Here is a 144,179-nt window from a genome sequence, read left to right as displayed (position 1 = left end):
CTGTTGTTTGAATCTGAACAAGTAGTACTTTACGTATGAGGTCACAAACTACAAATGATTGATCTCATTTAGCTTTAAAGAGGTGAAGACTGGCTGAGAGCTGTGGCTGATGTCTTGTTCTGGAACTATTCTAACCAAGGCTTCCATTGTGTCAGCCTTATTATTTCATATGAAGAAACTACTTCCTCAGACAGATTATTTCTCCCAGGTAGAAAGCTTCCAGAAAATTCTTTTGCTCTCCATCTATATATTCTTGGTCAAGGATCTCCAAATTGATGGTACACTATTTTCTGTAAAATAATTTTGATCATGAAATCCTATTAAGTCAATTATATATAAATATACATATATTATATACAGACACACACACGTTACTGTGTAAATAGATGATATTTAAAGTAAAACATAAACAAGACATTGAGATTTTAAAGGATAGATTAAAAATATAAACAGTAATTCTGAATTATTTTTCCAAACCTCAATAAATTATCTTGAGTTCCTTCTCAGGGAACATATACCTCTGGTGTACATTAGACTAGAAAGAAAAGCATCTCTCAATCTGTGATCCAAAGACCACTCATACCAGAATCACCTGAGATACCTGTTAAAATAGTTTTGTGCCCTTCAAATACTGACTTAGAAACTTTAAGGGTGGTACCCTGAAATATTTATTTTAACCAAATGCAGAGGCCCAGGGGATTTTTAGGAGCACTGAAGGCTTAAAACCATTGGCTTAGAGCAATATTCTCAAAATTGCTCTATCATAGCAAGCATCAGTGTGCTTGAAATACAGATTCTCATTTGCTACCATGATATATACCAAATCTGAAATATAGCTAGGGGCACTGAAATCTTAATATTGAAAAGTGATCTCAGGTGATGTTTTAAATAAGACATTGTATTACTTTGCTAGGGCTACCATAACATAATACCATAGACGGGTGGCTTAAACAACAGAAATGTATTTTCTCACAGTTCTGGAGGCTAGATGTCTAAGGTCAAGACGTAGGCAGGTTTGGTTCCCCCTGAGGCCTCTTTTGGCGTACAGATGGCCACCTTCATGCTGTGTCCTCACGTGGTCTTTGTGTGTGTGCACATGTCTGGTGTCTATGTGTCTAAATTTCCCCTTCTTATAAGGACACCAGTCAGATTGGACCAGGGTCCACCCTAAAGGCTTCATTTTACCTAAATCATCCCTTTAAAGGTCCTACCTCCAAATATAGTCAAATTCAGAAGAACTGGGGGTTTCCACATACAAATGTTGGGGGAACACAATTCAGCCCAAAACAGATACAATGCCTAAATGTAATGTGATATTATAAATGGGATCCTGTAACAGAAAAATGATGTTAGGTTAAAACTAAGGAAATCTGAATACAGTATGGACTTTAATTAACAATGGTGTGTCAGTATTGATTCATCAATCGTAATGAATGTACCATATTGACTTTAAATGTCAATAATACAGGAAATTGGGTGAGAATTTGAGAAATTCTGATAGACAAGAGTCTTTACTCTGAATTTACTAGCTTTGATATCAGGCAGGTCCTTTAATTTCTCTAATCTTCAGTTTCCACATTTGTAAAATGAGAAAACTAACAGACTCATATATCATATAAGTTTAAAATGGATCATATGGGTTTAGATACTTTGTAACTTGTACATTGCAATACACATAGGTGTATTTTTAAAATAAACTTTTAATTTCACAACAGTTTTAAATATACATAGAATTTGCAAATATGGTTCTGGGTTCCAATATACCTATATCCAGTTTCCTTTATTATTAGCATCTCACATCAGTATGATACATTTGTTATAATTAATGAACCAATATTTGATATATTATTATTAAAGTCCCTACTTTATTCAAATTTCCTTAGTTTTTATCTAATGTTCTTTTTCTGTTCCAGGATCCCACATTACATTTTGTCATCATATCTCCTTAAACTCCTCTCGACTGACAACTTAGATGCAGTTGTAAGAAATTTTCAGTATGTGTGTGAATTTACCTTTCTTTTGACACTGGTAATGTCTTGGAACTAAATGAGCACATTCTAAGTACCTTCATAGACTGTGTGAGATACTCTAGAACATTATTTCTCAAGTTTGGCTGATTAGCAGAAACAAGAGGAGAGTTTTTTGAAACAAAAATCCCAGGGTCCTGCATAGCCTTAAAATATGACTATCTCCTGGACTGGGTGATTTGGTGGTGGGGATGGGGGAGTCCAAAAATCAAGATGTATGTATGTATGTATTTATTTATTTGCTTGCTTGTTTGAACAAATTCCCCTGGTGGTTATGAGACCACTGATCCAGCACAGTTTTGTAGACAAGCATTTGAGATTCACTGCTCTGGAGCATTTCCATTGTTCCTCTCATTGTGGATACCTAAATGGCCAGGTGAAGACTGCTGAAGCATACAGTTTGCTTATATTGACATTAGATTCTTGTTGGATAAAAGGTGAAAATAGGTAGTTCTTTCCACATCTATGAACTGAATCCCCATCAATGTTTACAGAATAAGGTGTCTGTCCACATACCAAAGAAATAGCTCAGTATTCCAAGTAACCTCAGAAAGACACATGAAATTTAAATCCTAAATTGTTGACAGTGTTATTAGACAGAAAAGCTTTTCTTGTCATTCAACAATAGTATGAAATGGTAGTTAAGGCTATGGGAAAAAATTGTCTTAGGTGGTGAGCAAGATGTTGTAACCCAGGGCCAAGAAAATGAAATACTGTTCAGGCAAGTTCCTAATCAACTTAATGCCAGACAATAAACACTGATGAGTTCTCTATACAAACCATTCTCCAGACAAAATATGTGTCAAACAGCTTTGGCAAGTACAAACACGTAAGAGAAGCCCATCCAAACCAAAGACCTCCGGGAACATCATTTCAAGTCAGTCACAAGCATTCCTTTTTGGAAGGTGGTGTGAATTTATACTTGGGAATATAAGCAAATATTTTTTGGGAATAAGTATATTTGGGAATTTGAGCACCATAGTAATTCCCCAAAGTTTCTAGCCAAGAAAATAAATTCTTCTCTGACACATTATGTTGTACCATTTCTCTTCTATTCTTTCTTTTCCTCCCTCTTCTAATCTCAGTTACTGTGTTCATATTAAACATTGCAATGACCACTTGTTAATGCACAATTATTAGGAAAACTTGGCAATACTGGAATATCCATGATTGTTCTACCTTTCTGACATCAAGAATCTCAGAAATAAAATCAATAAGTACACTATTGATCTCTAAACATGAGCCGAGAACTAATCAAGTTATGGAAAAGTTTGATGACTTCTCTATCCCCATATTTGGGTAAAACTACCCATTAATTGCAGTATTTGCCTTGGTCTGTGTGCTGATCAATTACTTTTTTGCTCTAAAATCCATTCCCTTGGATTCTAAATCAAAACAAACTGTATTTTGTAGGTATGTTCGCCCATTTCTCCCTGAACAGATTTGGCAAATATGAGGCACTGGAATGTTGGAGGGCATGAGGAGGCAAGAAGACATACTCCACTCTCTCTCTCTCTGCTTCCTATAGTCCTTAACAGTGGCTGCTTCCCCTGCCTGGCTTTGCTTCCTGCTGCATTGTCTCCTTCTGTATGGTTCCAGCTCCAGCCTCAGTTTTAGGTCCTACAGTATGATCCTGGGTTCTAGGCTTGGTAATAACTCCCTTTCATTTGTGAGCATGGCTTCCTATCATTTCTAACCTCTTAGTCGCCTTGCCTTCTTCTATTTGGTTTCTCAGCATGTCCATCTTCTAACTAACAAATACTTGTATTAAATCCACTCTGAAACATTCAGAGTGGTTCCTTTTTCTTGGTCTATTGTAACTGGTAGAGTTAGATATCCTGTCCTTTTGATGAATCTAGAAAAACTCTGAAATATTATTTCTTTCAAAATAATTTTTAATGATAATGAAAATCCTGAATCAATGGTTATAGAAGTCATACGAAAATACCAAGTTATGAGGATAAATGTAGAAGTATGTACATTGAAGAATAATTTTATTTTAATTTTTTAAAATTAATTTTTATTGAAGTATAGTTGATTTACAATGTTGTGTTAGTTTTAGGTGTACAGTAAAGTAATTCAGTTATATATATATATATTCTTGTTCAGATTTTTTTCCATTATAGGTTATTATAAGATATTGAGCATAGTTCCCTGTGCTGTACAGTAGGTCCTTATTGGTTACTATTTTACATATAGTAGTATGTATATGTTAATCTCAGACCCCTAATTTATCCCTCTTCTCCTTTCTCCTTTGGTATAGATAAATTTGTTTTCTATGTCTGTGAGTCTCTTTCTGTTTGGTAAATAAGTTCATTTTTATCATTTTTAAAGATTCCACATACAAGTGATATCATATGATATTTGTTTTTCTCTGTCTGACTTACTTTCACTTAGTATAACAATCTCTAGGTCCATCTATGTTGCTGCAAGTAGAATTATTTAATTTTTTATGGCTCTCTCTCTCTATATATATATATGTATGTATACATACCACATCATCTTTACCTATTCATCTGCCAGTGGACATTTAGGTTGCTCCCACATCTTGGTTTTTGTAAATAGTGCTGCTGTGAACATTAGATGCATGTATCTTTTTTAATTGGAGCATTCTCTGGATATATGCCAAGAGTGGGATTGCTGGATCATATGATAACTCTATTTTTAGTTTTTCAAGGAACCTCCATAGTGTTCTCCATAGTGGTTGCACCAATTTACATTCCTACCAACAGTGTAGGAAGTTCCTTTTTCTCCACACCCTCTCCAGCATTTGTTATTTGTAGACTTTTTGATGATGGGCATTCTGATTGGAGTGAGGTGATACCTCATTGTAGTTTTGATTTGCATTTCTCTAATAATTAGTGATGTTAAGCATCTTTTCTTGTACCTATTGGCCATTTGTATGTCTTCTTTGGAGAAATGTCTATTTAGATCTGCCCATTCTTTGATTGGGTTGTTTATTTCTTTTGATGTTGTGAGCTGTGTGAGCTGCTTGTACATTTTGGAAATTAATCCCTTGTCAACTGCATCATTTGCAAATATTTTCTCCCATTCAGTAGGTTGTCTTTTCATTTTGTTGATGGTTTCCTTTGCTGTGCAAAAGCTTTTAAGTTTATTTAGGTCCAATTTGTTTATTTTTGTTTTTATGTTTGTATTTATTACTTTAGGAGACAGATCCAAAAAAATATTGCTGCAATTCATGTCAAAGACTGTTCTGCCTATGTTTTTCTCTAGGGATTTTGTAACATCCAGTCTTACATTTAGGTCTTTAATCCATTTTGAGTTTATTTTTGTATATAGTGTTACAGAATGTTCTAATTTTATCCCTTTACATGTAGTTGTCCTGTTTTCCCAGTACCATTTATTGAAGAGACTGTCTTTTCTCCATTGTATATTCTTGCCTCCTTTAGAAGAATAATTTTTAAAAATGGGAACAGCCTAAATACTTATCAATTGAGAAATGCTTAAACGAATTATGGCTTATTCATACTATGGGATATCATGAGGATTAAAAAGACTGGGATGTATTTATATGTACTGATGTGAAAAGCTTTCTAAAATTTTGTGAAGAACAAAAAACTATTATCAGAAATCTAGCTATTTTAAAAAAAATCTACACAAGTGTGTGTGTGTGTGTCTGTGTGTGTCTGTGTGTGTAAATATATGTATTTGTCAGGAAGAAATAGAAAATATGAACAGACCAATTATCAGTACTGAAATAGAGTCAGTAACTTAAAAACTCCCCAAAAACAGAAGTCCAGGACCAGATGACTTCACAGGTGAATTCTACCAAACATTTAGAGAAGAGTTAACACATATACTTCTGAAACTATTCCAAAAAATTGCAGAGGAAGGAACACTTCCCAACTCATTCTATGAGGCCACCACCACTCTGATACCAAAACTATCCAAAGATATAACAAAAAAAAAAAAAAAAAAAGAGAGAGAGAGAGAGAGAAACTTACAGACCAATAGCACTGATGAACATAGATGTAAAAATTCTCAACAAAGTACTGGCAAACTGACTCCAACAATACATTAAAAGGGTCATATACCATGATCAAGTGGGATTTATTGCAGGGATGCAAGGATATTTTGATATCTGCAAATCAATCAATGTGATACACCACATTAATAAACTGAAGAATAAAAACCATATGATCATCTCAGTAGATCCAGAAAAAGCTTTTGATGAAATTCAACATTCATTTATGATAAAAAAAAAAAAAACTCTCCAGAGAGTGGGCATAGAGGGGACATACCTCAACATAATAAAGGCCATATATGACAAACCCACAGCTAATATCATACTCAATGGTGAAAAACTGAAAGCATTCTCTCTAAGATCAGGAACAAGACAAGGATACCCACTCTTGCCACTTTTATTCAACATAGTTTTGGAAGACCTAGCCACAACAATCAGAGAGGAAAAAGAAATAAAAGGAATCAAAATTGGAAAAGAAATAAAACTGTCACTGTTTGCTGATGACATGATACTATACATAGAAAATCCAAAAGACGCTACCAGAAAACTACTAGAGCTCATCAATGAATTTGGTGAAGTTACAGGACACAAAATTAATATACATAAATCTGTTGCATTTCTATACACTAACAATGAAATTTCAGAAAGAGAAATTAAGGAAGCAATCCCATTTACCATTGTATCAAAAAGAGTAAGATACCTAGGAATAAACCAACCTAAGGAGACAAAAGACTTGTACTCAAAAAACTATAAAACTATATTCAATTTCAATAAGAAATTGAAGCTGATATAAACAGATGGAAAAATAAACTATGTTCTTGGATTGGGAGAAACAATATTGTTAAAATGGCCATACTACCTAAAACAATCTACAGATTCAGTGCAATTCCTATCAAACTACCAATGGCATTTTTCACAGGACTAGAACAAAAAATTCTTAAATTTGTATGGAAACACAAAAGACCCCAAATAGTCGAAACAATCTTGAGAAAGAACAGAGCTGGAGGAGTCACACTTCCTGACTTCAGACTATACTACAAAGTTAGAGTAATCAAAAAAGTATCGTACTGGCACAAAAACAGACATATAGGTCTGTAGAACAGGATAGAAATTCCAGAAATAAACCCACGAGCTTATGGTCAATTAATCTATGACAAAGGAAGCAAGAATATACTGTGGAGAAAAGACAATCTCTTCAATAAATGGTGCTGACAAAATTGGACAGCTACAGGTAAAAGAATAAAATTAGAATATTCCCTAACATATACAAAAATAAACTCAAAATGGATTAAAGACCTAAATATAAGACTGAATGTTATAAAACTCCTTAAGGAAAACATAGGCAGAACAGCCTTTGACATAAATTGCAGGAATATTTTTTTGGATCTGTCTCCTAGCATAATAAATACAAACATAAAAACAAAAATAAACAAATGAGACCTAATTAAACTTAAAAGCCTTTGCACAGTAGTACCTTGTAATGAAAAAGAATATATAGATATGTATATGTATAGCTGAATCACTATGCTGTACACCAGAAACTAATACAACATTGTAAATCAACTGTATTTCAATTAAAAATGTTTTAAAAAATGGGTTTGTATGTATGAGTATGTGTGTATTTCGTTGTGAGCCTATGTTTATAAAAAATGTTGAAATCATGTGCTTGATAACCTCACTTCCAACCTGCTTCCCCTTAGTCTTCATCTCAGTAAAATGCACCACTCTTCACTCAGCTAATCAAACTTGGACTTATCTTCAACTGTTCTGTCTCTCAGACCTGTTATCCTATCTGTCAACAAATGCTATTAGATTTGCCTTTCAAAATGTACTCTGGATCCAACCTCTTCTCACCACTCTTGGACTCTTACATAACCCCTAACTGGTATCCCTGCTTATACCTTTTGCCCCCATACATTCTATTCAACACAGATATCAGAATATATTTTAAAAACAAACAGTTCTTGTCATTCCTATCTTTAAAACCTTCAAATTCAAGTCCCTACATGATCTTGCCAGTGGCTACTTCTCCAACTTTTTCTCCTAAAATCCCCCCTTATTCACTCTTGCCTAAGTACACTGGCCTCTTTGCAGTTACCCAAATAAACCAAGTATGCTCCTGCCTTAGGGTTTTAGTTCTGTTGTTTCCTTAGGCATCCCCAAATGCTATCCCCAAATATTCATATGGCTCATTCCCTCAGTTTGTTTAGATTTCTGCTAAAACATTACCTGTCCTGATAACTCTACCTGAAATCTAAAATGCATAGCAGGACAGTCAATTGTTTTGTTCTTCCATCTTCTCCATGTAATTCAAATTGCTACATGAACAAGTTTGAGACCCTTTTCATATTGTTAAGTGCCATTTGCATTTCTTTTTCTGTGAATTTTCTCTTCATATATTCTTTGCCCATTTTTCTCTAGAATTTCAGTTTTCTCTTCTATTTTTAGAAGCTCTTTATATATGAGATGTTAATCTTTCTCGGTGATATACATTGAAAATATTTTTTCCAGTTTCACATTAGTCTTTTTATTTTGCTTATGGTGCTTCTTTCATGTAAAATTAAATTAAAACTTTTAATCAAAATTATTTATTGTTTATCTTATTGCTTGGATTATGAGTCATAATATGAAAATTTACCCCAATTCCAGATGATAATAAAATACTCTCATGTTTTCTTTTAGTATTTTCCTGTATGCGGTGGGGAATGGAAACAATTTTGTTTTCTTTATAGAAATTGAAGGTTATCCTAATAACCACTTATTATGAAACATATAATATTAAAAATCAACTATACTTCAATTAATGAAAAAAAAGAAATCCATCTTTCCTCACTGATTTGAATGCCACCTTTGTCATCTACTGAATTTCAGTGTATAGATGAATCTCTTTCTCGATTTTCTGTTAAATGCCACTGTTAGGTTTTTTGTTGTTTTTGTTGGTTGGTTTTTTTTTTTTTTCCTAAGTCAATTTGACACTTTTAATTATAAAGACTAGAAAATTTTTAGTATTTGGTAAGACAACATCCTCATAATGCTCCTTTTTTAAAGTGAGTTTCTGAATAATTCTCTACATTTACTCTTCCAAATATAATTTATAATCAACTTACCTACCTTAAAAAAAGGATTGCCTTTTTGCTGGGATTACATTACATTTATAGATTAAATTAAGATGACATTTTATGATGTTGAGTACTCTTATGCGAGAGCAAGTTACATAATTTTATCTGTTTAATTCTTTTAATCTTTCACAAATATGTTGTACTTCTCTTCATGTAGATTTTGGGAATTTCTTGTTAATTTTATGGGTGAGTACTTTTGGCTACTGTAAGTAGAGTCTTCTATTATATCTTTAACTGGCCCATATTTATATATTGCTTAAGGCTTTTGATAACTGTACTTCAATTTTATAAACTACTATTGTAGTTTCCTTTTTGAACTTCAAATCTGTTTTGTGTGTTATTAATATAGTGACACAAGCTTTCTTTTGCTTAACTTCTTTTGAAGTTATGGTCTTAAGTCTGAAATCTATGAGATAGGCTGGCAGGCTGGAAACTCAGGCAAGATTTCTGCAATACGGTCTTGAAGCAGCATTTCTTCTTCCCCAGAAAACCTCAATGTTTGCTCTTTAGGTATTCAACTGATTGAATGAGGCCCATACCGCATTACCAAAGTTAATCTTAGTCAACTGATTATAGATGTTAATCACGTCTACAAAATACATCTAGATTAGTATTTAGATAAAAAACTGGGCACTGTAGCCTGAACAAATGGATATGTAAAGTTATCCATCACAACCCATTAAAGGACATTGGAGCTGTTCCATGTTTTCGGCTATGATGATTAATGTTACTATGAACAATCATATACAGATTTTTGTGTGAACAAAAGCAATTGCTGAGTCATATGGTTAATGTTCACTTTTTTGACCTATTGATGTATGATTGCTCCAGCACCATTTGTTGAAAAATTATCCTTCCTCCATTGAATTGCTTTTGCTCTTTGTAAAAAATTAATTCAGCACATTCATGTGAGTCTATTTCTGGTTTCTCTATTCTATTCCATTGATCAATGTTTCTCCCTCTGGAGATATTGTACTTTGTTTCCACCAGCTTTATTGAAGTATAGTTCACAAACAAAATTGTGTATATTTAAATGATAGCATACTTTCTTTATGGTTATAGCTATATTGTAGGCCTTATTATTGGGTTGAGTGATTCTTCCCACTAAATTCTTCCTTGTCAACATGGTTTTAGCTATTCTAGGGCCTGTTTATGCCTTTCTATATAAATTTGAGAATAAACATGTTTACAAAAATTCTTGCTGGGATTTTGATAGAAATTTCATTAAATCTGTATATCAACTTGGGGAGAATTAACAACTTTACTGTGTTGAATCTTTCAATTCATGAACAAGGCATGTCTCTTCATATTTATTTTATGTTGTCTTTAATTTCTTTTATCTTATAACATCAGCATACAGATCCTGCCCACATTTTGATAAGTTTATACCTAAGTATTTCATGTTCTTTGTGGTGATTTTATTTTTTGTGTATATTTAATTTTGGTTTCTATATGTTTAGTATTAATATTATAGAAATATGGTTTTTGTGTGTGTGTGTTCATCTTGTATCCTACGACCTTGCTAGGAATTTTTTTCTTTGGTAGATTTCTTGAGACTTTCTATGTAGTCATGTCATCTGCAAATAGGTACAGTTCTATTTCTTTCTTTCCTTTGTATATGCCCTTTCTTTCTTTTTTATCACCTTAATAAAGTGAATATAACTTAAAGTACAATGTTGAATAAGAGTAGTTAAAGTGGACATGCTTGCTTTGTTCCCAATCTTAGAGGTGTATTGGCTATAGGTTTTTTTGGTATATGTTCTTTATTAACTTGAGGTAATTTTTTTTTTATCATGAATGGGTGTTAGATTTTGCCAAATGCTTTTATGCATAAATGACATAATACTGCCTAATATTCCAAGAATACTATTGCCCACAAAAATGTTTCTGTTGCCTAAGGTATGCTCACCTGTCATCATAAAAAGAAGTTGTAGAGCTAGCAGCTGATTTGCAGTATGAACGTGTTTTATGACATCTGACAATGTAGCCATTTGGGTGCCATAGAGAAACTGTTTGAAATGTATGGTACCAGAATCTTGTCTGTGGAATATGGTTCTACTTTTAGATGTATGCAATTGTAAGTAGAGACGTTTAGTTGTTATCAGTACCTCATTGATTCAACATTTTCTCCTGTCAGGAACCTACCGGATAATACAGTGTATAAAATTATAAATGTACCATATATTTGATTTTTTTTATTGGAATCAACCAAATATACTTATCGGAATTCCTGTACTTATTGGACACAATCATGTAACAGTAATTTAAAAATTTGTGTGAAGTTGCATATTTTATTCATCTTAACATATTGTGTCATCTTAAATCTGATACATCTTGTCCTGATGAAGCCTGTCAGTTATAGATGACATAAAACACAAATTACTAGTAAGCCAGCAGAATGAAATGCTCCATTGGTAAATTCTTACTCCTTTTATCAATTATCAATGTGTATAGTATAAAAATAATTTGACTATACATTTATGTAGCTCAATACAACACAGCAACTATTTAAAAATGCTTTTGAATTGTTCTGGTAATTACTGCTGTCAATTCAAGTATTATTAAGTTTAATCACTATACAAGAAAACTTGAAATGACCTGGAATATCACAGTTCATATATAAAAGAGACTTTATAGAGGTTTCCCAAATTTGAAAATGGTGAAACTTACATTACTAAATATGTTATGAAAATGAAAAGAAACTTTTCTAGACTGTCAATGATACAAAAATTTTCATTAGTCATACTAAATGAAGAGTGAAATATCTTTCTGTTCTCACCATAGAAAATAATATTACAAAATTATTGTTATAAAAAGGGTTTATTAAAGAGTATTCAGCCACACAAAGTAGGAAAAAGTATTATAGAGTTATGTCAGGCAATTATTGTTAAAACATTATATTATTGTTAGGAGTTTTGTAATGTTTGTGGTATGTATCAGCTTTTTTAAGTTTTGTAATTTTTTGTGTTTCTTTTTCATTTTACATAAATACCTGTTTTCATTTCTAATTTTGAATTTTTAATAATGTATTCTTATTTTAAAGTCCCCCAGCTCACATACAAATTTTATAAGCACCAGTATCTGTCTTAATTACTATAGCTTTATAATAGAACTTAATATTGTAGGGGAGGAAAAGTAATTTCCCCTCTACCCTTCTGACCTTTAGGAAGAAACCTCTGTAGTAAAAGACAGATTAACAAGGGAAAAACCAACAGAAATTTGTTAACACATATACCTCATGCATATATTGGAAATACCCAGAGAAGAATCAGTAACTTCCAAAGGTGGCTTAGAATTCAGTCTTAAATACTAACTTAATAGGGAAAGGGTAAGGGATAGGTCTCTTAGGGAAGAGTAAATAATTCTTAGAAAAGATGAAAGGGTGCTTAGAATAGATGGGAGGTATGATAGTTTGTGACAAAGTTTGTCTGTGTGTGGTGTCAACTTCTAGTCTCCTGCGATAAGTCAGTCTTCCCTGAAACTCCCAGGAGGGGGATCTATGACAATTGAGTTCCTTTTGGCGGAGCTATCTTTAGGCAGAGATGAGTACAGAGAAAATCTCTCCCTGCATTTGTTGTTTTATAAGTGCCTACAGTTCAAAATTATCAACTTGCCAAAGTCGTGTATTTTAGGATGGTATGTTCTACTATCTTTCAGTATCTTGTAGGACTAATTCTCAAAGCTGCTTCTCAAGGTGTGTCATGTTTTCTATCTTTTGCTGTTCAATATTAATTTTAGAATAATCTTGTCATGTTACATGAAAAACATAATTTGAAGTTTAATCAATACTGCATGTCTCTATAGACCAATTTGTGCAGAACAGACCTCTTTATGTTTTTTATCACTTCATTTATTTGTGTTTTATAGTTCTCAATGAAATTTTATAGTTTTCTCCATACCAGATTTGTACATCTTTTGTTAGATTTATTAATAGATACTTTGCATATTTGACATAATATGATCGCTAATGTTAGAGCAGACAGGTAGCTAGATATGAGTAGAGAAAGTGGGACATGGGCAAATGGCAGAAAACCATACATCTTGTAAACAATGGGGGTCCTGGGACAGACCAAGAAAAACAGGATCCTCTGGACTAATAACGAATCATACCTTTTGGGTTGATAAGTGTCCTGGAGGCAAAAGGGTGGGACAGGACAGGAATCCTCACCATCCAAATGTAACCTTTCGATCATTAGGACCTCCATCCGAATGTAACCTTTTACTTATGGTACCCCCTGTCCAAATGTAACCTTTTGTTCATTATAACCTCATCCAACTTCCCAGTCAAGACTAAATAAGGATGAAAAATCCCTGAGAAGGTGTAGCTGGGATGAAGATCAGGAAAGATGACCCCAAACCCCTCCCCACCAATGAATATTCTGCCCATTCATTTTTACACCCGTATAAAGAGTTTGCCAAGGAAACTCCAGGCAGCTGCTCACCTGGGTCTTCCCGCTCTTTCCTTGAGAGCGTACTACCCTATCCCTTAATAAATCCTTGCTTTGCTTTCTTCATCTCTGCATCTTGTCTCTGAATTCTTTCTGCAACAAGACAAGAACCTCTCTCAACCCCTAACACTAATGGCATCTTTTAAAATAATTAAATTTACTAAATATTTATTTTGATGGAAATAAATGAAATGGGTTTTGGTTTGTTCACCTACCCACCTTGCTAAATCTTCTTATTTATAAAAATAATTACCTGTAACTTGTTTTGTGTTTTTAATATAGAAATCATATTATTTCAAATAATAATCTTATTTACTGATTTCAAATTTTATAGTGATAATTATTTTTGTCATATTATGCTGGATAGGACCTCCTGATTTATATTAAATTGAAATAATAATCATAGGCATTCTTGCCATTTTTCTGATTTTAAGGGAATGGTTTTTATGTTATACTCTTATGAATGACGTTTTCTGTGTATTTTTGGTAGATAATGTTTTATCAGGGTAAGAAAGTGTCCTTCTATTCATAATTTGCTGCAGGTTGTATTTTACCAAATATTTTTTTCTATTTATTGAGCTAATCATATTTTTTTTCTCCTTTGATCTGTTAGTGTAGTGGATTATATTTATAGGTTAAATGATATTAAACCAACCTTACTTTTCTGAAATAAAACAGCTTGGTCATGAAATATTAAACTGCTAGATTAATTTCATTAATGTTTTGGTTGGGGATTTTTTCATATGTATTCATGAATGTGAATGGCCTATAATTTTCTTTTCTTCTTTCTTTGTCTGACTTTGGTGTCAGATTTATATTGGGCATATCAAGTGAGTGGGAGAGTATTCTCTTTTTTATTCTCAAAGAGAGTTTGTATAAGATTGTGAGGGGAACAGAATATGTGACCCCAAAATATGGCACTTTGCCATGTAGCTTATTTTGAGCTGAAGACAATCAAGACCCAGCAGACTCAGGAAAAGCTTTTACCTCTCCCTTAACTGTCTAAAAAAATTTAGATAGGGAGCCAGGGTCAGAAAAAAAAACTATTACCAGAGTTAAACTTTTTTATCTGAAAGATCTATCTGTATGTCAGGACAAATATCTAATTACCAAACATCTGCTTTTCTTGTTGTCCTGTGAATTATCCTCTGCCTTTGAAGCCCCAGGCCCCTGTCACATTCTTTGGCTCAGAACAGCATGTAAATCTCAATTGCCTGACCTGCCCTTGGGTCTTAGATCTTTGGGACTCCCATACATACCAAGTTAAATTTGTTTTTCTCCTGTTATCTGTCTTATGTCAATTTAGTTATTTGATCAAAGTACATAGAAGTAAAGAACAGGATGTTTTCTTGGTCCTACAATTTTATAAGTTATTCCTTGAATATTTGATAGAATTCACCCATGCTTTTTGTTACTTCCTCTTTATAAAAATATTTAACACTTATTCAGTTTCTCTGGTAGTTATATGGATATCCAAGCCTGTTAATTTTTCACATGAAAATTTGTATAATTTATTTTTAAAATAATTTCTCTTTGTATATTTTCAATGTATTAGTATTATTTTTTTTCACTTCTGAATATATAGTAATGCCACCGTTTTAACTTCCAGTACTATTGACTTGTGTCTTCTCTCACTATTTCTGTTAGTCTGATCAAAATATGTTCACCCTTATTAATCTTCAAGGATCTGATCTTTGGCTTTGGTAATCCTCTTTACTGTATCTTTGGTTTTCTGTTTCATTGAATACTGCTCTTGATTTTATAATTACCTTTCATCAACTTTATTTAGTTTTGTTAATTTTCCTTTTATTGCCTTTTAAGTTACAAACTTAACTCATTGATTTTCCTCCATTTTTTTTTTTTATTATTATAAGCTCTTATGGTTATATTTCCTTCTAATTACAACTCTTAATGTATCATTTGCTTCAATGATTGACATGTAGTATCTGTTTCCAAGATTATATTCTGTTTCAAACCACCAGAATAGTTTTTCTTTGATACATTTAGAAGTGTTTTTAATTTCCAAATATATTAGGATTTAAATTTATCTTTTTGTTGTTTTCTTTTTTCAAAAAATTGCATATGATTAGAAAGCATTTTTGTATGACACTAATTACTTTAAAGTTTGTTTATACTTTTTTATGGCTTAGCATATGATCAATTTTGTAAATATCCTTTGTGTGCTTGAGAAAAAGTTATATTCCCTAGTTGTTGAGTGCTGAGTTTGTAGGGAAAGAAAAAGTTTTCCCTCTACTCTCTTAGGTTCTCTGGCTGGATCTGCAAAATAAACTGACAACAGATTAAGAGAAGAAAAGGCATGTAAATGTATTAATTTTAAATTTTATGTGCAGAGTGGCATCACAGAAGGAAGTGAATACCCAAAGGAACAGTGAGATTTGAGAGTTTATAGGGGAAAGAAGGGGAGGAGAGGCCACTTATGGGATAGCAAATGAATTTTAGGAAAGATAAATTAGCTCCTAGGAGAATAGATGGGAAATATGATAGCTCGTGACAATGTTTGTTCCAGTATGGTACTAAATTCTCCTCTCCTGTCCTGTAATAAGAGTCAGTCTTCCTTGGTCAATTAACCTCTCAGGGAGAAGATTTATGACAATTGATTCTGTTTTCTTAAGGAGGATCTGTTTTTAAGCAGAGGAAAAGAATTCAGAGAAAGCCTCTTCTTGCATTTGTTGACTCTCAAATATCTTCAGCTCAAAATAATCCTTATTTAAGAGTGGCATATTTTGGGGTGGCATATTTCGATCTCCTACAAGTTCTCCATATGACAACTGAGTCAAGATTGTTAATCATGTTGTTCAAATCTACTCTATTCTTACTAAATGTTTTTCTCCTTGACTAATCAGCAGTTTAGAAAATCATTTTGAAGTCTCCCACCAAGAGTGTAAATTTATTAATTTTTTTCCATAGTTCTGTCAATTTTGCTTTTATTTTGAGTCAACTTTTGCTTCATACTACTTAGTATCCTTATATTTTCTGAGTCAGCTAAACATTTTATCATTATGTGGTAGCCTTTTATATCTCTTATAATGCCTTATATCTTTAGGTATACTTTGGCAGATACTAACATAACTACCCATGGTGGATTTGGGTGTATGTGCAGACAAAAATTCTGTCCTTGATCAAACTCTACTTAGGGTCCCCAGAACTTTTTCCCAACTAGGCCTTGACTTTTGGGCTTCTGTACTCCTCTCTACATTGTACAATTTTAGAAAGAATCCTACTAAATCTATTTAGCTAGAATCCCCTATATTCCATATCTGATCCTTGATAATCTATTGGGTTCCTCATCCTCTGCTATACCCTGGCCTGTCTTCAATAAGAATCCTGTTAGGTTGGCTTAGCCAGAATCCTCCCTTACCTTTGATGTTTCTTCTTAGTAGTTTTCTATTCATTGACCCCCACCCTGCTCCTTGGCTTTAAATTCTCACTTGTCCATACTGGTTCAGAGTGGACCTCAATTTCTCTCCTCTACTACAAGACCCGTTGCACTTCTAATACCTATCACACTAGTCCTGCATTAAATAAAAATTTGCCATCTTTAAATAAATGTCATTGAATACTTTTTAACAGTATGTGTGTGTGTCTATCTGTCTGTCTGTCTGTGTGTTTTGGTTAGTAAATGTTTGGTGAATCTTTTTATTTTTACTTTCAGTCTTTTCTTGTCTCCCTAACTTGTGTTGGACAAAGGCACCATCTCCTATCCCTTAAGTGGTTGGCCATTAACATGCAGGTCTCATCATTACAGTAATGGGAGACTGCTCCCAGAGCAACCATAGGTTCCACTGTAACTTAACATTCTGGTTTCCAGGTCCTTTGTTTTTTTTGCTCTTAGGGATGTCCCACCTTTTGTTTTGAGTACTATTATGAATTTGAAATAGCTGTTTTTAACCAAGATACCATGTTTAACATCATGTGGTGAGTTTTTAAAAAAATACTGAAATACTGATGAACTGCCTCCATTACAATAATTAAATCAAAATCTCTGGAGCTGAAATCCTGGAATTAGTATTTTTTAAAACTCCCCAGGTGGTTGTAATGGCAGTTAGATTTGAGAACTGCATATTTTAAAAATGCTCATTATCTTTAATCCAAGATGCTTATATTTTGCATATTGGTGGTTTTTTAAAAAAATTGCTGTGTCATTTTATCAGAAATATTAGTTAAATCTAAGTTTTATGTTTGAAAAACACTAACCTTAAAATTTGAATAGGAATTCTGGGCAATGTATATATTCAAGTAATTTTAGAGAGTAGATAGCTTTTGTTGAAACACTGAAATCTCAAAATCTATCAAGTAATGAAAAACTATCTTTGATCATGTTGGAGAGGAAAAAATTTTCCTCTATCCTCCTAATTTCTTCTGGCTAGTCTAAGAATTAAATTGACATGAGACAGATTAACAGGAGAGAAATGAGTTTAATTTCATATGCACAGGAGGATCGTGAAAATGATGCTCAGAGGATGACCAAAAGCAGGCGGCTTTTATATCTTTTTACATAAAGAATGTTAAGTTTGTGAGAATTAGACAGGGCAAAGAAGATTAGGTTTTCATGCTCAGTTAGTAAGGAATTTAAGCAAGGTTTGGGTTTGGGGTAGTAAATTAGTGAAGAAGCAACAAGGGTTGTTTATACAGGCTTCTCAGCCCTGACTCCCTATCTCTAGTGATAAGGGTGTCTCCTGTTAGCTTCCTGGTGCAGGGAGGGTACTCGTCACAGATGGGAGATTTATTTCCTGCTTTCAGGGAGACAAAGGAGGGTCAAAGTGTCCTTTTGCACTGGCTGCTTTTCAAGTAACTTTAATTCAAAATAATCAATATGCCATTAAGGCATATTTGGGGGCAGACAGTCCTGGGCCCCAACAATCAGAAAAGTTAAAAATTTCTGTGGATTAAAAATTTCATAAACAAATTACAATTTCAATGTAAAATTGAGAAAAATATTTGGATCACATATAATAGAAGTGGCATAACTTGCATACAAATAATTAGAGACAAATATCTTGATACAAAAAATGAAATGTTCAAAGTGACAAAAAAAAAGACAACCACAGAAAGAGAAACAAGAAAAAAGATTGTATGGCGATTAAACAACATGCTATTAAAAAACCAATGAGTCAATATGAAATCAAAGAGGAAATTAAAAAATACCTTGAGACAAATGATAATGAAAACACAACCACACAAAATCTACGGGAGGCAACAAAAGCAGTCCCAAGAGGGAAGTTCATAGTGACATAGGCTTTCCTCAAGAAACAAGAACAATCTCAAATAAACAACCTAACCTACCACCTAAAAGAATTAGGAAAAGAAAAACAAAAGAAACCTAAAGTCAGCAGAAGGAAAGAAATAATAAAGATCAGGGAGAAAATAAATAAAATAAACATTTAAAAAATAGAAAAAAAATCAATCAAACCAAGAGCTGGTTTTTGGCAAGAGTAAACAAAATTGAGAAACCTTTGGCTAGACTTAACAAGAAGAAAAGTGAGGGGACCCAAATAAACAAAATAAGAAATGACAAAGGAGAAATTACAACCAACATACAGAAATACAAAAAAAACTGATACAGGAAAAGTGAATGTGGGGCCAGAGGACGGCTGTTTCCCAGGACTTGGTTGAGCCCCTGGAATGTGCCTTGCCAAGTGTAGGTCATTGGCTTTGTGCAGGAAAGAATTCAAGAGTGAGACACGGTTAAATAAAGAGATTTATTTAGAGAGATACGTACTACATAGAGTGTAGGCTGTTTCAGAAGGCAAGAGAAAGGCCCCGAGGTGCAGGGGTTGGGTGCTCAGGTTAAAGTAAAAATAGATACACACTCCATAGACAGATTGCGGGCTATCTCTGAAGACAAGCAAGGGAGCAAGAAGGCCACAAGGTGTGGTGTTGCCAGTTTTTATGGGCTCTGTAGCTTCACATGCCAACAAATGGGAGAACCATTCCACCTCCCCTGGGGAAGGGGCTTGGATTCCCAGGAATTGGGCCATGGCCCACTCTTTGACCTTTTATGGTCAGCCTCAAAGCTGTCATAACACCTGTGGGAGTGTCATTTACCATGTTAATATATTACCACAAGCATATGAAGCTCAAGGTCTACTGGGAGTTGAATCTTCCACCATTTTGGTGTTAATTGCTGTGTTCCTTGAATGGCTGCGCCCTGCCCCCTTCCTTCCTGTCTCAAAACCATAAGAGAATACTATGAACAATCATATGCCAACAAATTGGACAACCTAGAAGAAGTAAGCAAGTTTCTAGAAACATGCAGCCCACCAAAACTGAATCAAGAAGAAATAGATCAGTTGAATAGACCAATCACTGTAAGTGAAATAGAGTCAGTAATAAAAAAAACTCCTTGCAAACAAAAGCCCAGGACCAGAAAATTTCACTGGGGAATTCTACCAAATATATAAAGAAGAACTCATACCAATCCTTCTCAAACTCTTCCAAAAGACTAAAGAGAAGAGAATACTCCCAAACTCATTCTATGAAGCTAACGTCATCCTGATACCAAAACCAGACAAAGACACTACCAAAAAATTACAGGCCAATATCTTTGATGATGAATATTGATGCAAAAATTCTCAAAAAAATATTAGCAAACCAAATCCAACAGCACATAAAAAAGATAAGCTACAATCAAGTTGGATTCATCCCAGGGTCACAAGATTGGTTCAACATATGCAAATCAATCAATGTGATACACCACATCAACAAAAGAAAGGACAAAAACCACATGATCAATAGATGCAGAAAAACCGTTTGATAGAACTCAACATCCATTCGGATAAAAACTCTTACCAAAGTGGGTATAGAGGGAACATATCTCAACATAATAAAAGCTATCTATGACAAACCTACAGCCAGCATAGTACTCAAAGGTGAGAAACTTAAAAGCTTCCCACTAAAATCTGGGACAAGACAAGGATACTTATTCTCAAATGTAGGTTGGACCCCTTTTAGAAGGCCGCCACTGGGGGCAAAGAGATCTGCAGAGATTTTGCCATTCATGTGAGTCTAGGATGGCAAAACTGGAAATTTGAAAGGCCTCTCCAAAACATTGTTATTTCCTGCTCAAGACATTTAACAAATTGTGAAATTGAAAATTTCTGGAGAGCAGAACTGAATCTCTAACAATCTTTCAGGCCAAGGAGACTAAGCTCTACCAAGGTTTCAGATGAAGACAATGGAGGGACATGCCATAGGATCACGGATGTTGTAGAGGTAAAGAGCCTTATAAAAATTTAAATCCAGCAAAAATCAGCTCAACCCTTGATTAGATTGTCATGATCACTCCCTCCTCTCACATCATATCCTATTAGCTTAATAGACGAAAGGTAAGCCACCTGTGGTAGAAGATAGCATCATTTAGAGTTTCTATGGTTCTTTAATTCATAATGTTGGATAAACAATAAAAATTATGAGACATATAATGAGGCAAGATGATGTGACAGATTGTCAAGAGAAAAAAAAAGATATAAAGCACCTTCACAGGTGATCAAGATTTTGAAGTTAGTAGAAAATACATTAAAATAACTATGACTAGAATTTTTAACTTAATAGAGAAAATGAACAAATAAATAACTGGATTATTTCATCTTAGAATTGGAATCTATAAAAAATAATTAAATGGGAATTCTGGAACTGACACGTGCAATATCTGAAATTAATAACTCGATAGATGAGTTTAACAACATGTTATACATCAATTGCAGAAATAGTTAAATAGGTGCTAAGTTAATAGAAAATATATAAGCTGAAGTTAAGAGAGAAAAATAAAATGGACTAGAAATGGGTGACAGTTTAAGAGACATGTAAAACATTTTCAAAAGGTTGAACATGTAGGTAGTTAGGGTCCCAGGATTAGAGAAGGGAGATAAGGCAGAAGCACTATTCAAAGAGAACAGAAGTGATGTTTGAAAAAATGAAAGATATCAACCCATCTATTCAAGAAGCGGAGTGAACAAGCAAAACATATACAAAAGAAAACCACAGTTAGACACATTATAAACTCCTGAAAATCAAAGATAAATAAAACCTGAGAATTTTTATCACAAGCAATTCTGAACTAAAGCAATTGTTAAAGGGAATATTTCAAACAGAAGGAAAATGAACCCTGATGGAAACAGAAATCATAGAGTAACTGAACAACAAAATTCAGAATTTGACATAACTGATTACAAATATTTGTTTTCTATTGCTGCTATAACAAACTATCACAAACTTAGTGACTTAAAACAAGACAAATGTATTTTATAATTCTGGAAGTTAGAAATCATAAATCAGTCTCATTGGGCTAAAGTTAAGGTTTCAGCAGGGCTGGTTCCTTCTGGAAGCTTTGAGGAGAGTGTATTAATCTGGGTTGTCCAGAGAAACGGAACCAATAGGAGATTATCTATCTATCTATCTATTGAGAGAAGATTTGTTATAAGGAATTTGGTCATGTGAGATTATGAAGTCTGAAAAGTCCCAAGATGTGTAGTTGGCAAGCTGGAGACCCAGGAGAGCTGATGTGCATTTCCAGTCTGAGTCTAAAGGCCTGAAAACCAGGAAGCATTATTCGTAAGAGTATAACATCAGAACCATTCCCTTTAAAGTCAGGTAAATGGTCAGGATGCCTATTATTACTATTTCTATTTAATATACACCAGGAGGACCTATCCAGCATAGTATGACCAAAATTATTATGACTATCAAATTTGAAATAAATAAGATTATTTGAAATAATATAGTTTCTACATTGAAAACCCAAAACAAGTTACAGGTAACTATTTTTGGAAATAAGAGAATTTAGCAAGGTGAGTAGGTTGAATAAACCAAAATCAGAGGTTGGTTCATGAGGCTTAAGGAAAGACACCGTCTCCATAACATAAAGGTGCAAGGTGAAGCAGCAAGTGCTGATGTAGAAGCTGCAGCCAGTTGTCCAGAAGGACTAAGACAATTAATGAAGGTGGCTGCACTAAACAAGAGATTTTTGATGTAGATGAAACAGCCTCCTTTTGGAAGAAAATGCCATCTAGGACTCTGATAGCTCAAGAGAATTCAACACCTGGCTTCAAAACTTCAAAGGACAGGCTGACTCTCTTGTTAGGGGCTATTGTAGCTGGTGACTTTAAGTTGAAGCCAATGCTCATTTATCATTCTGAAAATCCTAGGGCCCTTAAGAATTATGCTAAACATACTCTGCCTGTGCTGTATAAATGGAACAAAACCTGGATGACAACACAACTGTTTACAACATGGTTCACTGAATATTTTAAGACCACTGTTGAGACCTACTACTCAGAAAGAAAAGATTCCTTTCAAAATATTCCTTCTCATTGACAGTGTACCTGGTCACCCAAGAGCTCTGAGGAAGACATACAATGATATTCATATTGTTTTCATGCCTGGTAACACAACATTCATTCTGCAGCCCATGGATAAGAAGTCATTTCAACCATCAAGTCTTCTGTTTTAGGAAATACATTTTGTAGAGCTATAGCTACCATAGTGATTCCTCTGATGAATCTGGGCAAAGTCAACTGAAAACCTTCTGAAAAGCATTCATCATTCTAGATGCTGTTAAAAACAGTCATGATTCATGGGAAGAGGTCAAAATATCAATGTAAACAGGAGTTTGGAAGAAATTGATTCCAGCCTTCATGGATGATGTTGAGACATTTAAGGCTTGAGTGGAGGAAGTCACTGCAGATGTGATGGAAATAGCAAGCAAATTAGAATTAGAAGTGGAACTGGAAGATGTGACTGAGTTGCTGCAATCTCATGGTAAAAGTTTAATGGATGAGAATTTACTTCTTATGGATGAAAAAAGAAAGTGGTTTCTTGAGATGGACTCTACTCCTGATGAAGATTCTGTGAAGATTGTTGAAATGACAACAAAAGATTTAGAATAGTCCATCAACTCAGTTGATAAAGCTAGAGGCAGGGCTTGAGTTGACTCCAATTTTAAAAGAAGCTCCTCTGTGGGTAAAATGCTATCAGACAGCATTGCATGCTACAGAAAAAAATTGTTTATGAAAGGAAGAGTCCGTCAATGCAACAAACTTCATTCTTGTCTTATTTTAAGAAATTGCCACAGCCTTTCCAAACTTCAGTGACCACCACCCTGATCAGTCAGCAGCCATCAACACTGAGGCAAGACCCTCCACCAGAAAAAAGATTGTGACTCACTGAAGCCTCAGTTGATGATTAGCATTTTTTAGCAATAAATTATTTTTTAAATTAAGGTATATACTTTTTTTAGACACAATGCAGCTGTACACTTAATAGACTAAAGTATAGTGTAAACATAACTTTCACATGTACTTACTTTATTATGATATTTGCTTTATTACTGTGATCTGGAACCAACAGCATCTCAGAGATATGCCTGTAGTACATTTATGCATATTTTGAATTCTTAGAAATCATAACAGAAGAATAATTTTATGGAGGAGCAGGCAACTTTCCAGAGAAGATTTCTTTATTAACACAAATGTAATATGTCAAAGTGATATATTTTGGGGTACCAAATCCTGAACTCCATCAACTTTTTCACTGTGTATTTTTGGCTGCATATATTTCATAACCTCTTCATATGTCAATAGTTTAATAGGATTTTGCTATAGAATCTTTTGGATGATAAGCTAGTCTGCTTCTATTATGATTGATGAAAAAGTTACATTCCCATGACTTCTTTATTTTATAACTTTCACACTATCTGTTTTGCTATGCCCAAAACACATCAGACCCCTTCCTATTTTAGGACCCTTGCTTTTGTTCTTTCTTCTGCTTTATAATGCTCTTCCCCAGGGTATCCTCAGGGATCACTCCATCATCTCCATCAGGTCTTTGCTCAAATATTACTTTTTCAGTGAGGCCTTCACTGACCTTATAGCTTAACCCCATTTAAAATTGCACCCCTTTGCCATAACCCTCTATATTCCTCTTTATTTTTTCTTCATAGTGCTCACACTTTACATCATATAACATACTTATAACTTAGCTAAATATATGTCTCCCCTGAATAGAATTTAAGCTGTATGAGTACAGAGATTTTTTTTTTTTGGCCTGTTTTGTTCACACTTCATCCCCAGTACCTAAAGAAATGCCTGGCAAATAGTAGTTGTTCAGCAAATATTAGTTGAATAAAATAATAAATGAATGAATGACTAGTGAGTGAAGGACAAATGTGAAGTTTTTTTTAAGCTGATTGCATTCAGATGTGTCCTGAAAAGTGGAAAATAACCACTTTCCCTCAAGTACCAGAAGTTCATAGAGGAAACTGATGGACAGAGAAAGCGAGGTGGTAGGGCAGCTCACACCTGAAGCACTTGGGCTCCTCAGCGGCGGGTCTGTCCGTCTCAGCGGAACCGCGAGTCCTCAGGCCAGCTGTGCCAAAAACACTGTTTAAATGCAGTCTTACTGTTGTGTATGAAGTCAGGTAACTTATGTAAACTCTGTCGAGTATGAAGTTGTGTTACTTCATAAAACACAAAACTGCAATGTTTGTGAGAACTTAATTGTTAACATACAAATCCCACACACTGTTTCAGGCCCATTACAAGGTGGATTTGATTATATAAAAAAAGGGCTTATAATATTAAATTTGAATTATTCCTTGTTACTTCCAGTTTTTCCTATGGTCTCATATGGAAGATGCTGGAACAATTACACAGTCTGTTGTAAACAACTCTTATTTACCAGGGAAAGCCTTAAACTCGTTTGAAGATAATTCAGACAAACTCTTCCAATACCCTTAGTTCAGTTAATAAAGGGAATAGCAAACATGTTGTTAATCATGTTAAATATATTTTAATAATACTATTTTGAACTGGCAACTTTGCCAGTTCAAGAGGTTGATAAAAATTTATGACTGCTATTTTAAAAAATTATTTGTGTTCAAAATTTATGACTGTGCAGTCCTGCGCTTATCTCCTTTGTTTATTTCATTTTTCCAGCAGTACTCAAAGTGGGTTGTGTTTATTGTGTTTATGTAAAGAGACATCAATATATTTCCCATAACTGCTCTCATTTTATTTATAATAATACAAAATATGATAAAATATATAATGTTTTTCCCCCAATGGTATTAAAACTTGACTGGCATGAATATATTTGTGATATAATTCATTTGCAAACTGTGCTATTTAATAACTTATAATTTTAATCATTTCAACTTCTGTAGCTTATTTCTAATAGACTATTTGTACAGTTTTAATAAAAACTACCTTGGACTTCTTGTTCAGAATTGCAATTATATCCCACATCTTTAACACTCCTTCTTTCCCAGTTTTTGTTAAGGTAATTCAAGGAATACAATAATTTAAGTAAACTCTGGATCAGTGCTAGAAGTAGGGAAGTTGCCAGCAACTAGAGCAACTAGCTCAAATTTCTAAAGGATATATAAAAGATGCGACCAAAATATAGGGATTTTGCCATTACTTTGATATCCAAAGTATGCAAAGAAAAAAATCTCCAAAGGAGGTAATTCCAGGGCTAAGAAAAGAACTATACGAGCTAACTGGTTGGGGAGGGTAGATAGCAAACCTGCCAGCATCAGCGTCACAAGGAATTGACCACATTCTTTAAGACTTAACCTTTCAGAAGACAGTCTTGCTTGCAGTCTAAGGGGTTTTAAGAAGTTGGTCATGTAAGTCATTCCTCCTAGAAAGAAATGAGACTGACGCTCTGTCACTAGTGTTCCTAGAGCATAATACTAGACGTCTCTGTCCATTCAATCCCAAGAGATGATTCATACAGGTTGTAAACAAGGGCAGGAAATGGACACATATATTTATCTACAAAATTCTTACATATTTCATTTTTCGGAAAGTGTATATACATACAGCTGTTAAATGTTTCTATTATAGAGTAGGAGAAAGAAATCTGTCTTTCAGTGCCTTGAATGGAGATGAAATGTAAAATGTAAAGCTTGAATTTCATTATTGTTAATTAATATTACTCAGGAAAGGTTATAAAAGTTGAGATCCAGACACTTTTCCCCTTCTAAGCAGTTACCAGTATATGACTATGAAGATTGACTTTGGGCTTGGCTTTCTCTTTCTCCATTTCTTCAATTTGGAACAGATAAAAAATTACTATGACTCTCTGAAGAAAAGAAAGAAAGAAAAAAGGAAAAAAAGAAAGGAAGGAAGGAAGGAAGAAACCTCACTAACAGCTAAAAAGCACTGAAAGTAATATCTGACCATTAATATTATGTTAGGTAAAAAAATAAAGGTGATATATAAAAATACTGATACTTCTCTGTTTCTTGCTGTTTTGAGATTTTTATCTCATTCATTTTATAAATAGTCAATGAATTAGATGGAGGGAAACACAGAGAAAGAGGCACTACAGATTTTGACAAGACACTAAACTACAGGAATGCATAATAACTAAAGCAGGATCCTTAATTACAGTGGGTTCCTAAATGAGACCCAGCATGACAGTTAAATAGGAAGTGTAGTGCTATGGTCATCATATATGGCTGGGCAGATTTCGTGAGGTGCTATACACTTACACTGCCACAGTCATGCAACTCCTTGGCTTTGGCTGATGTCCCAAGTAATTTAGGGCTCTCCCAGCTAATCCAGTCAAATTAAATTACAGAATCTTTATTTTGTTATAATATGTTATATGCATTCTAGAAAAATAAATCTCACATACTACACAATATTTCACTAAAAATAACAAGACTTATTGGAAAATAAGTTTGAAGTGGCTGCTTTGAAACATATGCAACTTTGTAACTAGTGCACTAACAAAACCAGTAACAATTGTAACCAAAATAGCGGTCCAGTTAAAGTGTTCAGGAGGATATTTCATCCATAAAATGAAAACAATTTGAGATCAGAAATATTAATATTCAGATTAAAAAAATTAAAATATGTACTCAGTTAATAAAATATTGGGTATCTTAGAACATGAAATCAGTAAATCAAAGTCCAGTTTAAGAAATTATGCTAGCATTTAGAAAAAAGGGGTGTATAAGTGAATATCATAAATAGAAGAATGAGACATGAAAAAATGATACAAAATATCTAACGTGTATATCATAGGATCCATAAAACATAAAGCATAAACAGAGTACATGGCTCAGAAGGAACAATAAGAAATAATAGAAAAAATTTTCCTATAGCTATAGAAAGAGTTTGCAAACTGGAAAAGCCTATGAAATACCAGACGAAATTAATGAAAAGAGATCTGCATGTATATACAGTATCGAATTTTAAGAATGAAGTGAAATTCTATAAACATTAAGAAAATAACATTTCAGGAAATTTGGGTAGCAGATATGTGGCTTTGAGGGGAGAATATTTTTACCCAAGAATTCTATGACCAACTAAGCTATCATTTTTTTGCAAGTGTAACAAAGAGATATTCTCAGATTTACAAAAACTCAGAAAGTATACTGATAACTACTCTTCCTGGAAAAATATTGTATAAAAAATTTTTGAAAATTGAAAATGGAAATTAATCAAGAACTTAAGAAATAGGGACAAGCTATTAGAGCAATGGCACTGATCACTGAAACCAGTAAGCTTTGAAATTAATGGATAGTATATAAAGGTTATGAAATTGATTTTAAAAACTCTTCAACATAGAATCTAAATAATGTACAAAATAAATCAATAATGTGAATATCAAGTCTCTAAGATTGTTAACAAAAGCTAGGCAGAAGGAAAATATAAATGAAGACCTAAAAATATAGCCCATATCTCATGTTACATGTGGGAAGGGAATAAATATTTTTATATTTGTGTTGGTTGGTAGGGAAATCTAAATTCAAAATGTTTTTTATAAAATTAAAATAACTACTAGGACGTTAAATCAATTCATGTAAATACTGGAAAAGAGCTGGTGAAATGTAGTCAATATAACAAAGAAATATAATTTGTCAAATATGGAAGTAGCAAGTTGCCTAAAATGATAAAAAAGTTACTTAGAAAATAAAAACAAAACAAAAACAAATTTTTAAAAAAGGGGAGGATGGGGGTATAGCTCAGTGGTAGAATATGTACTTGGTGTGCAGAAGGACCTAGGTTCAATCCTCAGTGCCTCTGTTAGGGGAAAAAAATTTAAAAAAAGAAAGAAAGAAAGAAAATTACTTAAAAAGCATAAATATACTTAATTAGAGCTAAGAATAGGGACACAATCACTGATAAAAATGAAAAGTAAGATGAAATTAATTATTTGAAATCAAAATTGCTTGGAGAAGAGATAGAGAATAAGAAGAGATAAATCAGTATGGAAGAAATTGAGAAAGTTGTCAATGAGATTTTCCTTTAACTCCAAAGAAAATCCCTAGGGCAAGGTTTTGTAGCACCAGGGCCCAGGGTTCATAGGCGGAGTCTTCCTGAGGTTCAAGGAAAGCTCAAACTTTGTTATTCAGATTCAAACTATCTTAGAGATACGGTTCAGGAAAAAGACTTCCAAACTCATTTTATGAAATACTGTTAATCAACATTGAAAAGGTTGATAAAAATGTAAAAAGCTAACTATATCATTTCTTTGTCTCTGACCCCTCTGACGTGGCTAAATCACCCACTTTAATAGTCTCACGACAACACATACGCACACGCACACACACACTATATACATGTATATATGTATATGTATGCATGTATATGTTATATAAATATATATATAAACAGCTCTGTTGAATTTTCATTATATACCCTAAAATTCATCATTCACCTGTTTTAAGTGTGCAATTTAATTTTAGGATGTTTCATTTGCCCCAGTAAGATCTCCCCTACCTATTTATAGTTAGTCCACATTCCCACCCTCAGCCCCAGACAAACGCTAATATACTTTCTATGGATTTGCCAATTCTAGACATTTCATATAAACATAATCACATTTATGAAATGTGTAAAGTGAAAATATTGACTTCTTCCATTCCACATAATGTTTTCAAGGTTCATTCATTTGTGGTATCTATAAGTACTTCATTTTTTTAATTGCCAAATCATATTCTATTTTATGAATCTACCACAATTTCTGTATTCATCAGTTGATGGACATCTGGTTTGTTTCTACTTTTTGGTTATTATGAATAATGTTGCTATGTACAAGTTTTTGTGTAGATGCATGTTTTCAATTCTCTTGAGTATATACCTATGGATAGAATTGTTGGATCATATGGTAACTCCATATTTAATCTTTTGAGGACCTGTCAAACTGCCCTTGGCAAAGTTTCATTTCAATTATTGCACTTTTTACAACTATTGAATTTCTATTTTGTTCTTGTTTATAATTTCTATCTCTTTATTGATATTCTCTCTTTAGTAAGATATTGTTGCCATACTTTCTTTAATTCTTACACATAGTTTAATAGCAGCTTTGAAGTCTGTCTCTGCTGAGTTTAACACCTGGACCCCATCAGAATCAAATCCTATAGCCTGCCTATTTTTCCTGAAGATAGGTCATACTGTTTTGTTCCTTTGCGTGTCTAACTTTTTTTACTGGAAAGCTGAATATTTTAGATCATACGTGGTAGCAAGTCTGAATTATGATTACCCACTAGGGCTTTTTTTTTTTTTTTTTTTTTTTGTCTTTGTTTCTTTCTTAATGGCTTGTTGAAACTAGTTCTGCAAAATCTATTTCCCCCACAGTGTGCGGACCTCTGATGATACAACTTTATTTTTTCTCCTTGTCTTTATTTTTAAGTCTGGCTTCTTAGAAGTAACCCTAAGGTTAACACTGCTTAATGTTCTGCTAGGGATTTGTCATAATTGGTCCTTAAGTCCCATTAGACAGTAAAACTTCCATCCTTTGCAGACAGATCTGTGTGTGGCTTGGGGAAGCTTTTCAGTTCTGTCCCATCTTGAGTCAGAGACCAGTAGCACTCAAATGCCTGCTGTCTTCCCTCCTGCGTGGGTATGGCCTAGCTCATGCACACAGCCTCTGGACCTCCAGCAATGAGTATAATGTTAACAAGGCCCTTTTTGGTTGTCTCTTTTTCTGATTCTGTCTGTTAAACTTCCCTCTGGTTTTGTTGCTACTAGATTCTTTTTTTGCTACTAGTTTCATTGAGCTATCAGCCTTCTCTGGACTGCTGATCACAAACAAAGGAAAGACTTATGTGTAAACCCAGTGACTTGAACTAGTAAGTAATAAGTAATATGCTATTTTCTATTCCTCTTCACTCACTTACGGGAAAATAGTATTTATTTGTGGGGCAGAAGATCTGTTAATTGAATTGTAACAAAGAAATGAGCCAAGATCTTCCAAAATTGAACCCAGAGGTGTTTTCTATAACAGAATGAAGGACCCAGTATTTTTCCCTTAAGGCAATATCTCTTTAGAACAGCTTCTGGCCTATGGTACCATTTTTGGAAGACCAGGAGGAGGGATCGAGAAGGTACATAGATTAATGTGTGTGCTCCTCAGCTATTTTTAGTAGAGGTACTTTCAAGGCCCTTGGCTCCCACTCTACTTGTTACAGATGGTATATCCTGAGGTGCCACTTCTGAATTAGGGCACCAGGACCAGGCAGCATCTGGGTGGTTTAGATTATTCCAAAACTCCAGTAGGCTAGAGCACAGCAATGGTAGTGTAAAAAAGTCACAGTGTTCTGGAGAAAATGTTTCAGTTTTAGAACATTTCTGTCATTCTATCATCCCCCAACTTCCCTCCTGCCTGTTTGCAGTAAATCTCTATTCCTACGATCAGTCCCAGACATGTAGATCATACCTCAATAAAACTGTGTGAAAAATGATCCCCCCAAAATCATATCATGTATGGCTTCTTGCAATGTTAATTGTATTATTTTGTTAAAAAATAAAATATTTATAAAACTGCAAAATCATGATACAGATACAAAAGAGGAGAGGAGTGATTATTAGAGGAAAAGTGCTTCATGGTGAGGTCCTGAGACACTTGAAACTGGTTTACTGAGAACCCACACCCTTGACACTTAAAGACTGGCAAAACTCTCCTTAAAACCATACAGTGAAGATGTTCAATTATATTTGCACCTGGGAGCAGCTTTCACGTAAGTTATTGCCAGTTGTGTTAACAAGTACCCTAGTATGTTTTGGAATTGAGTGTCTCCCCTGCTTTTTTTTCCTTTGAGCCTTTGTGTTGACTGCCTCTGTTAGCTTCTTGTACACAGAACGAATACTCCAGCTGGAAGGAGTTAAGCTTGGTTTTTGCATGAAAAAACATATAAGTGATTTCTGAATTAAACATTTAAATAAGGTTTTAGCCTTTTAGCTTAGTAAAATTAAACTAATTGCTATGACCTGAATGTTTGTGTCCCCCACCCCAAATTCATACATTCAAATTCTTTTTTTTTTTTTTTTTAACATTATTCATACATTCAAATTCTAATGTTTAATGTGACATATTAGGATGTGGGCCTTTGGAAAATGCTTAGGCCTGAGGGTGGAGCCCTCATGAATGGGGTTAATGGCCTTATATAAGAAGCTCCAGGAAGTTCCCTTGCCCCTTCTACCATGTGACGATATGGCAGGACATAGGCAGTCTGCAACCCAGGAGAGAGCCTTCACCAGAATGTAGCCATGTTCTTGGACTTCCCAGTCTGTGATCTTGGACTTCCCACTGTCCAGAACTGTGAGAAATACACTTCTGTTGTTTATAAGCCATGCAGTGTGTGGTATTTTGTTATAGCTGCCTGAATGGGCCAAGACATTAATCTTAGGGAAAATCCCCCGTTGAAACATTAGTTGTATTTTCTTTGATGTTAGAGTATCATCGGCAGCATGGTCTTCATCATCACCATTTTATTGTGCTTCAAGCACCCCTTTCATCTTCAGCATAAACAAATCCCTTCTGAAAGGGAGGATTTGTCACTATGAATCTCATGTTAGTTGCCGTTTGTTCAATCCTTGTCCCTCTTTCCAACCTATTCAGGGAAAGGCTCTCTCATAATAAGGATTCACAGTGGCCTATACGTGACCATCCTTATTAATTTTAGTGGCACGAGTGAATAAATTTTAAAAAGGCTGTTCCTTTCTTCCACTTATCCACCTCTTTACCCCATTTTGAAGTGGTAATACTTGGAAATACGCACTCTGATATGGGTTATGCTTTCTGCCCTGGGGAAGCCAGTTTGCCTATGGGACACTAAGGAGTCATATGGTATATTGGGAACAGCATGGGCTTAGAGACCAGATAGTTCCACCTCTGACCTTTCAGCTGTGTGATTTAGGTGAAGACCCTTTACCTCTCTGACCTCAGTTTCTGCAATAGCAAAGTGGAGATTTTTAAATGTACCAACCACCTATCTACACAAAACAAAGCATGTTTGTATTTGGCACACCATCAGTGCTCAATAAATGATAATTATAATAAAATTAATAATATCAAGATAGTGTGTGGAGAGTAGGCCAGTTGAAGCTGCTTTGGGTGTAAGATTTTAAGACAGAGAGGTAAACAAGAATCAAGCATAAATTTTCTCCTGTGTCTTCCGGTCCAGCTCATCAGGGTCTTAACAGAAAGAGAATTATTCAGAATAAAATAGAAATAATTAGTGCTAGAGCTTGAGCTTAAATGTAAGGTTAGAAGTAAGTTTAGAGTTAGCCCTAAGGGAGGGTTAAAAACAGGGGAAGCTTTGGAGTTAATGATGAGGGTGAGGTTAGCAGTTTGAGTAAGGTTAGAGTTTGCAGAAAGGCAGGATCATGGTTAGAGGTAATTTAGAAATAAGAGTTAGGGTTGGAATTAATCATAAAGTTGAGGGCAGGAAAGGATTACATACAGAGATAGTTTAAAGGATAAAGTTAAGAATAATGTTATAGATAAGACATGAGGATATGGATAGAGTTAAGATTAAATAGAAAGTCAAAGGTAGGTTTAGCTTTAGTGGAAGAAATAAGTTCACAAAATTCCCTTCCTTCTGCTACATGGAAGCACGGGTAGAGATGGAGCCTCTATCACCAATTTTTCCTAAAGTAACTGAGAAGAGGTTTCCTGGCAACCCACATCAGACATGGAGTGTGAGCACAAAATGTACATTTGTGTTGTTAAGCCTTTGAGACTTTAGGCTTGGTTTTTACTGCAGAATAGCCTGGACTATCCAGATGGATTCAGAAATCTAAGAATCTTAGTAAGCTGTTGAGAACACCCTTAATAACAAGAGAAACCACATATAAAAACATATTTCCTTTCACCTCAATTTGCCTTAATTTTGGCCTAAGTGATGCCAGCCAGGTTCTTTCATGTTGTTTATATAGGTGCTGAGCTAGGTGGTGAATCTTTTCTAGCCAATAAATACACCATCTGTTATAGATGCTATGCTGCCCCGACAAGACCCCACCTTCAGGGCTGAAGGGTTTATTCCCCAGGTGATGGGAGATTGTGGACTTGACAGCTTTCAGCTATAAGCTCTCTTTGCGAGTTGCCTCTGTTGAAGTGAATGATATGGCACATGGTCATACATCTCTCCTGGGGACAGTGGAGGTATAGAGGAGTGGCCCTGTTCCTCCAACTTGGGACAAAATCTGAAGGGGTATCTTAGATTCAAAGCTTTCCAGGGGAGTCAGCTAAGTGTGATCTAACACCTCTTAGTTGTCTGTGCCCTGGTGTTGTCGTCTTTGAGGACATGCAGAATGAGTCAGGAAGGGTGATACTTTCTGGTTGCATGTGTATTTATGAACTTATTTTACAGAATTCAATTTAATTTTTAAAGAAAATGAGGTGAAGTGGTATCTCTTCCCCTCCAAAGGTGCAGGGGGAATGAGTTCTATTGTAACTACATCACAGCCCAACCTTTCCCTCTGCCCAGTCGTCCTTTCTTCCCTTTCCCTGTGCAGATGGATCCTAAGATCACTTCCTAATAGATATCCTATGCACTTATTTCCACCTCAGAATTTAGATCCTAGGGGACCCATCCTATCTCTTAGAGCTAATTATGTTTATAAGTGTGCTACAGGTCACATAATATTTGAGAAGCACTCTGATGTCACCTACTCCTGTTGGCATTGCCTATAAAAAATACCTCTTTCTAATATAGTCAGCTCCTTGGGTGATATGTTAACATACCTCTAGGAAGACTATACAAGGAGAAATAGGGCCTCAACCATGGAGATTGCATTGGCTTAAGTGGGAGCTAAGGAACCATTTAGAAACTGTGTTTCTGCATTAAGCAGACACTTACTGCTGCTTGATGGCAAGAAGCATCTTTATCTCTTCAGACCACGAAGACCTTCCAGTGCTGTGGTATGGGAGCACTCCAGTCTTCCTCTGCCCACCTTCCTTTGCACTGTAGTAACAAGTCCAGTTCTGTGCCATCAGAAACTTCAACTTCTCTCCGTTGCCTTCTTGTTGGGGAAGAGTAGCCCCTAGTGTCAGTGGTACAAGATATTTCTGGCCACTGGCAGCAGTGACCCTGCTGTTTCAGTGGCAGTTCAACCTTTATCCCTTGACCCGCTCCTAGGAATCAACCTAGTCATACTTGCAAAGGAATGAGGCTTTCCTGCTTTTGTCTCAGGGAACCGAACTCTTGCCAGTAGGCTCACCCAGCATCAGGAAGGGATATATGTCGAAAGAAAAGGCCAATGTTCTTTGGCTCCAGGTGAGGAGGAACAGAGAGGCATAGTATGGTGATCCTGACGATTGTACAGGTATCTAAAGCCATTTGGGATGGAGGTAAGTTAAGGTGTAAAGTCACACTGTATGACTGAAGAGTGGGGAGTTGTAAGACCCATTTTGGCAACAGGAACAGCTAATACAGTGCCCAGAAATACTGAGGCTCGATACATATCTGTTGAAAGTAGAGTGGCCACTAACAACTGGGGATAAAGCTATCAACAGGATTAACACGGTCCTCCCTGTTCTTGGCTTGCTTCGAGTCTGGTGGGAATAAGATAGCAATGATAGCTATAGGAAGGGGAGCGCCTGGGCCACCCCAGGCCCCTGCTCAGGCTAAGGAAGGTAGGATAATTTGAGACTGCAGTTATTCTGCTCATGAGGAATCGGTGATGTTGCTGTTAATGTTACTTTTGTTGTTTACACCTCTTTTAAAATGTTTTTTTATTCTAATTTTTTTTTAGTGGGGGAGAGGTAATTAGGTTTACTTATTTATCTATTTTTAGAGGCAGTACTGGGGATTGAGCCTAGGACCTTGTGTATGCTAAGCATGTGCTCTGTCAGTTGAGCTATACCCTCCCCCCTACACCTCTTGTCTTTCCTCTGGTGTCATAGTCTTTGAGTACATGCAGAATTAATCAGAAGAGTGATACATTTACGGTTGTGTCTGTGAATTTATTTTACGGGTTCCAATTTAGTTCTATAAGAAAATTAACGGAAGTGATATATTTTCCTCTCAAAAAAAATGTCAGGGGAAAAAAAGACACGTGACATATTAGGCAACATTTAATAAATTTAATAAATTAATAGGAAGTATCACAAAAATCTGGAATGGATAACATACAGGAACCGGGAATAAGACAACACTTTGCAACCGCTCACAAAAGTACCACTTGATGAAGGAAGATTTACAGGAAATAATATAAGGCAGTCTGTTGCACGTGTCTTAAACAGATATACATATATAATAGTACATCAAAATGATTTATTTGACAATAAATTCACCACGTTTACACTTGTCACATGGACTTTAAAACATTTATAAAAGTTTGTAGATTTAACATTGAACTGTAAGATTGATATCCAAATGAGATACTTGTTTCATACCAAACTGCACAGAACTTACGAATAGCACACAATTTGAGGAAAATTACTGTGTTGGGTACTATTAAGTACTACTACTGATGACATAAGAATTATTAACAAATGTGCTATAAGCTATTATCATTCAACTTATTGCTAGTGCTTTTGAAAATCTGTGGTTTATATTTTATTTCTTTGTAAAACATGTGCTATGAGCTTGCCCTGATACTTCAGAAAAGAAATCAGATGTTTCCAGTTTTCTCTAATACTCACAATTCTTCAGATCTGAATGCATGGTCTTTTTAAAGACTGCTGAAGGATTTCAGTCCTTCTTAGATCACCTACTCTGCCTTACATTAATACAAATCGATGGATTTATGCAACATACATGGCATACATGCAGGATGCCATCTGTATGCGCAGAAGGCATGCTCAGTGCATGCTGTGTTTCTTCAGACATTTTCATTTCGCTAAGAATTAGATCATTTCATTCAATTTCATATAATTGTTTTAACATGCAGTTCATCTGAGCTAATAGGCAGGTAGACTTTACTTTCATGTTATATTTGGGCATGCTCAAGCAATTGACTGGCATTTGGCAGTGTTGCAAATCACGTAGGGACTGTATGAGTTTCCTCAAATACAGCAGCTCTCCCACTGCCTTTGTGGCAGACTGTTGGATTTATCTATGCTGTGTGTTGAGGACACACACCAGGGGTTTTTAGAAATTCAGATTCTGCCTCCACCAATTTCAAGATACTGAGAGGCACACTCTAAGATGCGTAAGTAACTGTCAGGTGTAAGGAACAGCATTATGCATTCTTCGGAAATTGATTCACAGTTGTGTGAAATGGACACACATGGAAATACAATTACTGGGAACACGTGTATACTCTGCACACAGCATAGACTTAATGGTCTGACTTTAGCAATGTTTGAAAACCTTTCACGGTTAACAAACTAGTAAAATGGTACTGAATTCTTAGAGAGCAGCAGGCCTACGAATGAAACGATGGCCAACACTTATTACACAACACTATATTTTAACAAAGATTGAAACTTCTGGTACATAATTGCAGTACAGTAAAGAGCTTGCCACTTTCACAAATTAGCCGCAGCCTTTCCCTGCACTAGAGAGTTTGGAAGGATCTGAAAATGAGATAAATTTTCTTTAAAATCCAAATGGAAACTCTGTATTTCTGTTTTTCCCAGAGTTCAGTAAAAGCTTCTTTTTAATTACCTTTTTTTTTTTTTCACATTCTAAGGGCCCAGTTCTGTAGTCCTTAATCAAGTAAAACTTTCAAAGTTTTGATCATCTATACTTCCAACACAAGTTTTACTCAAAAATGGACTGCTAAATTAGGTCCTATAGATAGAGGTACCATAATTAAGAAAATAATTTCATAAGGCTCACATGCTAATTTCACTTTGTGTGTAGCACACGAATTTCCAGGATTCTGAGATCAAAACCCAATTGATGTTGACTCCTGGATTGGGAAATAACTCTGGGATCTCGTTTCCCAGGTGAATCATGGAATTAGGTATTTACTAAGGACCAGAATGAAAACACTAATTCCAGTTAGCTTGTCATTATAATCAGAATTTGAATATTGTTCTTAAGAAGTGAAAAGGTATTATTGGTGTATATATCTCGTATCAGCCTTCCACTTCTGTAGTCCTGGTTAACTAGCTGCTATGTTAGAATACCACTATGTTTGGGGACAGACATTGCAGTAAAATATCACCACAACATTGTGACAATGTCAAAATTTCCCCTACATGTGACAACAAGGCTAAGTTCCGCCTTTAACTCACTAATAGGTGTGATAGAGTATCAGCAGGCAGAACCTATCTTACTGTATTTATGTGTGTAGATGAGCAGAGCAAGATTTTAAAGTGCATATTTACTGTTAACCTGGAAAAAAGATTTCACCGAATTTGTTCAATTTTGGTGTGGTTGAAATATAACCACTGTCACGTGCATCATTCTGGTCTCCTGCAAATGCCTCCTGAGATGAACATCAACATTTCCTTATGCATAAAAGAAAAAGAGAGAGAGAGAATGAGAAAGAAAGAGAGGGAGGGAAGGTGGGAGGAAGGAAGGAAGGGGAAAAAAATCAACATTTTTGCATCAAACAATCAAAATAAGTTATTCTCAATCTCTTATAAACAGTAAATATAGAACTCTAAATCTCACCATTGTAAGCATGATTGTAAAGTACAGGATTGCAAAGCTATATATAAAAACACTTTTTTCACACTGCAATATTTACATTAGTTATGACCGACAGAAGAATTATAGAGCAATTTCCTACATTGGTAGCTTCGCTGTAGGAAAAGACTGTGCTGCTCTTTCTTACACACTACTAATCCTTTCACTGACCACATTGGAGGGATTAACTGGGAGCTCCAAATTCTCAACTTGCATCTCTATACCGGGCTCTTTGTCATCAGCTTTCTTAATCACCGGTTCATTGGTGTGCCGGTAAATGTTAACGTTAAGCTCCCTCCCAGACAAAGCAGTGGCAGCAACTCTCGGGATCTGTCTGACCGGAGGCTTTTTTTCTGCCTTATAATTGCAGCGCAAATAGTTGGAGAAAGCCCTTCGGTAAACTTTGTTGAAAAGAGTGTACACCAGAGGATTAATTCCTGAACAAACATAGCCAATCCAAACAAACACATTCAGAAGCTTTTCCATGAGCTTTTGATTACAAGCCTTCTCACAAAGAACCGACAGAATATTAGTAATAAAGAACGGGCACCACATGATCAGAAACACAAAGAAAACGATGCCAAGGACTTTCGAGGCTTTCCGTTCGTTGTTGATAGCCTGCATGGTGCCCCTAGGCCGTCTCTCTTTCTTCTTTCTTCGGCGTGGGTTCAAATCCTGATTAGGGTTTGCAGAGTTCTCCTCGTCTGCGGCATTCCTCTTGCAGCACTTCAGGAAATCCAGGCTTATTCCCGGCGGTTCCTCGGTGTGGCCGTGCAGTAGCATCAGAGCTTGTCGGCGAAGGACGTGGATCGTCAGACAGTACGTAATCACCATGATCGTCAGCGGTATGAAGAAAGCTACGAAGGACCCGATAAGAACGAAATTTGGGTCATTCAGCACGCAGGTGGTGTTGTTGACGAACACCTTGTCCTCATCTCTCAGTCCAATCACTGGGATAGGAACTGACACACCTACAAAAAAGAAGTTAGGACGTGGTTACAGCATATTGAAAAGTTGGACAGATTTGTGCAATGACGTACATTCTGTTGCATTTCACGGAAGAAAACTTAGATCTGATGTTTGTTGAAAGCTATTCACAGCATAAATTGACAATTACATGAAAAGTGTAGCAGTACGATATCAGAAAATGATAGCTTTTTTTCAAGTTAGGAATGCCTTCTCTCCAAACTTCTGTAGAAGTATGGAATTATCATTATTGAGATAAGCAATTGCAGATATGGTTGTTCATAAGAGTGATTTGTGTCTTTTCTATTTTATTTCCAATTCTAGAACTGTCCTGGCTCATAGAAGGCACTCAATAAATATTTGTTGAATAAATGAATAAATTTACATCTGTACTCAATGACATCAATAAATCCATTGTTCATTTTTAGCATCTTCCAAATGCAATAAAAATGATATATCATCTAAAAGAGTAATAATAGCAAATCGAGGTTGAGATGAATTTTTAGCTGAAGACATCTGTTTCCACTCCCTCCTTTCCTGAGGAAAATGGTCCAGAATCGGAACTTTTGTCTGTCAGGCTTTTGGAGACAGGATCTGAGCGCTCTGGAGTTACTGGAGATGGAGAGGATAGTATGGCCCCCAAATGTGCTACATGGTTAGGTCTGACCCCAGTGCAGACATAAACTCTATGCAGAAACTGACTCTGGGCATAAGCAAGAAAGACAGAAATACAGAGTTGGAAGATAGAGTCTCCCATTTCTGTGTGGAATTTTGAACACTTTAGTTTTTTAAGACTACTGAGAGGTGGTAATCTAGGTAAGCATCTCCAAAAATAAAGAAGCTCACAGGCAGAAAATATCAACTAGGAGTTGGGAGCAGAAGGTGATCCTGAGCATAAGTAAGAAACCTGAACATTTTTGGAAATCATGATGGTAGATCTTGAAGATGTCCTACATCAATAAGTAGGGATAACATTGTGAGTGAAAATTAAATTTTAATGTTAATTTACCCTCTTTTGTGGCACAGGAAGTTGAAGCCTGGGAAAATTCAGGCTGCACTTTAGGATTCTATCAGAGATTATCATGAGGAATCCTGGGCTGGTGGCTATCTATCTACCTTATGAACTGTGAGAGGGGATAGAAGTGCCCTCTCAATGATCACTGCTGGCTTTAGGGAACACATAGGGAACAGTAATAAAGTTGAAACTGAAAATCCCTACAAGTTGTCTTAACACCCTCTGTCCGGTATGAAGTGTCTGCCTGGATGACCAAGAGGGAAAAAATGGTCAATATTTCTTTGCTAAAAGCTCACTGAAGATGTTGATTGGTATTTAATTTCTGGGAAGACATGAGGAACCAAAAACGCCTGGAAAGTGATCTCTAAGCTTTCTTCCTCTGATCCTGAATTTCTGAAATGACGGGTCTTTTTCTAACGAAAGACGCAGAGTGATGGTACAAGAAGCAGCGACAGGTGTGACTAGACTTCTTAGGATATTGGTACATGCCTGCTACTCTGAACCTAGCTAGGCATGCCACTCAAGCGAGCGAGAAAGGCTGTGAAGATTAGGAGAAACTGCAAACAGAAAGTATCCTCAGGGGGTAGGATAAAGCTCAGCGGTAGAGCACATGCTTAGTCAAGCACAGGATCCTGGGTTCAATTCCCAGTACCTCAACTAAAAATAAATAAACCTAATTGCCTCCCCCTCCAAAAAAAAAAAAAAAAAAAAAAAAAGAGTATCCTCAGGTAATACAGTGCAGGATCCTGGTGAACAGACCTTTGAACCCCAGATGGGAAGAGTGGCAAGTATCAGAAGGTATTATACACCAAGTTTGATGAAACGCTTGGAGGAATGTCAACAGGCATTTGGAATACAGAGTACAGCAGAACCACACAGTTACATTTCTTAAGAGTTATGAAAAGGGAGGTAAGGATGCTGCCAGCTTGTATTGCTAGAATCTTTATTCCAAAATTCATAAATGTGAGAGAATATCTAGAAAGAGTGTAGATCAAGCTTGCCTCAAGGAAGTCAGTATTGGTTTATCCTTCATGAAACGCTTTGGTGAAGGATTAGGCTGTAGGAAGGTTTCTGAAATTAAGGCAGCTAATATGGGATTAAGAAAAGAGGGAAAGGTTTCTTAAAAACAAGTCACTTACAAGAGAAAAAATTAGAGAACCTAAGATTAAGAGAGACTTAAAAGACCTATCAAGCAATTATAATATGTGGACTTTCTTGGGATCTTGATGCTAACAAACAAATTTTTAAAAATATTCATGACACAGGTGAAAATTCTAAACAATGACTGGCCTTTTGATGATATTAAATAATTATTATTCATTAATTTTTAAAGTGATGTTGATACTGTGATTATGTACAAAAATAGTTCTTATATTTTGAGATGTACATACTGAAATATCTATGGATGAAGTATTATGATTCTTTTTCTTTTTTGTGGGGGGAGGTAATTAGATTTATTTATTTATTTGTTTATGCTTTATTTAAATGTTGGTACTGGTAATTGAACCCAGGACCTTGTGCATGTTAAGGACACACTCTACCACTGAGCTATACCCTCCCCCAAGTATTATGATTCTGAGGTTTATTTCAAAATAACATGTGAGGGAGAAGTGGATGGAAGTATGGATGAAACGAGATACTCCACAAATTGATAAATTGTGGAGCTCGATAATGAGTACATGGGTCTTTATTACATAATTCTATCTAATTTTACAATCTTTGAAAGTTTCTATAACAAGAGATTAATATTTGAAAAATTGAAGAAGTTAAAAGGAGACATAGAGGTCCTTTCTGAAACAAAGAAATGGCTTTTAGACCTAAGATTATAAAAGTCTCCAAGATTTAGTACAACTGCTAACCTTGGAGGTGATTACTTCTAGAGCAAAAGTCTTGGTCTCCTTAGTGGAAACACTCATCACTTTGGTATAAATGTTGAGAGAAAGGCCATTTTCTGACAAAATGCTGGTAGAAAACTGTTATACTTTCTTAGGCTCCTACAGCAAGATCGGAGAATGGGCGTAGGGGAACAGCTCCCCTTCCAAAATTCCCTTCTTTCCTGCCCTCCAGCAATGTGGGAACTAGAGCCTGAGGCTAGAAACATGGTCTGGGGAACGTGCAATTCATTTGCATGAATTCTGACAAGGGTAGACATATCTACACTCAAGAAACAAGTGCTGGAGAGGAGATTCAATTCCCCAAGGAAATGCTGCACAGTCTTTTAGGCATTCCTAGGATATCTGAAGTTTCCTAGGGAAGGCCTCACATGCTGATCTTTAGGTCAGTGGGAGTCAGCATTTCTCAGACCCCAACTCTGGGTTGGTATTAGCTTACTTCTGTTAAAAGATTTATTCACTTTCCTAAGGGATTCTTGAGACTAAAAGTAGGCCTTGTCAAGGGACAAAAAGAGAGGCTAGCAGAGTGATCCCAGATGAGCTGAAGGTGTTACTGGATGTGAGAGGCCAGTTTTACCCCTGGCATCTATTTATATAATTTTATGTACATTGAGGGCAGAGTGATTCTAAAGCTGCCTTTTATTGAGGCCCTCTTATGTGCCAGGCGCTGAACTGTGCATATGACCGACATTACAGATATAAAATGTATTATCTCAATTTGATTAAAAACCCTACTACAGATAATATTTGGTGAAGTAGCTTAACGACTTTACCAAATCTAGATCATCATTAGTTTTGTTTTTGTTTTTTTAGAGACCATGAATGCAGTCAACAAAACAAGAAACTCAAGCTCTGAAAATATCTGAAAATTATATATAAACAATAGCAACAACTAAAGCAGCATTAATAACAATATCTATTACACAGATTATCTTATTCAATACTTCAAAAAAATTAAAAGTATATGTCAGCAGTTCTCAAAGTATGGCTCAGGGACCCTGGGGGGCCTCTGAGACTCTTTCAGCGAGGTTGCTGTTTCCCTTTTCCAACTATTTGTCTTTAAAATTGCATCTTGTTTATAAACGTCAACCCAAATGACAGACCACAAGAGGTTGAATGCAGGTATACATATGAGAATCCAACTATCTTTCCATAAAATGAAACATTAAAGAGATTTTCAAAACTGTAAAACAATGCCTGTCTTCTCTCTTAATTATTTTTGGAAAACGCAATTTTTATAAAAATATGTTACTCATGTTAATATTAAATGGGTTCATGATTGTTATTTAAAATGAACTGATTCATAAATATTTTAAACATTTCTCAGTTTTAATTTCTAATACAATAAATATCGATAGATATAATCCACATAAACAAAAGCTCTTTGAGGTCTTTAATTATTTTGAAGCTCATAATGGGGTCCTGACACAAAAGAGTTTGAGAACTGCTGTTCTATGTTAATGGATGAAGTTGTTTAAGCCCTGGAGAGGTAAATTCAGCAAATGTATGTAAAATCTTTCTCAGTATTTTAAATGTGCTAACTAGTGGAAATTCAGGCGATGTTATGTTGGGAAAACACAAACAATATCAATAATAGCAACTTAATACATGCATTATCTCACTCATTCTCATACAAATTATGAAAGGCACACGTTATTTGGTGAAGTTAACTTCAGAAGTTAAGTTAGTTTAGCAAGTATAATAGAGCAATCTTTGATACTTTTAAACCTTTTGATTTGGTGAAGGAGAGAAAGTGGAAATGAACTACCATAGAAAATACCAGGTATAAATAACAACAATTGTAATAATAATAATTACTTTTTACTGAGTGTCAAGTGTTTTATGTACTTTCATATATTATCCAATCCAGACAAAAAATACATAAAGAATTATTAACTAGAATCACTTAAGCTTTCTGAAATTAACCTCAGTAAATCTATATCATCTTCTTTAGAATTGTAGAAATAACAAAGATAAGTTATAATTCATGTTCTGCTGAAAAATATCGGATACTACTTCAACCAATAAACAGTCAAATATTTTGCATGCATTATCTCATTAAGTTCTCAAAAAGCTCTGTAAGGGTGATTATTATTTATTAAGGTTACTTAAACTCAGAGAGAAAAACTACGTTCAATAAACATAGAGAGTCTTAGCATTTTAAAAGCATTGAATTCAGTAACACCTTTTTATTAAAAATATGTGTTACTATGACTGCTACGACAGCTAACTATCATTCATTGAGTGCTTACTGACTTTGGTACTTTATCTGCAGTATGTACTTCACATGCACTATCTTATTATAACTTCATAAAAGCCATAACTCGGTGCAGCTGTTGAACTTCAGATAAGGCAAGTACGTTCCGGGAATGAATAAAGATGTTCACATTATTCCTTGAAGCCTTGAATTCAAGCAACACAGATCAGTTCTCTTCAAACAATCAGATAATAATGCAATATGCCAATTATTTGTAGATGTACATTTCTTTTAGATTTTAACATCTTGGAAAGTGTGATGCATCTTAAAGCTGATAGTATCTCAACAATCAGTGTTGGTCAGACAGCAGTTATTACATAGTTGCCATTGTTAGTGCATGTGTGAACCTGGGCTGAAAAACTCCTTTTGACATCTTCTGGCAAAATCAAAATTATCAGCGGCAAAATTTGCAAAGTGGGTATCAGTAGCATGGTAATAATTCACTGTGAGCAAAAAATTACATCATAACAGGTAAAGGGAGGGAACGTTCTACAGAAGGCATCCTTAACAGCATCAAATGTCACAGAGAGGTCTAGAATTTGAAATATTTCCTCTGTCTTTGAAAATGAGGCAGTCACTGGTGATTATAAAGAACAATTATAGAGGGGGGAGGGCATAGCTCAAGTGGTAGAGCGCTCACTTAGCATACACAAGGTCCTGAGTTCAATCCCCAGTACCGCCTCTAAAAACAAATAAATAAATAAGTAACCTAATTATCTCCCCCACAAAAAAATTTAAAAAAAAAAAAAAGAAAGTAAGATGAATTAACACTTCATTAAAAAAATAAATAAAGAACAATTATAGTGGAGTAGTCAAGATAGGAAACAAATTGCTGAGAGATGAATAATAAATGACATTATGATAGAGGAGAGAGATTATAAAATACATTTCCTGGAACAAACAGATTGACCAACATCAAAATGAAAACACAGATTAAGGGAATTTTTACTGAACTGCAGGGCTATCTCAGAGGTATCAATTTCATGAGTTTTTCACGGAGAGGAATTTTTTCAAAGACACCTAGGAGGACCACATGATGTCAAGTTGACACAAGCAGTCCCTTGCCTCACAGAGTAATAAGTAAGATCTTTAAACTTGGGAATTGACAGTAGAAGATGAAGGAACTATTTTCAGAGAACATGGAAGACAAAACAAATAGAAGCAGCACCATCTCTGTTCTCAGGTGTGTAACTGAGAGGTGGAGAGAGAATCATTTTGCATCCTTTGGCAAACAAATCAGTATGGGATTGGGACAGTGAGAATTTTAAGGAATTTGGAATCAGGTTGAGAGTCAACTTTGAATTTAGAGGCCTTTTTAACTTTGGGAAGAGTAGGAACATAAGCATGCATGAATGAAGGATACAGAGTAAGGAAAAGTTCTTAAAATGACTGTGAGGGAAGTTGAACTAAGAGAAGTAAGTTCTTTGTAAGCAGGAAAGCTTGAGAAGACAGTGCTTGAGGTGACAAGAGGAATGCCCGGGGTTTATAAGAGAAACTTGGATAAGAATTTGTGGAGAGGTGACTGCTAAAGAGAAATAGCAAGCCCCACATGGAGTCATCTGCCCTCATGACAGCAAACCAAGACTTAACTGCTTTCCTGATAGGCAATAGTGAGGTAATCTGCATTATAAGTCCCCTCCCATCACCTTTCCCCCAAGAGAAGATGACCTGACCTGAAACAATTAGTTATTTTCTTTTGCTGATAACTTATTTGCACTGCTCTCTTTTCACCTATAAAAACGTTCCATTTTGTACAATCCCCTGGAGTGCCTGTCTATTTACTAGATGGGATGCTACCTAATTCATGAATCACTGAGTAAAGCCAATTAGATCTTCAAATTTACTCAGTTGAATTTTGATTTTTAACAGTGGGGGAGGTCCAATATAATATGGCTGGGAGCTTGAGAAAGTGAAATTTGAGGTAACACTGAAATATGGCAACATTACTACTGAAGGGTAGCAGAATATGTCACCCCAAATTATGCCTCTTTGGTATAAGGATTATTTTGAGTTGATTAATTTGAGAAATGGCAGACACAAGAGAAGCTCTGAGACAGAGGAAGGGAAATTTGCATTTACAAAGGAAATCTCCATTTGTAAATATCTCTCTCTCTGTAGCAGGAAGAGAAGGATGACTAATTCACAAGAGAATCATATCAATAGAGAAGGCATCCATGTAAATTTGCATAACAAATCTTAGCTTTGTTTACCTAGCTTGTCCTGGTAACCTCTCATAACTGGCTTCAGCCCACCCAGCATCTTTGTCTTTAGCTGAAGATGATATTTAAGGTGGTGGCTTGTGCCATCTGGGGGAGTTACTTAGTATTTCTGGGTATCTCCCATGTTTAGGTAATATATACATGTTAGCAAACTTGATTGTTTTCTTTTGTTAAACTGTCTTTTATTACAGGAGTCTACGCCAAGAACTCAGAAGGGTAGAGAAAAAATGATTTTTCCTTCCCTACATTACTCACAAGCCAATGAAGACTGAGGAAACTAAGATTATACTTAAGGTGTAATAATATGCTTACACATTAAAGATGAAAGCTAGTAGAGTGGAAGAGCTTAAAGATATAGAAAAGAAAGCTTAAGATGATAGATAAAGGTCCCTGTGGAGGCAAAGTTGGAAAGAATTGGAAGAATTACACCAAAACTAAAGAATAGCTGTTAACTTTGAGAGTTTCAGTTGCTAATAATTGTGAATGAAAAATACTGCAAATCATATCACTAAACAAAGGATGCTGAAGCCATCAAGTCATTAGCCGCTGCCGCCACCCCCTACAGTGAAGACAAACCTGCAGCCCAGTCTCTGCAGCCACTCACAATGGTGCACCCTGAGGGGACTCAGTATAAGAAAGGACAGGATACTGGCCCTAGACAGCTAGGTGCTTGTCAAAGGAATGAATTCAGTGAGATGTTTTCTCCCTCCCATACATAGAAAAGCGCTAAATTCTTTAACTTGAGATGTCTGATTTTCTTCAGTTAACAAGTAGTCTTTTATTGTTCCAACTACCTGGTCTTTGTTGTAAAGCTCCTATAAATCCTGGCTCTTCCCCTACCTCTTTGGAGCAGTCCCTCAGAGCGATCTGGGAGGCTGTCATCCTGGCTCGAGTCCTCCCGCCAAATAAAACAGCTCTCAGCTTTTAGGCTGTGCATTTATTTTAGTTGACATAATTCTCATCAACCTTTGGTAATGTTAGTCTTTTCAATTTTAGGCATTCTAATGGGTGAGAAGTTGTTTCTCATAGTGATCTTAAAATTGCATGGCCCTCATGACACTGAGCATTGTTTTGTGATCTTATTGCCATTTAGGTATATTCTTTTATAAAGTTTTCAAGATTTTGCCCATTTTTAATTGAGTTGTTTGTCTAATTATTTAATTGTAAAACTTCTTTACATATTCTTGATACAAATTTTTTTGTCAAAAATATTTGCTGTGAGTCTGTGGCTTTTTTTTTTTTTCATTTCTTAACAGTGTCATTCAAAGAGCAGTTTCTAATTATAATGAAGTTCAATTTTCAACTTTTACTTTGATTGTTAATATATTTTGTTTCTTATTTTAAAAATACTGGCCTATGCCAAGGTTATATAGATATTCTTAAATAATTTATATATAATGATTTTAGCTTTAGATTTTATATTTAGGTCTGATCTATTTAATTTAGTTTATAGTGAAAGGTAGGGGTCAAGATTAATATATGTTCATATCAATGTGTATGTAAGTCTCAAAACATTTGGTGGAAAAACTATTTTCCCCATTTAATTATCTTGGCATATTTTTAAAAACTCAACTGATTATATGTGTATGAGTGTATTTCTAAATTACTTTTTAAAAAACTGCATTGATTCATTTCTTTATTCTTTTATCAGTAACCACTCTCTTGATTACTTTAGCTTTATAATAAGTCTTGAAATCAGATAGTGTAGGTGCTTCTACTTTATTTTTCTTTTTCAAAATTATTTTGACTATCTTAGATGCTTTGCATTTCCCCATAAATTTTTGAATCAGCTTGTCAATTTGTGCAAAAAATGGATGTGATTATTTTTGAAGTTGCTATGATTCTATAGTTTAATTTGGGTAACATTTAGAACACATAATATATCTCCATTTAATTAGTTCACCTTAATTTCTCTATGCAATATTTTGAAGTTTGAAGTAGTGCAGAGGATTTTCATATGTTTTTCTTTTTTTTTTTCCTTTACGAATTTGCATGTCATCCTTGTGCAGGGGCCATGCTAATCTTTGTATCGTTCCAATTTTAGTATATGTGCTGCCAAAGTGAGCATGATTTTCACATGTTTTTAGAAGTACTATTTTTTTTATGATATTATAGATGTAAACTATAACATTTTCCAAACTTTTCTAGTATATGGAAATACAATTTATTTTTGTGTAGTATATTGATCTGGTATCTTGCTACGTTGCTACATTTACTTATTGATAGTAGTTTTCTTTTTGTAGATCCCTTAAGAGTTTCCACATAGAAAATTATCTTCAAGTAAAAAAGTTTTAACTTTTTTTTTCAGTCTTTGTTATCTTTATTATTTATATTTATCTTATTTAACTGTCTGTGAACTAAAGTGAATCAAATTGAAAGAAACAGAAAATTGAAATTGTTCTTCATTTATCAAAGTAATTGAATTAATATTTAAAAATTTCTCCAAAACCAAACTGACATTCACATCGCTTCATTGGTGAATTCGGTCAAACATTTAAGAGAGAAACATCAAATTTACACAAATGGTTTCAGATAATGGAAAAGAAACACTCAACTAATTTTATGAGGCCAACATAATCCTGATATGAAAACCTGATAAAGACTTTACCAGATAGGACATTTATAGAACAATGTCATTTATGTATATATGCAGAATTCCTCAATAATATATTAGCAATCTCTAAATCTGGATATAAACTCTGCCTCAGTTCTTGATTGATCTTTAAGCTACATAGGCGCAGAAGAAATATTGGAGGAATACACTAAGAAAGAAGCGGCTGGAAACCAAGAAAACTGAGCAGAGGCATTAGATGCTGCATAATGTGGGGGACACAGATTTTATAGTTTGAGTCCAGAAAGGTAACTGCTTACTAGAAGACAAAAATAATCATCATCATAAGAGAAAACAAACTCCAGAATATCACAAAGTATAACAATCTCCTGTTTGAAATCAAAAGTTATTAGTTATCTAAAGAAATAGAAAGGTGGCACTCATAATCAGTGAAGAGAAATCAATATAAATAAACTATATTTATTGGTCACAGATACTGGATTTAAAGGGCCAGATCTCAAATCTTAAAATTTCTTATCACAAGAAAACAAATTGTATAACTATGTATCATGACTGATGTTAACTTATTGTGCTGATAATTTGACAATATATACCAATGTCAAATCATCACGTTGTATATCTAAACTAATATAATGTTATATGCCAATTATACTCCAATTTAAAAAATTTTTAAAAGACCAGATCTCAAAGCAGGTATTTAAAATGTTCATTGATTAGAGAAAAAAATATTAAAGGTTGGAGCGATAACGACATTAATGGAGAAATGGCAACTGTAAAAAGACCAAGTGGAAATTATAATGTTTATAAAACTCAGGAACCAAAACAACAACAAAAAGTCACTGAATAGCAAAACTGCAGATTTCCAAGGCCAGAAGAATCATTGAGCAGAAAATAAAAAGATAAAAAATAATTACGAAAGTCAGAGATTTATGAGATAATATCAAGTGGTTCAACATACAAGCGCATCTCCTTTTATTGTGCTTTGCTTTATTGCACCTAGCAGATGTTTTGTTTTTTATAAATTGAAGGTTGTGGTGACCTTGTGTCAAGCAAATCTATTGGTGCCATTTTTCCAACAGTGTTTGCTCACTTTGTGTCTCAGTGTCATATTTTGGTAATTTTCACAATATTTCAAACTTTTTGTTATATTTGTCATAGTGATCTATAACCAATGATCTTTCATGTTAGTATTGTAATTGTTTTGAGGCATCACAAACCATGCTCACATAAGAAGATAAATTTAATTGATTGTTGAAATGAACAGAGACACCACTATTGGCATATTACTGCTGAGAATACTGGGCAATAATTGCCTTTGCCCTGGCCTATAAGATTGTGGTTCCACAGCAGGAGAGGCAAGCCAAGAAGATTTGATGCTGTTGCCCATCCCTATCCAACAGCGTGGAGCTTCTAAAGTGGGAGGATTGCTCATAGAGAAGCATACACCATTGTCTCTACCTCTACACAGGTCATGGCCCAGAGATTTTGCCTGGGAGAGAGCAGAGTAACTGGAAAAGAGGCAGTCGGGAGGACCCTGCTTAGAGTCAGAACAAATCTCAAACACTGACCTCAGAACTACTACAGCAAAGGAGCCTAAACTTGATTGGATTAGTCCTTAGAGCAATTTGGGCTCCATGACCTTGTTGAAAGTAATATGGAAATCAGCAATTAGAGGAGCTTAACATCTGGATATGGCTAAAGGAAAGAGACAGTCAAAGAGATGCTTACCAAAACCATTGTCACACAGGGTGACTTTGGACATACCAAAGGCCAAGTGTCCCTGAGAAGTAACATAAGAAGCTAAACACTGCAGGGGGAGAATAGACATCACTAAAGTAATCCAACCAATCACTACATAAATTAAAAAGTCAATAACAATACAAGCCCTGGAGGTGGGGACAGGTACTGAGAGTTACTAAAATATATTATCTAAAATGTCTAGTTTCCAACAACAAAAATATCACAAGACCTGAAAAGAAACAAGAAAGCATGACCTACATACTAGAATAAAGGCAGGCTAAAGAAAGTATTTTTGAGAGCAAAAAAGATGTACAATTTAACAAAGATTTCAAAACAGCTATTATAAATACATTTAAGGGATTAAGGAATACTTTTTAGAAAATCATGATCAAGAAAGAAAAGGGAGATACAGTAACAATGTATCATCAAGTAGAGAATACAACAGAGATAGAAAATTAGTCACAAAAAGAAGCAAGTGGAAATTCTGGATTTGAAAATTATAATAACTCAAATGTAAAAATCACTCAAAGGTCTCAACAGTAGATTTGAACTGACAGAAGAAAGAATTAGTGAACTTTGAGATATAATGATTATAATGATAAAAAGTATGCAAGGAAAAGAACCAATAGGAAACAGTGAAGAAAAATAAACTTGGTGTCAGACAATTGTGGGATATTATTAAATACTCTGAAATAAATACAGTGGAAATACCAGACTGATTGAAGAGAGAGAGAGATTTAGAGAAGTAATGGTTGACGTCTTCTGCAGGGGGAAATGATGAACAGTGAGTGAATGTACCCAGATACTGTAGTTGTGCCAGATGTGGCTGGAGAAACCTGTTTTTTTCCAGCAGCACCCACAGTGAGGCGGGGCCTCCATGACTGGTGGGAGGAAACTGGGAAAGAAGCAAATAAAAATTCCAAAGGGCATTAAAGGAATTGCACAGGACATCTACCCATAAGCCTCTGGGAGTCTACCCATAACCACACCAGGGAATCACCTACTGGGCCTGTGGGCATCCCCAATAACCTGAGTGCTAAATCCACAAGCTTACCCACTGTGGCCAACTCCTTGTGTGTGTGCCCATGTGCAGTGGTGAGGGCGAACTCTGGTAGACAGGAAACAAGCTCAGAAATCAGGTCAGGATCTGTGGGTAAGGTAGAAATCACAAACTTGAGCTATAGTGCCACCTTCTGGAAAACAAAAGAGAGGTTTCCAGTAGCAAGTCTGCTGAGTTGTAAGAACCAGGGAAGACAAAAGCTTAAGAATTCTGGCACAAGAGGGAGCAAGAAGACTGTGTCTTCATAAAAAGGCAAAGAAAACCTCAGATAATAACACCATTGAATAGAACACTCCATCTGAAGGCATCTAGCAAAGATTTAAGAAGGTGTCTGTTACCTCAAATGTGAAAACAGCAATGCAAAACTACAAGAAACAGGAAAAAAACCAAGGAAATACATCTTTACACACAAAAAAATTCCCCAATAACTGAGGTCTAAGGCAAGGAAGTTTGTTATATAGTTGATAAAAATTCAAAATAGCTGTTTTGAATAAATTCAACTAATTACAAGAAAGCTCAGAAAGACAATTCAACAAAATCTTGAAAAAATAAATGATCAAAATGAGATTTTAACAAAGAGAATTTTTTTTTAATCTGGAATTAAAGAACCCAATGAGTGAAATGAAGAAAGCAGTAGAGAGCATCTACAGTAGAGCAGAGTGAATGGAAGACAAATACATGAATTAGAGGAGAATTTTGAAATATCCCAGTAACAGGAACAGAAAAACAAAGAAAAAAATGAAAAAGTGTGAAGAAAGATTACATGATCTATAGTATTCAATCAAAAGTACAAATATTAGAATAATCAGGGTTCCACAAGGAGAAAAGAGGGAGAAGGGAGCAGAAAATTAAAGAAATAATAACTGGGAACTTCCCAATCCTGGACATTCAAGTTCATGAAGTGAATACATCGCCTTATTTTCTCAATACAAAAGTACGTTCTTTAGGACATTACAATGAAACTGTAAAAAATCAAAGATAAAGAATTCTAAAAGCAACCAGAGAAGGAAGGATTGTAACCTACAGAAGACCCCCTCATGAGGCTATTAGCAGATTTCTCAGCAGAAACCCTGCATACCAAGAGAGAGTAGAAAGACATTTCAAAGCATTGAAAGAGAAAAATTGCCAGCCAAAGATACTCTATACAACAAACTTATTCTTCAGATATGAAGGAGAAATACTTTCTTAGATGCTGAAAGAAGTTCTTCAAATGAAAATGAAACGATGCTAATCAGTGACATGAAACTGTATGAATGTATGCAACACATTAGTAAAGATAAATATATAGGCAAAATTAGAAAACTCTAAATCTGTAATGAGACAGTGGATTAACCACTTTACTATAGTATTAAAGTCAAAGGAAAAGAGTATTAAAAATAATTACAGCCACTATAATGTGTTAACAAATACACAATATAGAAAGGTAAATAATGACATCAAAAACATAAAATGGGAGGAGTAAAAGGATGAAGCTATTGTAGATCATCAAAGTTAGATTGCTATCAGCTTCAAATGGACAGTTTTATCTATGAAACATTGTAAGTCTCATGGTAGCCACAAGACAAAAATCTAGAAAAGATGGAGAAAAATGAAGGAGAAACAGAGCATACCACTATGGAAAATGACCAATTTACAAAGACAGGCAGAAACAGAGGGAAAAAGCAACAATGGAAATGCAAAACAACCAGAAAACCACATAAGATGACATTATTAAGTCTCATATATCAATAATTAATCTATATGTAAATAGATTGAATTCATTCATCAAAAGGTACAGAATGGCTAGATGAAAATAAAACAAGACATATGTGTGTAAAATAAGTGACTCACTTCAGCTTTAAGGACACTCATAGACTCAAAGTGAAGAAATGTAAACAGATATTCCATGCAAGTGGAAACCAAAAGAAAGTGGGGATAGCTATACTTATATCAGACAAAATAGACGTTAAGCCAAAAATGATAACAAGAGACAAAGAAGGTCATACATATACTTATAACATCAGAAGCCCTAAAGATATTAAGAAAATACTAACAGGTGTAAAGTGAGAAATAGCCAATGATACAATAAAAGTAAGATACTTCAATACCCCATTTTCAGCAATGATTAGATCATCAGAAAATCTACAAGGAAATGATACACCTGAATCATACATTAGCCAAATAAACCTGATAGACATTTACAGAACATTCTTTCCAACAGAAACAGAATACACGTTCTCCCAAGAACACATGGAACATTCTCCAGGATATATCATATGATAGGTTACAAAATAAGTCTTAGCAAATTTAAGAAGATTAAGATCATACCAAGTATCATTTGTGACCACAATGGTATGAAACCAGAAATCAACAAAAAGAGGAAAGTTGGAAAATCTACAAATATGTGGAAATTAAACAACACATTTCAGAGCAACCAATGGATTAAAGAAGAAATCAAATGGAGTATTAAAAAAAATCTCAAAACAGATAAAAGTGGAAACATAGTATCCTAAAATTTATAAGATGCTACAAAAGTAGTTCTGAGAGGAAAATTTATAGCAATAAATTCTTAGTGGTGAAAGACCCATTCCCTTCCCCCTAAGATCAGAAATAAGACAAGGCTGTCCATTCTGGCCACTTCTATTCATTGTTGCACTAGAGTTTCTAGAGAGGGCTATTAGTCAAGAAGATAAAATAAAAGACATCTACTTTGGAAATGAAGAACTATCTTTGTGTGCAGATGGCATGATCTTATATAAAGGAAATCCCAAAGAATACACTAAAAATTAATAAGTAGAACTAATTAATGACTCAGGAAGACCACATGATACAAGATCAATATAAAAAATTTAATTATATTTCTATACACAAGCAATAAGCATCCAATAAATGAAATTAAGAAAACGATGCAATTTATGATTGATAGCACTGAAAAGAATAAAGTACTTAGGAATAAATTTAACAAAAGGAATCCAAAACTTTTAAATTGAAGAGTACAAAAATTGTTGAAAGAAAGTAAAGAATTTAAATGAATGGAAAAAAGCTCATCTCTATGGATCAGAAGATTTAAGATCGTTAAGGTGCCAATACTCCCCAAAGTGATCTAAAGAGTCAACACAAACCCTGTCCACATCCCGGCTGACTTCTTTGTGGAAATTGATAAGCCAATTATAAAATTCGCATGGACTTGCAAAGGACCAGAAGAGCCAAAATAATCTTGAAACAGAAAAACGAATTATAACTTACACTTCCTGATTTTAAAACTTACTACAAAACAATGGTAATCAAGACCATGTGGTCCTGACATAAGAATAAACATATAGATCAGCAGAATAGAATTGAAAGTCCATAAGTCAACCTATGTATCTATAATCACCTAATTTTCAACCAAGGTGCCAGGACCATTGCTATGGTCTGAATGATTGTGTCCCTCTCAAAATTCATATGTTGAAATACCAAACCCCAAATCCCAACGTACTATTAGGAAGTGGCCTTTAGGAAGTTATTAAGTCATGAACGTGGAGTGCTCATGAATGGGATTACAGCTGTATAAAAGAGATTGGAGAAAGCTCCCTTGCCTTTCTTTCATGTGAGGTTATAGTGAAAAAGTGGGCATCTAGGAAGTGGGGCTCCACCAGACAGTGCCATAATCTTGGACTTCCTAACCTCCAGAATTGTGAAAAACAAACATTTGCTGTTTATAAGCCCCCCCCCCATTTATGGTATTTTGTTATAGTAGCCTAAAAAAGACTAAGACAACCATTCAATTGGGAAAAGTATAGTCTTTTTAAATGGTGCTGGAATAACTGGATATCAAAATACAAAAGAAGGAAGTTGGACCCTTACTTTTCATCATTTACAAAAATTAACTCAAAATGGATCAAGGATCTAAATGTAAGAGCTAAAAAATATACAACTTTTAGAAGAAAACAGAGATACACCCTTATAATTCTAGATTTGACAATGTTCAATTAAATATGACACTAAGAGCAGAAGCAACAAAAGAAAAATAGATAAATTGAACTTCATCAAAATTAAAAAATTTTGTACTGCAATTGATGCCATCAAGAAAGTGAAAGGACAACTCACACAATGGTAGAAAATACTTACAAGTCATATGCCTTATATATATGTTTTTAATCCAGAATATACAAAAATGCTTACAACTCAATAGTAGTAAAATCATCTATATTTGCAATAAGTAGTTAGGGGAATACACAAAACAAAAAGATGTAAAATATGATGCCAAAAACAGTAATTGTGGAGGAGGGGCATAAAGATGCAAGGCTATTGCATCTTTATATATATATAGTATATATATATATACACAGAGAGAGAGAGAATTCCATCCAAAAGTAGCAGAATGAATATTCTTTTCAAGTGTACATGGAACATTCTCCAGGATAGATCATATGCTAGGCTACAAAGAAGTCTCAATAAACTTAAGAAAATTGAAATCATATCAAGCATCTTATCTGACCACAATGTTATGAGACTAGAAATCAACTACAAGAAATAAAACTGCAAAAAACACAAACACGTGGAAGCTAAACAATGTGCTACTAAACAACCAATGAGTTACTAAAGAAATAAAAAATAAAAATAAAAAATACCTAGAGACAAATGAAAACAAAAACATAACTATCCAAAATCTATGGGATCCAGCAAAAGCAGTTCTCAGAGGGAAGTTTATAGCAATACAAACCTACCTCAGGAAATTAAAAAAAATCTCAAATAGACGAGATAATCTTACATCTAAAGCAGCGAGAAAGAGAAATACAAACAAAACCCAGTTAGTAGAGGAAAGAAATAAAGATCAGAGCAGAAATAAATGAAATAAAGACTGAAAAAAATAGAACAGATTAATCAAACTAAGTGCTGATTCCTTAAAAGGACAAACAAAAGTGATAAACCTTTAGCCAGACTCATCAAGAAAAAAAAAAAAAGCCTATATCAATAAAATCAGAAATGAAAAAGAAGTCACAGAGATACAAAGATCTTAAGAGATTACTACAAACAACTATATGCCAATAGAATGGACAATCTAGAAAAAATGGACAAATTCTTAGAAATGAACAATTTCCCAAGATTGAACCAGGAAGAAATAGAAGAGTTAACACCTATCCTTCTAAAACTATTCCAACAAATTGCAGAGGAAAGTATACTTCCAAATTCATTCTCTAAGCATCACCCAGATACAAAAACCAGACAAAGACCACAAAAAAAAGAAAATTACAGGCCAATAGCATTGATAAACATAGATGCAAAAATCCTCAACAAAATATTAGCACATTGAATCCAACAATATTTTCAAAAGATCATGCACCATGATCAAGTGGGATTTATCCCAGGAAAGCAAGGATGGTTCCATATCCACAAATCAATCTATGTGATATGCCACATTAACAAACTGAAGAGTAAAAATCTTATGGTCCTCTAAATAGATGCAGAAAAAGTTTTTGACAAAATTCAACATCCCTTTATGATAAAAACTCTCCAGAAATTGAGTTATAGAGGAAACATAAGTCAACATACTAAGGACCATATATGATAATCCCACAGCTAAAATCATAATCAACAGTGAACAGTCAAAAGAATTTCCTTTAAAATCAGGTACAAGACAAGGATGCTCAATCTTGTCACTTTTATTCTACATAGTATTGAATGCCCTAAGCACAGCAATCAGACAAGAAAAAGAAATCAAAGATATCTAAATTAGAATGGAAAAAGTAAAACTGTCACTGTTTGAAGATGAGATGGTACTATACATAGAAAATCCTAAAGATGCCACCAATTAGTAGAGCTCATCAGTGGCAATGGTTAAGTTGCAGAATACAAAATTAATATAGAGAAATCTGTTACATTTCAGTACGCTAAGAGCAAACTGTCAGAAAGAGAAATTAAGAAAGCAATCCCATTTATAATAGCATCAAAAGAATAAAATACTTGGAAGTCTAACTAAGGATATAGAAGATTTGTACTTGGAAAACTATGAGACAGTGATTAACGAAATTGAAGAGGACAGAAACAGATGAAAAGTATACCATGTTCATGGACTGGAAGAATTAATATTGTTAAAATGACCATACTACCCAAGGCAATCTACAAATTCAATGCAATCTCTATCAAATTACCAATGGCATTTTTCACAAAACTAGAATAAATGATTTTAAAATTTCTATGGAAACACAAAAGACCCCAAATAGCCAAAACAATCTTGAAAAAGAAGAGCAAAGCTGGAAGTATCAAGCTCCCTGATTTCTAAGTGCACTACAAAGCTACAGTAATCAAAACAGTATGGTACTGACCCCAAACAGACATAGAGATCAATGGAACAGAATACAGAGCCTAATAAGAAACTATCATATTTATGGTCAGTTAATCTGTAACATATTAGGCAAGGATATGCAATGGGAAAAAGACAATCTTTTCAATAAATGGTATTAGGAAAACTAGACAGCTACATATAAGAGTGAAATTTGACATTTTCTCACACCTTGGATTAAAGTGGATTAAATACCTAAATGTAAGTTCTGAAAACATAAAACTCCTAGAGAGCATAGTTAGAATACTCTTTGACATATATTGTACCAATTTTTGGATCTGTCTCATAAGGCAAAAGAAACAAGAGCTAAAGAAACATGGCACTTAATTAAACTTAAGACCTTTTTCACAGCCCAGCACACTTTTCATTGACAAAGTGAAAGGCAACCTAATGGTAGAAAATATTTCCAAATGATATGATTGATAAGGGCTTAAGATCAAAAATATATAAACATGCATACAATTTAGTATTGAAAAGAAAACAACCCAATTAAAAAATAGAAGACTTGAATAAACATTTTTCCAAGGAAGACTTACAGGTGGCCAACAGTCACATGAAAAGATGTTCAACATTGCTAATCATCAGGGAAATGCAAATCAAAACCACAATGTGATATTACCTCACACCTTTCCAAACGGTTATTGTCAAATAGGCCACAAATTACAAATTTTGGAGAGTATATGGAGAAACGGGAACCTATGTACATTGTTGGTGGGAATGCAAATTGGTACAGTTATTGTGGAAAACAATATGGAGGTTCCCCCCAAAACTAAAAATAGGACTACCATGTGATCAAAAATCCATTGCTGGGTACTTACCTGAAGAAAATGAAAACATAAATTTCAAAAGATAGGTGCACACCAATGTTCTTAACAGCATTATGTACAATAGCTAAGATATGGAAGCAACCTAAGTGTCCATCAACAGATGAATGGATAAAGAAGATGTCACTCACACACACACACACACACACACACACACATGCATACATATGCAAAAGAATATTACTCATCCATAAAAAAGAATGAATTTTTGCCATTTATAACAATATGGATGGACCTGGATGGTATTATGCTTAGGGAAGTAATTTGACAGAGAAAGAGAAATACCGTATGCTATCATCTATATGTGGTATCTAAAAAATAAAACAAACAAGTGAATATAACAGAACAAAAAGAGACTCACACACAGATATAGAGAACAAACCAATGGTTACCAGTAGAGAGAGGGAAGTGGGGAGGGGCAACACAGGGGTAGAGGACTGAGAGGTGAAATCTACTGTGTATAAAATAAATAAGCTAAAAGGATATATTTTAGAGCACAGGGAATACAGTCAATATTTTCTAATAATTTTAAATGGAGTATAATCTATAAAAAATTTGAATCACTCTGTTGTACATTTGAAACTAATATTATAAATCAACTATATCACAAAAAAATAAATACATAAATAAATACAGTATGACATAACTGCAGTTGTTGAATCTGTGGATGCAGAACCATAGGTATGGAGTGTCAATTGTAAAGTTATACATGGGTTGACTCTGCAGTGTTTGGTGCCTCTAAACCCTATGATGTTCAAAGGTCATCTATACTAACAAACTGAATTCAACTGCACATTAAAAGGAAAATCCACCATGATTAAGCGGGATGCAAAGTTGGTTGAAAATACACAAAGTAATAAGTGTGATATACCATATTAATATAATGAAAGATAATAATTATATGATCTCCATAGACATAAAAACAATCTTTTTACAAAATTCAAAATTCTTTCATGATAAAACTCTCAGCAAATTGTGTATAGAAGAAATGTATCTCAACATAACAAAGTCCATATATGACAAGTCTAGAGCTAACATAATACTTAATGGTGAAAGGTTTAAATATTTTCCTGTAAGGTCAGGAATAAGTCAAAGTTGCCCACTCTCACTACTCATATTCAACATAGTGCTGGGAGCCCTAGCCAGAGCAATTAGACAAGTAAAAGAAAGAAAAGGCATCCAAATTGAAAAAGAAGAAGTAAAATTGTCTCTGTTTACAGATGCAGATTGTATACATAAAAAATTCTAAAGACTACCAAAAAACTATTAGAACAAATAAACTAATTTAATAATGTTTCAGGATACAATATCAATGTAGAGAAATCAGTTGCATTTCTCTACACTAAGAACAATCTACTTGAAAAAGAAATAAAGAAAACAATGCCATTTATAATAATATCAAAACAATAAAATACTTAAAAATACATTTAGTTAAGTTGGTGAAAGATCTGTACACTGAAAGCTCCAAAACTTTGGTGAAAGAAATTGAAGACAGAAGTAAATGAAAAGATATCCCATGTTCATGAATCAGAAGCATTATTTTTGTTAAAATGCTCATGCTACTCTCATCCATCTATATATTCAATATAATCTCTAACAAAATTTCAATGACATTTTTCACAAAAATGGAAAAAAACAATCCTAAAATTTGTAAGGAACCACAAAAGGCCCCAAATAGCCAAAGCCATCTTGAGAAAGAAAAACAAAGTTGGAGGCATCTTGCTTACTGGTTTCAAACTGTACTACAAATCTATAATAATCAAAACAGTATGGTACTGGCTTAAAAACAGACACATATACTAATGGAACAGAATCAAGAGCCCAGAAATAAACTCATGCACATAAACAACTAATATTTGACAAGAGAGCCAACATAGTCTCTTAAAAAAGTGATGTTGGGGAAACTGGATATTCATATGCAGGAGAATAAATTTGTATCCTTGTCTTATACCACTTACACAAATTAACTTGAAATGGATTAAAGACTTAAATGTAAGACCTAAACTTGTAAGATTCACTGAGGAAAATGTTGGGAAAATACTCAACGTTGCTCTTGGCAAAGATTTTTTGGATATGACCACAAAAGCACAAACAAAAAAAACAGAAATAAATAAGTAGGACTATCTACATCAAGCTAAAAAAGCTTCTGGGCAGCAAAGGAAACAATCCACAGGGTAAAAAGACAATCTATAAGGTGGGAAAAAATATTTGTAAACTGTATAGCTGATAAAGGTTAATATCCAAAATATATAAGGAATTCATACAAATCAATAGCAAAAAAACCAATAACCCTCAATAAAAAAAAATGTTAAAAAACCCCAATAACCCAGTTAAAAAATGGGTTAAGAAAGATGTTATCATGGGGAAAACTGGGGACAGAGTAAATATGATCTCTCCATCTTGTTTCCTAGAATCCCATGTGAATCTACAATTATTTCAAAATAAAAAAACTTACTTAAAATGTTTTAAAAATGGGTAGAGGACTTGAACAGACATTTTTCCAAAGAAGACACATAAATGTACTTTTTCAGGTACATGAAGAAGTGATCAACATCACTAATCATCAGAGAAATGCAGATCAAAACTACAATGAGATATCACCTCACTCCTGTTAAAATGGCTATTGTTAAAAAAAAAAAAAAAAAAGAGAGAGAGAGAGAGAAATATCAAGTGTTGGTGAAGATGTTTAAAAAAAGAAACCTGGCTGCACTGTTGTGGGAATGTAAGTTGGTGCAGCCACTATGGAAAATAGTCTGGAGAGTTAAATTAAAAATGGAATAACCACATGATCCAGCAATCCCACTTTTGAGTATGTATCCAAAGGAAATCACTATTTTGAAGATACTTGCACTCTTATGATCATTGCAGTATTATTCATAGTAGCTAAGCTGTGGAAACAACCTAAGTGTTTTTTGGTGGATGAATGGATAAAGATGATGTGATATATATAATGGAATATTATTCAGCATTTAAGAAGAAGGAAATACTGTCATTTGTAACAACAGGGATGAACCTTGAGGGCATTAAACTAACTGAAATAAGTCAGATAGAGAAATACAAATACTGTATGACCTCACTTATATCTAAAAAAAGCAAAAGTCATAGAAACAAAGAATACACTGGCGGTTTCCAGAAGCCAGGGAGTGGGGAAATTGGGAGATGTTGGTCAAAGGGTATAAACTTCCAGTTATAAAGTGATAAGTTCTGAGATCTAATGCACACCATGGTGGCCATAGTTAACAATACTTACTGTATATTTGAAAGTTGCTAACAGAGTAAATCATATTCTCACTACACATACATACAAAAAGTAGCTATGTGAGGTGATGGATGAAAAAATAATAAAGATAAAGAGCACTTGAACAACACTATCAACCAACATGTACTATTGATATGTTGGGAATAATCCAAAGATTGCAGAATACATTTTTTCCAAAGTCAAACAGAACATTTAGCAATGTAAGCCATACTGTTCACTTTAGCAACAATCAATTATTTTTATGAGTTAAAATAATGTAAAACATGTTTCTGATGATAATGTCATAAAATTAAAATCTGTATCAGGAATATTGTTTTTTTCCTACTAGCTTTTATGAATTATCAGTTGATTAATTTTTCTAGATTTATTGACATAATTTATATATGACACTTTGTAACTTTAAGGTGTTCAACATGATAATTGATATATGTTTATATTGTGAAATAATTACCATAATAAGGTTAGTTAACACATCCATCACTTCTTAGTAAGAAAATCAAAAAGAATTTACAATAAAGTTACCATAAACATTAAACTTTGAAATATAAAATCAATTGTATTTGTGTGCAATAGGAATGAACAATTTGATACTGAAATTTAAAAAGAAACTAAGGATAAAAATCAGGGAAATATATTTTTTTAAATATGTGCAATGCTACATATGTTGTGTGCCACAAAACAATGCTAACAGACATTAAATATACTATGTTCAGGGATTGGATCAGATTATTCAACACTGTTAAGATGTCAACTGTCCTTACATTGATTCACAGATTTAATGCAATCTCAATGGAAACTCCACTGTATTTTTTGGTAGAAATTTACTATGTAATTCTATGATTTATATGGAAATGCAAAGGACCTACAATATCTAAAATTGTTTTGAAAAGAAGAATAAATTGAGTGAATTCATATTATATAATTTCAACACTTACTATAGCTACATTAGTTAAGACACTATGAAACTAGCATAAATATAAATATATTGATTACTTGAGCAGAATAGATAGTCCATAAATAGACTAAAACACATATAATCTAGTTGATTTTTGACACAGGTGATATAACAATTCAATAGAGGAAAAATAATCTTTTCAATAAATTGTGCTGAAAAATGAACCTCATCACTTGTCTCACACTGTATACAATTTTAAACTTTAAATGAGAATAGATGAAAAAATCCTAACTAAAATACTATCCAAAAAATTCAATAATATAGAAAAAAAGAAAGACTCCTTTACTAAGTGGGATTTATTCTAGGAATTACAATTTAAAAATTTATATAATTTACCATGGTAACAGGAAAAGGGAAAAAATAAATCCCATAATCATCCCAATGGTAGATGCATAAAAGAATTTGATAAAATTCACATCTGTTTATGATAAAAGTCTCAGCAAATTAGAATAAAAGGGAAAATAGCAATCCAAAATGACCCTGGTTAAAGGGGAAGAGTGAGGCAACATGCAAAATCAAGATGATTAGGAAATCAAACAAGTCATGAAACAAGGCACAGAGAAAATGATAGAAAAGCAATATTTGAAGAAATACTCTGAGTAATTGAACGTGGAGATTTGGAGACGAATCTTTAGTTCTTATTGTCATGTGTGAACCCAGCTCACTTAGAGAAGTGAAGATGTGTCTTGGATATGGTAAGAACCATCTCTTCCACAGAGATAGGAGAGAAGGAGGTATGGATGCATGAACGATTAACAACAAAGGCTTAAACTAAGAAAGCAACTGAGGGAATGAAAAAACTAGAATGTGAGAAATATTAAGAACAGGTTGTGTTGATTGGCTATGAGGGAGAAAGAGAGACTCTAAAATGATTCTCAGGTTTTTTTGGTGGTATATGGGAGATGCTGTTGCTTTGAGAACACACTTGAGAAACAAAAATGTAGGAAGAGGGGAAAATGGAGATGGGAGAAAGATGATGAGTACAATCTTGGTGAGATGTCAGTTGAAATATAAATCCAACATTCATCTCTAGACTTCTATACAGCTTAAACTAGAGATAGACAGATAATCTAGATAGAAATAGAAATATTTATTTGAGAGTCATCAGTAGATAGATTTTAAGTTATTTCTGTGGATGAAGTAAGCTAGGAAAACTGTATAAGCAATTAGAAAGGACAGAATGCTGAGAAGAGCGAGGGTAAAGCAAAAAATGAAGAAATTGAATAAGAGCAGACAGAAAGATGGAAGAAGAGAAAACCAAATAAAAATAATGTCATAGCATGCAGAGGAAGAGACAATTATGAGGAAAACATCTTTCACTCTCAAATGCCACAGAGGGAGCTAGAGTTGGAAACATAGCTCTTAAAATTTGGTCCATGGATACCTGGGTGTCTCTAAGACAATTTCAATGGTTTCATGAGTTCAAAACTACTTCTATAATAATATTAATGTTTTATTTGCTGTTTTTACTTTACATGGTGCAAAGTAATGGTGAGTAAAACCGCGGGTTCCTTAGCATAAATCAAGCTAGTGACGACAAATTGTACAAGTTGTCCTTGTACTGTTTACCGCCACACATTTTCAGGGGAAAAAAAGGTCAATTTTAATTAAGAATGTCCTTGAAGAAGCAGTTAAAAATATTAATTTAATTAAAATTTGACCCTTTCAATAATCTGTGTGATGAAATGGGAGTATACATTGAGCACTTCTGACATAGGATGGTTGCTTTGCGGAAAAGCACTTATGTAATTGTTAGAGTGGGAAGATGAACTAGCCATATTTTTCATGGAATAACATTTATATTTGAAGAATGACTGTCAGACACACTAGGGTTATTCATACTTGGATAAGTGGCACATTTTTTCCCAGAGATGGATGAGTTGAATCTGTCACGTTGAGGGAAAAACAGATGGTATTTGCTGCTAATGATAAAATTTTAGCTTTCAGGTGACTATTAGAATTTTGGGAAACTTGTATCTGCCTTGGAAAGCTTGATACTTTCCCTATATTTAGAGACTTTTCTGATAAGATTGGTAAGGATTATTAGGTATTGTACTAACATTTGAAAAATTTGCACAACTCAGTGAACCAATATTTTCCAAAATACCTATGCTTGATGTTACAAAATAAAACATGGATAAAGTATAAGCAAACGTTCTTTGGAGTCTTCAATAATGTTTAAGTGTGTAAAGGGATCCTGAGACCAAATAGTTTGATAACTGACAAATTAAACAATTAAGAAGTCACTAATGGGAGTGTGTGTGGCTCAGTGGTAAAGCACATGCTTAGCATGCACAAGGTCCTGGGTTCAATCCCCACTACTGCCATTAAAAAAAAAGATAATAACAATAGTAATTAATAAATAAATCTTAATTACCCCTTCAAAAAGTTACTAACGAATTTGCAGAGAACAGTTGCAGTAGAGTGGTAAAGCTACAAAATTGATTTTTTTGAGATGAATTATAAATGGTAACAAGGAAGACATGAGTGATGATGTAATAATCTTGGCTGTAAGGTCTGGGAGACAGAGTGGCCATAATGTAATTTAATATACATATTAGGAAAAGTATTTTTTAAAAATTCAGTTGTTTATTTATTCCTATATTAATTTATAAATTTAGAGACCTCTATCAAAATATAAACAGGCTTTTTAAATGGGCATAGAAAGTTGATGTTAAAGCACAGAGGGAAAATTAAACATTCCAGAACATCTAGACAAGCTGTGAAAAATGTTATGAGTGGGGATTAACCATATCAGGTGACAAAATTTATTATAAACCTTTCATAATTAAAACAGTGTGGAATTAGCACATAAATAGACACACTATTAGAATAGAATGTGACCTTCAGAGGTAAGCCCAGATAGATAAGAAAATTTAATATGCTATAAAGATGGCATCATATATCACAGAGTAGACTGGCTTTTCAAATAAAAAGCATGAGACAAATGAATGATTATATGGAGGAATATAAAATTAAATGCATATCTCACCACGTATAAAAAGAAATGCCAAATGGATCAGAGGCCTAAATGTAAAAACTGAGAAAAATGTGAGTGATTTATTGTCTAATCTGAGCATAGGGAGATAATTGATAACTACTACTCAACATGGAAAGGAAATTTGCGTGATAAAATGAACTGCAAAATAACAACAAAAACAACAACAACAAAAATAATAATTTTGTATGGCAAAAGCACCATAAGCTACAGCAAATAGCAAACACAGAAAAATTTTCATTTATAGCATGTAAAATGTGTATTATCTGTGATGTATAAAGAGCTATTAAAATTGAGAAAAAAATAAAAACACAGAAAAACAAGCAAAAGACACATTCACTTTGTGAAAACCTGATTTAGCAATGGCACTTAACCACATTAAAACAAGCTCAACTTCAGTCATAACAAAGTAGATGCAAATTAAAACTACACTTAGATAACATTTCTACTTTTTGGATTGGCAAAATTTTAGTTTGAAAATACACTTCAGCAAGGTTCTGGGGAAATCAGCTCTCTTGCAGTCCTGGTGGAAATGAAAAATTGTTCAGCCCTTACCTAAATGTATCTGTATACATTTATCCCATGATAAGTCAATTCTACATCTAGGAATTTTTGCTGAAATTAAACTTCCAAAAATATGAAACACACACACAGAGTGAGAGAGAAAAAATGGTATGCACATGATTGTTTCTGGTGGAATTATTGGCAATCACAAAATATTAGAAACAACTTAAATGCTCATACTACACAAGAAATTAATTAAATTATGATATATCTATAAAATGCAGTACTTGTGGTTATAAAGAAATAAAAGGAATTTGGCTTTTAAATGGAATGGTTAAATCCTTTACATGATACTTGGGTTTACATCTACTATCTTACTGTGAATTGATAGTGGTTCCCAGGACATATTACCAAGTGAAAAACAGCAAAGTGTTAACATGTATATAATAGTTTATCTTTTATCTAAAAAAGGAGAAACAACAACATATATAGTTTTTTGCAAAAATAAACTCTGAAGTATATTCTAGAAATTAGTAAATGGGTTAACCACGGGAGAGAAGAATGACCTCTCTGAGTATACTGTTTGCATACTTTTGACTTTTGGAACATCATATTGAGGTTTTACAGATTAAAAAAATAAAGGCAACAAGGTAGGGCAAATCAACACTGAATGCGTACCAAAACCAAAAAATCCCTAACTATAAAGAATTGGTAACAGAAGCACACAGGGGACAAAATTCAAACTAAATCTAATATTTTGGACAAAATGCTTTGACTATATATCCTCAGTGGGAAACACTCTAAAGACAAAAAATTTGCAGTACAATTTAAAGCACAGCATTTTAGTTGTTGAATGGTATGAGGATAACAATTCTGAAATGAATTATTGTATTGTAGGCTTTAGAAAATGTAAATAATAAATAAATATATTGATGCTTTTGAGGACCAGGTGAGAAAAATGAGGAGTAACAAGGAATTGGGAAGGTGGCAGAAGAATCCTTGTTACTGGATTGGGAGTAAAGGCATAGGTCTACTGGAGTAATGATATTCTAGTAGCAATGAGTATACCAAGAGTCCATATCTTGATTTATAAAACATCTGACCACTAAAAAAAACAAGGGTTCCTCGTATGAAATAACTGATTTCAGAACTTGGACATAGAAAATAGAAGGTAAATCTGGCATAATTAATGCCAGAAAGTAAGAAAGTGCTCAAAGTACTGATGGAACATATCAAAAAAAGCTCTAATTGGACAAATCTGGGACAATTTGAGCACCAAGATGATTAACAATAGTAATGAACTACGTTACATTGATTACCAAAGTATTCAGAAGTCTTTACCAATATGAATAAATAAATAACAAAGTGAGAGGGAAAACACTTCTTTACCATATAATGCCAAATAATAAAGGAAGAAAGAATAATAAAGTGAGAAAAATTATCAGTCTACAATCACATCATAATAAATGGTTCAAAGAAGAGTCATCAGTGGGTCCTAAATCCATTCAGTCAAAGTTTGTTGAAAATAATTTCTTAATCTCCAAATGTATGTAGATTTTCTGGTTACCTTTTGGAAAACATTTCTATCTCATTTGAATTTGAATCACTTTATGATTCTAACACTTGAAATTTATTGAGATTTATGGCCAAATATATGGTCAATTTTGATAAATATTTCTTATATGCATTTTTCACTTATCAGTAAGTTCAGCTTTTTTCATTGTCCTCATATAATTACTGAAAAAGGTATGTTAAACTCTTATACCATAATTACAGATTTGTCCATCTATCCTACAATTCTATCCATTTTTGATTTAGTAATGTTGAGGTCATATTATTATATACATACACATTCATTATGCTGAATCTTCCAAATGAATTAAATCATTCATCATTATTAAAATAATCATTTTTTCTGACAAATCTATCCTGACAGATTATTAATTTAGCTACACGATCTTTCTGTTGGTTAGTGTTTGTGTGGAATACCCTTTTTTATCCCTTACTTTCCTTATGATTTATATATGTCTCTTATAAACACATAGTTGGATTATTTTTTCAAATCTTGCCTGACAGTCTTAGAATATTTAGTTCCATTTATAATTAATACAATTATGGATATATTTGGTTTTAATTCTGCCATCTTAGTGTGTGCTTCTTTATTTTCTCACCTGATTTGTGTTCCTTTTTTTTTAATCTTTCATTGCCTCCTTTTGGATTTATTACTCTGTAATATTCTTCTGCAAATTTGGAAATTAAACGTTTCTTTTCTATCAGTGATTACCATTGAATGTCCAAGTTATAATTTATTCATCAAAGCTTAATATTAGATATCATTTTTATTTTTCCCCTGGACAATGAAAAAAGTTTACTTTCAACCCTCTGTACTTACATGCTATTATTTTGTGCATTTTAGTTCCATTAAGATACCAAGCTCCACGAAACATTGTCATTGTTGTTTTACACAATGTTTATTTATATTTAACCACACATTTGCCATTTTCATTACACTTAAGTGCTTCCTGCATCTCTAACCTTCCACCTGTGGCCATTTTCTTTGAAGAACCCCCTTTAGTATTTCCTTAAGTAGGGGTCTGCATTTGTCATATTCTCTTAGTTTTTCCTTGTTTGACAGTGCCTTTATTTCACTGTTATTCTTGAGGCATACTTTTGCGAAATATATGATTCTAGCTTAGCATTCACTTTTAATCAGCACATTGACACTATCATTTTAGTATCTTGTAGCTTTCATTGTTGTTGTTGAGAAGGCATTCATCCATCTTATTGTTGCTGTGCTGAAATGAACTTGATCTAGTTTTTTCTTTAAGGTTGATATATTTTTCTCTTTTTCTGCAATATCACTATGATGGATCTAAATGTTGATTGCTTTTTATTCATTCTGTTTGGGACTTCTTGAGCTCTTTAAAAGTGAGAATCAGTATCTTCCATAAATTTGAAAAGTCATTATTTCTTCAAATATTGCTCTTCTGCCGTTCTTTTCCCACCTTGTGGGACTCTTTTCACTGTACACTGTACGTCTATTGTCTTCTTGTTCTCTCTGTTCTATCCTTCCAATTTTCCTTGCTTCATTGGTCACAGTTTCTCCTAACTAACCTCCAGTAATGCTCTCTTCAGCCATGTCTAATCTGTCTTTGAGTTCTTAGGTTTCCATGTATGCTCAAGCTCCAGATTTCCTCGTTGTTTCTCATATTTTAAATATCAGCCTTTATAGTTTGCAGTTTCTTGCTGAAATATTTAAGTTCAGCTTGTAATTTTCATGTACATGCTACAAATAGTTGTTTAAAGTCTATGTCTGGTAATTCAACTATCTTGAGTGCCTATAGGTTCATCTACATTATCTTTTATTGTGTTATATCTGGTTCACATTGTCTTGTTTCTTTATGTGTCTTTTTATCATTGTATTTCAGTTACTAGAATTGAATATTATTGAAAGAAATGATTTGAAGCTTAGGATATTGATTTTTTGTTTTTGCTTATACAAAAAAATTTAGAAAAGCGAAGAATATGAAATCATCATAATCCAATTTTGAGACTTGTTTTTTTTTTGTTTTTTTTTTTTGATTGCCTAGGTAACTTGAACCAGGCCTGAACTACATGTCAAGGGTGGTTTATCCTGGACCATTCTTATTTCTAGTGTACAGGTCTTTGGGACCCAAAAATAAGTTCAAGTTGATTGACCCATGAGACTAAAGTGAGCTTCTCAGCCTGTCATCACATCTTCAGGTTTGCAAATGCATCATTAACAAATGTGACCCAAAAGTCATAATCATTTTTCCTGAATTTCTGTCTTTTTATGGACCTCTCACTATCTTATTAGCTTCTTAATGCTTATGGTATTTTTCCATATTTTTGTCATCTTTAGCATGAATCAGTGCAAGTTACTCAAATTGTCATTATTAGAAGCTGATGCCTCTAATATTCTGATTTAATTCAGCTGTGTATTTCCTTTGTAAGCACCATAAGAGCTGGCATATTTGTAGAAAAGCTCTTCAAGATTTAGGGGGTAAAAGCTGGGAGCTCTTGAGTGTGTAGGTCAAATTTTGTTTGTAGATTCAGTTTTTTTATTTGCTGGGAGAAGTATCATTGCTTTTTATCCAAAGGTTTGTTTGTGTGTATATTCACCTGCAATAAAACAATCTTAAAACTTAAATAAATAAACCCAGAGTCAAAATCTATAGATGATATCAGTAAAATTTTGAGATCTTGATCTTCAAAAATTTACCAGAATCTTTTACAGAATGTAACTTTGAAGAGAAATTATTCAATGAGACACTAAATGTAAGTTCTAACTAGAAGAGAGAGAGGAAAAAAAGGAAAAATGAATTGTAAAAGGCCTGATATTATAATTAGTTCAATTTTTTAACTTTAAATTAGCATTATTAAGGCATGAATATCTTAAATATAAGCAATAAGATGATCACTTCTCTCCTTTCAATCCTCCCCAAATCTTTAAAGAAAAAAATTTTTTTTTCTTTTTGTATAACCAGAATCCAAGAAGATAGTTAAAAACAGAGGTGAAATAGTATATTTTAGGTTGATTAACAGCATAAATTTAGACATCTTTACTTCGTAAGGATTTGTATGGCACTATTAATTTTTCCACTGAAGAAGACATAGAATTAGAATTAAAAAGATTAATATTCTGGAATAGATTGATATTTTCTAAGATTTAAATATTATTGTTTAAAAAGTTAGATATCAACATATATCTTTGTCATCTTCAAATTGTTTTAAATATCTCAAAGGTTATGTGTCTGTGTTGCAGAATTCATTGGCATTTTGATGCATAAAATAATTTAGCAGCATAAATGGAAACTTTATATTTGCATATTTATATACATTACGTTTCTTTCATTATTGTTAACCTAAATATCAGATAAATAGGTTAAGAATAATTATTAACTAGAAGAATCCCGATTAAACGCAAATGTTACCAGTCGACGTCTGTACGTTGTTCACAGTACATAATCCGAAAGTATTGAGCATAGCCGCTGCAATTCTAATGGCCAAGAAAGTTAATTACCTAAAGAAATTGCCCAAACAATAGCAATCTTCATGATGGCCTTAGTCCGTGAATTGAAACGGCTATGCTCAATAGGATTACGTATTGCTACATACCGATCCAGCGAGATAGCGCAGAGGTGCATGATGGACGCTGTAGAAAATAAAACATCTAAAGAAATCCAGACGGGGCACAAATATCTAGGTAGTGGCCAGACATAATCTGAAAGAGAACAGAGAGAAGACAAGAGCATGTTATGCAAATCATACTGACTAGTTTTAAATTTAATTTACTTGTTTGTTCGTCTCATAATCCAAGCTTTTAAATTAAAGAAAGTGAAATTTGGTAAACATTGTTTTCCATAGTAATGATGACAATGATGCATTCAGTGTTACATATACTACATTTTATTGAAGTAAAATTTACATATCATAAAATTAATCACTTTAAAGGGTACAATCCAGAGGCATTTAGTACATTCATAGTATTATGAAATCACCTCTTTCTAGTTCCAAAACATATTAAGCATTCACTCTCCATGTGCCCCCATCCTCCCACCCCCCAACTCCATCCCCCAGCCCCTGGCACCAGACAATTTCTAATCTGCTTTTTGTCTCGATGAATTTAGCTAATCTGGATATTTCACATAAATGGAATTGTCCAATAAGTATGTCTGGCTTCTTTCACTTAGCATAGCATTTTGACGTTCATCTATTTTGTAGCTTCTATCAGTACTTCATTTTTTTTTTTATGACTGATGCTCTTATAAGTTGAGATTTTTTTTTGATGCTCTTGTAAATGGAGTCGTTTTCTTTATTTCCTTTATGGATTGCTCATTACTCATGTATAGAACTGTAATTTTCATGTATTAATCTTATATCCTGCAACTTTGCTGAATTCATTTATTAGATCTATTTGTTTTCCTGTGTGTGTAAGTTCTTCAGGATATTCCATATGTAAGATCATGTCATCTGCGAAGAGAGGTAATTTTATTTTTTCTGTTCCAATTTTCTTCTGCCTTTTATTTTCTTTCTTGCTTAATTGCTTTAGATAAAATTTCCAGTGCAATGTTGAATGGAAGTAGTAAAAGTAGACATCCTATCTTCTTCCTGATCTTGAAGAGATATCTTTCTTTCATTATCGAGTAGCCCAATATTTCTTTAAGTGTTCTTTCTTCCCTCTTTTTCCTTCTCTTCTCCTTCTGGCACTCCCATTATGCATGTGTTAATAAACCTGAGAGTGTCTTATGTATCTCTCAGGTGTGTTCATTTTTCTTCATGTTTTTCTCTTTCTGCTCCTCATACTAGATAATCTCAAATGACCTATCTTCAAGTTCTCTAATTATTCCTTCTTTCTCCTCAATTCTGCAGTGGAATAGTCTAGCAAATTTTTCATTTCAATTTTTGTACTTTTCAGTGTCCGAATTTCTATTTGATTTATTTTTATGATTTATATTCCTTTTTGCTATTCTTTATTTGTTGAGACTGTGTTCATCTGGTTTCTTTTCGTTCTTTGTCCATGGTTTCCTTTGGCTATTTGAGCATACATGAGAGAATTGATTTAAAGTCTTTGTCTAATAAGTCTAGTGTCTAAGCTTCCTCAGGATCATTTTCTATTACTTTATTTTTTTCCTGTGAATGGGCCATGTTTTCTAGTTTCTTTACATTCCTCTTACTTTTGATGATAATTAAATATTTTGAATATTATAATGTGGCAATTCAGGAAATTAGATTTTGCTCCTTTCTGGGGTTAGCTGTTACTACTTTTTGTGAGTTAATTTTGTTTGCTTGTTTACTAAACTACTTTTGTAAATTCTATTTTCTTTGTCCCATGTGGCCACTGATATCAGTGTTCTCTCAGCTTAGTGGTATCTAGTGTTTTGATGGAGGTTTCTTAAACGTCTATAGGCAAGGGAAAAAAAATACTCCTTTAGTCTACAGATTGGCTCTGTTTGGGAGCCCTCCTTCAGTGATTAGTGAGGCTGTTTATAACTTGGTGTTAGCCTTCAATTTAGGCATGCACTGAGACTCAGAGGCTGAAGGTCAGCTCACAGATAAAAAATAATGTCTTTTCATGCTTTTTATAAGCAAGCCTTAAAAATAAAGGCTTATTTCCCAACATATCTCCTGTCCCAGCCTCTTCCTTCCCAGATCATTCAGCCTGTCTCTTGCTTGTCTAGTTTGTTTTTTCTTGTCCTAGTCTGCTCAAGATCATCCTTACACTCTTAAATTTTTCTAGCAAACCCCACCCAGAACATCACTCCAGCTCTAGGGATGCTTTAGTCAGCCAAAACAAAGGTAAGTCCTTGTGCCTGTACTTCAGGGATTCACCAAATAAGTCTAAAATGATAAGCACAATTCTTTGAGAATGAGATCTATACTATTCCCTTCTGGCACTAACAACCTATACTAGGAGTACAGGCTGTCATACTATAATCAATTGCTGATCTGGAGGTGAGGATATGGTAGGCAGACACCTTAAAACTTTCTTACTGCAAAGCATCTGCTGCTTCCTTCACCAAGCCTTCCCTTATTTGTTTTAGATTTTTTGCCTAGACTTCAGAGTTCTGTAAAAGTTGAGTGTGGACATTTGTTGCTCTTGTGGAAGGACAGAGCACTAGTGCTCTCTCTCACATAAATTATTTATTCCTTAATTTACCTTATGTTATTAATTTCCTTACTATGTGCTAAACATTTTGTTAGGTTCCAGAAGAAAGAGTAGTAAGTGGCAAAAACTCTGTTGTTCCTACGCTTCTAGCTACCAGCCAAATTCCTGCTTTCATTTTGATGATGATCTTTGGTGTGGCATTATGTCTGACTCTGGTTTGGTGTAAGGATTGACAGAATACTCTAATGAAGTTCTTTTTAGTATTGGTGTTCTTAATAAAAGAGTTGAGATCCAAATGGTGTTCCATAGTGCAAAGTTTTCACTTTGGAGACTCATTACAGGTGCAAAGTTTCTGTCATGACATTGGCATCCAGGATCTAGCAACTGAATGCAAAAAGTAACCCTTTTTAATCTCCTCTTTGCTGAATTGTTTTATGATGTGTTGTATACTAGTCTGTTGGAGTGGTTAGTGAGAACTATTTTAGATACTGGGCTCTGCTCCTATGTAACCTTGGTAGGTATTACTTCTTTATAGAATAACCAATGTAGAATACTATTTTCTTGGAGAAGTTAGAGAAAACAAGTAGATATATGACTGTGGAAATATTTGGGATGATGATCAGCACCCTTCCTTTTAACAGTTTTGATTTTTTTAGGAAAAAGCTGAAGGATACGTGAATATTTAGACTGATGAACTGGGGCTTCACGATCTAAAAGGCTTTCTTGATAATGAGGCAGTACTGATCAAAACACGCTTCTTTTAAGGTGAACATTATTGCTAATTAGTAAGAGATCTTGTACAATTTATTATTCTTTCATTTTTGGGTCCTATCCCTTCAGTAACACTCTTGTTTTGGTTGCCTGGATCCTCAACATTTATCAGGACATAATGTATCCTTAGATGTCTATCCCAAGGCAGTCAAATTTTCATTTTTTCATTTTTATAGCTCGTTCTGCTTTAATCTATATTACTTATTTATGCATGTTTGGATGATGGAATTTTCTTAGACAAACAATTAGAATTTATATTTATACTGCTTGTTATTTATTGAGTTTCATGAATCCATAAATATATGACTTTCACTAAATTTGAGGAATTTTCAGCCCTTTTCTTTTTTTTCAAATAGTTTTGGCTCCATTCTTCCTTTTTTACCCTCTGGATTTCCAGCTGGATGTGTGTTAGAATGTTTGATATTGTTTTCATAGATTCCTGAGAATGAATTCCTTTTCTTCTAAATATATTTTTCTCTTTGATCTTGATTTTGGATGATTTCTATTCATCTATCTTCTAGTGCACTGGCTATTTTCTCCGTTATCTTCATTATACTGTTTAATCTATCCAGATAGTTTTTAAAATTTCATGTATTGTTTTTCAGCTCTCAAATTTCCATTCAGTTATTTTTGTTGTTTTTATTTATCTTCTGAGGTTTCCTATTTTCAATCATTTTGAGCATATTTTCCTTTATGTCACTGAAGATAAATATAATAGCAGCAATAAACTCTTTGTGAATTTCAATATCTGGGTGTTCTCTGTTGGGATAGGTCTCTGTTGAAAGGTTTGTGTGTGTGTGTGTGTGTGCACACACACATGTATGTGAATGGATTATGTCTTTCTGTTTCTTCTTATACTGAGAAATTTTACATTATAACCTAAATATTGTGAATGTTATATTGTTGAAATGTTGGGTTCTGTAATATTTCTCTGAAGAGTGTCGGTGTTTTTGTTTTTCCTGGTCATTAGCTTGTTTGGACTCAAACTACAATCTCTGTCTCTTGGGCTACCCCTCAAAAATCAATTCAGGTCATTTATCTTTTCTTGGGTTGCTTGAAGTATGCCCTAGACATTCCGGGTTCAGAGGTCAGCTAGAGATTTAAGCAGAGTTTATCATTCCTCAAAGAAGAATTTGTGATTCCTTCTAACTCTCCCATTTCCTAGATGCTCCCTCAACTTCCAGTTTTGAGATTTCCTCAAACTCTGTACTCAGTTTCTTTGGGCTATAAAAACTGCAGATTTTTTTTTTTGGAGGTTTAGCCACTTCATCTGGCAGATAGACTGCATCTTCCTCTTAGGATACAAGTCATGAAATTTGGAAACTCAACCAGTGTTACTCCCTTCTCCCAAGTCTTGAGACTTTCTGGAATCTTTCTGTTTTAGGTTTTTCTCCAGTACATTCAGATAGTTGTTCTTGTATTCTGTTTAGAGTTAATAGTTTTTATCTGCAGGAAAGTCAGTTCAGCAGAAGCTTACTTGGCAATACCAGAGGTGTAACTAGCAACCACTAGAGTTCAAAGAGTGCAACAAAGAAATTAAAGACATGATTAAAAATTCTTTTAAACAAAAATGTTTATGATTGTTCATTTCTGTTCATTGTTTTCTTGTAATCTTCTCAGATTGGATCCACCATGGAAGTTGATTGTGTTGGGGTTTGGGGTATTCTTGACCCGTTTCACATGCTGAAATTACTTTTCCAGTTGTGTTTCAAATGTACAAGTATCACTATGCCATTATGTGGTGAATTTTGTTGCCATAATAACTGGAATATAAGATTCATTGGGTCAGTAATTGTTATTTGTTTTATTTTTCTAGTATTTCATCCATAATGCTTAGATCAATGTGTGGCACAAAGTAGGCACTGATAAATATTTGTTAAATGTATAAAAGAATATTCCCCTTACCTCAACAGATCATAACCTCACCCATCCTAGACTCAGCTTCACCATATGCCAATACATATTCTCATTAAGGTACATATCCACTCTGCAAAGTCACTGCACTATCTGGTCAGTTCTCAGCAGTCATATGCTTAATAATAATAAAAATGGCAAAAGCTATTCTGCAGTACCTTTCATGTACCAAGCGCAGTGTAAAGCACTTCTTTTTTAGTTTTATTCCATGCAAAAAATTTTCTGCAATGTCACTTCTATTATGCTACAGTGTGAGGAAAATGTGTCTCAAAGTTTCAGCCTTATTCAAGTCTACAGTGTGAGTAAAGAAATTTGTTCCAAGCCTGACATTTTTTCTGAACACTAAGGTACCTCGTATCACCATACACTATTTCTTATTAAATAATAAATACAATTGCTTCTGCAATAGAGGACAATATTCCTTGTACAGGTTTTTCAAGAAGTCTACTTCTAAACATTCAAGACCACAAAATCCAAAGTCAATGAACAAGCACCTAAAGTAAAAACTATCCCAAAGATAGCAATATCGGAATGAATGAGATCATTAATTTCTAGATTAACTTCATAATAATTCAAAATTCTCCAAATTTTGTAAGCTAAGTTTTCTCAAACTTGGCCGATCATAATTATCCACTGAGATTCCTATTAAAAATATTCTCTCCTGGGTTTCACCACAGATCTATTAATTAAAAATATTTAGGATTTCAGCGAAATTTTAATGTATTCATATTTTTATTTTAAAGAAGGCAAATGGATTTTTCAAGTTATCTGAATGGAAATAAAGTATATTTTCTTCAGATAAATTTATGTGATCAGGCACATTTCATACAGGAATTATGTAAAAAGTTTAGTGTAAATTGCACAGCAAAGAGGCCAAATAGCATAATTGCCATGAGGGAGGTCACCTAGTTGAATGAGATTAAATCTTATTTTCAGAGGCAAAAGTTGTATAGTGTTTCATAAGACATTTTCCTGCATTCATTCATTCAAAGGTTACATAAGTCGCAGTAACTCCAAAAAACACAGGCATTCCCACTAATATTGCAATAATGACAAATATTGAATAACAGACATTGTAAAATTTCAGTTCATTTGTGCAAATGAAAAATAAAAGGGCTTTATTTCTAAGAAATAATGGAGACAACCTTTGCCTGGTAGATACTCAATAAGTATTTGTTAAATGTGGAAAGGAATATCTCCACCCTGCAGATCATAACCCTATCACAGAGAAAAGAATAATTTTCCAGTATTCTGATAATATAACTAAGAGATGTGGAAATGTTGGATTGTGAAGTAATCCAAAAGCTGGAATGGAAATAAGAAGTTATCATTGATGTCTTTAAGTTAAAATATCTGAAAAGATAAACAATAATAAAAAATTTAAGTTTCCCCAATTCATTTCATAAAATAATACACCATCAATATCAAAATCTACAAAATACTGAAAAAAATGATACTAGAGACAAATAGCATTCATTGATATAGGTACAAAATTACAAAACAAAATATTAACAAATAGAATTCAGCAAAGCATAAAATAAATAATACATCAAGGGAAAACTAAAATTATTCCAGGAATGCAAGGGTAATTCAGCATTATAAAAAAATCTGCCAATATAATCCCTTATATTAACATTTGCAAATAAGTTTTATGACATTTAATAGATTTTAAAGAATAACTTGATACAATGCAGAAGCCATTTCTAACTAAAACTGTAATTAATTATATAAAGATAAAAGGAATCCCCTTAAATTTGATAACTTACAAAAAACAACAGCAGGTATAAACAGTAATGCATCAAATACATTTAAATTACATTAAATTAAAAAATTGGACAAGACAAAAATGTACAAAGACTTCAAAGCAGCTACTATAAAGATACTTAAGGAAGGAAAGGTGGACTTTCTTGAAATTTACAGAAAGAGGACTTCTCAAATAAGTAAAACTTATAAAAAGAATCAAATGAAGAGTTTAAAGCTGAAAAAAAAATCTGAAAACAAATCACTGACTGGGCTCAATTGAAGAATGGATATGACAGATGAAGAGTCATTAAAATTGAATGGAGATCAATAGAAACTATCCAAACTGAGTAAGAATGAGAAAAAAATTAAAAATGAAAAAATATTGTGGAGACCTATGGGACAATATGTGTATGTCTAACATTTGTGCCATTGGAATCTGAGGAGAGGAGAGGTTGACACAGAAAAAAAATATTTGAAGAAACAATAGTCTAAAATATCCCATAGTTGATGAAAAAAAATTACAGATTTAAGAAGTTCTGCAAAACCTAAACGGTTAAACTCAGGAAAAAGAAAATCATGCCTAGATACACATAATCTGGTGAAATCAAAAGAAAAAGAAAAAAATCTTGAAGCAGCCGAGAAAAATGACCCTTTCATCAAAGGCCAGAAGTATAATCACAATCCAGAATTCTATATCCAAAGAAAATACCTTAAGAAAATGAATGTGAAATAAAGAGATTTTCATATGAGGGGAAATTAAAAAACCGATTGCCAGGAGACTTACTCTAAAATTTCTAAAGGATGTTCTTCAGAAAGAAATAAATTATACTAGAATAAAACATGTAAACTTCAGGAATGAGTGAGGAACAACAGAAATGATACACAATCTGAGAAAATATAATAGATTATTTTTTCTTTTCCTAAGTCTTTAAAATACATGTGACTGTCAAAACAAAAATTTTGACATTATCTGAGTTGGTTCTCAATGTACATAAATGTACTCTATATTACATTTAAAACAAAAGAGGGAAGGGGAAAGGGACATATATGGTTGTAAGGTTTTTATATTCACTTGAAGTGATAAAACAATTATAAGGAAATTGTGACAGACTGGGTATGTATATTTTCATCTAAGAAGCAATCACTAAAAAAACTGTACAAAGAAATACATTAAAATTCAATAGGTCAATAAAAATGGAATACTAAAATAAAACACAGAAAACCCCAAATAATTCAAAAATAGGGGAAAAAAAGAATGAAAAAGAGAAGGGAAAAATAGAAAACAAAATAATAGACATAATTCCAAAAAAATCAATAATTGCATTAAATGTAAATAGTATGAAGTGTAATTTGTACAATTTAAAGAAATAGCCATGTTGGATTAAAAAGAAAAACAAAAATAAGCAAGAATCAATTATATAGTGTCCTACAAGTTTAAATATAATGTAAATAGATATGTAGTAAAAGAATGGAAAAAGATTAACTGTGCAAACACTAATCAAAAGAATGCTGGAGTTGCTATGTTAATATTAGACAAAGTAAATTTCAGATCAAAGACTATTACTAAGGATAACATAGATAACACAGGCCATTATATATATATATACATATATATATAAAATGATAAAGGTGTCAATTCCTCAAGAGACTAAGACAATACTAAACATTTATGCACCTAATAAGAACTTCAAATTTCATGAAGCAAAAAAAGGGACAGAAAAGAAATAATTCAAAGGTATAATCATTACATACACATACACACACACACACATATATATACACAATGGACTATTTCATCTTTAAAAGAATGAAATTATGATACATGCTGCAACATGGAAACAAAGACATTAAGCTTAGTGAAATAAGCCAGACACAAAAGGATGATTCCACTTATATGAGGTTCCTAAAATAGTGAAATTCACAGAGACAGAAAGTAGAATGGTGGTTACCAGGGGCTGGGGAACGGGACCACGAGGAGTTATTGTTTAATGGGTACAGAATTTCAGTTTGGAATGATAAATTCCAGGGATGGATAGTGGTGATGACTTCACAACGGTGTGAATATACTTAATGTTACTGAACTGTATACTTAAAAATGGTTAAAATGATAAATTTTATGTTATGTATATTTTACGAAAAAAAAAAGAAAAAGGAATTAGTTAGCACTTTTCCAACCTCCTTAGAAGCCTTTCCAAGTGCTCTGACCCAACTGTAAATCATTCTTTCCCTAAAATTAACCACGGTCCTGACATTCACAGAAACCAGTAATTTAACATTTCTTTATAGCTCTATCAATGAAGTGTGCATTCCCTAGGGGGAAAAAAGTACAATTTCAATTACACTTTGAGAATTCAATATCCTTTCCTCTGTAATTGACATAACAAGTAGACAGAATATTATGAATGATATGAAAGAATTGAAGAGCGCTAGCATCAAACTACATCAAATTGACATTTACAAAACACTCTACCCAACAATAGAAGTATACACATTCTTTTAAAGAGCTTATGGAAAATAGACTAGGAAGCATCATATCCTGAGCCATAAATTAACTCTTAAGAAATTAAAATGATTGATATCATACAATGTATATTCTCTGTCCATGAGAGAATTAACCTAGAAACCAATCCCAAAAAGATACCTTGAAAAAGTCAAAGTATTTGGAAATTAAACAACACAGTTGTACATAATCCATGTTTCAAAAAGGAAGACAAATTAGAAAATAAGTTGAACTAAATGGAAATTAAAATAAAACATCAAAATTTGTGTGATGACATTAAAGCAGTACTCAGATGGAAATTTCTAACATTAATGCTTTATTTTAGAAAAGAAAAAAATCTCAAATCAAAATTCAGTGAAGTGAAATGTTGGTTATTTGAAAATATTGATAAAGTTGATAAGCTTGTAGGTAGATTGAGGGAGGAATAAAAGTAGAAGACACAAATTACAGTATCAGTGATGAACAGGGAATATCTCTACAGATTCCATAGACAGTTATAACGGTATTATAATTATAAACAACAGTTTGCCCATAAATTTTTGTGGGATTTTTGGGTCCTTAGACAATAAATCACAAATTTTCTGAACCATGCACTGAGGTCAGAATTCCAGTGGAGAGTCTGTGGTGCTGAGGGAAAAAAAAGAAGAAGAAAAGATACAAGTGCTCTGAGTCCCCAAATCTGAGTCAGCCTTTTCCTCAGCCTAACATTGGCCCACTTGCTAACCACTGAAGAGTGCTAAAGCCTGGATAGTTGACTGGAAACCCAGATTTGAATGCATAGCGAATAAACACTTTAAAGAATGCCAAAGTCTTTTGCAATCACTTGGTTAACATTGTCCCTAAGTGAAAGTCAGTAGAAAACTCAATGGCATCCTAGGCTGTCACTCAAGGTGGTGCTATTGACAGAACTGATTGCCAGGAGTGTCTCCTATAGATTCCCATATACAGGTCCATAGTGAAATTTTTCAGCAGTCTATGGAGAAAACTGGGACATTAAGTGTAACAGTATATTTTAAATAAAGCTATATTTATTCCACTTAAATGATTTATTTTTATTCTGAGATTAGCCTCCCTGTAGAATCCAGAAGTAGAAGAGTCCAGCCCATAGGATTGGCTGGATTTTACTTTCCTATTTCATTCTCGTCCCCATGTTTTTGAGGGCTCAGCCCTGTTTTGATGTTCTTATCACACTGCCTTTGACAAAGTTCCCTGGATATGACTGGATACTGCATCTTACACCAATTATATCTTTTAAATGCTTCTGGGGACATGACACTTTCTCCCTTAGAATCACAACCACCCCCTTGTAACTTGATACTTCCCTGATACTAGATTGTGTTTCCACTCACTTGAACTTGATTTACAATTACCTGGTCTCTTCTGGGCTACTGCTGCCAAATCTCTTGCTTCTGAGTTAAGATATTTTTAAAAAAATTTACAGTTTTATGTTGACACTTAGACCTGAAATTCCAGGCTGCTTTTTAGGCTGTAACCTTTGCCTTTCTCTGAAGTAGGAATTAAATTCTCTCTCCCTATAGCTACTCTGTTTCTGACCACCCTAAATAAATATGCCCAACTACTAAACTCCCCCTACTGTGGTGCAGTGCTCAGAGTAGGAGGTGTGATGCTGGAGGCATCTCTGCAGGTCCTTTATCTGGCTAATATGGTTCAGTAATTCCCTACTGGTCCTGAGCTTAAGATCTACTTACACACTCACTTTCTCTTATGAGCCAAAGTCATATCACTTAGTACTCTATCTTCTAATAAATACATTCGTCAGAATGCCTTTCTAGCATCTGTACTTCTTTGACACATAGATTTTATGGTTCTTCAGTGAGGCAGAGTGGTGTTTCTGATGATGTGGACGGTCTGGTATATGTCTCGACGATGTGGGCAGGGAGATGGGACATCCTACATATGCAACCAGCCGGTCCCCTCTTAGTATAAAATAGGGATTTCCTGGCAGCACTACGCAGGATGTTCAACCTCCCCGCCCATGTGAAGGTTAACTGCTGCATCGTGAAGTTCCAGTTTCTGTCGAAGGACCTGCTGTCGCTTGATGTGTTTCTGTGTGAACCATTTCATGAAGGCCATTTCCAAGCTGGTCTTCCGTTCCCCACAAACTGGCTGTGATTACTAATAGCCTAGATCTAGAAGCCTGGCAACTAATAACCCACATCTTACTCAAATTTAAACCTCATATCTCTAACAGTATAATTTCCCATCAACTTAAATAAAAAGAGAAAATTCTCTTGACACAGATGCCAAAATGTATCATGGGTTACAAACACTCTCTAGTTCCACTCCCAGTTTTGTCAACCCTTACTAAATAATGTAAACCTCTAAATTATATAAATTTCTCTAAATAATATAAACATAGACTTCTTATATTACAGTAGAGGCAATTCTATTGCTAGAACCTTAGATGGGCTGCATACACTTATCCCAGTTATCCCAGGTCATCCCAGTTGAAATTAACTATCTTGTATGTATCACAAGTTATTTTCCTAAAACATAGATCTAGAAACATCATCCTGAGACTCGTTGCTCTGTGGCTATGCAATCTGACCACCACATTCTGAAGTAAATAAAGAAACAGCTAGAGACAGATTCTGTCAGCCTCATTCCTTCAGCTGAACAAATTTTGCATTATATACTTGCATATCTCAAGTGTCTCAGCTCTGAGACCTTTTCTACTTGTAAACATTGGTGAACTTGTAGTTCCACCAGGACCTGACACCTGAGAGGTTCCATATGATGCATAATATCTTTTGAAAAACATCCTGGATTTGCTCCCCTGAGAAAGTCCCACAACCCATCTACCCTGGAGCTTTCCATTGTGATTTGCCTTTCAAACTGACCTCAAGTCTTTCCCTAGGGGAATATGGGAAAGATTTCTATTTCTCTGTTTGTATTTTCTTCAGAAAATGGGAAGACTCAACAATTTTATGCATCTTGGGTGGGAAAGGGAGAAGGACAAGGAAGAAATCATGAGTATCTTCCTGGTGCTCCCTGCCTAACTGCAGATTAAATTTTGCTAACTCTCCTAGCTACCTGAATGATAAGTGCCATGACCACCCCATCGTTCTATAACTTACTAAGGCCAAAGTCAACTGTAAAATGTTCTTTTGAATAATGCTTTTTAATAATAATCCTTTAAATCTCTAATACCATATTCATAACCTAAAATGCACATTTTTATTAAAGATTAGTATTCCAAGTAATGCATAACTTATCCCTGGCCAAGTCATTTATCACTGGAAATTTTCAGATCAATGTTTCCAACTTCTTTGGTGGCTACTGATTAATTTACTCTTTGGTGGCATACATTTTCTACAATATATTTAAGCTAAGGATATAGGACAGAACCTATAAAATCAATTTACTTTTATTTTAAATGTATATATTAATGTTTAGTAAAAAGTCTAGTCAGGTCTAAATTAATAGCTCCTGATACTAGTTTCAACAATATGTTGTCAGGGACCAAGCAGATTTCTTAAAGCATCAAGTAGCAATCATGATTTTGGAATACGCAAAGTAGCTCCGTCAAAGTAACTTCATCCACAGCCTTAATTAGATCACTTAGTAACTGCTATTTGTGAACTTGTAATCCATAGTCACATCTGCTTTCTCTAATTAATGATCCTCTTGAGTACTAGCCATAATTACCCAAGGCTTGGAAATACATCTCAGAGTGAACTCCAGGTTTTTAAACTTGAATGCCCCCAAGACATCCCTTCTCTTATATCATAGATTGAAACCAATACTTAGTCACTGCTTTTTATATGCCCGATTTTCAAACACCTCCATATCCTAAGTTTTACTAAGGCTTTTTTTTTTTATCTATTCTCTATTCAAACAGTTCACTCTACAGAATGAGACTAGATTAAAAGTTACTGTGAAATTTTAATTAACAGAAACTCCTTCTAAAGCTTCTTAAAGAGACCAGGAAGCATTATTGATATATAATTTCATATATAAAAACAAACTATATTATATACATATATTATATATATATTATTTATAAACTTGTGGTTTACAATTAAATTATTGCCATTTAAAAATATTTCCCTAAAGCTTTCACAAATTTGCTTCAAAAAAACCACAAAACCCGTGACAACGTGTTTTAGGAGCCAAGTATTGAGGTAACTACTACATTGTATAATAGAAATGTCCTTTTCAGAGTAATACATTACTCAAATTGTTAGTATGAACTGTTAGTATGGTAGAAATATACTGAAATGAATTTTAGGAGAGCTGGTATATTTTATTAATTTATGGGTTTATTCTCTTACTTGTTCCAAAATAAGTTTAAGATATTCTACCTATGTGGCATTGATTTATGTACTGAATAAATATTAAGTTCTTAATATATACTCGGTAGAGAGAGATAATGATTCAGAAGGCAAACATTATACTTGTTCTCATAATTTTATAGTATAGTGAGAAATATAATACAATAGAAAACTAATTAAATAAATAAATTGGACAAAAGAAAAGCACACATGGAGTAGAAGGGCATTTTTTTCACGTGCAACAATTACGAGAGAGAAGAAAGTCAAATGAAAAACAAAACCAAACCAAAAAAGCAAACAAACAAACAAAAACCTGGGATTTTCGAACTGCATCTTAGGCTGGAAAATGGCAAACATTTTCTGTAAAGGGCTAAATAATATGTATTTTGGTCTTTGCAACTACTCAACTCTACTGTTCTTGGGTTAAAAGCAAGATCCTTAAAAGAATAGGTGTGACTGATTCCAAGAAAACTTTACTTATCAATACCAGTAGCCAGCAGGATTTGGCACATAGACCGTAGCTAGCCAACTCCTGATCTCAAGGGCTAGGAAGGGGGAGATGTGGTTGAGGACTGATGGAGATGATTCAGTATGATCTTCCATGCTGTTGCTTGGCATTAACAGGAATAGAGCTAATTCTCTATATATTAGGGTCAGGTTGGAAACTGAAAAAATAATTTAGGCACATAAAAAGATTCTGCTTTAGCTGCATAAAATAACATGTTAGTAGGGATAGTCATTAGATTTCTTGAAGGACATTAGTATTCAAAAGAGAAAGGAATTTAAACTGCTTTTCACCCAAGCCACTAAGAAAATCTCATGGTGAATTTGAACATTTGGAGTTTCATTTCATCAAGTACTGAAATCTATATTCAATAAGAATCAAAGGTCTGTGATTCAAAGGAACGCAAGAAATTCACACACATGTGTCCTTCACTTTACACAAAGCTCTTGATCAGGATGAGGAAGGTTCCCCCTATTTCTAGTTTGTTGTTTTTATCACAAGAAAAAGTTGGATTTTGTCAAATGCTTTTCTTGAGTCTATTAAGGTAATCAGGTAGTTTTTTCCTCCTTTATTCTATTAATAAGGGGCATTTATATAACTTGATTTTCATATGTTGAACCAACTTTGCATTTCTGGGATAAGACCTATTTTCTTGGTGTCCAACCTTCACTGGATTCAGTTTGCTAGTATTTTGTTGAGGATATTTGTATCTATATTCATATGGAACAGTGATTTATAGGTTTTTCCCTTCTGCTATCTTTGTGGTTTTGGTATCATGATAATATCAGTCTCATAAAAAAGTTGGGAAGAATTCCTCTCTTTTTTTATTTTTTGAAAAAGCTTTTAAGAATTAGTGTTAATTCTTCCAGCCTTTAGATAATTTCTAGAGCCTTGAATTCGTTGATTCTGACAATTCTGCAAAATTCCTTGTTGCTTTTAAGGAAGAGAAAATTTTAAAAGTCCACTATTTTTGTGTTATAAATACATCTTAAAATTTTATAATCTCACAGAGTTTAGAAATTGCAGAAAATTTTGTACACGGAGACAATATTACTAATATAGAGAACAGAAATGGTGATTTTGAATAAAAATATGAATGAGAACATGGAAACATCATATTCGTATCCATTTCTCAGTATCTAAGTGATACATTGTACACTGTTCTTCTAAATAAGCCTATAGGCATATTTTATAATACAGTATTTTAACATTTACTGTCTCAAATACTTTGTCAGTTATTTCTTTATCTTATAATTTTGCTTATGTTTAATTTTTGCTGTAGTTTTGTCTCAATCTACTTTACGTTAAAAAAGTTGCCAGAGTCAGAAATTTTATATTTATATGTAGCCAAACCTTTCAGTCTTCTCATTTGTGTTATCATCGTGGTTTCTTCATCTTAGATGCTAGATATTCAATAGTTGGGTAAATGCATTTTTCAATTTCTTCTGGTTTTTCCTTGGATAGGTTTTAAATAGTCAACTTTTTAATCCTTCTAGACTTTATTTTTGTGTGTGCAGTGAGGTGAAAATCTAAATTTATCTAACATGTTTTCTGGTATCATTGATTTTGATGTCTCACTTATCATAAATAGTATAACCTACTGCTGCCCTTTTAACTTCTTTTTAATATTTTTATATGTTTAATCCTACATCCACACATTATTATTATATTGACTTTTGGCTTAGAATATATTAAGAAATGGCTTTTCTATTTCCATCTTTGAAAAGTGTTTATTAGGAATATGCATTGAAGTTTATTAAATGATTTTCAGCCTCTACTAGGAGGTTGTTTATTGTGTTTAACCTACAGTGATACTATATTTATGTATTTTATAATATATTTTAATATTCCTTAAATTCTTTAGATAAAAAGAAACTAACATTAATTAGGTATATTTTTTCCCAGAAATTTTACATAGATTATGTCATTTATGTCTCACAGTAGCCTTATAAAGTAGTTATAGATCAAAGTAAAAAAACCTTGAGGTTTGATGATGGTAAGACTCAAAGTGATGCAGTTGATAATTTGGATTTGAATATCTATATCAAAAGCTGTGATTCCATCCTGTTAATTGAATTTGCACTGTATTCCATTAAGAATGTTTCTATATTAATAACTAGGAATTCTCTGTATAATGGAGAGACAAAGATGCAAACAAAAATTTGAAAATTTAAGTTAAGTGCCTTTTACAGAGGTTGTGCACATGATATTCTGGAAATAGTGTAATATGCTTAACTCTCCAGGTTTATGATATAGGCTTCCCAGAGAAGGCTGGAAAGGGAAGAAAGTGAAGTTTGGAGGAAGTAAAAGAGTTGGACAAAAAGTCAAGGAGATCAGTGATGATGTCACAGAACATAATATTTGTGAATGAGGGAGTTAAAGAGTCGGGAGGAAGAACTTTATATTGAGATGTAGGAAGTTGATTACAGAGTAGACTAGTTTATAATTTTTGACACCTTATAAGAGTAGCCATAAAAATCATGTGGCTCTGTGAATTACCAAGAAGACTGTGCTTTAAAAAATATTCCTACATTATTTGGTGTAACACCAATTATATAGTATCTTCTACTTTCTTTATTGCCAATTTTTTAAGGTTAACACAGATTTTCTAGTCTTCGAGCTTCCCTTGTCATATCAGGAAAGGAAAGACTGAGAGTGAGTTAAGATTTCCTTAGACCACTTCCCCATCCTAACCGAGGAGATAGAACTTAGGTTCAACTTGTGAAAGGACCAATGTCCGGAATGAGTGAGACACGCCCTGAGGACCTCCATGTTTGCCGCACATGCTGAACTTTGGCCAAACACTCTAAAATAAAACTGCTGAATAGTTTGCTGATTTGCCAAAAGTAAAGAAAAATGCTGAGGACTGAACTTTTTCTGAACTAGAGAAAACATACCTTTCCCTAGTAACGGATAAGATATGCTCAATAACCCAATTGTACTTATAGAACAAATTTATCCTCCAGTCCAAATTCTTGGGAAACAGCTTGTATCAGGTTGCATGAACTTCTCCCTTTTCCCCATAAAACCCCCTACCCATTTTCCTCTGATGGGACGCTTTTCTGGGTTCCTCTGGAATCTGTGATCCTAGACTTGCAATTCTAAGACCCCAAATAAACTGCCTTTTTGCCTTTTTATAGTTTGTGGTCCTTTTGGTTGCCGAACTTTAGTATTGTTTCTCATTCTAGTCACGTCATTGTAGTCTTTATAAACATTTAAAAGTTCTATTATGCATCCAATGCTCCTAATTAATTTCTTGTAGGGCTTTAGATTTCTTTTTTATTTAATTCTACAGGACTTGTATGAAATGCTAAGAGTAGTCTTCAGCAGTTTTACATATTCTGCTAATTTAAGGTACTTTAAGGTAAAAGGTATTCTTTTGGTTTTAGCTTGGGGTTGAGGAAAAGTATCAAGGAGTAAGGTGAGTCTAATTGCCTGAAGTAGAAAATCTTTTTCAAGTCATCATCCAAATATCTCTTTAGCCCTTCTAAACATAACAAATTGATTTTGAAAGGAAACAGAAAACTTATGATCAAACAGCCCCAAATAGGGCAGTGCTCTCAAGTAGAAGTAGATAAAAAATGAAAGACTCACTAGGTTTTTTTTTTTGGGGGGGGGGCTTGGATTGGTTTCAGGATGTTGGGCAGATGCTCAAGTCCCTTACATGAAATGGTGTAGTAGTGGCATATAATCCTCCCATATACTTAAATCATCTCTAGATTACTTACAATACCTACTACAATGTAAATGCTCTGTAAATAATTATAAATACAATGTAGATGCTATGTAACTAGTTACTGTTGTGTGGCAAATTCAAGTTTTGCTTTTTGGAATTTTCTGGAATTTTTAAACAAATATTTTTGGTCCATGGTTGGTTGAATCCATGGAGGAAGAACCTGCAGATACAAAGGGGCTGACTGTATTCTCTGAAAAACCTGCCAAAGATAAGTAAAACTCTATTTCAGTTATGGAAAGAACTATTTACAAAATAGAATACAATTTATTATACAATTTTCTTTGTGGAACTTGATGAACACAGGATTTCTTTCAGCCAATAATTTGAACAATGTATGGCTCTAGTTTGGATGAGTTGAAATTAAGTTTTGCTATTATACTGTCATGGTATTAATACTGCTTAACATTGTAGATGTTTATTACCTAATAAAGCTGTATATTCTTAGTAGTACTCAAGTCACATTTTACCTGTCTGCTAATTAATCATATAAAATGATCTGTTGTCCTACAAAATTTTAACACTGACTAGGTACTCACTAGGTATAGTTTCAGGTTCCATGATTTCACAGGAAAGTCACTAAGCTTATTACAAGCGTTAGAAAAATAAATCTATAGGATTTCATTAAATAGTTAATTTTGCTTAGCTTTCAGAGAAATATTATTAATCAATTAATTATGGTTAACAAATATTCTTACACAGATATTTCCTTATCCCATCAAGTATAAAACTTGAGTGAAGAGGTCAGACTTAAGTCATGAAGAATTAGGTTTCTCTGAGATCTAATAGCTTTCAACTTCAATCCTATCTCTAACCATTTCCCCCCTTTCATTTTCTTATACCTTTCTACATTTTGACTTTCTTTAGAATGACATCTGTAATTCAAACACCCCTTCTTCAGATCTCTTTCCTGGTGCACTAGACGAACTCCTACACATCATTAAAGACCAGCTGAGACACTACTTCATTTGGGAAGCCCTTTCTAAAACTACACATACAGAGTTAATTACTCCTTTCTATATCTTCCCCTGGTACCCTGAACATATCTGTGTCTTAGTATCTATATGTTACTGTATTTTTCTTTTTATCTCTTTTGGTATATTGTAAACTTCTTGAGGTGACAGCCTGCTTTAGTAACTCTGTAATGTTTCACATGGCTCAGTTAATAGCATAGATGTCAGTCCTTACATGTTAAATGGCGTCACAATTCCCCTGACTATTGACATAATCAGCCCCACCCAAAATCTGGACCAATCAGAGACAGACCTAGTAGTATAAGAGGGGCGCCTAATAACCAGCTCTTGCCCTCAGTGGCCAGGCTGCTTAGCAGCTGGTCTCACTGCATGGGTTCCTGGTACCTAAGTTTCCCAGCATTCTTGCTACAGAAGAAGATCCCTGGCAGCCTAGAGACATAACGTATCATTCTAGAATGGCATAACTTGTCTGGAAGCAGAAGATCTACTTTTGGTTTTCCACATCTCATCTCACGTCCAGATCCCTCTGCATTAAAATCTCCTGTGCTGCATCTTCTCTTAAGACTGAATATCAAGACCATCAAAAACATCTGAAGTTATATCACAACCAGCAAAAAAGCCTCCTCGAACTGTTTAGATACTCCATGTATGAACTGTAATTTAGACTTGTGACTTGTGAATTTGGATTCCATCTGCTGAACCAGTCTTCAGGATGGGGATAGCATTTTCCACTCCGCTAGTTTATCCTACCCTGGAAGAAATTTATGAAGGTGTTAATGGGCCTCCTCCATCAGTTCGTCATCAAGAGTTTCCAAATCCTTATTTCTTAAGTCTGTTTCTGACATTATTTAATCATCGAGGGTGTAGTTTTAAATGTTTGTATGCCTTAATAAAGGAGATTGTGAAATATATTTTGGATGTATATGACAGTTTTTGGGTAGATTTTCATCTGCAGGGTGGCATGACTATGTTTATGAGCACAAAGAATTTAATTAGATGAAACTATAAAGACCTTTTCGACTTCACGTCTATAGTATATTTAAAAATTAATCATAAACTTAAATATCAAAGGTAAAAAAGCATATTCAAATTCTCATACTATTTGATATTTTTTACTTTTATTGAACAAAATATCCACTACTGACCACAATAATTCAATTTACAAACTGGTATTATTCAGAAAGATTGGAAATTAGTATCAGCTACTTCATTTCACTAACGGGTTATTTGGGCTTAACAAGATGGCATTTTCATCATTCTCTTTAAACATATTCTGAATATGTCTTAGCTACTGCATAATGTCATCATAGAATATGGCCCGCTCTTCATATTGTAGGTTTGTTAAGTGTATAACCCATACAAGAGATGAGGAACAAACTTGGGGTAACCGACGAAAGAGTCACAGCATTTTGGGACGGCTACCACCCTCGATAATGCTTTCTATGGAAAATCAATTTAGATAAGTAAATAACCATTCACATAATAGTAAAGGACATAGGAGAAGGTAGTGAGATTAAAAATATCTCAAAAATCATGGCTTGGTATAAACAGTAGGAAAAAAGTGACAGTTGGAAAAAATGGTCATTTTACCATGAGAAACTTTGAACGTTTGGAGCATGAACTGATGGTTGTTAGTAAATAACAAATGAAGGCATATGATAGGAACAAGTAATAGTTTGCCAGAAAGCAAAAATGTTCCTATGAGGAAGCTACCTGCAGTGACTCCTCTTAGCTTCAATTCAAACTATATATTTAGAAATACACTGACACAAAATCTTTAGCCTTGATAGGCAAAGTGCAGATTTAATATGCTAATATAGTAATCAGTGAATTAAATTTTTGTAATGAGTGCCTGCGATTGGAATATTATCATGACTGTTATCTAGCCCATAAGGCAGATATTGCCATGATTAAAGTGATGAGAAATGTCATGTAAAAGTAAAGAGGAAATATATAAGGGTTTCCCCAATGTGAGTATTCCATATGCATATGTGACATCTATATGTTCTTCGATTATTTCACTCTATTACTGTTGTTATTATACTACTTAGATATCTTTTGTTATACAAAGACTTTAAAGGAGTCTATAAACATTAGTATGTTAATCTTCTAAAAAACATGTAGAGTGGGGGTCTCAGAAAGAAGTATGAAAAGATGGAATTGGTCTTCTGGCACTTTTTAGCTTTCAAATCTCTTTTTCCCGTTAATAGTATCTATATTTTACTTAGGCATGTTGAATTAAAATCAAATCTCTGTGATTGGAAGGCAGGCGACAGGGAATTATTTTGGCTGGTGTAGCAATAAAACGAACTTTAGCAGGATCCCTCAAATCCCAATTGATAAGGGGCTTACTCTGAGGTTCCAAGAATTCGAAGGCTTCCAAGTACATATTTAGCCATTCTATCTATGACATAAGCAGTTTATTGATCTTACTATGCCACATGTTGTCCATTTTATTGATTAATATTCAATATAATATACTCTAAAACATTTATATAAATTGGTTTTAAAAATCAGGAACTGTAAATTTTAGCTGGGCTATCATCATATAGTCACTTTGGGGTGAAGTGTAGGGATTTTTCAAGTGTTTTGCTTTTTTTTTTTTTTAAAAAGTAGCTAATGAGGGAGGGGGAAGAGTTTCAGGAATGGCTTCATGGAGGTGGTAACACCTAAGCTAGTGATACTGTATCTCAAACTCAGGTTTGTGTAGTTTCAAAGGCCATGTTCATTCCATGGTAGTGTAAGAGTAGAGATATTTTAGTGCTGAACTAGCAGTTATATGTTACTGAACAATAAGGTTCTCAATCTAAGAATAATATGTTTCTATTTTAGATAAAGTTGTTGAGATAAGAATAAAAATCAATCAGAAATAATTGTTTCCAAAATGACATAATGTTAAAGTATATAACTACTTTCTGTTTTTGCAAAATTTTGCAAAGGTCCAGAGACATTAATCAAAAGGACTAAAATAAAAATTGAGAGCCTTCAGCTTTAGTATATGCATTCTGGAGTAAGCTTTTGTAATCTATTTTTTTAGAAGGAGAAAATCAGCTTTCAACTAGTATTTCTAGGGACTTGTTGCAGTAACATAAATTTCAGGTAGAAAGGAATTTAAAAAGCTATCAAAGTCCTTGGTCTGAGGTCTGCTTCCCCTACATTCTTTCCCTAGGCAGCGTCTCCACTTTCATATTCTCAGCTACTATCTGCTGATGGGAACCCAAATCCAAAATCCGGGCCATGGGCTTTTCCTGGACTCTGAACCCTTTATCTTCAGATCTTACAAATATTTGTACACCAAGGGGAAAGCTTATCTGTTTGTGAAAAAGCCATGCCAAAGAAAAAGGAAGCTGATCAGCATCCAGGGAACAAAATACAAAGGTTGAAATTTAGGAATGCAGCCAAACAGTGCATTTAATCTGGAAGAAACAGGCAGTACAGGAACTGGGATTCACCAGAGGTACCAATGGGATAAAGGAGGCTTTTTCCTGTTATATTTTTCCTGGTGTGTCCCATGTTGCAACACAATTGCTCCATTTTACTTTCCAGTCATTTGTTCTTGCTTTTTGTTGTTGTTGTTGTTGTTGTTGTTGTTCCCTGCTTATCTAATTCTCAAACCTTAGCATTTGATCCATCTGATCCTCAAAGTAGACATACAGCTTCATTCTCCGGTTAACCTTTCTTGCCTCTGTAACCAGGGCTCAGGGCTTTCTCTTGTGATAGATTCACCACCCATCCGCCTACTATTGCAACCTGGTCAGGACTTGTCTCATCACTTTTTCTTTTGCCATCACATGTCTATAATTTTAATTTGGAAGCAAGATTTTGTGTTCACAATAAACTCTGACATAGCTCTAATTTGGCAACTATGCTACAGTGTATTAAAATTATTAGCTACTGTGTCAGTTTCCCCCATTACAATTCCTACAGGCAAAAGAATATGTTGATTCAACACAGAGCTCAGCACATTATAGGTGCTCTTTTTAATGTTTGAAAAGACAGATGAATAGATGCTGCTCAAGTGGCTTTATTTATCTTTTTCTTACAGGAAGAATGAAAAGAGAAGGATGGTAACATTTTTTTTTCTGCATATGTGGATAAAAAGAACCTAAGCATAGTGTATCAGTTAAAAAAATACCAGAAAATGAAGAGCTAAAGGCAAAACTCGAAACAAAACTCCTGAGCAAAACTTGATGTAGGGACCCTCATGTTGAAATGCTCTGATTGTCATCACGGGCTACATAATAGCTTTGGGTTTAGTTAAGGACACAGAGAAGTTTCTAGCAATTAATATGGCTCTTTGGAAATACTGAGGCATATTTCTGAGAAAAAGGTGAATTGTGAAACTCTTTGGCACATTCTAAGATGATGGCCCTTTTGTTGTTTTTAATTAGCTCATGTTCTTAATGGAAGTGTCAGGAAACAGCACAGAAACTCTGCAAAGCTCTTGACCTCACTCTACGATCTCCCATCTCTGTGTCTAATAGTATCACTAGACCAGACTTTGAAGCTAGCTGCCATAGAGACTCCTATTTGCTCAAGTTTTTACTATCTTTTTAAAGATAGATGAGAAAGCTCATTATCTTGTATTTGGAATTTCATGCAGCTAAATTCATATATGAATACATCATAGCCAGTGCTAAATATTCACTAGATATCTCCCATAAATCCCATGTTGCAAAATCCTTGGTTGCTGATTCTAAAATTACAATGCCTCAATTTAAAATTACTTATTAGGCAGCTCTCTTGGGAATCAGGTATAAGAAGTTTCATAAATGGATTTTTTTTGGAATAGGGGGAATTCTTTGTTGTCCCTATACCTCATTGTGCTACTCCTTTCATCAAAGACTCTTTGTGACTTAGAAAATGTATCCAAATTTAGGGAAAGTAAGAACTAGAGGAAGCTAGGAAAGGTAGGTAGATGTCAAACTATAATGTACCTTGAATTTTAAAATTTAAGTAAATTTGAAGTTACTGTTTGGACCACAGACTATTATACTTTTCCCATTAAAACTTTTTGATGTTCACATTCCCATTTAATAAAATTTTAATATACAGCTGAAGATTTTAGTCCTTGAAAGCCCATGGTGAAATACACAAATACTAGGAAAAGTAAAGAGTTAAGTCATTTCCTGACATCAAAACCCCAAGCACTGTGACTTGGTCAGATTAATCAGATCCTGGCAGAATCAAGGCCAGGTATGCTTGAGAAGCCCTAAATGCCTTCTGCTTTCTGGATTCTAAAGAACTGCAGTCTAGTTCAACGGACAGACCCTGGATATAGACGCCACCCATGGCTCTCAAACTACTTACCTTTGTGTCCATAGAGTAATCAGTTAACCACACTGAACCTCAGTTTCCAAGTCTGTAAAATGAGGGAAGCTGAGTGATTTGAACTTTAAGATTTTTGGTTCTCAGACCCTGAGTATAAACTAGTTGTTCTCCTAATTATCTGAGGAGTAAAGAGATGTCTGAATCATTCTTCCAGGCTTAGTGAAACGATATGAACAGGACAATGTTAATACTAATATTATTAATTTACAAGATTAACACTCAGACATTTGAAATCCCATGAAAGAAACATTCTTACTGAAATTTGGCTACTTCCCGTATGTGATTTCCAAAGACCCCTATCTTAGCACATGCACACCATAACATCTAGAGTACACGACAGGTACAAAGTTAATGTTACTATTGTGTTCCAATGGGACATTGCTTGTCCTCTTTCCTAATGGATGATGGTCAGTCCCCAGATCCCAGAAATGAATCCCTTTTCTTATATGCAATTCTGTGCTACAGCCAGGTGCTCTATTTATGAGAACAGACCTCATTCCAGTCTGACTAGGGGTATTTCAGTGACACACTGTCTGCCTTGGCAAAATTTTCTTTAGCTTGATTAATACTTATTGCCAGCTTCCCAAGAGAGAACACTTACGGAACAATGTGCTCTTTCATAGCCACTAACACTATTTAACCCTGATAGCACAACACCTAACTGATCCTTTAATTAATTTGAGGATAAGAAGTAAAATCTTTTGTGCCCATGGATGTTTTATTTTTATATATTGTAGCTTAGGTAAAAACTCAAAACACAGTGTTGCCTCATCACTGAAATTGAACTCTTATTAATTAGAAAATCTTATATTAAATAATCTTCACCAGAATTTACCTTAGGCCAGGTCCTGGTGGATTGGAGTTAAGAGGGTCACAATTTTGGCAGAAAGAATGGTATAGCGGAAAGGCAACTGAGTCAAATGTGACCATGATTTGTGGTTCCAGTGTTAACAATTACTAAATGAATACGTGTATATGTATGCATGACTGGGACAGTGTACTGTACACCAGAAATTGGCACACTGTAACTGACTGTACTTCAATAAAAAAAATAATAATTTAATTAATTAATTAATTAATGGTAGGGTCATTTTGGAACTAAGCTGTTTGTGGGGACAGGTGTCAACACATCCCTAACTTCTAAATTTGACTTCGTTCATTCAGCAGACATTGTTAAAGTCCCTCTGTAATAAAAAAACACTATATTAAATGCTAAAAAACAAAACAAAACAAACAACAAACAATTACTATCATGAGCATATCACCCTCTCTGGCTGTCAGCCGAATGAGGGGAAAAAAAAAAGGAACACTAGGTTACAGACGTTGCTCTCCATTCCCCACCATATCCTGATACGTGAGAATAATGATATTCCTTCAGCCGACGCCTCTTTGTGTCACTGTGCTTATTAAATCCTGTAAAGAGCTCAAGCTTCAGAGTCAGACAGAGCTGGGCTCTAGTCTACACTCGATCACTCCTGAAGTTGTTTACTGATTGGCCTGTGATTAGGCATTTTTCAGTAGTACAGCCAGACCTAGATCTCATGACTTTCAACCCTGTACTCTCTTTATGATACCATGGTTGAAACTGATCAATGGAAGGGAAATATAACTGTGAAAATCCATAACAATTTCCCCTTATAGAAAGGTGAGCATGGGTAAGACAGGTAATGTACATAATGAAATGATCACTTTTTGAAAGTTATTTGAAGATTATTGATTTGTATAGTAACTTTTCCTATCAAAAGTTAATTGTCCTAAGTCCAAGGGACAGTGAGAAGCCAATGATATATAGCTTCACTATTTGGAAGTATAAAGATTAGATCAGTTAAACATCATTATCTCTCTAAGAGTCTCACTGTCATTTAAGAATTTTTTTTTTAAGTTGTGCAAATTCTCAATCTCCCTCTGCACTGGCTGAGATGAATATATTACTGTGTGGGATTTTGGTCACGAAGATAATAAGGCACAAAGACCCTTAGATAATGATTGTGCCGCTGCTGTCATATGTGTAGGAATGTATACTTATGCAAAACATATGCACACGATCACATCAAGAATTGACATAGTCTACAAATATTTTCCCAGCTCCTTCTTTACCCACAGAATTAAAAGGTAGAATTACTTTAAGAAAAGCCAATCCATTGTCATATCTGGACAATAATGAGTGGAACATGGGGCTTAGCTGTAGAAACTATCTTTCTGAAATAAAGATCTTGGTATAGAACAGTGAATCTTGAATTTTAAGGTATATTATAATCACCCAAGGAGCTAGTTAAATTGCTGATTGAAATAACAGGTAATTCTGAGGCAGAAGGTCACATTGCCATCTGGTGGCTATAATGAGTGAGAATTACCTTCGAAAAATCACAGGTCCAGTTTAGACGTGGGAAATGTGAACTGGTAAATTCAAATCTCCAAAATTCCTTAACCACTTCCTAATTATTTGCTCAAACTCACTCTCTGAATTTGTTTGCTTCTGTGTCTATTGTCTGGGGTTCTCTACAAGGTTATAAGCTCCTTAATGGTAAGGCTGATGCTCTTTTTATTTACCACTGTAAACCCCACACCTATTGTAGATACTCAGGCAGTATTTGAATGAATGAATGAGTGAGTTCACTACCTTATCTCTAGGTGGCAAATACTGGAGAGAATTTGGCTCAAGAGATCTCATTTTCCTACTTATTATTTGGACATAAAATTGTTATCAACTTAGAAGTGGAAGGGAAGATTTCCAATGTTTTCTGAGAAAATTGGAAAAATTCATTTGTTTTTTCTACCCCATACTCTCCTTCCCTTATGTCAATTGATTGGGTTTCCTTAAAGTAATCCTATTTTTTAATTCTGTGGGTAAAGAAGGAGCTGGAAAAATGTTTGTAGACTGTCAATTCTTGATGCGTTCATTTGTATATGTTGTGTGTAAGTATACATTCCTATGCTCATGCATATACCTACCCATTTATAAATATTCATGAGCATGTTCAAATTAATATGCTAGAACATGACAAACGTGTTTGGCTACAATATTTCTGCCAATCATATGATCCCATCTGCAATGTGATTGAATATTATATAACATGCAATCCCATTTATGGGTCTGGTTGATGTGCTCATGGCACTGTTTATTGTCATGGTGAGAAAAGCCACATTTGTTCAGAATTTTTGAAGATTTTGGTAATTTTTCTTTACTGCTACTGCTAGAAAATGATATTAAACATTTAGTTTGCTTACTTTAAAGTTTTCAAGCATCTCAGTGATAAACTGAATAATCTTGATCAAGAATATTTATATTATGTTGTTTCCATAATGAAACTTGTGATTAAGAAGGTGTGTGCAAAATACTTTTTGCGATTAAAGCTTCAAGTAATTCATTCAAATGCAGACCAAACAAAGGTCATAGTCTATAGTCTACTCAATTTGTTTGTGGGAAGGTAAGCAGTGCTGTATTGTCAATTAGAGGAGAAAATGGTTATCATTTTCTAGTCTGTATCTCTAATATATATGTATATTGGTTTGAGAGTTTACTTTTCAACTTAATTTCTAAAATAAAATTTTATAAGTACAGTGGAATATCTATCTATCTATCTATCTATCACAATGAGTTCCCATTAAATAGAAAATTATTTTTTCTATATAGACCTGGACCAACTCAGATATTGCCTAACCTAAGTGGTTCATTGGCTGGGATTCGGAAATCTTTTTGTTTTTGTAAAACATTTCAACGTAATGGTCCTTTTGGACTTTATTTTCCTGAAACATTTAATTCAATACTTATGCAGATGAGTGTCACTAAACATATTCATTTGATAGGAAAGCAATTGCATTTCCAATGGATTATTAATACAATAGAACAGGTAGAAGGAATAAGGCTTTGGAAAGACACAGAAGTAAATATTCACATTTACACCTACTGTGGAATTTTTTTTGAATACCACAAGGTCTTTGAGTATCCTGAAAAAGAACAGTACGGAATTTGTCCCTACATATCTTGAAGAATGGGACAAACATCTAATGACATGTACTATATAGATGTTTTTAGGTTCTAACATGACTGAAGATCAAAAAAATGAAGTAATGTCCTACAGAGGCCGATCAATCCCTCATTGTCTATGAAGAATAAGCAAAGCAATTTATTTTTTGCGAAGTGTAGCCAAAATATAAGTACTTAGATGCACAAATAGAACTCAGCATTGTTCAAAAGACATGCTAAGGGCCTGCAGATAAATATAAAAACTTGATAGGAAACAAAATCCTTAGAATACTAAACATAAATAGTATTTTACAACAGTAGTAAGTAGTATATGTTCCTTACTATGTGCCAGGCACTAGTCTAGAAATTTTATTTATTACTTTGCTTAGTCCTCAAATCATATGAAGTACTTACTATTATCATCCCCATTTTACAGACAAAGATTCCGGAGTATATCTGAACTATTTGCTCCTCTTCCAAACTCTTATCGAAACACAAGAGAAGATGTTCTTGATTTCTACCCTTCTTATCAATATTGTTCTCGGTTGTGGGTGTGTTAGCAGTGTTTGCCATTGGTGGCCTCCATGCCTTTGCTAAGCTCAAAGCTCACTTTTCAAGTTGTTAGAGGTCCTTGGCAGTTTTATTTTTACCTTAAGACTTAAGATACATTCTGATTAAGATTACTAGTAATTATAATTCATGGGAATTATTTTCTTTCTGAGAAAGGCCTGTAACAGGATAGCTTCCTTTCAGGAATCAACTGAGAAAGAATTAAATGACACTTTTAAAGGCCTTAATTTCCAATGAGAAGCTGCGGCACTGGGAGGATTGGACTCAACACTGTACAGCGCGAATGCCTGCAATTAAAGAGAAACACTGGGATATTCGGATCCTTGTAAGTGTGAGGTTTGATAAAGCATGAATCATAAATCCCTTGCACAGTAACAAAAATAATGACTATACTAAAATCTTTGGCATTCTGCGGCACATTTAGGATCTCAAGTAGTCTTCCATTTTAATTACCACAAAAGGGTAATTACACTGTTTCAAAATCTTTCCTACAAAACTCTCCCTGGGCCAAAAGTCTGATGCAAATAATTTTCTTCTTAAGCTGATGTCACTAAGGGGGAGGTCTTGGCTTTCTTGAAAACTGCAATTTTTCTAATAGTTCTTCTAAGAATAGACCATAGCAAGTGTACTTCGGGAAGACTGACATTAAATAAAGTCATTTTCCCCAGACATAAATAAGTAGGAAAGATGAAAATTTGAATTTGCGACATAACAAGTTTCCCAAATGTCCCTGACTTTGTCCTAATCTATACCTGATTTGGTCCAAACTGGGCAGGTTATATTGATGAAGCATAAAACCTCGTTAGAATCTGAAATTTATATAGTTAATAAACATTTACAGCTGGTCTAGAGGTGGGGGTTAGTGGATGGAGAGGAACAGATAGGGAATTCCTTAGTTTCCCCCTAGTTTTATTAATACTATTGGATGAATAATGCAGGACTAATCCCTAAAGTTTAATAGAATTTTCTCATCCTCCAAACACTTACCTAAATCCAGAATATATAGAAGAATAAATGTCCTCATTATTCTAGGGAATATTTTTGGAATTTAAAATTCAGCTTTGATGTGTTTATTTCTGCAAGGAAAGAAATCCTCAGCTTTGAACCATAAGAAAAAGGTACACCTTTTAGACTAAAATTATATAGCCATTTTATAACTCTTTTTCCAGATTATTTAATTCAATGTCTTATTCTTAAGACAAGTTTCCTAAAGCATTTGTAAACTTTTCATTCATTTCTTCATACCCAACAAATAGATATTTCTGGCCTGTGAAATCATAAAGACTTTCTTGTGACCAAATTTTTCATGCCTTGCTTGGCATCCTTCTTTATATTCTACTGCCTTCTTTAAACATTAAAATATAATTCTGAGAGCAATTTCTCTGCTTGTATAAGTGAATGAATTATGTTTTTTTTGTTTGTTTCTGAAATTTTGGAAGGATCTTTCAAACATGGTAGAGTTGTGTTGTACAGAATCCTCTGGGGGACCAGGCCCAAGGATAGAAGGTTTACCCTTATTTGGGGTGTAGGATGGCCCAGAAAAAGATTCTTATGGATTATTAAATTTGGAAAGACTCTGTTGCCCAAAAGTGGGTGACTAGTACGGTGCATGCCAAAGACAGCATTTCTTGGCAGATGTCAACAGTTGTGGTTGCTTTCATCATTTCTATTCCCCATGGTTAGTCAGACTGTTTTGTCCCACAGTCACTTAATAAAATGAAAACTAGAATAAAGAATCAATCACAGCCCTTTAGCAATGATGGCTTTTAGAGGAAAAGAGCAAAGGAAACTTTTTCCACTGATAAACAACATAGAAGGTTATTTGGAGGGGAAACCTAGGGCGAAGTTGGCTGATACTCTGAGCAAGGTGATTTCAGGCCAAAAGGGCTTGGAACTTAAGAGAGCTATTAAGTTGAACCATATGAATTTGCTAATACTCAACTCTTTTGACTTACAAAAATGTCAGTTTCATATAGTTCAACCTCATATTATTCATTTCCTGCAGAACAAATTTATGAGAGGCAGCGTAGTATATTATTTAAAGAATTTAGGGTTAGATTGCGTGGAGGCAAACTCCAACTGTGTCACTTAAAATCTGTATGATTTGGGGTAAACAGTTGCACGTCTCTGTGCCTCAGCTTCCTTATCTGTATAGTATCTGGTTATAATACCAAAGGCAGCAACTTAAGTATTCATTTCACTGTTGTTTGCACAATTTAGTTGCTTTTAGTTTGGGATAGTTACAAGCAATACTGCTACAAATAATTCTTTTACACATATCTTGGTGCTCAGGAGTAAGTCTTTTGGCTATATACCCAGCAATGGAAATTCTGGATCATGGGGTACACACTTTTCTAATATTGCTATATAATGTTATATTGTTTTTCATTATAGTTGTGTCAATTTACATTCCCATCACAATTGTATGATTTCCTGTTGTTCCACGTGCTTGCCGACACAAGTATAGTCACACTTCAATTTTTGTCGATCTGGTGACTATTTACTGGCATATAATCGCATTTTTAATTTCCCTGATTACTAATAAGTTTGAGCATCTTTACATATGTTTATTGGCCATTTGGATTTCTTTCGTGAAGTACTGCCTCAGTTTTGTCTTTTTGTCCATTGCTTTGTTTGTTGTTTCCCTATTGATGCCAAGGGGCACTATATTCCAAGAATATTATCAACAAAACTTATAGTTTGAAGTTTTTGGACCACTGCAAATCATTATGCATTCTGGCTTGTGGTTGAAAATGATCAGGGACAAGTTCCCTCCACCCTTCAATTACAAGTCACTTTTCCTGGCAGACCCTAGGGTGCAGAGGGTGTGATTCAGGTTTACCCCTGCTTCATCCTTATATTAGGGTATAACTCTTTAGGGTGCCAGCTTAAAATGGGAATGATCTGTTTGAGTTCTTGCCTGCATACTCTCAAACTCCTTTTTAAAGCAAATTTCTGCAGAGCGAAAGTTTTGAGCCTACATCTAGGTTTCACTCTTAACTAAAATTTTGCCTTGATAATTCCTTACTCTCTTGTCAGCTTTTTCAAACACACACACACACACACACACACACACACACAACTCCATATATCCTATATACTTGTTTGGTAGTGTTGTTCCAAAAAACCTAGTCTGCCATATTTCAGAAAACAGAACTCATTCCAAAAAACCCCATCAAATCTCATCTTGTACCTAGTGCCTCCAATTCCCTTACAAATAAGTTGAGGTCCAACAAAGGGGAACCAAGCTCTGAACTGGAGAGATTTTCATAGAAGTGTAGTGCTATCATTTGACACCGCTGCTAATCTTTGACTATCACCATCCCTCCGGCGGCTTTCCAGAGTAGTGGCAGTGTGTATCTGAAAGAGCTCAGGGCCCTAGTCCATGTGAAGCAGTGATCCTGCTTGAGCGTAAAGGATTTTTACCTAAAATAAGAAGCCACATTAGAGATTTTATTGCCAAAATATTAATACTGTTAAACAGGTGCTTAACTCTGCTTCCAACCTGCAGGGCACAGGAGAAAACATTCTATGGTTCTGAGTATAAGAAAGGGATGAAGAAGATTTGTTCTAGAATCTGCTTTGTCACATACCATCTATATGTGTGTATCTATTCTGGGTTTTAGGATTTTTATTTTCCCTTCTGAAAGCTCAAGAAAATGACCGATTTAATCTACTTTACAGAGTTGTTTGAGAACAAATTAAAATAATGTGTAAGAATGTGTTAAATATTTAAGATAGCAACCATAAGGGGGAGGTATAGCTCAGTGGTAGAGCACATGCCTAACATGCATAAGGTCATGGGTTCAATCCCCAGTCCTCCATTTAAAAAAATAAATAAATAAACCTAATTACCTCCCCCTTCCAAAAAGTAAAAAAAAAAAAAAAAAAAGATATTAACTATAGTCTTCCATCCAAGATAACACACCTCTGCTGCTTGTGCTTCCACTGTCCTCATAAGTTACCCAGTGCACTGGACCAGAGTCAGGTCTATGCACCCTTTCTTACTCAAAGGCCTATGTGGACAACTGGAAATTAATGCTCCAACAAGAGGCAATTTGATCTTTTGTCAAATGTCTTTGGAAATGGAATCCTGGGGAGGTTTGTCAGTTTATGATTAAGGATATAGGATTTATACACAAAAACTTCTTAATATTCTCTTTGATTATTTGGCCCTATATATTTTTTATCCTCCATTTTTTGTTGTTATTGTTTTGTTGATATGAAGTCTGCAGAGATAGTAAAGAGACTCAAGATGGGAACTGGACGACTAGCCTGGGAACTTAAAGTTTTCCATGTCTGACCTGGGAAAGCAAAGATTCCTTACCTACAACATAACTCTCCATCCACGTCCCAGAGGGCCAGTCACTGTCTCTTCTGTAGGAAGCTCCATCTAAGTGGCTTTGTTTTCTTAACGACAGATATAAACATTTTCTAAAACATGGAAATGGCAACAAAGGTACATATGAATGGGAAAATAAACTATGTATGATCATTTCTCATTCTACCAAGACTTATATATTACACACAAAAACACTAATCAAATCCTGTTCACAAGGCTATAGGGCACTTCCACTTGTAAACTGACTTACAAGATATTGTATCCTTTTTTTAAAAAAAAAATCTTATTCCACTATTTTATCATTCACCTGGGACAAATTCTTAGAAGTTTCTGTCAGGTGAACTCAAATATAATTTACCTGCTCGCTTTTATTTAGGGCTTCCAAAATAAGATTCTACTAAAATCAATTCCTTAGAGTAATTTTATTAATAATAATTAATTTATCTCACATATACCAAATACCAGATATTCTATGTACATGACGTCTAACTCTCAATGCCATGCCACCTAGATATGTATTTCTCTGTCTTATAGATGAAGAGCTTGTTATTTCAAAATAAAAGGTGACTTATCCAAGGTGAGAAGATGGTAATATATGGATTTAAACCCATGTTCATCTGACACCAAAGGCCACATTTTACTGCACTGCAACACCTCAAAAAATGCGACTGCTTATCGACAATTGTCAATGACTATTAACAGATGGATTGACAGATGGACTAACATGTCATCTCCAATATATTCTTCTTGCATTATTAAAAAATCTCTTTGGAAAAGGAACGATACTAATTCTCACATTGTCAGTAACACTCCAAAATGGTGCAGCCCTTTATTTCTTGCCAAACATTCTTTGTGACATAGACTTTGGCATTATACATCTCTACAGGGATTCATCTTATTTCCTAAGGAAAGACACAAAACCACTATTTGCCTCAAGTATTTTAATTAGAACTGGACATTTTAGCTTTCCTTTCCCTATCCTTAGTCACAGTAACTGAATTTACTCATTGCTGGTTTTGAAAATTCTCAAGAAATTATTCAAGGCTTATGGTGAAAATGAGATGTTTTTTCCAGTGATGCTAAATTAGAAAATAAAATTCTAGATGATGTAACTTGTTTAAATTATTTGAATATTTTTCTGAATGTGAATATGCTCTTTGGGAGCTAGACTCCTGTTTATTTACTCCTATTCCCAATGCTAAGCATAAAGCCTAATAGAGAAAGAATTCAATATTGGGTGATCTGAAATGCTGACACATGATCCCAGAAAGTGTCTTCAAAGGCCATTTTCCCCTCGGACTGTATGAACTGCTCAAAATGAGGCATGACTTAAACACAAGCTTAAAACTAATTGGACTAGAAGTAGATGAAGTATGAATGCAGAGACAGGTAATCAAGAAATTTTTCAGTAGAAGTATAGAGCTAGGTTAACTTTATAGTACCTCATCTCAACTCTTTTTAATTATAATTAATAAGGACTAGAGGAAGCCCTTGTAAGAGCAGTTACAGCATGTGTCACAACATTTTTAAACTACATCTATTTTTCCTTTACAACAATTAGATAGTAGTGTGTTAAGAATATAGCTCTAAAAGCTATGGAGATATAATCACTTGCATTGTTTTCTTAATTAAAAAAATTTTTTATTGAAGAATCATTTGCATTATAAATAAACTATTAATAGAAACATGCAATACTGAAGGTATAAGTATGATTAAGTGTTATTTTCAATGGATGGCTTATTTTCCCAGCTCCCGAATTATTTAAATATATTGTTCATAAAGCCAACCCAGTTTTGAGGAGAAATAGAGACGCTCAACTTAATCATACTCTGGGTAAAATAAAGGTTTTAATTTAATTCAGATATATTTTTTAGAAGGGATACAGAAACCAAATCTGATAGCTATAGGATTAGATGCACAAAATGAAAAGTATTTTAGCATTTATCTGATTTATTCAATCAGTTTATAAAAGAAAATGTTTAATTCCAATCACTGGATGGATTCTATGGTTTCAGTTATATCATTTGGTTGACTAAAAAGTATAAGTGAATATTGCAATTGCAATTTTTGGAATAGATCTATCATATTGTTCAACAAAAATGATCTCTGAAATATCTAATCCATATCCCCAAAGTGCATTGACAAACATAGCTTTTATTGTTGCAAAAAAATATGACTCCCTGCTATCTGTAAAATTGTCTCAATTTTGAGATAATTTAAGAGCTTATTGTCCAATTTGACAAAGATTACTCCAAGATTTAATGTTTGGAAATTGTATATGGTTATTCTCAATCACAATATGCCATTTTGCTTCAACTCCCTCAGAGCAATTATTTTTAGGTAGTTTAACTTATGAAATTGGCTCTTATTGCAAAACACAAATATAACCTGTCATAGTAATATTGTTTTGTTTTGAATTTAAATGGGAAAAAAGGTAATATTTCTTTTTTTTACTAATATAGTCTAGATCAGCCTTTAATTTTAATTTAGATTCTTTCCACAAAACAAATTATGATGGGAGAGGGAGAAAGAAAGTTCTTGTGCCCTTGATTTTCAGATAAGGAAAGCAAAAAGGGTGAGCTTAATCATTGAAGATAATCTCAGTTTATTGCATGTATATACCTAATAAATGCCTTAGAATAATCATACTTTAGAGACAAAAGCAATTTTAGAGACATCTAACCCAATCTTCTCATTTTACAAATCAAGAAAAGCAGGCTCAAAGAAGCCATGTGGCTTCACAAGATCACACAGCTATTGGCAAAACTGAAAATAGAGACTAGGCCTTCAGTGCTTTTTCTACTATTCCTTAGTATTGACCAATGGAAGGAGAATGTGAAAATTCAGAATAAAGAAATAATTTACAAATAAGAGTAATTTACCAAGAGTCTGGCATCTTAAAGTAAACCCAAGTTACATTATTGATGGTTTGCCCCAGAACTTTCATATTCCCCCTCCTCCTTTCCTTTCTGACCTGATACCTTTCTAAGTTCATTCTTCCTAGTCTCAGGTTTTGTTTCTTCTCTTGGATCCCAGGCTAAACTGGAATTAATAGCCATTGTTGCACAAGATCTTTGAACAAGGGGAGGGTTGTTTTGTAAGTCCAAAACTATAGTGATTTCCTTTGAACCTATAAACATGTGCAAGTCTCTCATCTGCAATTAAAGTACTTCCTTGACTTTGTGTCCCCTTCTAATAAATGTTTCCTCTCCTGAGAGTCAGAACCAAGCCTTTCTAAAAATGGTTTCATAAAAAACAAATGTAATGTGTGGATATTGTTTGGGTGTTAATTCAAATGAAGTAACATGTTTAGATCCTAATTTGAGTCAATTGGGAAAGCTGAATATGGATTGGGTAGGAGGTGATATTAAATAACCATTTAATTTTATTAAGCAAGACAAAGTTATGGTATTATACCTAAAATGTCATTATAATTAAAGATGTATAAAGAAGTATTCACAAAGGTAAGGATTCCATAATGTTAGAATGAGGAACTTGGGAAATCTTTTCTCATTAAGGTAATAAAAATACTTGCAAGTCCAGGACAAGATGGCTTCACTGGTGAATTCTACCAAATTCAAACAAGGGTTAATACCAATCCTTCTCAAACTCTTTCAAAAATTAGGAGAGGAGGGAATGCTTTCAAACTCATTTTAGAAGGCCAGAATTACCATAATACCAAAACCAGACAAAGACGTCACAAGAAAATAAAATTGCAGGTCCAAATCCCTGATGAATTTACATGAGAAAATCCCCCACGAAATATTAGCAAACCAAATTCAACAATACATTAAAAATATAAGGTGGGATTTATTCCACCTCAACATAATAAAGGTCATAAATGACAAGACCACAACTAACATCATATACAATAGTGAAAAGCTGAAAGCTTTTCCTCTAAGATCAGGAATAAGACAAGGATGCCCACTTATGCTACTTTTATTCAACATATTATTGGAAGTCCTAGTCAGAGCAATTAAGCAAGAAAAAGAAATAAAAGACATCCAAATTGGAAAGGAAGACGTAAAACTGTCACAATTTGCAGATGATATGATACTATACATAGAAAATTCTATAGATACCGTCAAAGAACTACTAGAGTTCATCAATGAATTCAGTAAAATTGCAAGATACAAAATTAATATACAGAAATCTGATATATTTCTATACACTTACAAAGAACCATCAGAAAGAGAAATGAAAACAATCCCATTTCCAATTGCATCAAAAAAGTAAAATAATGAGGAATGAATTTAACAAAAGAGGTGAAATATTTGTACACTGAAAACTGTAAGACTGATGAAAAAAAGTGAGGAAGACACAAGTAAATGGAAAGATATTCCATGCTTGTAGGTTGGAAGAATTCATATGGTTAAAATATTCATACTACTCAAAGCAATCTACTTATTAAATGCAATCCCTATTAAATTCCAATGGCATTTTTCACCAAAATAGAACACACAATTCTAAAATTTGTGTGGAACCCTAAAAGGTCCTGAATAGTCAAAGCACTCTTGAATAATAACACATAATTTCTGTAATTTTTTTAGGTTAACATAAGATTAGAGTAAAGTGCTTGGCATGTAGCTTAACCCCAATATACACATAGCTATCACTATTATTAGTCATATTTGTGTTATTGTTATTTTTTATAGCATATAATAATTTCCTTAGGCCATAGCTCTGCAGGAATTTAAAAAGTGCAATAGGTAAGAAACCAAGATGAATCTAGATTTAACTTTGCTGTCCTATCACTTTTACTTCCTGTATCCTTTTATTTTTCCTACTATCACCTTTGTATTCTGTTAAATTGTGTTTTTTTTTTTCAGTAATCCTAATATATATCTGAAAAACAAACTCCAAGAAAACATCAGTTAGGGCTACAAATGTCATATAATGGCATGCACAATATCTTTAGACATTTTTTGTTTGTTTCACTGTAAAAATAGAGTAATTCTTAATTACATTGTCACAATATTTTTCATCAGAATTGAATACAGTCTTAGATTCTCTCACTGTATCTCCCCTTTGTTCAGTCATTTATTTAGCTATTTTAATTAATTTACTAATTACATATAAAATAATATTGTGACTAAATGAAACTTTTAGATGAATAAACCACAGCAAAATGAATAATTTGTCATAGCGTTGCATGCTAAAAAAATTCTTTGTGAAATATTAGTCTTCAAAAATTACCTTCATATATTTTTTAATTAAATATGTTCTGGCAAAGTGGTCCTTAAATTTTCCTACTCTGCTTAAACTACAAGAAGCTGACCTTCCTTCATTATAACTAAACTGAAAAAATTACATTATATTTAAATCAAGAAAATACGTCCAGAACATTTGTTTTGGTAGATGTTGAAATACATAGTTTATATTTTCATGTGCATACTGTATCTAAATTTAGATAGAGGCTTGATTTAATGTAATACTAAAAATAATAATATCTTAAAATCATATAAGGATTTACAATTTAATAAATAATATCACTTGCAGTCTTTAATAGTCACAAATACCTGTAAATTTTATGCTAAGTGAGATAATGTAGGTTAAAATATTTAGCATGATAGGTACACAATAAAAACTAATCATTCATAAAGGAGAATCTAATTTTTAGAGATAGCCATTGATTTACTCAACGTCAATATTAATATGGCATTATTTAAGAGTTGTTTGATCAAAAAGATACAGTTCAAACACAGCATTTCTTAGCTAGAATTGGAGCTAAGGACATGAAGCTATCAAAATTCAAATATATACATGATTGACATTAATGTTTAGCTTTTCTATAGTTTTTCTATTAAACAATTTCCTTTTTATTGCTAACTAAGTAAAATATAATTTAAAGATGTTGGAAATAGTTTGTTATCTTTATTTTTCACTCCAGTCTCCCTTTTAGAGAACACAGGAGTTGATTATAATGGTTTATATGCCACCCACTGGTGAAATTCATGTATATACAGAGCTTGTAATCCTAGGTTTTTGAGGAATTGAAAATTAGAGACTTCACTCTCTCCTATCATGAAAAATACTTCAAAGAACATAAGGAATTTACTTCTAATTATTTATCTGCTCTTTGTTTTCAATATGTTTTCCATTTGAAATTAAATACATGAAAGATAGCTTCATCTATTAATTCAATAGCACACATTTAGCTTTCTCCTCTGTACTCGTTTCTAAAATAGGAAACCCAGAAACATCTTTTTTCTCCCTACAAATATGTAGATTTTAAGCTGAAAGCGTCTGAGGTGGGGTTAAAGTAAAATAGGAAAATGAGTAAATGCTTAATAAATATTAAATGCCTTTCCTTTAGTACCCCTTCAAGGTTTTGCTACAAAATCTTGAGGAGAAAGTGATTTTTCATTAGCTAGTATAATTCTTTTGAGCTCCCCAAATGGTATTGATCTAGCATAAGGAATGCTTTCACTCTACAGAAGATGGCCTCACCTAGTTATCTCGTGTGTACCTACTAATTCAAAATATTTCCTCTCCTGCTTCATTCTGAATGGAGTTAAAATCCACAGTAGCTGTGATCTTACAATTATATAGAAGACAGCAATAAAGAATCTGCAATGGTTTGGACTAATTTGAAATTAGTACACACTTCCATAAAGACCCTCAGATATCTCTTACCATGTAATTAAACAATAAAAATAGAGATAAATGGGCTGGTTGTTAAAATTCTGCTTCCTCTACCTATTTTATTAAATATTTCTGAGTGAGAAAATCCACATTGAAAAAGAAATCACATTTAACCTTGACTGTCTTGCTGATATTCATCTTAAAAAAGAAACGATGGCATCAAGTCATGGAAAAACAATTTATGAAGAATATTTTTGGAACTTAGTGTTATGTGGCTAATGGGTGAGCAGCTTGCCTTTGCTATATTTTAAATGCAGAAAAATTAGAGTGAAAAGATTTTAGATTTCTGATAGCTTTTATTTGGAACACAAAACAGATTTCAGCACTTGCAGAATATAGAAATTTGCCTGAGGAGGAAAAGACAGACAGAAACCTTTAATAATTAGTCCAAGAACCCAGATACTACAAAGCTCAAGTGCTGTGTTAGGAACACATAGAGATAAATGAGAACAATTCAGATCCATAGTTGTAAGAGACTCTATTTAGCATATGAAAGACAGCTTTCAAGATTGAATTACTGCTTTTTGAGAGAAAGGCTAAGTAGGCTATTCTTATTCATCGCATAATGTTTAAGAGTGAGGGTTTTGAATATATAGTCCGTCCGTTCTAAGCAAATTTTCTTTTATCTTCACTTAGATGGCAACAAGAGATAAAATGACTTCTGAGTTGTTAAAATAATATATAATTAATGAGTAGTTTTTTCATTCAGGGTCTCCTACCGGGACTAATCAAATTGATAATAAAGACCACAGGCACATAAAAGCACATGTGAAATGTAACCCTGTTGTATGAAACAGTAATTCTTTTCATCTGTTATTCACAAAGGCACTATCCTCTACTTCCATAAATGATAATTTCAGACTCCAAGTAACTTGTTCAAAGTCACATCAGTAGGAAACTTATAGAATCTGAGAACAGAAGAAAAAACAGAAAATATCTAGTGCAACTTCCTCTTCAAAGCAGAAATTCCTTATATAAGCTCCAGTAATGGAGTGGTTCCTCTCTTTGACAGAGCTTTTCATTGATGAAGAACATGTTAATGTACCCTAATCTGCTTCTGTCTGTATCTTTAACCATTTACGTTGCTTTCATCTTTTGGAGCCATAGGAGCATGAAAATCCTTCAACTATTTGAAGATACATTATGAACCTTCCCCCTTAGTTCTATTTTCTAATCACTTGGCAACAAAGGCATTGAAACCTGGGTTTTCAAACTCTGTGTCTGAAAAGGATGTTAATGGAGTCTAAAATGTACTGAAAAGAAAATACTTTGAGCAAAGCTATGGTTCTAATAGAGTATCTTTCAGCGAGGATGATGTATAGCACTGGTACATGTGAAATACCTGTTAACTACTGTTATCACTGTAGGACTTGGACAAATTACTCCTGGATAAACAAGAGATTATTTTCTTACTTATGCTACTCTGTATCTCTAGAGCTATAGCAAGACAGGAAGCAAAAATCAGCGTTTGGTTTATGTTTTCAGGAGGATTTAGCATGTTCCACATTTCCACAGATCAGTGGCAAAAATACCAGGCAGATTAGTAGGGGGAATGGGGCCCTTAATGTCATTGATCTAAATGAAAATGGATATTAGCCTTTCGTGACACTAAAATCAGGTAAATGGTATACCTCAGTTTTCCTCATCTGTAAAGTGGGGAAAATGTAAACTTCTACCTACATGTTGGTGTGGGGATTCAATGAGATAACAGACACAGAATAAGTGCTGAAGGGGATCAGGGAACACTATCTCCCAAATATGCCACTTTGGCATAAGACTATTTTGAGCTGAAGGCAAACGAGAAACAGTAGATACAGGTAAAGCTCTCTATCCTTCCCCTTTCTGCCTAAAGGCAGAGTAGAAATTTCCTTATGTGAAGGTACCCTCATGCCTACCTGTACGAGAAAGAGGAGAATGACTCTTAATGATGGAGACACATACTTATCACCTCTGAGACTAAACAAGATTGAGTTTTCATAACAAATTTTATTAAAGTAACCCTTATTTTCCGTTAGTTTCCCACATATATTTACCTTTCCACAATTTACCACCCCTAGAAGCCCAAACTGCTTTTGTTTTGTCTTGTCACTTCTCCACAATTTATTGCTCTTTGTAAAATGATACATACATGCCTAGGTCTAACTGCTTCTTTGTGTCTTCCATTTCTTTTCTATGAAGACCTCAGTATGCATAAGCAATAAACCCTTTCTCCGGTTAAACTGTCTTTTGCCAGTTTAATTTGCAGGACCCCAGACACTGAACATAAAAGGGCAGAGGAAAAAGTTTTCCTTCCCATTCAGTACTCCATTAAAGTTAGCTATTATAATTACTGTTATCATCATCTTCTTTACCATCATCATTGAACCCAGTTAAAAGGCTCTTGGATTACACATGTAGGCTTAGGGGAAAGAGTCTGGAAATAAAGGCTGGAAATTTGGTTTTCTAGGAATTGGCACATTAGCAGATGATATAAAACCACTGAAACTTTCCATGAAGAAATAAGATTTTCCATACTCAAAAATGGGAAACACCTATACCAGAAATTGTATTTGGGATTAGCCAAAAGAAGTAAAAGATATAATGAAGTGAGTCTTCAGAATATCAGAAATGAACACCACACCAGGAAACTCAAATTTAACTTGAGAAGATAGAAGAGAGTTTCCTTTTGATGTAGAAAATGTAGAGGGCAGAGTTTCACCAAGTTAGCAATAGAGTATTGGCAGTACTTAAACTCTTGGTGCTTTGATTTCTCTACCTGTAAATGGAGATAGTAAATGCTCAACAGTTAGAACAGGGCCTGGCACTGAGAAAGCACTCAGTTAGGTGTCAGTTCTTATTTAGCTTAGACGGTGCTGTCTGTCTGCCTGTAGTGAAATGACCTTTGCAAGTAGAACTGGAACATTAACTAAAATTACATTCTGAATTTGTTGGAGAATTACAGACGTAATTAATCTGCAAAAGTTGTATATATTTAAGGGGGAAAGAAGAGAAAGTACAAAAACTGACTAGAGATAGCAGACTCTAGAGATGAGAACCACCACCAGGACCTCTGGACTGTGCTCTTTAATATATGTCACTGTAAGTTTCTGCAAATATACTGAGTGCTGTTCTTCTCTTTTACACCTGGAATTGAAATTTACCTGGTAAAGAAAAATTTCCCCCTAAGATAAAGAGCCTCTAGTGAAATGGCTGTGTGCTGGGAAAGGGGATATTGGGAGAAGATGTTTGAACCAAAAAGTAAAGATTCACAGGTGCAGAAGTGTGGGCCTGGGGTATCCCAAGTACCTAAACTCATGAATTGATTTGCAAGAGGGAGAGGCCTTCATTTATTCATCAAAAAAAAAAAAAAAAAACCAGATACAGGGGTAAATGCTAGGTATAAGACTGACAAGTTCACTGCTTAACCTTTCAGAGGGAAGTTTTTATGTGGATGCCTGAGGACAGAAATTAAGGTATCAGCAAATACATTCTAGATCAGCCCTATAGAATGCGTAAGCCCTGAGGCGACTATGGTAAGTAAAAAAGAAAAAAATAGAATTGTTTTACAGAGGGATTTTGTGAAGGGGGCAAGGACAAGCATTACTTTTTCAATTTTAGATAACAAAGTGTGCTACATATTTCTAATTTTTGCAAGGAACACTAAGTACAATAAAGACCCAAGCAAATGCAGCACCATGTGGTATCTTGAGGGTTTGTAGGTTTGGCAGGACCAGGTGACAGCACCCAAGACAGGTAAAGCAGCATTCTCATGGAAGGCACTGGTGGTGAAATGGCAGAGCATCAGCAGAGACCACAATGCCTGGTGGGAGATTGTGGATTCCCAACAGACATGGCGGTACTCAGCAGATGCCCAGCGAATGATGATGGATGCCCAATGGGAGATGATGGATGACCAGTGAGAGATGATGGATGACCAGCAGATACAGTGAATGCTGGCAGGTGATGGTGGATACATACACGCTCGATGAAAGCCTAGAACAGTTGTAGCAGTGCATGATGCAAATTGGCTTATTTATGATCACATGTGAGACAACTCCTGGGACTTCTAGAAGCATTTGGAGGGAAGGTGTGTATCTTTCCAGGGAATTGGAGTGACTTCGTTAGCACATGGGGACAACAAGCCACTGAATTTAGGGCATCGATATCAAGGTTGTTTCTTTTGTGCCAACAAGCTGTGAGGCACAAAAGCTGTGTTTTGTGTCACAACTTAAATGCCTTTAGGTACCAGGTAGGTCATGATCAGTGAGTAAGGCAGCTTTACGTAAGGCAGTGTAAGAAAACGGGGAGTGGTAGAAACACAGTGAAGTTGGAACCCACACACAATTGAATAAGATATTCAATTTACAAAGTCTAAACATCATTAGTTAGTCTAAAACAAAACTTACCTGCAGACAGAAATCAGATAAAAAGTGGCCAGGCCATGACCTCTGGTTTTGGTGAACACTAAGTATCAATGTGCTAGAGCTTACTTTATCATTTTTTCTAGGAAAGTGTTACCACCTTTACACAAATGAGAACATTGTTTCATTTTGAGAATGAACTCTAGATTTACAAATTTTTGAGATGTGCTATATATATGAGAAAATTATCTTGTAATATTTGTTAACCATTTCAAAGAAATCAACAAGATTCTATAGATCACATATTTATTTCCATTAACTATACCTGTTGTAGAATATTTAGGACAACTTGACTCCACTGAATGACTGTTGACAAAATCCTGAAAATCCCCAGATACAACAGTGGAAAATATATGAGTAAATTTATGTGTTAGATATAGTCCCAAACCCTCTTTCCCAAATGTATTCCTGGAGCCTGGGTTGGACAATATCTATCCTTTACTAAAAGGTATAAATCTCCAGCAAAAGGGAGTTAGAGTTTAAGGAATCTTTCAAAAGAAATGAAGATGAAATTATAAAATGGAAGAAGACTTAGCTTATAAGCGTATATTCTATTTTAAACATGTATTGTAATGAATGTATATTCTATCATCTATCTATATATAACTTGCAGTAATTTTGTAGAAGGAAAAGTGGATAATTTAGTAGCTCTGTCTAATATAGTTATTCTTGGAAGGAATGTTCTAAGTGACATGTAACATGAAGCAATGATTAAGAATGAGGCTTTTGGTGCTTGGTAGGCCTGCATTTAATAGTCGGTTATTTCACTGAGAAGTTCTGAAGCTTTAGGCACATTACTTAACTTAAACATTAGTTTCTTCATCTTTAAAACATGAACAAAATAAATCATAGATATTAGTTTATAAGAATTAAATAAGTAAATATATGCAAAATTCTTTGCACAATGCCTGAAAAATAGTATTTTCTCAATTCATGGTACTTATTATGAATATGAAGATGAAACATGGTGATTGTAGTCTAGGGCCTCATAGAGTTATTAGTTGACAGTTTTAGGTCTCTCCACTTCCAGGACTCAAAGCCGTTCAAATTCCCATTAACATACTTAAACAGTTGGTTAATTTACTTTGTACACGCTCCTATGAAATATTTAGGTAACAACTAACCCATTCATAATTTCCACAGGTATTCTAGCTACCAGATGTATTTTTGATGAAGAGATTTCTTGACTCAAGTGAACAGAGACCCAAACCCAATGCACTTACCTTTTCAAAGAATCCAAACTGAGTATTTAGGTAATTATTACAACTAGCTCTACTTTAGAAAGAGAAGCAAAATACTATAAGAAATTGTAACAATCTTAAAAAGAATTTTATTGATGATTACCTGCTTTAGTCCATTAAAATGGTTGTTTATAAACTGCATAGTTTTAAATCTCTGAATATATTTCCTCTAAGTAAAAATAAAGCTACTAAAATAGATAACCATTTCCTTAAAAAAATAACCTCAAATCTCCTTCTGTACAAAAATGTTTGCACAAATTGCATACTAGTGGTGAAGGGAGAAACCTCTCTCCTCCAAATCCCCTGGGTACCTAGTTTGTCTGAGGACTTGCAAGTGAATTATAACTATGTTGTTTGAAAAGAAATCCTGGCTATCAGAAAGAGGACTTCGGTTGGTGTAGCTCCATTATGGTGAATTAAATAATGTATGTGAAAGCATTGTTAATATTCAGTGGCAGCTATTTTGTGATAATGTTTGGATAGAAAATCAGAAGTTCAAGAATGAACTCCCTGGACTTGTATAAATTAATCCAATGGCTTTGAAAGAGAAACCATGCTCATCTGGTGACTCCAAATATTGATAGGAGAAAATTATCCTAGGAAAAGGCTATAAAAACTTGGAACACTCTTCTTTGAGGGGACATCCATTACAAAACTATAGAGAAATTTAGAAGAATAAGAATAAGGAACTGCAGCTTACCCCTGCAAAGCTATATAGATTGGCATGTGTGTCATTTAAATTACTAAAATTTTCCTTTTTCCTATTGGTTTTTGCTTATTACTGGGAAGGGTATTTTCCCTAATCATTCCCCACTCCTTCTTACTTCAAAAGTATCTGTACCTTGTGAATGACTGTCAGTTTCTGAAATAAAGATGCTCTTTGCTATTGTTCTGCTCCTATCTCATCAACTAGATTATACATGCCATGAAGTTATTTGTGTTTTTTTTCCTGCTGTATCCCCAGCATCTAGCATGGCACTTAATGTTTAGGGGGTGGTCAAAACTGATGAACGAATGTTATTGAATTGATTCCCACTGGATCTGACTAAAAGGTAATAGGGTGGGTCAGGAAAGCCAAGGGTGGGAAATAAGGTGATGATTTCCAAGGTGCAGTAAAGTGCTGGGAAATTGTTATGAAGTGTGAGAAAGATGGATCAGACCTTAGAGCAAGTGAGGTGCCAGGCCGCATGGCTCTATTTCACTTAGCAGTGGGTTTGTACAAAGCACTAAAACTCCAGAAACAACAGAAGGATTTGAGATTGATAAATTAGAGGTCTGAGGGGCCCTGTGTAAATTTAAATATAACTTAGATATTTGGGAACTCAGTAAAGAGAACCAAGAGCAAGAATTACTTTAAACTTTCAAGGTTTATATTTAGATTGAGTTTTGAAACCAAATTTTCTTCATTTAATATTTTCAAGGATGTACTTTATATGCCAAAGCAGTTAAATTTTAAATGTACAATCTTACTATGCATGTATGCACACATATTTGAATTTTAAATAAATATGGAGTATATTGAGTCTGAACATTAAAATATATTACTGGCAGAGAGACCACCAGATCAGAAGGAATAAGTGAAGACCTTGCACTCTACTCTGGGCGCACCCGTATGCAAGTAACATACATTCACACCTATCAAATGGAAGTTGCTGAAAAGAGGGATGGCTGCAATGGAAAATAAATTTATTTTTCAAGGGGAGAAATGGTAAATATCTAAATTTGAGCATGAGTGTTTTTAATTCCTACCATTGAAAAATGAAGGCTATAATTTTGTGAAAATAAATAATTTTTGTTTGTGCAAGAACATGAGATTAAATTGTCACTACTGTGTGAATATTAAACATGACGAATCTTGGTTCTTTATTATAGTTCTATATACCTAAGATCAAAATGTCCAAGTCAGGCAAAAGAAAAAGGAGTGTTCAAATAGAACACTCAATCATTATTTTGCAGACTTTTGCGGAATTTTTAATATGGGTGAGTAAGTCCAAATATCTATGTCTGAAGATAATATTTACCTATGTATCAATATTGATTTTTATTTGAATATGTTCTTTTTTTCTCCATTGTTAATTTACTTGTTAACTTGGTCTGGTAATGATTCAGTATTTCTTCTGTTTGTTTAAGGGTGATTGTATATGATGGAGAAAGGTTTATGTATGTGAAAATCTCAGAAAAGTCATCCATTTTGGAAAGACCTAATAGGGTCTGAAAGGCAATTTGATAACAAAACATCTTCAGGATGGACACTCATTATTATTGTTAACTTTTATTTCTTTCTGAAATTATTGGATAGTGATTTTTAAAAACTAAAATAAGCTGGCTATCATACCATCTTTATCACTGAACAGAATATGTGATAATATTCAATTTTGTACATTGATATAAATAAATTGTTACATCGATATACATGAGTTTGATCATTATTATTAAAACATTTTGTAGCAAATCTATTTGTAGGAAAGAGAGGCATAGGATCACAAATGTTGCTTGGCAAACATTTATCGTTGGGGTGTGGGTGTGTGTTTTCTAAGTTTTTATTCCTCCTAACTTTACAACATTGGGAACACACATCTACCCACTTGCAGGAATCTTGTCAGGCTGGCAGGATATACAAAGGGCAAGGGCAATTGGTTTCCTAATACATGTTAATAGAAATGTTTAGGCTGGGTATTGTTTTCTGATAAATAATAAAATTATAGTAAATTGAAATTGTAGAGTACAATATAATTCTGTTAGCAAAATTCTAACTAGGCACATTTCAACTATTTGATACCAATACATTGGTGATTTTAAGCAGATGAGGAAAAAGAAATTTCTGCTGATGACTATAAATGTTGAGATATTTTACTTTTTATTAGGTGGCTTTTTGAATGTCATCACCATGGAATGCCAAGTTGCATTTGTAGGCACAAGCGTCTTATCCACTTGAACAGTTTGGGTGCTTGTGCAGCAACAGGAGAATTCATCAAGGAAAGGTAAAGACTTGACTTTATTCATTTTGGAATTCTCATTTTTTTGGTTATATTTTTGAACATTTTGAAACTATGGTTAAAATGGTGGCTAGAAAAAAATTAAATTGTACTGAAAAATATCTGAGATGTGAATGAAATATAGATTCAGGGCTAGCTGTGCTGTAGGAATTGAACAATCTGCTGAATATTATTGAAAGAAAATAGGGTTTTCAGTTCATGACTTAATTGAAAACTGTGTTAATCTATAATAGAATGATGCCAAGGACAATTTAGCCTAATTGTTTTAAAATTTTTTATGACCTTAGTGGTTCTCACTGAACTATGTAATTTCTATAATAAGAGCGCTTTTGTACAGATATCTTTCTGCCGCTTACACTTATATTTTATACCTTAAATATTATACATGCATTATTATATATTTTAATATTTTACATGTACTATTCCTCAAAAGAGGGACCAAGGTCCCCTGAGGGATGGGGAGTTCCAAGTCTTAGTATGGAATGAGACTAGAATGCTTCAAAATTTATATATGTCTTACATGTACATTTTTGGGGGAGGAGTAATTAGGTTTATTTATTTTAAGGGAGGTACTGGGGTTTGAACCCAGGACCTTGTGCATGCTAAGCATGAGCTTTACCACTGAGCTCTACCCTCCCCCCATTTTTAAATTAAACTTTTTATTTTGAGATAATTGTAGATTCACATGCAGTTAGTTGTAAGAAATAATGCAGAGAGATCATTAATGCCCTTTCGTTACCCGGTTCCCACCAGTGGTAACATCTTGCAAAAGTATAGTAATATATCACAACCAGAATACTGACACTGACATAATTAAGATAACAGAACACTTCCATCACCACATGGGTTCCTCTTGTTCCCCCTTTTATAAGCACATCCACTTCCCTCCCCTATACCCCAGCAGTAAACCCTAGAAACCATTAATCTTTCTCCATTTTTATAATTTTGTCATGTAAAGAATGCTATATAAATGGAAACATACAGGGGGGAAGGGTATTGCTCAAGTGGTAGAGTGCATGCTTAACATGCACAAGTTCAATCCCCAGTACCTCCTCTAAATAAATAAATAAATGAATCTAATTACCCCCCACCCACCCCCCCAAAAAAAAGAACAAAAAAAATGGAAGCATACAGCATGAGATCTTTTGGGATTGGCATTTTTTCACTCAGAATAATTTTCTGGAGAGTCATCCAGGGTGCTGCGTGAATCACAAGTCATTCCTTTTTACTGCTGAGTAATATTCCATGGTGGGAATGTACCTCAGTTTGTTTAACCATTCACCCATTAAATAGTGTTTCCAGTTTAGAGCTATTGTGAATAAAGCTGCTATAGACATCAGCATACAGGTTTTCGTGTAAACATACGTTTTCATTTCTCTGGGGTTAATGCCCAAGAATGCAACTGCTGGATAGTATAGGGAGTTGCCTGGTCAGGTTTTCAAGAAACTGCCAACTAGTTTCCAAAAGTGTCTGTACCATGTTATAGTCCCATCAGCAACGTATGAGCAATTCAGTTTCTCTGAATCCTTGGTAACATTTACTCTTGTCATTATTATTATTATTATTATTATTATTATTATTATTATTATTATTTATTTATTTATTTTAGCCATTCTGATAGGTGTGAAGTAGCATCTCATTGTGGTTTTAATTTGCACTTCCCTAATGTCTAATGATGTTGAACATCTTTTCATGTGCTTATTTGCCATCTGTATATTCTCTATGGCCAACTGTCTCTTTGTGTCTTTTACCCAATATTTAAATAGATTTTTTTTCTGTTGAGACTTGGGAGTACTTTAGATGCTCTAAATACTAGTTGTGGTAGGCTGAAAGATGACTTCTTAAAAGCGATCCCCATCCTAATCCTTGGAACCTGTGAATGTTATCTTATATGGCAATAAAAAGGAGTCATTGTAGAAGTAATGAAATTGAGAAACTTGAACAAAGAGTGGGTAGATAATCCCCCGTAGCCTCCGAGGGATCACACCTTTGCAGACACCTAGATTTTAGCCTCAAGACACTGATTGCAGACTTCCAGCCTCCAGAACTGAGAAACAATAAATTTCTGTTTTTTCAAGTGACCAAGTCTGTGGTAATTTCTTACAGCAGCTTAGGAAACTATTACAATATTATTTTTCTTTTGAGTATATGGTTTTTAAATATTTCTCCAACTCTGTAGTTTGTCTTTTTATTCTCTAAAAATCATCCTTGCGAGAACAAAGTTTTTCTTTAATTAAATTTTTAAAAAAATTTTTGAGAGAGGAGGTACTCTTTTTTAATTAATTGATTGATTAATTAATTAATTAATTAATTTTAATAAAGGTACAGGGGATTGACTCAGGACCTCATGCAAGCTAAGCACACGTTCTCCCACTGAGCTGTACCCTCCCCTCCAAAGTTTTTAATTTTGATGAAGTCCAATTTATACATTTTTCTCGTATGGGTTTTTCTTTATGGAAGATGTGCAACTGTGATTTTGCTATGAAATCTAAGAACTCTGCCTAGGCCTAGATATAGAAGATTTTTCTATGTTATTTTTTCTAAAAGTTTTATAGTTTTACATTTTACATTTAAGTCTGTGATCTGTTTTGAGTTAATTTTTTATAAGGTGTAAAGTTTAGATCAAGGGTTTTGTTTGTTTGTTTGTTTTTTTAAGCCTATGGATGACCAGTTTCTTTGGCACCATTTGTTCTTCCATTGAATTTCTTTTGCACCTATGTCAAAAATTAATTGGGCATATTTACGTGGCTCTATTTCTGGGTTCTCTATTCTATTCCATTAGTCTATGTATCCATACCTCTGCCAAGACAACATTGTCTTGATTACTGCTGCTATAGGAAAACTTCACATAAAGTAGGATGATTCCTTCCACTTTATTCTTCTTTTTAAAGATAGTTTTAACTATTTTATAACCTGTCTGCCTTTTCATATACATTTTAGGATAAACTTGTCTATCTCTAAAAAATCTTGCTGGGATTTTGATAGAAATTGTGTTAAATCTATAAATCAATTTGAGAAATGTTATAGGCTGGATCATGTCCCCCCAAATTCGTATGTTGAAGCCCCTTGTACCTCAGAATATAACTGTATTTGGAGATATGGTCTTTAAAAAGGTAATTAAGTTACAATGAGTTCATTAGGGTAGGCTCTAATCTAATATGACTAGTGTCCTTAAGAAGAGGACATTTCAACAGAGACAGTATGAGAAAAGATCAGGTGAGGACACAGCTAGACGTCAGCCATCTGAGAGCCAAAGAAAGCGGCCTCAGAGGAAACCAACCCTGCCTCCGCTTTGAGCTCCAACTTCTAGCCTCCATAACTACGTGGAAATAGATTTCTGCTGTTTCAGTCACCCAGTCTGCGGTATTTCCTTATGGCAGCCCTGGGAAACTAATACACGTGTAATTGACATTTTTACTATGTGAGTCTTCCAGTGAATAAACAGGCTATGTCTCCTGATTTATACAGGTGTTTGATTTCATCAGCATTTTGTAATGTTAGGTGCACAAATTCAGTACATGTTTTATTACATTTAGACCTAAATATGTTATTTTTCTGAGCAACGTAAGTGATGTTGAATTTGAATTTCAGTTTCCATATGTTCATTGTCAGTCTAAAAATGTGATTGACTTTTGTGCGTTGGTCCTGTATCCTGCAATTTTGCTGAACTCACTTATTTGTTCTAAGAGGTTTTTTTTTTTTTTTTTTGGTAGATTGTTTGGGATTTTCTACATAGACAATCATGTCATCTACAAATGAGAACAGATTTGGTTCTTCCTTTCCCATCTATATTCTTCTCTTTTATCATCTTATTGTAGTGGCTAGAACTTTCAGTACTATGTTGTGTAACAGTGCTGAAAGCTATAACCTTTCCTTGTTCCTAATCTTAGGAGGAAAGCATCCAGCCTTGCACCCAGATTCCACTGTTTCCACTACTGTGGGCGGGTGAGCTTGCCCTGTTACTGGGAGTGGTCTCTCTGCTAAGTCCCTGCTTTGGTTTTTTTGTTTGTTTGTTTGTCTATGACAATTGAAGATCCTGAGTTTCAAGTTTCCAGTATCCAGACTGGGATATATGACAGATAAAAAACAAACAAACAGGGAGGCCACTGCAGTGTCATTCTTCAAGTACTATCCCTGGACAGTCCATTTTCTTCTTTGCACTTTCAGAGTCACTTTACGATTGTCAAATTCTTTACAGCATATTTAGTTGTACTTAGAGGAGAGCAGCAGGGAAAAGTGAGTCTATGCCTTCTTATCCCTGGACCACTTAAAAAATATTATGTTATAAAATATAATGCAAGTCTTTTTTTTAAAAAAAAACGATGAACCTAGACTTTTTTTTTACTATGGAACTTAGAGATACTTTGAAGTGATTTCTCAGGTTGGTAGAGTTGATCATGGGTGGAGTCTAGCAGTTCAACTGCCAGTGCCCAAAGGAGGAGGTGCTAGGCTGTTAACAGAGGATACGGACACCTATTGTTGGACCCTTTTGAGTAAATAGCGTGTGAATGCTTGTGACTTCAGTGTTATCTTTTAAAACATAGCTAATGCTTCCAGGCATTTTGCTGATCCGTGTAGAGAAATAGAGCTTAACTCATATTTGTCAACAACTGTATGTTTAGAGTGTTCTTAGGTATGTTGCATTAGCCAATCAGTTCTGCATTATGAGTCTTCATATCCTGGACCAGTAGACCAGAGGGCATGATCCTTTCTTTTGTTTTGTGTTAAAGGGTACCTAAAGAATATTGCTTGGTGGCTTGGGAGGGGATAGGGAGGTAGCCAAAGAATGAAAACAAAACAAAAAAATATAATTATTCAAGTAAAAATGTAGCTTACCACATGAAAGATACTGAGATTTTCACAAATTATATAAAGAATTTTCAAATACATTTGAATATTTTTTCTCATTTATATATGGCATTGCTGTACTAAAATAAACCTGTACTGTCTAGATACTAAATCTGAAAAGTTCTGATTTAAATGTTTTATTTCATTCTAAATTATTCTTGACTTAAATATCTAAAGCCTGAGAATTTCCATATCATTGTGTTAAAAAGTGTAAACTTTCTGAAATTTAATAGTGTATGCTCAATTCCATCTGAAATTTGAAAATTATTTTACATACCCATTTCTAGGTCTCCATTTGATATCTCTTACATTTAATGTTCTTAGTCCCTTTGCAAGTAGTTCTGTTTTGGTATTATGATGATGATGATGATGATGATGATGATGATGATGATGATGATGATGAAGGTAGATCCCAAGTGAGAATTGGATGAAAAAAACAGTTGGAGAGAAGTGGAAAGCTGGGAATGTGGGTATCTGAATCTCTGAGTGTGTACATGCACATTAACTACTTATACTCTATTAATTACATCTCTTTACATCTACCCGTTAAGGACAAAATCCTACCTATCACCACAGCCAATCTTCCGAGAAGTTTGGAGTGAGCAGGAGTTTTGAGGGTGGAGAACACTTATAGAAATAACAATATTTTTAAACTGGAGACCTGAGGTCATTGTGGAATTTCACAATAGATAAAAAATTTTACATATTTGAGGGAGCAAGAATAATCATTTTGAAGCATAGTTTGAACTAAATACCTCAATGACAACCAAAAGCCTCAGACATCAAATGAATGTTTGAGGCAGTAACCAGTTCACAGACTGCTTAATTTCTGCTAATACCTTGAAACATTTTTTAAAACCAGCAGGCCAATTCTTGACATTCTTGGGAAAAATCTGACTTCCAATTTTCCTCTAATTTAGCTTACATGCTCCCGCCCCACAAAATCCTTAAACCTCTGTTTTCTCATGAAATTTAGTACTTTCTGGTTTGACTTTTTTGGGGGATATCATTTAACACTTATCTTTTGTTTATAGAAAAATCAATGAAATTATTCTACTTTCTTCTTTCTCTTTCCCTTTCTCTTTTCTTCCCAATTTTAGTTGCATTGTTTCTAATTTGCTAGAGTATATAACTATATATATATATATATATATATATATATATATATATATATATATATATATATATATATATATATAAATCATATAACATATAACTGTATTCTTCTGCCCTTGTATCACCTTTATTTTTGTCTTAGCTCTAAAATGAAATATATTAAATGCTCATCATCCTTTTTTTTGAGGAAAATTTCTCAATCATCCCTTTGTCAGACAAATCTCATACACTATTTAATTTCTTAAGATGGACTTAATGGGTTTAGAATTCTCTGAGTTTAAAAAAAATTAAGCTTTTTATAGCCTTGATGACCAACTTGTCTGGATACAAAATCTTTGTTACCAACTCTAAGTATTTTTCTACTTTCAAACTTAAGATATAATTTGCATACAGTAAAATTTACCCTTTTAAAACTGCATATTAGAACAAATCGTTTCTCAACTTTTAAGAAATATGTATATAACCACCATCACAATCAAGATATAGAATGGCTCTATAATACCAAATTTAATGCCCCTTTGGAGTCATCGTTCCACCTTCAGGTCCTGGAAACTAATGATCTGTTTTCTGTCTTTATAGATTTGCTTTTGGAAGAATGTTCTATAAGTGGTTGGCTTTTAAAAAATAATGCTTCATTTTTGCTTAGCTTTGTTTTTTTTTTAAATTATGAGGCCAGTCTGATTCTCTTACTTTTGTAAATCATTTCTTATTTTTGCCTAAAATCTCTGAAATATAAAGATTTTTCTTTATATTTAAAATCTAATGTCTCAGATATATCTCAGAGTTGATTGTTCCAGGTCAAATTTCTGGTACTGCATTGGCCCTATCAATATGTACATTTAGGCTCTCTTTTATTTCTAGAAAACTTTCCTAAGTTATAGTTTTAAATATTATTCTCTTTCATTATTTTTTTTCCTTTTCAAAGATTCTCATTAGACACATATTGGATCTTTTTTTGCTGGTCTTCCATGTCAAACAGTTTCTTTCTGACCTCTTACCTCTTTATCATCTTACTTTCATTCTTTTCATTGTTTCCTTGTTTTTCTTTAGTGATCCTTATTAAGTTTTCATATTAATCTATTCTTCTTTAGGCACTTTTATTTTAATGGCCATTTCCAATATGATTTTGGGTTTTTTCCTTCTATTTTATTGTCCTGGGTTTAATCAACTTTTACTTTATGTTGATGAATGTTTTTTACCCACTTCTTTTCTTAGTTTTTAGATTTCTACTTCAAGATATTTTTTTATACCTTCAAATTGTTGAAATTTTGTTTCTTTTGAAGTATTCGTTATAATTTTCTTTTTTTTATTCTTTATTTATGAGATTGTTTATCAAATACTCCTTTTTTTTTTCCCTGATTCTCATGTTCTGCTTTTTTTCTATAATAGCTTGGCAAAGATGAAGATTGATTCCATTTTTGGTTTTGTACAACATGGCTGGCAGTTTGTGGGTGGTTTCTAAGATAATAAGCTCAAGAATACCCTCTTCTCTTCATGTAACAAAGCATGATTTCTTTACTGAAATCATAAAAAAAAATTGGGGGTACAATGGAAGGCAGAAGTGGGAAGGGTTGATGGGTCCTACCATGTTGACATTTTTTCATTTTGTAAGATGATAAATTTTCCCCTCTTGTTTCTTCTTTCCTTCACGGTGCTTTTTTTTTTTTTTTTTTTCCCAAAAGTCATCTCTCCCTTCCTTTTTTAAGCCTTTTCTTTCTCCAAAGAGTTCCTTCTCCAAAACTGCTTTCTTGAGTTTTATGCACACTTCTAAGTCACTTCTCTAAAGGCTGAGTTTCCAGAGAAGATTTTCAAAATTTTCATACTTGGGGTCGACTTTCTTTCTTCTGATGATTTTAGATCAATCTTAGGCTTCCTACTAGCTTTCCTCCTCTCTCTTTCATGCAGTATTTCCTGAACTGCCCTTCCTCTACAAGACAGCAGGTGGTGGGGGCCTGATAGATAGCTCATTGTGATTGCCTATTTATTTTTCTTACAGATAATTTGGAATTTGGATGTTCTCTAAATTTTGGTGGTGGTTTTGTGTAGTTTCATTTGTTTTTGTTGTTCTTTACTGCTTGGAAGGGGGCGATAGATGTGTTAGGAGATTTGGATTTAGGGTGATGCCCTTTTTGACCACCCATATACTTTTAAGGGAGAAACTGTCAAAATGAGACAGATCTTAAAAGATATAGTATACCTTCTGAAGCACAGTCATTCCAGTGACCTTTTCTTAAATAATTTGGAGCTATAGTGTAGTAAAATGCTCACAGAGAAAGTAAAATGCTTATGCTTTGAGGTTAATGCATCACTGAAACGCAATAAATATAAGAAAAGCATATTTCCTGAGAACACTATTTATAAAATGCCCATCGAGACAAATTATTACCACTGTGTATTTATAACAGGATAATTAATTTTTAAGTTCCATAAGAAATTATGTTCTAGATGCAGTGATCTTCTTTTAGGATTTAAGAACTAGATGCACTTTCAGTATTATTAATTCCAATCTAATTCCATTATACACTCCAGGGAACAGGGACTATTTCATTCCTTTGTGAGCTGAATATATCAGCAATAAAATTCAAACTGGATCTCCAACTTCCTAGCCAAGATACTCTGTAGTTTAGTAGAAGCAGTTTTGATTGTCCTTTATAAATATTAGCTAGAAACGAAAGTTAGGCTAAAATGAATAGGGCAAAGAGATGGCAGAAAATCAAAGAAAAATTTAAGACTTCTCTAAAATCATATATCAAAACTTTCATGCTTGAAATTTTATTGTGATAATATGACCTTGCACTTATATAACCACTGATTAATTTGTTATTCCCATTTCCTTGTGAAAACATGAATTACAGACTCCAGGAAGATGAAGAATAGCTGTTATTGAGTGCTTATTACATACTAAGAACTTCGTTTGCCAACATTTAAGAGGACTATTTAAAAATATGTTTATTAAAGATGATAAGCCTCTTTAATCTTCTTAGTATGAAAGATGGTACTAGGTACGTGTCCTGCCCAGAACATAGGGGTAGGAGCCTGTTTCTTTCACTGTCCCATTCTGACATTGGAAGGCAACTGTCATTGTTTACAAACGACACTGAGCAAATAGAGTATCTATATGTGATTTCAATATATTATAACATGTTTGTTTTGCTTTTTGAAGACTCTGTTACTGATAGATTTAGTAAAATAAATATGATACACATATCCAATTTCTTCTGTCACACAATTTTCTTTTTTCATTTTCCAAATGATACAAGTACAATAATTAACTTTATGAGGTTTACTCTAATACCTGACACAAATTTATGACATGATCCGAGATTGAAAAACTACTAAAATTGTACTTACCATAAAGAATTGCAAGCAGAGACAGCGGCATGACAAGTAGTCCCACCAGCATATCAGCAATGGCTAGGGACATTAAGAAGTAATTGGTGGCATTGTGCAGTTTCTTTTCCAAGCTTACTGCCATGATCACGAGAATGTTGCCACCTATAGTCAGGATTATTATTATGACGATTGAAAGTGCTGGCCAGTTTTGTACCCCGTCTGGGAATTTGAAGCGTCCACCATCGGAGGTATTGAAAATGTCAGTTACTATAGCTGCTACTGGGCTCACAGAAATATCACATTGCCAAACCAATAGGCCAATTAGGTGCACACTGAAAATTAAGAAAAAAAAATAATCAGGTACATATTATATTGCTTATACCCAATAAACTGCTTATATAAAACAACTGCTTTTTCTTTTTCAACAATCATTATTTTCATCATCATCATTTCTACTGTCTTAATTAAATCTTGGTATTTCTTCTTTCTTCTTTCTATCCCCCAAATACTGACTTTTATTGAGTGCTTAATAAGACTCAGGCACTTAGCTTACTGAAATATATATAGATATATAATTTCATTTGATCTCATACAACATCCTCATGAGGTCCGTACTGATTTCTATCTATTATGTAGGTAAGGAGACTGAGGTTCAGAGAAGTTAAGTAACTTTCTCAAGGCAATATAGCCAGTAAGTAGCAGAGGAGAGGTTTGTACTCCAGTCCCATTGATTTCAAAGCCTGTGCTTTTTAGATGTTTACTGTATACAACCAATCTGAAACCACCTTATTGCTTGATTTGTTGCCTGACTTCATGCTGGCCCATAGTTTCTTAATATCTGTGCTATAAACTTTCTTCTACCTGACACTCTCCCCATTTTGGTTGTAGGTTTTCTGAGTCCTTTTCTAGGCTAGAAAATAGTTTGTGGTGATAATTAATTCCTATGGGTTTGCTGCTTTCCTATGCTGGAAATGCAGTCTCTCAAGTCATTAAAATGTACATTTCTCATGATGGTACTTGTGTAGATTCAGCTAGTAGAAATTGCAGGCCAAGTGGCAGACTAATGCAAGAGAGATGGATGTGGTTATGTTTTGTACATTTCAAATTAATTTCCCCTGATGGTGATATGAGATTTTTTTCAGGTTACACACATTAGTGTAAGTCCCTAAAGTGTCTAATAAACCTAACATTTATTTTCCTTAATAAAATACACAAGACAGGTGAGCATATTCAATACTTCCAGCTTAAAAGCAAGATTTATTATCTGCGAATGACTGTCTTATGTGTATTGTGTGTTTAGTAATAGCTATTTAAGAAATATTAAGCAACAACTACACTATATGTACTGATTGTTAAACCCTGATATTATTTATAGAGGAGAAAATTTCCTCTGTTGGTACTGTATGTGCTAACCAATTTTCCATGCAGGAAAATTACATGGGGAGGTGGAACACACGACATTACAAAATCCAGAGTCTATGAGTTCCACATAGATGCTTTTATTTCATTATCTCATTCACTTGCTCTTTGAAATAAAAATATTATCCTCACACAGGGAAAATATATGGGTAATTTGACTATCGCTTATTATCAATCATCAGAGAAACTTGCAGTAGTAAAACTAGATGATTATGATGATCATAATCATATCTATAAAATTGTACATGCACACACACACAAACGTGCACCATACTTTCTGAACTAAACCTGGAACAATGAGCCTGAAAAACTATTGGCATTATTTAAACTTAAGTAAAAATATTACAATAATTTTCTACCATATTTTTAAAGTATTAAAAATTATTTCTCTTAATCTTATTAATATACTTCATGTATTTTAAGATAATAAAGAAATCATGAAAATATTTTGACTTTCTCATTCTACAAGGGATAAAAACTAGTACTTCAAACATTTAGCTTAAAACTACTTCCTCATTAGTCAAAGCTACCTGATATCCTAAGCAACGTGTTAGATGGGACATACATAGTAATTTTTATTCAAATAATGAGAAGTAATCATTAAATTCCTTCAAATGCTAGATGAATTTTTCACTGGGACATAAAAAATTGAGCTAAAATTGTATATGATTCAAAAAGTCTGTATCATAATTAATCTGTGATTAAGGTGAATAGAAGTTACTGAATAAAGGACCAAATAAACAGAAGCAAGTTATTTGCTCTCAGCTTTGATTATTCTGTCACTGCATTTGTTGCATTTGACATATGGCCAATGTCCTGGCCACACGACCTTAATGGGTTTCTTTGACCAATCACTTAACTTCTCAGAATATCAATTTCCTCATCTATACAATGAGGATGATCTTTATCACACTGTTGTGAAAATTAAATGATATATGTAAAGTTCTCAAAATAACACTTAGTCATGATAGGCCCTCAGTAACTGTTGGAGCTTAAATTCTTTTTGCCTTCAGAGTTAAAAGTTTTTTTATGATGGCTATACTCTAATTCAAAGTATTTCAAAATTTGTCAAGAATTTAAGTCCTGGTTTTATTTTAAGAAGATACTTATTTATGCAGAACTGGGCTCAGTGATTTTAAATCCAAGGTCTTTTCTACCTGATGAAAAATACGTTCTTCTGAAATTAAAAAAAAACTCTGGTTTAATTAGTTGATGATCATTTCTAGTAATGCCACAAGACTTTATGCTCACAATAATATGCAGCATCTTCAATTGACAGATGCAGAGCCACAAATATGTTTACTCTTAAGCCTAGAGAATATGGTCCTAACAGAATATGTTCAAGTTCAAATTTTCTAAGTGAATTGTAAAAACATCTAAATCTTTTCATATTTCTACATAAATGGTAGAAGAATGCAAGATAAAATTGTACATAACAAAAAATACATGAAAGACTGTGTCCAATTATGAATTTTATAATTTGAGTATCTTAGAACTTTGGGGTAGAAAAACTACTTTAAACATTCATCTTGTCTACCTCCACTAGTCAAATATATTTTTATTTTTTATTAAAGAGTTTATGAGACAAATACTGAATTATTGAAGAAACTTATAGAATCTAAATATAACTATTATGAATTATTAAATAAAGTAATAGTTTTGGGGAAAATTCTAAAAGAGTTTTTACTTCAGTTTCCTGGTTTTAATTCAATTAAATTTAATCAAATCTTATTGAGTGTTATTTATGAGCAAATTATTATGATTTTTACTGGAATCATTCCTATTTTTTACAGTATTGTAATCAAGAATTGACTGCATTTTAATTAAACCTAGTTTCTAATATTTACATGCTCAGTGAAAAACACACAGTCCCTTTACAAAAAAAGGAGTAGTTTAGGTCTAGTTCCTAAAGCTTATGTTAATTGTTATTAAGCCCATAGAAGTCTCTTAAAGTATGTACACAAAATCACAATTTCTCTCTGAACAATTTAAATAATTTATTCATTGCTACTAAATTTTTAATGAAAATATAATCTGACATTCCTGGTAGATAAACAAATCATAATTTGATTTAAAAGTCTGAGTACATTTTAAATCTACTGAGTTTTTTGCATGGTATATGACAATGGGCATTATTAGAAGAGATGAATGGTCCCTTGTTTCCCTTGATAGAATGGGGAAAAGTCTATATGAGTTCTTTAATTTCACACCAGAATAATTTGGAGCCCTTTAGGGTAGCCCTGCATTTTGGTATGTGGATCAATGGCTAGATACTAAGTTGGCACAGGCACGTGGAGTAGGAACATTTATTCTTTCATTTTCCCATACCCGGCTCTCCTTTTCCCTTCTTTATCACTGTCCTTCACCCTGTTTTTTATCTGTCTGCTCTAGTTTTCTTGGAATCACGCATCCTTGAGACTATCATCACTACAATGTACAATGACGTCCAAGATGGGCTACAATGGCGCATATTGCAGAGGGGCCAGTGTTCACCTACTTTACATCTACACTGCTCTGTAAACTTTTTCCTCTGTGTGCTCTTTTGTAGGAATCATAGAGGAGACTGTGTAGGAGCAAGGTGATTCAAGGCTTTTCGATTGTACTGATTAGAGTTTAGTATTTAGTCTTGAATCCTTTTTATGATGCTGTCATTCCTCAAAGAGTAGGTTTAGAAGAAAACAACCTAACCTTTTACTAAGTTAGAAACAGGATACACCTGGATTAGATCACGTTTAGATTTGCTAAATACTTGAGTCCACTTCTTTACTTATCCCTTTCATGTTACATTCTGTTGACTTTAACTACTCAGTCATTGTATCAAGACTTCTGAGAACAGCATTGTTTCCCTCTGCCCAGCTACATCCTCCAACCCTTACTCCCTAACTTTTGACCCATTCTTTTGCAACCACAACTATTCTTCATAAAACCGGAGGCTTATAAGACATTTTATTCTCTTGGCTGTTCAGTATATTCAGGAAGGAAAAGGAAAGAGCCTTTCTTATTTCTACATTTTAATCATAGAGAAAGCAACCACAAGCATCAGAATTATTTTTTAATAATACTACTTGTTTGAACACATGACTGATTGTGCTTATTTGGAGTTCAAATTATTGTTTTTTCCCCCAATTATTATTTTTGATTAGGAAGCACCAATAATAGTCTATTGAAATGCAAATTATTTATGCAGATTGAGGCAATAGCTGAATGATCACACAAAAACCTTTCTAACGTTTTTGAGCAAACTACTATAAAAAGGTTATTTAAAAAATAGTAAGTAATAGCATCCTTACAGGAACGAGTGCACCGCTTTCCTCAGGTTCACCATGATTGCTTTAGTCTTAAGCAACCAAAGTTTAAAATTGAGAAGAAATTAACAGATCGAATTCATTATGCCATCCTTTCTGGGGAGAGAGGAAAAGAGAAAGAAAATTAGTTAAAAGTTTAAACATTCAGTTAAATCAATGTAAATATACTTAAGTTATAAGAAACAGGCAATACTAAATATAGCAAATAGGTAAGCATGTTATATCATATAAGTGATAAAAATGGTAAAGAGAATAGATTTTCTATTTATTTACCAATATTCAGTCATCATAGTTTTTCTAAAATTTCCTGTATGTCTTTTATTTATGTGGGGCTTCTACTAAATCTCCCCCTGTTGGAGTACAAATCAATGTTTTAAGAAAGAGATTAAGAATATGCTTCTTAATTTCCAAACCATTGGGGGAAAGTTTGTGATCTAATAATTAAACAGCATGTGTAAAGTGAAAAAGGTTTCATCTTGTAGAAATGTGAAAAACTAAAACAAGTTTTAAGCATTTTTATAAAGTGAACATATTCTGTACCATATTTCTAACTTTTTTCCTTCAAAGTGAAGCAATCTGCATTTTCATAGATAGCTTTACTTATACTTTTGCATAAATCAACACTATCCAGAAGGTAGCAACAGGTTTATACCAAAATAAATGAGTTGATCAAATTTACTATATTAAATATAACAACCATTCTATGTACCAACTAGTTAGTATCCAACATAGTATGCTACAGTCAGGGCACATGGAATAATGCTGAAAATTGCAAACAGAAGGTCAGTTGCCCTAGAGGATTGAAACAAAAATCTTTATTTTCTTTTAGTTTCTTTTATTGATTAAGAACTGATAATGCATCTTCAAAGGAACTAGGAAGGAAACATGAAAACTCTACAAACATCAAAGAATTTCAGAGTGAGTACCTTTGATTTCTGTAGGCTATTTTGAAGGAGTTATTTGTTGCTTTGCAGAATCTCACCAAATATTTACATAACAGATTATTCACCACTTAGCTTTCACTGTATTCAGTGTGCTAAATTGTTGGCCAAGAGTAGACCGGATGCAAATTTGCTGAGGAGCTCTGCTGTGCTCCTTGCGGAGATAACATTTTTACACGGAGTAAAACACGTCACTATGAATCTTTATATTGATATTGAAGAAACACTCAGTGTTAATTCTAGTGATTAACACAGAGGCCCCTTGGTTTATCTGCCTAGCAATTTCTAACCAGAAATAGAATGGGTAAACCTCTCTGATCTTCATCTTACCTTTTCTATATCTTCTATTTCAGGATTTCGATGATACTCTCTTCCTATACCAAACTTCTAACTGCATTATTTTTGGGGATTGTGAACTATTATAAGAGTCAGGATTGTGATGTTAAGTTTGCATGAGGTGGGCTGTCAATGAGAAAAATTCAGTTGTGTATGTGTGTGACTGTTAATGTGCATGTGTGTGTGTGAGAGAGAATTGAATATCTTGAGAACATAGAATAACATTGAAAGACCATCCCTTTTGTCTAATTTGTAAATATTTTCAAGGAATATGATAAAAATTTGTTGATAATCTTTTTTAGTGTTTTCAGTTCCTTTTAGAAATTTGGAAATAAAATTTTAACAGAACAAATTGCACCACCTTATTTTTCCCATCTCACTTAATAGCACTATTATTCTAGTCGCTCAAGTTACAAATTTAATTTATTCTCTCTTCTGATCCCTCTGCTCTCACTAGTGAGTTCTCTTAGTGCTACCTCCACAAAAATCTATCTCAAAAATCATCCTCTTAACTCCAGTATGAGAAATGTTCTATCAGTAATTCTACAAAAAGGGGAGGGGATGCAAAACCTCTTAAAGCCTTGAATAAGATAAATTAATAAGAGAAACAAAAAGACGTAACAACACAACTCTAATTGAACGCTCTGATCCACATACCTCTCAGACTCCACCAATCTTTCATAGTGGAATTCTTACAGTTATGTGCACACACGCATACACAAAATAATTGTGAATTCAAACATTCAAATTTGGGAGGACTTGTGTTTTATAAAGTAAAGAAAAAAATCACTTGTGGGATAACTGACAGAATGATTAATTTTTAATGAGAATTTATATGATTTTCATATAAACTATGATTATGTAATAATATAAGAATGTTATAAGAAGATATATGTACATTTATATGTGTGTAGATATATGTATTTGTGTGTATACATATAATTTTGTGTACAGAAAAACATTGATTAACCTGAAACTAACTGTCTCAAGCATGAAGAGAAAATCTCAGATTAAATCACAAAAATAAGTTCAGGTTCAGTAAATACACATTCAAACCAAGCTCCTGTTTCTTTCTTCAATATAAATCACAAACCTTTTCATGTTCTCTTTAAAGCTCTGTAAGCTCTTCAGGCATCACTAACAGTAACTACATTTGTTAAGGCAAAAGAGGGGACAAATATTTGTTTTCATATAGTTCTTAATAGTATATAAGATATTACAGAATAAACTTAATGTGGAATTTTGATTAAGCAAAACTCATACCCTGAGTATTACATTTAATTGATGCCTACGAAATCTATACCCATATGGCAACATATGTCATATGTCATATATCTTACAGCATATATCATCAAAAATAGTATGAACACTTGAAAACAATTGACCCAAAATAGGATTTCCACTGTATATTCAGAAATAAACTTCAAACTATCAGAATCAATATCACTCACACAAATACTTAAAAGCCATTATTCATAATCATCTTGGAAGTGAAAATTAAAAAAGTAAAGACTGTGGGGGAGAAAGGTTGGCATGAATTAAAAAGAGCAAAAGCTATTTTTGACTCTTCCAACATGGCCTCAGGTTAGATTTTGGAATTTGTTAATTTAATAGCTAATTGATATGATTCTTATTTGGTTCTAAATTTTAAGAATGACCATGATGGGAACTGGTTAAGGTTGCTTCTGCATACAGCTCCGATTTTGACTTCTTAGTGGACTTTAAGGGTTTTGCATGGGCATGAGTTTAGACATGCTACACTTCCTGCATTCATTGGACAATAATGTGATGATTCACTTGAAGACCAGTGCCATGCTGTCTCTAAGGAATACCCAGTTTTTCATGCCAATTTGCCATTCAAGTGGGATATATATGGCCATCCATGTGATCTGTAGAATACTGTATATTGAATTCTTTGGGAACACTACAAAGATGAGAAAAGGAAATCACTTTTGCACATTATCTCAGTTTTACACATATTAAATGTAGCTTATGAAGAAGCATCTACATTGCCCTCTATCAGGAGAAAGAACAACAACAAGAGAAAAAAAAACCATGATTTTGGATTCCAGTAAAGTCATAATTAGGGATTAAGTTTTAAGAGTCAACTGTTAAGCTAGTGGAGAGTAGACATTAAATTAGAGGAAAAAAATAAAGAGGGAGGGCAGCAAATAAAATGGAAAGAATAGGCAAAAGGGAAAATGTCAAGGGAATTATTCTGAGAAGGAACAGAGTTTATACTATGCAGATTTGTCTGAAAGGAGATTGCTGGAGACCTTAGCAGCACTTCAGTAAAGTAGTGTGGAAAGGGAATGTAGTTGGATGAGGGGGGAGAAGAATACTGACCAGATGAGAGGAGGTGTTTGGTGAGGAAATGGACAATGTTCAAAAGGTTTTGTCCACACAGCAGAGGCAGATGCATACTAAATGTGTACTAAAGACAACTTCTTTAAAAGAAGGCATCATATAAGTGTACTTTCCAGGTAACTCTCACTCTCTGTAGCTACATGCTGGATACAAAGTTGTTGGCTGATTGAAGGAAAGGGAAAGGGAGAGAATTGAAGAGATTTAAGGTGTGAAGTCAAAAAATCCTAAGAATAAAGAAAGAGCTGAGGTTTTGCCCAAATTTTGTTTGGGGAGGATAGAAGTCTACAACTTTATTGAAAACCCTGGACATTTCCTTGCATTTTCTAAAGCTAACCATTTATAATTCATTTTTTAACCATTACCTTTTCCACCTTTGACACTGAAGAATAATTGGTCATGTTTCAATCACATTTTCTATCCTCAAATTGTTTCTTATTCTTTCTTTCCCAAACCTGGTCAAACATAATACTGATGAGACTAAAAAAAAAACCGCCATTGTTTCTACCTGATGTTTTAACAAAATTTGGCGGGGGTGGTGGTGATATGGATTAACCCATAAAAAGACACAGTTTATATCAGATCTCTGGAAATTCTGTGAGCTCATCATGATGACCCAGCAGACTGTCTTCTCTCATACTGAAGAGCTTATGTCTGACACTGAATGTTTTTAAAAATTATTGAATAGACAGTCAACTGAGATCATTCTTCTCTGACTTTTTATAATAAAGCATTTAAAAGCTGAATAATAAAACAAGTGGAGATTTAATTTTTGTCAGTTTTCACTGTTCAGAAATTATGGACTCATAATTCAAAAATCATCCTTCTGGTTACTATAGCCACTGAGCTTTTAGCAGATGGCTAAATCAAAAGTGAATTAGTCACAAATGTTAAAATTAGTTCTGGGAAGACTATGTTAATGTGGCACAGATTTACAACATTTTGAGGGGAAATCATTTAATTCAAAAATTGTCCTTAGGCTAATGAATATTGCAGGAATTTTTCTTTCAACTTCAAATGTACTGTAGAGATTTTCTAATAAAACATATAATTGTCATATGAAAAATCCACCTTTGCCAACTATAGTCAAATCAGATAATAACTATTTATGATTTTAATGAAAAATTGCTAAGTTCTTCAGATATAATCAGTGTAATGAAAGACTTCCACCAGTCAGCTCAGGATTTCCAAGTGTGTTAAGCTCACTTAGAAATTTATTCTACAAAGTTAAATAAATGCAAAACTTCTACCTTCAAGTGTAAGTCTTAATTTCTTCTATAGCTCTGAATTTACCGAACTCCTAGGGCTGAAAAAATTAGGAGTGACCAAATAATACAGTCCTTTGCCTTCAGACAGGTCTATATTTAAGTCACTTCAAGACATTTGGTAATTGATATTCTTTAGGACAACCTCCAGGAAAGGCAATTTCACAACCTTCGAATGAATCTGCTTTGCCCCAAATGTTATTTTATGTTAGGCAAAAAGCCTCAAGCTATGAGTCTTCAGTGGGAATGATTAGTTCTTACTAAGTCAAGTATCTATATCACAAGATAATACAATACTAGCAACTTGCTTCCTGCGTCTTTCTTTGGCTTGCCTGAACATCAGCGCTTCAGACAAAGAACAGGATACTTCCTTATAACGTGCCGTTGAGAAATCTAATGGTTCTAAATATACAATGATATATACTGGGTGATTTTATAATTTCTTCTCTAAACTGAAACACTTTTGAAAGTGAAGGGTGGAGGCAGTGGGTATTAACTGGATGAGACTCTGGGTCTCTCTCCGATATTTCATTAGATCTGGTAATAAGATGATTATTCTATCTGAGTGCAGGTCTAGTGTCACTACTCCCTCAAGATAATGTAAGTGGTTGTTTAAACAAATTTAACTTTTCTTCCTGTACTTGGAATTAAAATGACACATGAAATATTTACTCCTTCCTTGTATTTACTAAATGCTTCTGATTGTGTTTTACCTATTTCATGAGTGATTACTATTTAATTTAGTGAGATGTAACAAGATAGTGAACTCCTAAAATCTACAGTATATAAAATCCTGTTTTTCACATCTAGACTTTACCTAAAATAAGATTTGAAAAACAAAATAGCTTCCAAATTGATAAAGTTAAAACAGCTATCAAAAATCAATCCATGGTAATAGCATTGGGGCTCGGGTCAGGCTGCCCCCAAATATGCTTCAATGGCATATTGATTATTTTCAACTAGTTACTTAAGAAATGGCCAATGCAAGAGTGAAACTCTGACTCTCCTTTCTGTCTCCCTGAAAGCAGGAAATAAATATCACATGAAAGGTATGCTACCTACATCTAGAGGTAGAGGGACATCCTTATCAACAGAGACAGGGAATTCAGGCTGAAAATCCTGTATAAACAAGCCTTGTCACTTTAATTTACTCCCTCAAGCTGAGACTGTGTTTCCATTCTTCACTATTAAGTACCCAAAGTTTAAGTGGTTTTTTTTTTTATCTTGCCAATTCCTTACTAATTTATTGTTTTTTGTTTTTGTTTTGTTGCTGTTTAGAAGGCATAAAAGCTGCCTACTTTGGCCACTTCTTAGGTCTCATTTCTAAGAGACCTCAGAGCACACAAATTAAAATTTGTTTCTTTTTTTCTTGTTAATCTGTCTTGCATCAATTTTATTATTAGTCCAGCCACAAGAGCTCAAGACGGGTAGAGGGGAAAATTTCCCCCTCCCTGACAGTAGTAACAGACATTGAGAGCATCTGTCTTAGTGGGTAGAGTGCCCAGCAATTTGAAGCTGCTTGCTCCATAGATCGTAGCAGAACTATCCCTGAATTATCTCAGCATAAGTATCCACACTGCAGAGTAAATTGAAGGCTTTGACACAGGGGAGCTTACGAGCAAACCATGTGCTAAATCTCTGGGTTGGAGACCAATTCCGACTGATCTGCAAGACTGAAAACTCCGTAGAACAGTACTTTCATGAATTCAAATATTTATAGATTGTCTATTATGTGCTAGGCACCATGCCAGATGCTGGGCAGAGTAGCAAACAAGGTAGACCAGGTCCCTGCTCTCAAGGAGCCTGCATTTTAGTAGGAGATACAGACAATAAACATTTAAACAAATAAGTAAGATAATTTCAGATAGTCAGAATTGCTATGAATAAAATGACATGGCGTAATGGGATAATGAGTGATTGGGGGAAATACTGTAGATGGACCTATGTATGTAGCCATAGTTTGAGGCTAGATATTTAAAAATATTATAATATACTGTGAAGGAAAAACCAGGCTGGTCTAACAAGATAACTCACAAGTCTAAGTATTGGAATACTGATCTGAGTTCTGCTAGACTAACTTGTAAATCTAGGTTAATTAGTGTTGGTTTGCTGTTTACGTTTTTTTGCTAGCCAGCTGGATTTTCGAAGATACATATCTGGCTTTGGAATGTTGGTTTGCTGCCTCCCCGCCTCCACTTTCGTGATGATGCTGCTGCTAAAGCTGTTCCATGCCTATTGGCCTAATACCCCAAGTTTGTACTTTACCCTATAAAACCTCATGCGCATGTCTTGGAGGTGCTCAGAGCTTCGGAGCAGAAGCCCCTCTGAGCCCGCCGGCGTAATACATCTGAGTACTCCAACCCTCCGAGTGGTGCTTGTTTCTTGAATGGCCTGTCGTTTCCGTAACAATACCAATAATATTAGCCCACATTTGCTGGTTGCTCTCAATCAAAATAAAAAATGCAGCCCTTTTATACTGGTAAGTTAAGCACATAATAACATCGGTGGTGGAAACAGTTCAAAACTTTCTGTTAGTATGATTTTGATTTTGCAAACTAGAGGGGAAAAAAACTCTTCTTGATCCTTTGCTAAGATACTTGAAATTCAATTCAGCTGCAAACTAGAATGTGTTCCCACTTACATTTACATTGGTGTCTCCTCCCCCATAAGCAACTCCCACTTCCCATTCATTAGGTTCAGAGATCACAAACTCTAGTCTTTATAGCAGGCCCTTCTGGCTGTAGAGGATTCCAGCTGAGTCATGAAAAGCGAAAAGTTCAATCAGTTGCCCAGATGTATTTATTGCCAAATAATGGGGTACTTGGATACATCTGGACAGCCGAATGAACTCTTAACTTCTCATCTTTCCAACAGCTCTTCACTTCACAGCTTCAGAATCACCTATATAAAGGGAAGAGGAACAAAGAGACGAAAAGCCACTTTGGAGTGGAAGGATCAGTCTCTTGCTGGTTCTGTGGTCCCATCTAAAGAAAAAGCAACTCCTACTATTGTTTTATAACATTATTATACAATGCATATGAATCATTAAGATTGAGCACTACCTTTAAATAACAGATTAATCATGTGAAAATAAAATATATCACAAATGCAAAAAATTGAGTCGAAATCAAAATTAATTGTATAATTAATAATTTATATAATGCATAATTCCTCCTAGTAGCATTCAATCCCCTAAATGTTAAATATGTGAGGTACAGCAAAAAGGACACTAGTCTGGGGGGTAGGAGACCTAGCTTCTAGTCCTGATTTTATCACTTAGTTGATGTGTGATGTAAGATAAATCACTGAACCAATGTGGGCCTCAGTTTTTTCATCTATGACATGAAAGGGTTGTGATAAAGGATCTCCATCCCTTCTGGCTCCAAAATGCTGTGATTCAGGTTTTCTTCATACATGTTTGACATTATTCTATTCTCTTTTACAAATAAGATGCTTCTAAATACTAAGTTTGGTTAAAATTAGATTCCACTTCTTGTTATTGCCAATTAAATGTAGGATATGACATTCATCAGAGAAAGCCTCTTGATTTGGAAGGAGTAAGAAGGTGATTTTTACCTTGAGTATTCTCATCATGCAGCCTGCATGTCCTACAAATTAATGTGCATCTCTTCTGTCCCATCTCTTCCTTTTGCTTCCTTAAATGAATCCTAAAATACATGTCTCATCCTCAAAGAGTTGGGACACTACACAGACTGACAAAAATTTTAAAACAAAATTATTTGTGATTTTCTGATTTAAAAAAAAATCCATGCTTAGAAGACTTAACAGAAAAGTGAAGTATAAGAAGTAATGGCCACTTTTGTGGTTTTCTAAAGCTTCACCTATGCTTTAGTGGTTTAATGCTCAACTAAAACCTGTTCACTGCTTTGTGTACTCTTTTATCTTTTTATTCATTTATGGAAGAAAAATAGTACTTCAGTTTGACAACTTTGAAAATACTCTGTTTCTTGCACCAGTTCTGTGAACTTTATATCAGATGGTATCAATATTTAGAGAAACAGATCTGCCTATTTTATAACTCCTCTGGGTGAGATTAAACCTAGAAAATCAGATCACAAATGACATGTAATATCTTTTCACATTTTTTTCCTAACTAGATGCTTGAAGAATTCTGCTAAATACCCTCCCAGACTACCTCCGGTACAACTCAATTTAGAAAAATAAAATCTGTCAAGAAGTTCAAACCAACATAAATCTTCAAATCCTTTTGCTCATGATTTCAAAATGTGTGTGTGTGTGTGTGTGTGTGTGTGTGAGGAGTGAAAAGAAAGGTGTTCTGCATATACAAATTTTATCGGCCTCTAAAGCATCATAATTTCACAAACTGAAATCATTTCATGATGATTCAAAGCCCCTTTGAGTGGCTAAATATTTTCATTCATATTTTTCAAGCAGGAGAAATAACCTACCTAATATTAAAAAATCTATGAAATATTGACCACTGCAAGTTTGGCAAAAAGAAGCAATTTATGAAACAACAGATGCTTCATAACAGTGGCACCTGTTTTTACATCTCACTGAAAGTTGATTCTATATATAGGCAGTCACGACCGTCCCACCCACTCGTGCACAGTAGAGACATACTCAGATTCATAGTATAATGTAGACCAACTGTAGGCAATTTTGCTGAAATATCACCATATTATTCTACAGTTCCATCCAAAGTTAAAGTAAATTTAAGAAGAAAAG

At 34.0% G+C, this 144,179-nt stretch overlaps 1 protein-coding gene and 1 non-coding gene across 2 annotated transcripts; both read right to left on the bottom strand.

Annotated features, from left to right (window-relative positions):
• Positions 1-35,981: 35,981 nt before the first annotated feature.
• On the bottom strand, positions 35,982-134,583 carry HTR2C (5-hydroxytryptamine receptor 2C). Its single transcript, XM_010956882.3, has 4 exons — positions 134,549-134,583; positions 129,858-130,171; positions 72,030-72,230; positions 35,982-39,391 (listed from the first exon to the last, which is right to left on the bottom strand). The coding sequence occupies exons 1-4, from the start codon at positions 134,581-134,583 to the stop codon at positions 38,565-38,567; spliced, it is 1,377 nt and encodes a 458-aa protein (XP_010955184.3). The 3' UTR covers positions 35,982-38,564.
• Positions 48,734-48,837, bottom strand: LOC123617376 (U6 spliceosomal RNA). The gene has a single exon (XR_006725506.1). It is a non-coding gene; the product is annotated as a U6 spliceosomal RNA (small nuclear RNA).
• Positions 134,584-144,179: the final 9,596 nt, after the last annotated feature.

The sequence above is a fragment of the Camelus bactrianus genome, chromosome X, assembly GCF_048773025.1.
Source record: "Camelus bactrianus isolate YW-2024 breed Bactrian camel chromosome X, ASM4877302v1, whole genome shotgun sequence".
Lineage (NCBI taxonomy): Eukaryota > Metazoa > Chordata > Mammalia > Artiodactyla > Camelidae > Camelus > Camelus bactrianus.
Note: the sequence above shows the minus strand (reverse complement) of the source record. Positions and strands in the feature narration are given on the sequence as shown.

Excerpts from the sequence above, each read along its gene's own strand:
- HTR2C (XM_010956882.3), bottom strand. The coding sequence starts at position 134,583 with ATGGTGAACCTGAGGAAAGCGGTGCACTCGTTCCT. Across the intron at positions 72,231-129,857 it reads TCTGCTTGCAATTCTTTATG|ATTATGTCTGGCCACTACCT; the intron begins GTAAGTACAATT and ends GTTCTCTTTCAG. Across the intron at positions 39,392-72,029 it reads TGTTTGGGCAATTTCTTTAG|GTGTGTCAGTTCCTATCCCA; the intron begins GTAATTAACTTT and ends TCTTTTTTGTAG.